The 144,179-nt window shown below is 38.6% G+C and overlaps 2 protein-coding genes and 1 long non-coding RNA gene across 5 annotated transcripts; 1 reads left to right on the forward strand and 2 right to left on the reverse strand.

The window, feature by feature from the left end:
* Window positions 1-3,906: 3,906 nt before the first annotated feature.
* Window positions 3,907-11,197, reverse strand: POU4F1 (POU class 4 homeobox 1). Its single transcript, XM_056806802.1, has 2 exons — window positions 10,696-11,197; window positions 3,907-9,996 (listed from the first exon to the last, which is right to left on the reverse strand). The coding sequence occupies exons 1-2, from the start codon at window positions 10,816-10,818 to the stop codon at window positions 8,872-8,874; spliced, it is 1,248 nt and encodes a 415-aa protein (XP_056662780.1). The 5' UTR covers window positions 10,819-11,197; the 3' UTR covers window positions 3,907-8,871.
* A 10,866-nt stretch (window positions 11,198-22,063) lies between these two features.
* On the reverse strand, window positions 22,064-73,163 carry OBI1 (ORC ubiquitin ligase 1). 3 transcript variants are annotated; one of them, XM_001362775.3, is made up of 6 exons: window positions 72,984-73,163; window positions 62,739-62,874; window positions 59,904-59,995; window positions 57,819-58,067; window positions 47,480-47,568; window positions 22,064-24,871 (listed from the first exon to the last, which is right to left on the reverse strand). In XM_001362775.3, exons 1-6 carry the CDS (start codon window positions 73,053-73,055, stop codon window positions 23,326-23,328), a joined length of 2,184 nt encoding a protein of 727 aa, XP_001362812.2. In that variant the 5' UTR covers window positions 73,056-73,163; the 3' UTR covers window positions 22,064-23,325. The 3 variants fall into 3 exon arrangements, with proteins under 3 accessions (XP_001362812.2, XP_056663980.1, XP_056663981.1); XM_056808002.1 differs by lacking the exon at window positions 62,739-62,874 and having other exon boundaries at window positions 72,984-73,154; XM_056808003.1 differs by lacking the exons at window positions 62,739-62,874; window positions 72,984-73,163 and adding an exon at window positions 62,460-62,656.
* On the forward strand, window positions 24,784-32,533 carry LOC103100570 (uncharacterized). Its single transcript, XR_471530.3, has 3 exons — window positions 24,784-24,909; window positions 26,894-27,033; window positions 30,629-32,533. It is a non-coding gene; the product is annotated as an uncharacterized LOC103100570 (long non-coding RNA).
* Window positions 73,164-144,179: the final 71,016 nt, after the last annotated feature.

Below are 144,179 nucleotides of genomic sequence, written 5' to 3' on the forward strand. Positions count from 1 at the left end.
CATCAAGGTAACGGAAAAATAAATGGCCAGAAGCAAAGATCACTCTCCCTTTCAATATACTATGGAGTCGCACTATAGCCCAACCTAGCCCAGTCTACCCATTAAGCTGCACAGCAATAGAAAACCACTCTTGCTCTAAATTCGTCCTTTTTTTCTTCTTCCAGAAATATTAGTAACCCTGGTATAGTTTGAATCATTGCTACCTTTATAATGAGACAGAAAAGGAGTAAGGCATTTTAGGCGACTCGTTCATATATGCAGTGCCTACAAAGCTTTAGGCAGAAAAAATAATAATAATTTTAAATAAGCAAACAAAAAACTTGAAAGAAGAGGAATTGTCCGCAGGCAAAAGTTCAGATGAAGACGAGAAAATCTATTTAAGTATCCAGTAAGAAAACTTTTTAGCATAACGCTATGAAACTTTGGGGGAATGCTCCTATTTTTTTTTTCAGAGAAAACTTAGAGTTTATATGAAACCTCTGACTATTATTACACTTTATGGACACCAAGCCCCCCCCCCCACACACACACACACAATCACACATAATCACACTATTTAGCTCCCTGCAAATAATTGCTGGGTTGGATACAAACAGCCGACATAATGAAAATTTGATTTCTCTTAAATATAGATGAAAGTTACTCATCTTTTAAGGGCTCATAGTCCGGCGTATTTAAATGCATTTTCAGGAGACACCAAGGCTGAGGGGGTAGGTGGGATAGACACAATGACCCTCCTCTGTCCTATTTCAAATTATTCCTACCTGCTTTCAAAATATAATGCCTGCATTTTTCCTAATAACTCATAACACCCCTTTAAGATTTCTCAAAGTGTAGAACATTTGGATTTGCACCTCAGCCTTGGAGTTTCCTGTCTCCCCTTTTCTTGTTTTATCACACTGTTTTAATAAAGTCACATAAGTGATCAGAATTAACATAAATCATTATTAGTTATTAGGGTTTGCTCTAAATTACTCTGTGAATATAACACCAAACCCCATCTGCCGCTCGTGCTCTAGCAGCAATAGATTGCAGATAAAATAAATGTCCTTACCCCATTAGAATGTTCCTGTCTCTGTAGCCAAAAGCCAAACAAAAGCAATAAATACAGAGCTTTTTTCTCTCCACTATTCAGCTGTGACTCTTTTCATCAGCTCTTCCTCTAGAAAAGCTCGATAGCTGCCTGAAAATATTGCATTTTATATCACCAAAGGGCGATTAATATTGCATTAACTGTATTTAACATTTTTAAGCGCGAGTAATCTGAAATGAGTAAGTTTCTCTTACTAAGTACAAGAGATGTCAGAACTAGTGCAAACCACTTAAGATATCTCTGTATAAACAGATTATTTGTTTCATACTTTGTATTTTTTATAATGTTATGGTATAGTGTGCTGTGTTTGAAGTACAAGAAGCCATGCTAATGGTCTGTTTAAAGTATTCTGACACTGTCTGGAGACATCCAAGTCTCTGCCTTCATTAAATGTTTATTGTCAACACTTCAGTGAGAAAAAAAAAAAAGTCTGGTGTAAGTGAATTTCCACGGCTGGATATTGTCAACACTTTGTTTTATTCTGATCCATGTGTACAAAAGTTTGTATACATTATGCTGAACTGAAGCCAGGCAGAGATTTAGTGTGATAATTAAGAGTTACCAAACAAACTTTTGTTTGTAAACTGGCTTACAAAATGACCTTAACGAATCTCTCTCTCTCTCTCTCTCTCTCTCTCTCTCTCTCTCTCTCTCTCTCTCTCTCTCTCTCTCTCTCTCTCTCTCTCTCTCTCTCTCTCTCTCTCTCTCTCTCTCTCTCCCTCCTCTTCTTTCTCCCCCACCACCAGCCCTAAACATTGCGTCAAAGTGCCGGGCTCTAAAGGAAACAGAACTAAACCTAAAATTAAAGGACAGAGAAAAGAGGGAATTTCCTCTGAATCCAAGAACCATCCATCCTTCACCTTATCCCACCCCTGACATTCAGATCACTCCAGGTTGGTTCCGGAAGTCTTTTTGCCCTAATCAGGAGCCAACGGATACATTGCCTGTTCTTAGGTTTGCCTGCTTCTCTTAGATCACTTTTTAAGATGCCAGGTTTTTATCTCAGTTCTATTACAAAAGCAGGCTCTTTCACAGTGATTCCTGATTCCATTTAGTCTCATATTTTTGCCAGGGCTTCTATTTTACGTTTCCTTGCATACTCCTCTGCCCCCGATCTGAGTACTGAGTATTCACGGACAAGAAAAAGAACTTGCCAAACTTGGCCCTGCTGTCTCAGCCTTAAACACATGCACACATGCGCGCCACACACACACACACACACACACACACACACACACACACACACACAAATACATCACCAACAATAGCCACTACAGCAAAAGCAACAACTAAAACAACCCACAAGATTTTGACTCCTAGCTGCTGAGTCTTTTTTTATCTTTAGATGGATTGTGGTTGTGGAAGTTTGGAGGTGGGGAGGAGGTCTTCTGTTAACTTGTTAGCTGGGGGGGGGAGTGATCGTATTTTTCCTCAAAAAGAAAATGCCCGATTCCTTTTTCTCAGGAGATAGACTCTGTTGTCAATGGAAGGACTTGGAGAGGCAGAGGAAACGAGAGGAGTCTTTTTTTCAAAAATCCTCCACCCAAAAGAGCTAGAAGTGTGCGACTACCTTGACAAGGAGATGGAAGGTGCACGCCGCGCATGTGCGGTAGATAGCATCAGCCAGGCACGCTCCACGGACTGATTTTACCTTTGCACAGTCTGCCCTGTATAGGATCAATCATCTATCCCCCCCCTATAAGTCCAGGGCACTGCTGTTTTATTGCTCGCAAATCAGCCACTCTATTCACGGACCTGGGAAATCGGGTCATTGGAAGAGATTAACCCGTTCTGGCTCTCCGCAGGTTCTCTCTGCTATGTCAGTGCCTTAGCAAACGCTCCCGAGTAGCTACTGAAAACGAAAGGGAGTCCGGCACCCGGTGGGTTTAGCCAGGGCAGCTCACCTAGTGCCCTGCGCCTTGTGCCTCGTGCCTGTTTCTCCGAAGCCAAGTTGGAGCTGCAACCAGCTTGAGCCAAATCAAACACCCGCCGCGGTCACTGAGCCTAAAGCCGCTCGGCTTGGAGTCTGGAGGCTCCCAGGGAGAAACTCCAAGAAGAGACTGCGTGCTCTCTCCCAGTCCCCTCCAGCACCTGCTCGCAAAGAAGTGTGAGGAAGAGAACGAAGCTCGGACTTCTCGACTATACCTTAGAGAAAGTGGGAGAGAATGACGAGTCCAAACCCGCGGACAAGAACGGACAGCGGAGAGTGAAGTCCTTTCTCTGGGACAAATGACCCTTAAGGAAAATTTCTGGAACGGAGTCGGAAAGGTAGTCCGTTTTGGAGAGTCTGCTCCTAGGTGGAAGCTAGACGGCCCTGTCCGCTGTGTGTTTTACTAAGTACAGAAGCAAAACACACAATACCTCTAGCCCCAAAGACCAACTAAATCCCCACCCCCGATCTGATCATCTTAGAGTATTACGAATTATTCTTATTTGGCAATTTAGAACTTGAGAATGTGACTCTCACAGTCCTACAATTAGTTTGGGCGGTAGGGCGGTGGGGGGGAGGGGCAGGGTGAAGGACTGTCCTTCTGGCTCACGTAGAGATCACCTCAAAAATAAGTGGGAATTAGAGATTTTTTCTCTGGCTGAACATTTTCAAAAGATACATTTTAGAGCTTGTCAATGGAAAAACACACTCTACCCCCAACCTCATACCTCCCAGAGCCTTGTCCTCCGTTCCCCAACAGAATATTTTTGGCGAGGGAAGGGAGGTAGGTGTGTTGTCCACCTCCCATCAAGCTGACTTGACAACAATTACGAAAGTTTTTAATTAGTCTCTTGTTATAGTTCATTTTATTAATTTTCAGGATCTCAGGCCATGAATTATTAAAGGCTGCTCTATAATTGTATTTGCAGCGATCCCTTTGTAGGGCACGTGGTTGGATACGGGCTCTCCAGGAGTGGAGTTCTCTTCTGGAACAAGTCCCATTTATAAATACTGAGCGCGTAAAGCCGACCTAGACAGCAGCAAGAACGAATATTTTATCAAATATTAAATAACATAATTATTGAGAATAGGCTTATCTCACAGGTGGGAGGAGGTCCCCAAGAGAATAGGAATTCGGTTGCTATTTTTAAAAAATCAATTAAGCTCGTGGTCTCCATCGAAACAACAAGCAAATGCATTAGCTTTTCCTCATGATGATAATACCATAGTGATAACACTATAAACCGTATAATCGTATTAAACAAGGACCCCTTTCCCATACTGCTACACTGGAGAAGTTGAAATGATCTGGGAAGAGAAAACCCAAATAAATATCGGGCAAAAGAGACGAATTTACTGGCAGATAAACCCCACGGAGGAGGGAAAAAATGTCTTTCAACAAATCTGTTTGCAAGGAAAAGAAGGAAAAAGATGGGATGGGGTTGTGAGGAAGAGGAGAATGGATCACCACGGCATAAACTTCTACTATTTAAACACTTCTTTCTCCTGCTTCCAGTAAGAAGTTTACTCATTGGAGGGGGGAACCGAATTAGTCATATACATACATATATATATATATATATATGGAGAGCAAGCGAGCAATACTATCATAGCAGAAGATGTTTAGTATTCATTTTGTGATGTTCTAATCTAAGTCGAAAACATTTGGAGAACAAGTGTTAAACAGACATTCCACAAGTCTGGGACTTCAGTATAGATCCAAACAGGGGAAAGGGCAGAAAAGCCCTACAGTCAAAATAGGAAAAAGAAGACAGGGAAAGGGGGAGGAAATGAAAAGAAAGTGGATGAAAAAGTTGGTGTGTGCTCTTTTCCTTTTCCCTTTCTTACTTCACCAAATCTTGGATTTCCTGAGAGGATCAGTTGTCTGTTTTAATCCACTTGTCTATTCCTCTCCTGCCACTGTAACTTCCTCAGGGCCACTCTTACAGAGACCTTAAACCATTAATTTAAAATCTAGCCCAGTGCCTGGACCATGATTACAGATTGAATGAACTGCCTCTCTTCAGCCTCTTTTAAAACTGCAAACATGGAAAGGCAAGTGTGACAAATCATTGTACACTTTCTTGGAACAGATATTTTTATGTACATACAGACACACATATCCCCAAAGGATTGCCTATTAAAGATATTAATAAAGAACTAGTCTTCCATTAAACACGCATCCATTTAATAAAAAGCAAAGCATTCATGTTTTGCACAGTTTCCTACTACTTAAAATAGGAAACTCTGCAAAGCATATATTTTCATTTTGTTTTATTAACATAGTATTTTTGTAATTAGTAAGGTTTTACTTGATACAAAACAGATTTCTTAAGTTTTCAATACATACATTGTTCATTATCTTATAATACAAATTTGTTTGCCTGCAACATTTCAGTTTTGGGCAGATTTTTTTTTAAACAGCCTTTGTAATTTTTTTTATTATTATTGTTTGTTCATTCCTGGCTCTCCAAAAATGAAATCCCATCATACTTTTTCTATAAAATAATATTTTTACAAATGCATTTATTAAAAACTCTGATGACATTTCAAGTCAATAACAACAGAAACAAGTCAATTTCCGATGGAAGAGATCTATTTTAAAAATACCTTTAGTACTTTTCTTTTTTTAAAACATCAACAATTGTTTTAAAATCACAGCTTTTTTTATGATGTATCATTTTTTTTCCTGAACATCAAGTAAGTGTCTTGGTTCACAGATTTACCGGTGAAATTAAAAAGATTTGGCTAAAATAGTATGTCTCCAGAAGAAATAATCCCAGCTATTAAGAAACTTTGTACATTTGGCATCTGATCTAGTCACAGGTCATCAGAAATTAGACAGAGGGTCTTGGATGACTTGAAGCAGTAGGTGGCATCCTGTACGTTCCAAATGAACAAGTATCAGGACAGAGCAGTTAATGGTTTTAATATTTGCTAGCCCCCAAATAAAAATAAAGCATTTAGTTACATCATTATTAGAAGTGCAATTAGGCCAAAACAACATATATAAAACCTCAAACCACCAAAGCTTAACACTGGCTTCACAGGTGCATATTGCCTTCCAGAACACTAAAGAGAGTGATGTGGCTTGATTGGTAGATTGAGTTAAGATTTTCTGCAGGTAAAATAAACTTCAAGAAACACAGGCAGCTAATATATAGTTCATTTTATTCAGAGCACCGCTTTTCACATAGGAGCTATCTCAAAGTAATGAATTCTGATTCGGCAGAAAAATACATCTTTTCACCATCCCCCCCTTTATTTTCTTCCCCCCTTTCATTTTTTTCGTCCTCTTTTTGGTTGAATTAAGTCTCATTTGTTGACCGGCTCTACCTGGACTTTATCAGCCCTGCATCAGAAACAAAAATGCAGCCAATAATAATAAAAACTGTTCTGTTTTCAATTGTGTTTTATTTGTAAGTGTGCTGGGACACATCTCCCTGTTGTATTTTGGCTTACAGAAATATTTCTGATAGAAATAAAAAGTAATATCGGAAAGACACAACCAAGGAGAAAGCTCAGCAAACATACATGGACAGGTAGATAAATCAGTGAGACATTTCAGGAGCTACATGTGGTTGCAATTTGTATTCTCTTTTTTGTGCATTAAAGAAAATATTTACAATAATCTTCCTTTTTCTTTTCTAAATACAAGAATGTGACAAGAATGTTGTGTTTTCGGTGAAAACAGGCAGTAAAACTGTGATATCACACCACCCACGAAAAGGTCTACCAGAAGCTAGTCTATTTAGTGCTGTTTCAAATGCATAGAATGTTTGCGCTGCAAACAATGATACACAAAATAAATAAATAAATAAATAATAAGTAATCAAAGTGAGACCTACTCACGGCTCTTTCTGTGCCTTTCAGGTCATGCATGATTTCAGCCTTGTTAAATGACATGTTCTCTCCCCCCACCCCTTGTTTTGTTCTGTTTTTAGAAATTCCTCATCCTTGGTAAAGGATGGCAATACACCAACATAATAGGAGATTCAATGAGCATCTTGTGCCTTTACAAAGCTCCATTTAACTAACCACCTTTAACTATCTCTGTCTTAATTTTTCTATTTGAGCTTCACAATGTATCTTTATTATTAATGTGAAATGCTATACTTTATTTTCCATTCGGGAGACTGATAGTGCAAATTTTTAAAAAGTTTCCACTACCCAACGTTTATTACCAACAATAAACGATTTTTTTTCCAAAGGAAATCCATTGTTCTGTTCTCTTTCCCCCAAACATGCAGACCCCTCAGAAACAAACCAGCCACATCAAATAATGCCTTTTTCAATTGTTGATTTCGATGTTTTCAAAATAACTAGGTCCTGTACTATAGCTGGAAATCAGGAACTTTTAACATTGCAATATCCTCTTGAACCTCTGAGCAAATAGAAAAGGGGACCTACAGGATCGGAGTGCATCTTGTCCCTTGGCCTCAATGTGGGCAGAGCATCTCTCCTGTCATCCTCTACTGCTAACAGTTGCAAATCTGTATATTTGAACAGCTAGAAAAAATATATAAATATATAGATATATTTTAAACAAACCACACCCACAAAAGAAAAAAAGGGGGGGAGCAACAATGAGGTAACTTTCGCTTAGAGAAAACTATTTAAAATGGTTTGTTTTCTAGATCTGAATCAATTGTGAGGGCAGATTGGGGGGGGGTACTTTTTCCCCCCAGAATAAAATCTGTGTGTTTGAGAATCAATGCTCTGCCTCTTAGACTCCAAGAGATGATGCCAGGGGTCTCATCTCACCAGAACAGCTCTACCCAACCCCTGCCAAGGCTGACCTTTGCCAAGTCAGAACCCTGACAAGGTTAGACTGGGCCATCTGAAAACTGTCACCCTTTAAAACCATGTAACAGCCTCCAATCCACCCCTGACCCACCCAAATCCCCATGATACAGAGAACCACCATTACGAAGCCTCATGAAAAAAGAGGATTTCATGAAATCAAAGTCAAAATGGGTGGGGTGGAGGTGAAACTTAGAAAAATCAAATCAAAGCCCAAAACAATTAGTATTAGTATAGAAACCAAGTTTCACCTTCTGATTATTGTTTTTCGTTAAATTTATGACAGTTCATTTGTGTGCACATGTGTGTGTGTTTATGATTTGGGCGGTGGTAGTAGTAGTAGTGGTGGTGTTCTAACCTCTCTTCCTTTGGGGGCAGGGGAGGGAAATCAAGCTGTGGAGGACTGATCCCCGGAGTTAGATTCCTAAAGCGTTTTCTTTGCTTTTGCTTATAATATTTCTTTATTTCTATAGGGGTGTTTTTGGTGGTTGGTTGGATTTTGTACATTGTTCCTTGGTCCCCAGGATATTTTTTTTTAAGTGTCTCTGGTCAAGAACAAGTCAATTTCCCCTCCCTTCCCGCACATCCCTCCCAACCTACCCTCCCCCCAAAGCCCCCAGCCTAGCTCCTCACAACTCTTCTTTCCTCTGTTCTGTCTCTCTTTCCACCCCGGCTTCAGACCCGGTAAAGCCTCTCTTCCCCCTCCCACCACTGCTCCCCCACCTCCTCTCCAAATCCAGCATTCTCTTTCCACCGGGCGGAGGGCGAGGAAGCGGGGGGGAGGGGGGAAGGAGGAGGAAAACAGGAGCTGGGAAGGAAGGAGGGGGACTGGGAAATTGGATAGAGAGGAGCGCAGAGGAGGGGGTGAGAAGGGGGGGTAGGGAAAAGTATTTTTAAAAAAGAGAGAAATAGAGTTTAACGAAAACCAAACCAAGGGGAAAGAAGGAAAAGGGGGCAGCCCCCCAACACAAAACACGCCCAAGCCTCAGCCCCCCTCCCCAAGTCCCCCCTCCCCAGTTGTCCCCCTCCCCCCCCAGCCCCAAATTCAGTAGGTGGCGGAGAATTTCATCCTTTTCTGCTTCTGTCTCTGGTTGCAAAACCAAACCCGCACCACGTTCTTTTTGAGGTCCAGTTTCTCGGCGATGGCGGCGATCTTCTCGGAGGAGGGCCGGGGCTGCACGGCGAAGTAGGCCTCGAGGGAGCGCTTCTCTGGGGCGGCGATGGAAGTCCGCTTGCGCTTCTTCTCGCCTCCGTTGAAGAGCTCGGGCTTGTTCATTTTCTCGCGTTGAGCGCCCTCGGCCTCCTCCAGCCACGCCTGCAGTATGGGCTTCAGTGCGATCATGTTGTTGTGCGACAGCGTGAGCGACTCGAAGCGGCAGATGGTGCTCTGGCTCAGCGAGCCCACCCCGGGGATCTTGAGGTTGGCCAGGGCCGAGCCCACGTCGGCCTGCGTCACCCCGAGCTTGATCCGCCGCTGCTTGAAGCGCTCAGCGAAGGCCTCCAGCTCCCGGGGGTCCGTGTCCGAGTCGCAGATGGAGGCCAGCCCGGCCGCCCCAACCACGGCTGCCGCCGCCGAAGCCGCGGCCACCTGGCCCGCCGCGGCCGCCGCTGCTGCCGCGGCCGCCCCGTGGTGCGCCGCCGCTGCCACCAGCCCCGGGTGCGGCAGCCCCGAGGGCATGTTCATGGCGGCCGCAGCTGGGTGCGACAGGTGGCCCAGACCGTGCATGTGCGAGTGCGGGTGGGCCGAACCGCCCAGGAGGCCGCCGCCGCCTCCCGGCCCGCCGCCCCCGGCCCCTCCGCCGCCCGGCCCGCCGCCGCCGCCGCCGCCCCCGCCGCCGCCGCCTCCCGCGCCGGCCCCTTCGTGCCCGCCGCCGCCGCCGCCCCCGCCGCCGGCCCCGCCGCCGGCCATGAGCGCCAGGGAGGGGGAGGAGATGTGGTCTAACAGGTCCCCGGGTTCGAGCGCCTGGTGGTGGTGGTGGTGATGATGGTGATGGTGCGCCAGCGGCACGGTGGAGGTTGAGGTGCAGGGCACGCTGTTCATGGTGTGGTAGGTGGCATCGGGCTTGAAGGGATGGCTCTTGCCTTGGGACACGGCGATGTCCACGGCCGCCAGAGCCTCGGCCCGGGCCAGCAGGGTCTCGTCCAGGCTGGCGAAGATATTGCTCTGCAGCTGCAATCAACATAAACGAAACGAAACAAAAAAAAAAACCAAAACAAAACAAAACAAAAAAGGCAAAACAAAAGCAACCAAAATAATAATAGAGGGCAAGGGGTAGGCCAAGGATAAGGAATGAAAGCAAGAAGGGGGGGGGGGGGGGGGAGTTAAAATAAGAGCGACGGGAAGAAGAGGGGCAAATTAAAAGAAAGGGGAGCAAAGGGAAAGAGGGGGAGGGAAGGGGAGGCAAAGGCAGAGAACAAGTCAAAGAAGGGGCCAAATGAAAACATTGAGAAGAAAGGGAGGAAAGAAGGAAGAAAGGTTGGGGAGAGGAGAAGGGGGTAAAAAGAAGAAGAAATGGATATGTAACTCTCAGTTGGGGAATTGTGTCAAACACAAGAGCACATAAAGAAAATTCCTTTCAGAGGCCGAGTCATAAAAATTAATACAGAAAGTGGATGAAGTCGGAGACTCGTGTGAACACCACTTTCAAAAAAGATCACAGGCGCTCAGATGATTGCAGAGGAGGACATGAAAAAAACATTAAGCGCCGCTTGTCAAAATGTGCCTCGCAGCGGTTTTTTTATTAATGCACATACATACATGCAGTATACAGGAAAAGAGAGAGGGAGTGGAAGAAGGAGAGAAAGAGAGAAAGCGAGGGAAAGGCGTTGCAGCGGCTGGGGGTGGGGTAGGGATAGGGGGTTCCCTTACCGGTGGAGTTGGTAGACAGGCTCTTCGTATTGCTTCGGAGCTGGAATGTAGAGAGGGGTATTTGTGTTCAGGTAGGGTGGGATGCATGGCAAAATGCGGTTGTTTGCTGTTCATGGACATCATCTTGAAAGCTTTGCATGTAAATCCAAAAACACTCCTAAAGTGAGGGGAAAAGTGCTCTTGATACTCTCCTTTTGCTCGGGATAGTGATGAAGAAGCAGTACCAGCTCCTATCGTGGTGGAGGAGGCTGCTGTTAGTGCTGCTGCTGCTGCTGCTGCTGTTGTTGCTGCTGCTGCCGTTACTGATGCTGCTGCTGCTGTTGCTGCTGCTGTTGTTGCTGAAGCTGCTGCTGCTGCTGAAGCTTGGAACTCCCTAGGACCGCACAGTGTGCCTCCCTCCAGCCTCTCGGTCTCACTTATCTGTCTGCTCTATCCTAGTGCTGGGATGAGATGCGCTCCTCTTACACCTGAGCCCCCACATCTCGTAGCTAGAGCCCGGCAATCTCTCGCGAGAGCTTGTTGCTCCACTGCTTTGATAGACATCGGCTGTCTCTCGCCCTCTCACTCACTCCCTCTCCCTCCCTCTTCCTGTGCCTTGTTGCATCTTCTAGCGCACTTGCACGTCTAGCGGGTGCCAGAGCGTGGGAGCTGCTCTTATAATGACCACCAGGAAGGACAGTGCAGGTGTTACACCTGTGGCTGCAAGGCATGCGCACTAAATATATCACCTTTTCCACAGTTATCCTGTAAAGACCAAATGTATAGGTTCAGAAAGGAAACGTTATCTTCCCAGTGTATGTACCGTTTATATTCTCAAAAAGAAAGAAAGAAGAAAGAGAAAGAAAGAAAGAAAGAAAGAAAGAGAAAGAAAGAAAGAAAGAGAAAGAAAGAGAGAGAGAGAGAGAGAGAGAGAGAGAGAGAGAGAGAGAGAGAGAGAGAGAGAGAGAGAGAGAAAAGAAAAAAAGCGATGCACGTGCATATCTTTTGGATATGTTGGATATGGATATGTTCGAATTTTCAGATATGTTGAATATATTTTATAGATCTAAACACACATATACCCATTAGTTAGGTACATATCCATGCCTAAATTTATAACGAGATGTTATACAATGCATACAGCTGGGCATTTGTATGCTAAATTATGCCCGCACATTCCTTTGTATACAGTATAAATATCAACACATAAATGCAGAAGGTGATGTCTTTTCGGTGAGAACCTGTTACTTTTAAGAATTATAAATGGGCTCCTTGAGAATAATCATAGTGACAGACATTTGTTTGAAGCAGTCAGACGCTATTGATTTCCATATAATTTAATTTCCTCCACATACTTTTGTTGCGATTATTATTGTATCAGGCACTGCCAGTGACAGCCACTTAGGAGCCACGAGGAAGGAGCATGTGCTTTCTACTTGGGAAAGGCTGTTGAAGTGAAATTGGGCGTTTTCTTTATTGTTTGTCTCCTTTAACCGTGTACAAACCCACATTTCAAACGGGCTCGAGGTGATCTGAAGCACAGAGTAATCAAAAGGAAAAATACCTAACAGTATGTAGTTGGGATTCCTCTCCAACCCCCTCAAAACACACATATCCACACACTACCTTCTTGTAGTGGGAACTCCAAGAGATCAGTGCAGAGTAAAGGAATAAGCAGCTGGAAACGTAACTTTTTAATCAATTTAGTTGCTTCTGCATCTTTTCCTGTCTGCTTGCTTACTTTTTATTTTAACAGAAAATTGAGTCACATGCCTACTTTAAAAAAATTTAGTCAGAATATAAATTGAAAACAAATGAGAAAAATACTGGCCCAATTTTAATTAGAAGTATTGATGATAATGATAACAATAAATTAAGACCAAAGACAACCAAAAACATCTTTCAATTATCCAACCTGTTATTGGGCCTGAGTCAAATGAATCCCTGGGGAAACAATAGTTAGGTGAATGAAATCTCAAGGGATTTTAATGCTTACCCTGAGTGATTATAACAATCTAGATACTATCACATATGTGACAGAAGTGTTAAAGGGAAAAGACCAGGAACTGTTTTTGTGAGGTAGTGATCAGATAATTAATCTCCCTATTGCCATTTCAAAAAGACTAGCTGGATCATTCATGTTCTAGAATCCCAATGCTTCTACACCTTTGTATATATGTACTTCTACAAATCCAAATATTCATTCATAGGCTTTTGCCTCCTTTGCATTATACCAATATGCACACTTTGTATCATTAATAAATGCTCATTCATAAGCTAAAATTTTAAGTCCACTGTTGTTATGCTTTTTTCTCCATACCCCTTCCAGTCTAAGAGGGAATTGAGAAGCATGTTCAATTACTTGGGCAAGAGGGAGCTGTGTTTTCATCCATTATGGTGCCCCCTGGGATCACTGAATGCAACTTTATCTTGATAGGGAATGGAATAGAAACAGAACAATTCTGGCTGAGGAGAGCAAGTTCCAAGGTATTCGTTATTATGAATGCACAAGATCAACCAAATCCTAATTGAATTTCACTCTTGAATTATCTGAACTATACTGATTAGTGAAAAGAAGGGTTGTTACAAATGGACAAACTTGGGATTTGGGAGTCTGGGTACCCTGGTTGCTCTTTAGCCCCATGTGAACTATGCAAATACTTCAGGTGTCTTTTCAAGCTTGAGAAACTGAAGTGTAGCTGGACCACTGAGATCAAAACAATATAGCCTTCTGTTGAAACCATTAGTAGAGAAAGGAAAGACTTGGGGCTCCAACAAACATCTCTGATCAACCACAACACAGGCAAAAATATTATTTCTATAAATCACCATAGGTTCATGAGGAACATTTTAGAAGAGTGGGAAAAGTTAGGATGGGAAGATTGTAGCTTTGTTTCCCACTTGTCCCATTCATTCACTTTCATTCCTTCTCCCATTTCACTTCTGTTTGGCTAACCAGAAAATCACATAAACTCCCAGAGGGAGGAGTGAACAAGGTGTCAAGTAGAGGATAGGGGGATTCTCTCCAAAAAAGGGGTCAAGTCCTTGAATTGAAATGTATTGATATTTGTGGTGACTAATAATAGGTTCTGTGTGTGTTTGTCATCTGTCTGAACTAGATTTGTAAGCCCTTTGAGTACAAGGACCCAATCTTACACTTCTTTTTATTCATTTACAGAACTTAGTACAGTATTGATTACATATGGGACACTCAATAAATATTTGCTGGTTGGTTGACAGAAGGAGAAGGAGCAGGGAGGAAGGGTACTGGAATGGAGATAAGTTTTTTCTTTCTTTCCCAAAGTATGTGGATTGCTGTCTTCTGATTTGGAAGCTTGATCCAGGGTAAGTGGTATATCTTTAAAGGGAACTTAGCCACTCAACTGCTGCTTTCAAAAATCTGCCATTTTTTTGTGCCAACCTTTTCATTCTCCCTGTCTCACTTAACTCAGGTTTTTCCAATGCTATGGAGAAGTGGGATATGTATATGTAGGGGTGGGGAAGTGATGGAAAGGAATTTCTATGTTAGTAAGTCCTACTATGACTTAGTAATATTTTACTGCTTTGTTTCAACTGGTTTGGCAATGCTGGGATAGCTGCAATTGATGCAGTGCTTCAGATAGCCCTGCTTGTGCTAATTATGCTAGCATGGGGTCTCAGACTGGGCAAAAATTCCAGCTTCCTCCCCCATCCCCCTTTTAATGAACATCCCCTTTTAATGAACATCAAAATAACCCACAATCTCATAGCTTAGTATCTTATCAATAGGGGGATAACAAGAACACCAGCTATTGATTTCTAAGGAATTTCCGCCTCTAGGGGCAGGGAGTCTATCAGCTGGATCAGAGACACATTTCTTTCCCTCATTAATTAATTTTCTCCTCCTCCTGTGGCAGGCCAAATGCCACATTTCCTCTGGCAGCCTCTTTTTCATTCTCAGAGGAAAAGAAAATCCTTGTCAGATTGGGTGGGTGAGGGTCTAAATTGTCACCCTTTCTGTAGTGTACTCCCTTCCCCCAATCTTCGCAACCATCAGCTGGAGTGACAGCTGCTGTCCACTCTCCAGTGCTGATTCTCCCCCCCCCCCCCCAATTTCAGGGACCTGGATTACATTCCGTTCTTGGCTAACTCAGATTTTTTTTTAAATGCTCTTTCTTCTAGGGTTCCATGAGAGGTTTGGAAGTTTCTTACCTAACAAATAAAAGAATATTACTTTGGAGTTTGATTTTTGAAAGGGAGGGATCTAAAACATGACCACAAGAGTTAACTGGCTTTCTCTCATTTTCTAGTATCCATACAGCTTTGTGTAGGGTAGGGATAGGCAATGTCTGACAAGGATGCTCCCTCATCCTTAGAGCTTCAGAAGCTTGATTTCGAGACACTCCTCTCCCCATTCAAAAAACTCACAACTCAGATAACTTGACTTCTGACTTCTTCTTTGGTTACAGAAACCACGGTAAAAATCTTTGCTACTTATAAAGAATCCTGCAAATACTGCAGAGTTGATTTGGGGGGACTACCTTAGATAATTTCCTTTAAGTAGTTTTTCAGGTTTGTCTGGAAACACGCTTTATTCAAAATAATAATTTTCTGACACAAAACTCTTGGAAAATGGAAAAAGCTAAAAAGGCAATCTTACATTTGTTTGAAACTCAAGAAATTTCTCTTCACTTTCAATATCAGGATGCTCAAGTGGATCCCTGCCCCCCCCCCCCATACAGTAAGGAAAGAAAAGGAAGGGGATGGAGGAGATTCTTGTCTTGATCATCTCCCTTGAGGGAGATTAAATTTTGGAACACTCCCCTTCTTGGACATTTTTCTCTTGGCAAGAAAGGGGCAGGCTAAAGGAAGTGTTCAAGCATATTCTTTCTGTGTCTCTGTCTCTCTCTGTCTCTCTCAGTCTCTGTGTCTGTGTCTGTGTCTGTCTCTGCCTCTCAGTCTCTGTCTCTCTGTCTCTGTCTCTCTGTCTCTCTCTCTCTGTCTCTCTCTCTGTCTCTCTGTCTCTCTCTCTGTCTCTCTGTCTCTCTCTGTCTCTCTCTCTCCTGTTTGTATCTTTCTGTAGGGAAAACTTCTACTTCTCTGCTCTGTGCTCTCTTAGCTTTCCTTTCCAGACAAATCTGGCCCTCCCCACCTCTGGCCCTTCCTCCCACTCCCGATTCTCTTTATTTCTTCTGCCCTTTCAACTCCTTTCCTACATAGCTTCTCTCCTTGCTTTTCAGAAGCTGGCTCCCAAATTTGCAGCATTCTGGCCGACTCACAATTCTGGTAGTGCATTTTTAATGCCTCTTCAAAACTCGCTGTTCATTGTATTCCTGCCGGGAACATTCGCATTCATGGAGAGAAGCGCCAGCCTACAACTCGCAGTAAATCGGAAGCTTTGAGGGTCTTGTTCATGAGGGAACGCCTGGGCAGTAACTCTATTTTAATGTCCCAGCAGTTTCAGTAAAAAGAGGGTGAGGCAGGCATGGAGAAAGCATCTACTTTTCCACCAGTTTTGTTCTGCTCCAAATTTCAGAGGCGAATTTCCCTATTGTACCCTACCTGCCTGTCACCAGTAACCATTCCACTCCCCTCTATTCCCAAAGCATAAGGATTTATATGTTATTGTAACCCATTGTATTTGATTTCCTCTTTTAAGGTTCCCCAAAGACAAATATACTCCAGATTAGAATATTAAATACTAACACCTCATACAAGACTTTGCTACACGCAGGAAAAAGGAGTGATTTGGGGATTGGTGAGTAATCTATAGGAATAAGCCGCGGCTGTTTGCTGTTTCCAGTTCCCATTTTATTCAAATACAACTTCCATTAGGTGCTTCCTTCTTCCCACCACCCCCCAGGGCAGTTAAACGTATCCCGAGCTTTCTCAAGGTATTCCTAGAGGTAGCACCATTCAAAAACAAACAAACAAAAAAGCCTACTACATTCGAGGAGGGATTTTTTAAAAGGTAAAGTTCACTAACAATCACTATGTCCTATTTAGCTATGAAAAGTCTACATATAGAAAAACCTGTTCCCCTGCGGATAATAAAACCAACCTACCTTCAGAAAGCCCTATGGGTGAATGCATAAAAAACTATTTCCAGGTCCTAATGAGGACCTTCCTTGCATCAGCACAGGCCTGCTAATTACTGGTGTACACGCGGCCATAATTGCTTTTGCAGCCAAAGTGTAGAATGGTGTCCTATTAAAAATGGAAAAGCTTCATTGGTGATTTCGGTCCCCTGGAAGGCAAGAAGCTCACCTTCGCAATCCCTGCCCCCTCCAGGCTGGAAGAGCGAGTTGCCTGGAGGAGCCTCTTAAGAGGTCCCGGGATGGAAAGAAACCCCACGATACCGTGATTCTGCGGGTCTTTGTGAAAGTTTCCCCCTTTTTCTCCGCCGCCCCCAAGTCAACTACTAGCCTGACACCAATACGGACTAATTAAAAGAACAACAGGGAAGAGCCCCCAAGCCCCGGCGCGCAGGATCCCGAAGTGGAGCCTCGTAGCTGCTTAGGTAAATACGCAGCTCATTTAGTTAAACACCAACTGAGCACACCTAACCGAGGAGTTGCACTTGGTGGAGTCCTCTGCCTCGTGCCACCCCTACCCCTCCTCCTAGAATCTCCTCCCTCTCCACCCCTCCCACCCCCCACCCCCCAGAAGCAGACGACGCTTTCTCCTTCCGAAAGAAAGACTCGAGAAAGGGTCTGGAAAGCGAAGAAGGAACAATGACACCGCAAGTTAAGAGGAAAAGAGATCTGAGCTGAGTTCCGTCGCCACAAGAGCCAGCAACTGCGCGCTCCCCTAGCAACCCCCTCCTTCTTCCCCGCACGAATCAAAGCCCGTTCCGAGGGGCTGGGAAATAGTTGCCTTGTCATGTAACACATTGCCCTGATTTATTATAAAATTTTAACGAAATCATGCATATTTTAACAGCCTTTAATCACTGCATGAAAATTTAATTCATGGACTGTAGCGCGTTTAAATAAATGAAGTGTTAATTCATTAGGATTAATTAATTTGTTAAAGGATTGTGTGCAAGGTTAAGGTGGAAGGAAAACTCTTTGTTAGTTCCGCGTCTTAATCACCAGGTTTGGTTAGCAGTAAAAATAATACTAATAAATCGCAAAAGGGACTTCTTGGGGCCTGTGGGCTGGGTGGGGGCATCGGCTGGACACTTGGAGTTTTTTTCAAACGCCGGGAGGCTGCACGACCAAGTTCGGGGTCGCTCAGTCCCAGGACCGAGTGGCCCAGGGGGCTGTCCGCGGAAAGCAGGCAGCCGCGGGGATGCTGGACAACGAACAATCGGGTCGCAGGACGGACTCGCCTGCAATTGCTTAGTTTGGAGTTTGAAGGTTCCCAGAGACGGGCTGAAAAGCTCCGTGGAACTCGTGGGGGAAGAAGCTACTTCCAGAAAGATCCTAAGAGTCCAAGACCCAACCGCTGACCCCAGAGATGGTCCGGATTGGTTCAGGCGAGAGCACACTGAACTCGGAAGATAATAAACGTCTTCGAGGCGGGGCGCCCCTTCTACTCCCTGGGAGAGCTGGCTTTAGCTTAATGGAGAAAGTGATTTGCAAGCCTGGCCACCGCCTGACCCTTTCTAGAGCCCAGGGAACAGCTGTCTAGCCACCAGGCCGCCTGCCCCAGGCAGTGAACACGGGACCATTAGCAGGGAGGGAAAGGGGAAACAAAAAACAGACACAATTGCAGAAGAGAAAAAGCGAGTTTTCCTCTCCGTCGTGGCCTCTGGGAAGACTTTTTTTTATACTTTAGAGACACCACCAGCCCCTCTCTTTACCAGTGTTTCTCCCCCGCCTCCACAAGGAGCAAATCCCTAGGGTAACTGCTTTGAAGGGGAAGTAAAGGCCTGGAAAGGGGGTTCCTCCTCTATTCCCTTCTTGGGAAGGAGGGAGGATGTTGGGGTAATAATTGGCGATTTATATGCAGGGTAATAAAAAGACAGGAGAGAGGAGGGGGAGAGGGGCAAACGCCAAGGACCAGGATACAAAGGAACGAAGATACAGTGCAAAATGTTCTAGAATGATCCAGTCTGATTATTAAACAGAAGTCCAAACGGCTTTGGAGCACCTCTGCTCCAAGATAGATGGGTTCTTTCAAATATCTGGATAATAGATGCTTCCTAGATCAGAGTGGGGTTCCGAGAATTAGGCAGTAAATGTTCACAATGCACTTTGAGATCACTGCTTAAAAGGCATTCTATCTGCCAAGCATTATTAAGGGGATAAAGTTTCAACATGATGGGCAAAGGTTGAGCCGTAGAACTCCCACAAATAGGAACGGAAGGCACTCACTCATAGGAGTCTTTAGGAAACCCTTCTTACCAAAGGGCTACGTTATGCTCATAATTCATAGGCTATAGTGGAGACCCGGACTGTAGGTCCCATCCTAAAGTACCCAAAGTGAAGGATTTTTTGAACGGTCTAATGCACGTTTCAAGGTCCCAGCTCCAATGGAATGGGGTAGGGAACAGAGACTCTGCTTAACTGGACCTTGGTTCACAATACAACAGTTAATACGTTTTACCCAAAGCCCGTCTGGAACCCCAGGGATCATCATTCAACCGTTACCCATTTCTAACACTGGCCCCAGTGGAACTAGCTGCCCCTAGCTAATGTTCCTCTCCCTCCTCCATATCACTCTCCTTCTCCCTTTTCACCCAATAACATCTTTCCACACAACATTATTTCCTTTTATCATAATGACAGTAAAGAAAATAACAGTAGCTCTTGAGATGTTTTAAGGTCACAAACCAATATATTCTCTTTAGAACTTGTAACGCTTTAAATAGCAGCAGACAATCAGTAACTATCAGCTATCAGAGAATAGGGACAATCTCGATAAATGGCTCAGTGGTATGTTGGATCTCGAGTCAGGAAGACCTGAGTTCAAATTTGGCCTCAGACACTAGCTGTGTGATCCAGGACCAGTCACTTAAGAAAACAGCGAAGTACTCTTTGCCAAGGAAACTCCCATGGCCAGTGCTGGTGTGCGAAGAACCCCAGGCATGACAGAACAACAGAACATAAGAGTAAGCAATAGGCATAATTGTGTTTGGAGAAACCAGGATGGAGGGAGGATCTTATAATGGGTAAGGGCCCATGAAGTATAGAAGTCCTGGGTCCAAGTTCTACCCATAGTCCATACTAGCTACATGACTGTCACTTCCTCTTTCACTACATGGGCCATGCCTCAAAAACTAAGGGAATTTAGAGATGAGTTGCTGAACTGAATCAGGTGAATGACAGTTCTATACAGCCAAGAGACCAGATTAGTTTCTGCTGGAGAAGTTATTTTTAGTTAATTAATGAAACAAATAAACTCAAGAAGTTGCAACTCAGAGTTTCTGAGAAAATCAAGCAGCTCCATACTTTGGAGAGTTGTAAACCTCGAAAGAGAATTTTCAATTTTGTTATCAGCTGATTTCTTGAAATTAAAAGAAAACATTATGGGCATATTTAAACTGGATGAAGGTTGCTATCCTTCAACCAAAGTAAAAAGAAAAAATCAAGTTCTGATATTTCCTCACTTCCTATATGAAGACAAATTACTTATTGAGGATTTGTAATAGTATTTTTAAAATACAGTTATTCGCATTTTTATACAGTTCCTGGTATGAAATTTCCTTATTTGATTACTAGTTATTTGTCCACGAAAAATTAATAGCAAGAAGAGTCAATTTAATACTCTCAACAACCTTGATCTAAAGCTTTAAAAAAGAATATTTGTATAAACTTATTGTATTGAATAAAGCTAACACAGAAGTTGATTGTAAAGAAGGAAAACAGCATGAATTAAGTGCAACTTGAGAAATAATTTTTTTTTAACCCATACCCTCATTCTTGGAATCAATACTGTGTATTGGTTCTAAGGCAGAAGAGTGATAAAGGCTAGGCAATGGGGGTCAAGTGACTTGCCCAGGGTCACACAGCTGGGAAGTGTCTGAGGCCATATTTGAACGTAGGACCTCCCATCTCTAGGTCTGACTCTCAATCCACTGAGCAACCCAGCAGCTCCCAGGGAAATAACAATTTTAAAAAAGCATTCTTTAACAAATAGTAGTTCCAAAAATTCCACTCTAAATTGTATGTGAACTTGTGTATGCAAGAAATTGTGTCATCAACTAGATGCCATAAGGTAAAACTAAACCCTCAACTCCCAAATTTTGTAATGTTACCATATCTATTCAGTTTTTGACAAGCAAGGGCCAGTCTATTGATGCAGAAACTTGGGCTATCGACTAAATACTAGTACCTGTATGTACTAGCATGCAGATTTTGTGACTTAAATGGTTTTCTTCTAAAAGTATATTCTGCATTTCAAATGCACTCTAATCTGAACCATTTGGGAAGAAAGCTCAAATAAATCGATACTGCTTTAAAAAGAATTCTTGAGAAATATTACATCTTTCCATTATTCAACCATTTTATCTCTTTTTGTACTGAAAATCAAATCAGAGAACAGTGGTGGTGATTTTTAAATGCCAAACCAAAATGCGCACACGCGTGCGTGTGCGTGTGCGTGTGCGTGTGCGTGTGTGTGTGTGTGTGTGTGTGTGTGTGTGTGTGTGTAATGTTCTTCAGTTTTCCAGACTATAAATGTACTACTTTTTTTTTTTAAACCCTTACCTTCCATCTTGGAATCAATACTGTGTATTGGCTCCAGGCAGAAGAGCAGTAAAGGTTAGGCAATGGGGGCCAAGTGACTCACCCAGGGTCACACAACTGGGAAGTGTCTGAGGCCAGATTTGAACCCAGGACCTCCTGTCTCTAGACCTGGTTCTTAATCCACCGAGCTACCAAGCTGCTCCCTAATGTACTACTTTTAAAATGAATCCTGTGAAGTACTTTTTGGGGAGCTGGCAGGGAGAAGGGAGTGGTCATTCAGATGATAGCCTCATCACATATAAAGGAAGTGAAAGGACACATTTTAATTCACTATTTAGATGTCAGAACATTTTAAATACAGAATTTTAGTGCCCACATGTTAAAAACAGATATATCCTTAGCAAATAAAACATTGTTTCTTTAACTGTGGACAGAATTAGAAAATGCTTTTGCTCTGTGTGTGCCAGCTTTAGAAAAAATGATTCAGATTTGAATGCTTCACCTGGGAGTCCAGAGTCATCAGGATGGTATGAAGGCAAAATAGTCAGATACTTATAGGAACATTTTCTATTAACATGAAATTATGTTTTATCTTACCCAGGTCCATACTGACCAATCAAAAAACATTCATGGCACATAAGGAAATGGAGAACTCTCCAATTTTGGGGAAAATTTATGACAGCTTATTTAAGCCTTTCAGATCAATGAAAAGTGATAAGAAGGGCAGTCCTCCTGGTCTTAGCATGCTACTTCCATATCTGAGACAACATCAAGGATTACAGTGCTTATGACATCCTTTATTCAATTCACATAGAAAAGCATGCAGTATTAATGTAAAACAGTACAGTATTAATGTAAAATGTTCAGTGCACATTAGGTAAACAAGTCATTAGCATACAAACCCATTTTTAAAGGCCTGTATAGGGATACTGAATGTTTGGAATAACAAATGCTTTTCCAAACCTAAATTAAAAATTGTGCTTAATTCTTCCCCACCCCCACCCCCTGCACACTCCCCACAAAAGAAAAAGCACTTTTATCTTACATAAGAGAAACATTCTATGACTACCCAAAACCTAACTTTCTTAAAGCATGGAAAACAGAGCAAGCAACAATGCTAGCATGCACAAAGACTGTGGTTTCGATAAAGCACAGTGTCATGCAAACAGCAAGTCCAGCACTTCAATAAGTAGCCCTGGGACATCATCAGAGCTAGAATATGGGACGGAGAACTTAGAGTGCTCTATATCCAAGCCATGAAGTTATCATATTTCCCCACTCAGAGTAAGCTGAATTTCCGGTTTTCCATAAAGAGGTAGGTAAACAGACTCAGCTTTATTGGGGGGGAGGGGGGACCAAAACCAACAAAAAAACCAACCACTTTGAAGTTGAAAACCATGATTCTTTCTTCTCCATTTTTGAGGTCGTACCTATACTGGCTAGATAAAGAAGAATAAAAAAAACAACAACCCCAAACTCAAAAATTATGTAGGATACCTCCAATAAACTCATGCCTATAGAGCTAATTCACAATATGTAGCCTTTCCTAAAGTCAGGTCATTGCTGTATAAAATAATGGTGGCAGGTATAAAGAGAATTTACATATTGAGAAAAGCGCTATGGAAACAAAATGTTTGATGGATGTTACAGACAGCTCTGAGGATTTTATTTAACATCTACAAGCTTCTCCTTACCAGCAGGCTGCTATATCTGACAAATAAAATACAAAAATACAAAATATACCCACCCTGATACTTCACAATGATGATGATGATGATGATGATGATGATGATAAAAAAGAAAAACACTCAAAGGAAAGCCAAGCTCTTGGCATTATTCATGAGGAGGTTCTCAGGAGTATGGAAGTGAAGCCTAGCCCATTCATTTTTTACTTTTTTTTTTTTTTGGTTAAAAGGATCAATACAAACTAGCTGGGATGTCTCTGGAGGGGCAAGGGAGTAGGCTGGAAACAACAGTTCAGAAACTTCCATTTTCCTCTCAGGACAAAGACAACTAGTATCTTTTCAATAGAACTGAATCAACTTTTAGTTGCTTTAGATGGACTGGCACTAGAAAGGCTACTTTGGATTTTTCTTTTTGCTGACTGATTCATACTCTTATTCCTCTTTTCAGGCACAAAGGAAGCAGACCATGGGGACTGAAGGTGATTGTGAACACTGTGCATCTCTGAGGACACCTTGAAAAAAGATGGCCCAAACCTTTGATCATCAAATAGCCTATGTGAATTACTAAACAAAAGATTCTGGGAAAACTCCCTCTGAAACAAACAGTTTGGGGGTTTGATTTCACTAGTTCCTGAATTGGGAGAGGGGAGGAGTGGAAAGTGTTCATTCATTTCTTGGTCAGGTGGTGAAAGGATGAAAAAAGAAGTGGGTTTCCACTCATTTCTATTTCCTGGCTGATCAAGCAACTGAGAACATTTTGTAAGGTTTGGCTTAGTTCTTTCTTCTATTTTTTCAGAGTCATCCAAAAATTCGTTGCTTTGTGCTAACTTTGTTGGCGTTTCCATGTCTGCTGACTTAAAACTGTTATAGGGACTTTTACTGTTGTCTGATTCGGACATCATGGAGTCTAGCTCAGAGATCTTATCAAGGTAAGCTGCATCCATTGAGGCTTCACTGGATGTCCTGGTACGATTCATTTCAAAGGAGCGAATAGAATTTAACCTTTTAGATAAACAGGAGCTCGCTTTCTCATTGGATTTCAATGACAAATCTCCAGAAGAACTTGCAACTGTATTCTGCTCTGAACTTTCAAAATTTAAGTTTTGGGCAAAATTGGAAGGGCAACAATCCCAAAACACTGACTTTGGGGAAGTGAAGCATTCTGATTTCTTTTCATTTTCACTATTATTTGTATTGTCCGGGAGGGAATCTTTGCTACAATTGCTTGGAGTGCCACAAAAATCATCAAACACCAATTTTCTTAGGTGGTGTGAGTGCTTTCTGACACTCTCTGTTTTGACTAGGGAGCTTTCTTTGTTATCTGGGGTATTGAGCTGAAGACAACTAAGAGACAAAGCGGGAGTACAAGGAGCCGGGAGATCATAAAGTTCCTCATCTTTATATGGTTCACAATTCCCAGTTTTATTATTCCACTGTCTTTCCAAACAGGTATCCAACCTTGAATCAGGGACATCTAAGAGGATTTTTAACTGTTCTGGGAAGAGTTCTTTGTTCTTACAACACTCTGTCTCTCTCTCACTCGAGCCTTCTTGACTAGCAGAGTTAACATCTAAGAGTCTACTACTTGAAGGCTGTGTAAGGTGTGTAGCACTTGGGTTGGGTGGAATAGGCTGCTTTCTGGCACCATCTCCCTTACTTGTTGAAGTTGTGGAACCTTCCTCAGGGCAACTGTTTCCTTGGCCTTCTGTAGAAAGTACTCTTTGGCTAATAGAGTTTGTAGTTTCAGTTTCTTCACTTGGGCTTTTTAGCAGTGAGATTTGAGATTCTAATTCTTCAATATACTTATCACTTCGTTCCAGGGCTTTCTTGAGGCGATTTGTTTCTCGCTCATACTGTTCTACCTTGGACTGAAGAGCAGCAACTGTAAATCTGCCAAATCTGCAAGAAATGGAAGGACAATTAATCTTTCAACTGAAGTACGGTTTTTATACTTTTTTTCCCTTTTAAAAAGTTTAAGAGCACAAATAATTGCATCTTCTTCCATATAGATAACACTGAAATGTCAGTCTTCTTAGTGAATGGGGACATAAACATACTCCATCATTTTTTAAAATTTGATAATGGCTTTTCCTATATATTAACTTGCAGAAAAATAACAATAGTTAATAGCTATCAGCATTCTTTACTAATCAAATCAGACCGTTAGTAACACTGAGGCGGAAATTATCTGAAGATTACCCTTCCAAGAGCTAGACCTATCAATTCAGTTCAAATATGCATGAAGAGTTATCCCCTAAAACAATGGCAAAGATTTATGATAACATTTGAACAGTAGTCCACATCTTGAAATATTTACATTCAATCATTTTCCTATCGTACAGCCGTGTTTTACAATACATTTCTTACACAATGTCACCTTGTCAAATATAAAATGCCAATTTGAAATTCAGAAATCTTAACAGTCCTGAGAGAGGTGGTTTTAAATACTTATTTGGTCCCTTTCAATTACAGCCATCCTAGGTCTACAGCTTTTTACTCAGCCTTCCTGAGTCCTGTGCTTTAACTCATTCCAGAGCTACTTATTTTTGGCATTTTACTATTGTGTAGGACATCAATCTCATTTCTTCCAACTTTGAAATACAAAATCTGTGCTTGTGGTTTGGATACATTCTACATAAAAATATTTTCATACTGTTCTTGAGAACAAGAATTTAAAATTGGGGTTGAAAAAAACATATCATAGAATCCTCCCTCATTACTTTGTTTTCATGGATCTTTTCCCCAGAGAGCAGGTATTGGTCAGGTGAATGCTCTAGTACACCAACAGGGGAACCAGGAAAATACATATAACAGGAGTGAATCAAATGTTTTCTGATGAAATAATGTATTTAACCTTAAAAGGTTACCCCTACTCTTACTTTCCTTCTTCTTACCTACCCTACTTCAAAATAAAAACATTTCCATCCAAATAAACATTCACTCAAAACATTTTCTAAATCTTAGATACCTACTGTCTGAGATATGTCAGTGGTACACTTGCTTGTGATCTCTTTAGGTGACTTTTAAGAATTTATGTAACTCTCTGAATCTATGATATTATTCTTTGACTGTACTTGTTTCTAATATATCTACATTCCTACGCATCCTACTTTGATAGGAATCTAACCTACAACACAGCCAGTTACAAGTATCAACTGAGTACCCACTACATATCTGACAATAATGATAAATTATAAAAAAATGAGACTGAATGGTATTTTCCAAACCTGACATATCTCCACCCTTGACATATGTGTTTCCAAAGGCCATTTCCATAGTTTAAATAGACTGAATTTTGCTTATTCTCCATCTCATTTGCCACCCCCTCCCAATGCATAACTGAGATTGATCCTTCCTTTCTCAGATTTTGCTAGAGTGCTTTTTCTGGCCCCATTCTTTGCATATGTTGATTCTTACTACTTATCTGTGTAGAGTCTGGAATTCTCTTAATACCAGGGGTCAAAAATTACAGTCCAAGTGTCCATGGAGACATTTTAGGGGGTCTATGAACTAGGATGGAGAAAAAACCCGACATCTTTGTTTTCACTAACCTCTAAGTGAAATTTTATCATGTCCTCCAATTATGAATGTGGGCAACAAACTATTATTCTTACAAGGGGTCTGTCCAGAGGCTTCACCAGGTTGCCAAATGGGTCCATTACACACAAAAGAATGGTAAGAATCCTTCCCTTAATAAAATGCTAGTTCCTGGGGGGCAGATACTATCATGACTATTATTTTGTGCACATGTACACACACACAACTTGTAATTCTAGTACCTTGTACATAGCAGGTAGCTTTGAATTAAATTTGCTGCTACAGCCATATACATCTGTATTTTTCTCTCTAGGTCTTTAAAACCTAAAGGACATAATTTTTATTTAAAATGAACAAATCTTCCTTTTTCTCTCTTGTTCCAAGTTTCATCCCTAATTTAGAGGCAGCCACAATCTATCCAGGTCACCAAAGAAAGGCCTTGTGTCCTGCTGTCACTATTTAGTTTGATTCTAGAAGAGTTAAAGGAACTGTGATCTATGCTGTTCTAAAAGAAGAGGTCTGAGGTATGTATGATTTCCTAATATTGATTTGCTCTATGAAATTAACTACATTTCCAAGGGAAAACATATTCCCTTTAGCTCCTTAAAAGGAAATAGCAACAAATCTGTCCTTTTGGACAAGGAGCATGTATTCTGTGAGTAGGGAGGTAAAGGAAGTTAAAGTTTGCCAGCTGGAATATTTAAATACAATGCCAACATATGTTATAGTTTCCATTAATAATTTAGTACTTCAAAACATGAATCCTGATATTAAAAAGTCAACCTCTGATCAATGTATATAAAGTTTTAGGGTAAACTTAGCAATACATTTTCCAGATTACTCCAAGAGAGATTTTCTTTTGAAAAGATTTTGACATTTACATACATATCTGGCAAGTTTTAAATGGAAGAATTATGTAATATGTTTATTTAATGCAAAGAGGAAAAGTTGCAACATCTAATTTGCTTACCAAGAGAAAGCTTTGTATTCTCAAGTGTAATTTTTATAACAAGTGTCCTCAGGTGAAAAATCAAATTGCTGAAAACCTAGCAATACTAATAGGTAATATATGAACTGCTGCAGAGGGATGTTTGAGAAGGCAGTAAAGGCTTTGGTAAGGATATACCAATTACAAAGATCTTTCCCTCCAATCCCTAAGCTTAGAAGATTTTAATTCATAAGAGGCTGTGTGGTACAGCTGGATGCAAAAGATATTAGTTCAGAATCTGACTCTGGAATTCTATCTCTAGGAATGTTTCTTCACCTGTAAAATGAGATAATAATGCCATCACTATCTATTAAATATTAAAATGTTTTGCAATAATAAACTAATTAATAAATTGCTGTGATATCATTAGATTTAAAGTTTGGATAGGACTTTGTGATTCTTCATTTATTTGTTTTAATGCTTCAGGCTATTTTTAAGCAAAAGAATAGAGAAAAAGAAAAATGTCCACCAACTTATTCAATGAAGAGAATCCAAAATACTAACATTTAACCTGAAACTTACAGTAATTCTCTCCATCCTGAGGCAGAAGCAAAAATGTTGTGAGATGAAAGACAGAGAATAAAAATGAAGCAAGAAACATCCCTTAGATGCCTCAGCCATGAAAGATATCATAGTACTTTGGACTTGGATTCTAGTTACAAGTTTTGGGTTCAAATTCCATCTCTGCTAGATAATCTGAGTGATTTAGGACACATTACATAACAATCTGGGTCTTAGTTTCTTTATCTATAAATTGAAGGGGTTAGACTAGGTGTATTCCATTTCTCAGTCTCTGATTCTATTTCAGTCCTCCCTTTAGAGAACTGAGTCTCCTCATCTATAAAATGAGGATAGATTAAATGATGCTAAATGTTATCTCTTTTAGCTCAGAGATTCTATGGTTCTGGTCTCATGCTTCCTTATAGATAAATCTCTAGAATATCCTGGACAAATGATCATTAAGCCTTTGGACCAATAATACTTGGATTAAAAAGTCAGTGGTATCAATGAACAATGATCTATTAAACACTTATTATGTACTAGGTATAAGAAAAACAAAGACAAAAATGAAAACAGTCCCTGCACTCCAGGAATATTCAAAGGAGAGACAACATGTCTACATATAAATATATGCAAGGCAATTGCAAGTCCCTATTTATGTGTGGGTTAAGTCAAAGCCTCACATAGTTAACAGAACTTAAGCTGCACCTTGAAGTAAATCTGGGTTCTAAGCAGTTGAGGTAAAGAAAAGGTTCATTCTAGGTATGAGGAACAGCCTGTATGAAAGAATGGGGATGTGAGAAGTTATGTGTCAGGATAGCAAAAAGGCCATTCTGCCTGAAACAATAGTAAATAAAGGAGAGTTTATATATATATATATATATATATATATATATATATATATATATAATACAGATACATATATATATATATATGTATATATATATATAAAGGTAAAAATATATATATATATATATTAAGGTAGAAAAGCCAAGTTGTGAAGGGCCTGAAGTGCCAAAAAGAGGAATTATAATGAGATAGCTAGGTGGTACAGTGGGGTAGAACACTGGAGCTAGAGTCAGGAACATCAGTATTTGAAATGGAATTCAGGAACTAACCAGCTATGTGACCTTGGACAAGTCACCTAACATCTGCCTCAATCTCCTCTTCTGTAAAATTGGGATAAGGATAGCATCTATTTCCAAGGATTTTTGTGATATTTATAAAGAGCTATGTAAATGTTAGTTGTGACTACTGCCATTGTTATTTTTATTATTATTTATTATTGAGTGAATAGGGTGCTAGCAGAATTTACCAAATACAAAAGTGAGATGATAATATCCATGCTTCAGGGGAAACACTTTTGTAGCTGTGTGGAGAATGAATTGGAAACAGGAGAGATGTGAGGCAGGAAGAACAATCAGAAAGCTAGCACAATAATCCAACCATGATCTCACCTATCTCACTTATCATATTAGGGTGATGACCACTGATCACCAAGTAGGGGCTATATAAGTGATGGTGACACAAATCTGTTTGTTTTTTTAAAATACATTTCTTCTCTCATTTCACCCCACTTATTAAGAATAAAAACCTTGTAGCAAATATTCATGTTCATAATATGCAGACTGAAGCAAAAGTAATTCTCAGACTGGCCATGTAAGAGAAGATTTTTTTAAAAAAGGAAATCAGCAATGAATGCTGAATAATTTCATTCTCTTAAAACTGGTCAATCCCTATATTAATACATGAGCCACAAGAGATGAACAATGTTCTGCTCTTGATATCTTCCCTATATTTAAGAGTTCGGGTATTGCTAATAGCTTTTCCATGAAAAACATGTGTTTTTTTCAAGTTCATAAAAAATCAAAAAGGCTATTTTAACATGAGTCAAAATTATGGAATTTAAGACTTATAGGAAGCTTAAAGATTGTCTGTCATTTGACAGACAAGGAAACTGAGAGCCATGAAATTACAGTAACTTGAACAAAATCATGCAAATAAGTAGCAGAATCAAGACTTGAATTCAGGTTCTTGCACTTCAAATCTTGTGTTCTTTCAAATTGCACTATTCTAACTATAAGGTGATTCTGGGTTCACCCTCAAAACTTTGATTAAAGTAATTTTAACATAAGTACAACTCCTACTCACCACATTTATACTGTTCTTTTCTGACACAAAAAATAGTCACCTACATTATCATCTTTTACTTAATCTTGTTAATACAAGCAATATTAACTCCATTTAGGGAAACTTACCAGCTAGTAAACTAGTAAAAGGCAGCACTGGGCCTCAGTATATAGCTGATTAAAAAACAAAACCATTGATCCTTGAATCAAAAGTCCTATGTCTGTGTTCTAACTTACTAGCTGTGTGAAGCTGGATAATCATAACTGCTCTGAACTGCTGTTCTCTAAGCAGTAAAACAAGGGCTAACATTCTTTATAATAATTGACCTTAAAGAGTACTTGGGAGCAAGTTGTAAACTTCAAGAACAATTTGTAAACTTCAAAGTGCTATATATATATGTGTGTGTTAACAAAATGCAATACTGTACAATGGGAAATCCAATGGGTTTGATGTCAAAGGACTTGAGTTCAAATTTTAACTCTGCTACTTCTTATCTTCAGAATCTATGGATGGAAATTATGTCAGAAAAAATTCCTAACAATCTGGTTGTCCAAAAATGGAATGGGATGTCATGAGAGGGAATTTCCTTGGAGATCTTAAAGCCAAAGTTAGACAACCCACATCATCATTCTACATTCTCTTCCTCATTTCCAGTCTCTTCTGGTGAGGTCATCTGTCAACCCTTCTACACGTGCCCCTGATCTTACTCCCTTGGTATGGATGTTATTTTGAGCATGTGTAGTTAGAATGTGAATCTAGGATATGTGTTGCTTCAACCAAATATTGACTTTAATTATGCTAAGCACAAAAGATATACACTGGTCTTTTCAGCCACATCTATCAGCCCTTGAGTGGTAATCAGCTTCAACAGTCTCATCTCTAATTATATGAAAAATAGATACTGTGCTTGTGACACTGCCAGATTTCTTTTAAAGGCAAAATATTTTCAGCACTTATTGATCACAGAGTACCGGTTTGGCTTGGATGATAGAATATAGACATCTGAGTGAAAATCTGATTGTGAGAACCTGGGAAAGTAACCAAGCAGACAGCATGCTCCTACTCTCCACTCCAGCAACTGATCTGCTTTGATAGAGAAAGTTTCCTAAGAGTTCTCTAAATCAATGAAATTCCAAGTCTAGACTGAAAAGTAAAGATAAAGCAACCAAACAAAGTCATCTGAGTTCCTGGGTTCAGAATCTAACTTTGATATATATATATATAAAAACTAGGCCATGTTATTAGAACCAATCTCAGCTTACATTTTATTGTAAAAGAAGTCTTTCATGATACCTACCAGAAAAACAATGTTGTATTTTCCACTTCAATTTACAAGGTTTAAAAGATTGACTTTGACAGAAAATGCGGAGTGTTGCTAAGGTACTCATTCCTCCAACACTCTTGTACAAAGAAGATATATATATATAGTTTAGACAGAGTTATCTCAGTGGAAGAACACCAACAATTGGGGCAGCTGGGAAAAGCCTTTCCAGAAGTTGCAATTTAAGCTGAGCCTTGAAGACAAGAAAGTTGAAAACTGGAAGAGAGGAGGGGAGAGCATTCCAGGTATAAGGGTCAGCCACATTAAAGACCCTGAGGAGGAGAACAGACTCTCATGGGCAAAGAGTAGCAATGAGGCCATTAGAGTACATGGAGAGGGAAAGGCAGAAAGAGTTCAGGTTGTGAAGGGCTTTAAAACATAAAGGAGTTTATATTTGAACCTTAAGATAATAGGAAGTCACTACAATTTATTGAGAAGTGTGATGACATGGTCAGACCTATACTTTAGGAAGTTCAAATTAATAGCTGTGGAGAATAAAGACTGGACAGGGTTGAGATCTGAGGTGAGGAGACCAACCATCTGGCTATTGTAATATGCCTGGGGCAGTGAAGGTCTGTACTGAACAGGTGCTGACTGTGTGAATGAAAAAAGAGGGAAAGTATACAAGAGATGTGAAGAAGAAATTTAAGACCTGGCAACAGACTGGATATGTGGGGTGGGATGACACTGAGATTGTAAACCTAGGCCACTAGAAAGATGATGGTACCCTCAACAATCATAGGAAAGTTGAGAAGACAGCAGGGCTTGAAAAGAAAGAGAAGAAGTTGTTTGGGGCATGCTGAGTTTGAGATGTATATTCAGTTTGAGATGTCCATTAGGCATTTAGTAGTATGAGACTAGAAGGTGGAAGAGAGGTTACAGCTATACCAATATGAAAACAGATAAACTATTGGTTAATATGATTAAAAAAAAATCATGAGCATCAAAAAGGATGAATTTACCACTAAGTTGAACTCAAAACAATCATTAGGAGTTATTTTGTCCAATTATGTGCCAACAAATTTAATAATTTGAGTGAAATGGATGAATATTCACAAAAATACAAATTACCTGGACTAACAGAGGAGGGAAAAAATGGGATAGATTTTTGAATATAACTAATGTGAGAATTTGTTTCCCTTGGATAAGCATATTTATTAGAATTTACTATATACAAGTCATATGCATATTATGTTACATGTTATATTAAGTTATATATAAAAATTAATATGCCTTAAAAAAGAAGTACTTGAAGGAAAAAAGCAGTTAAGTTATAAAATAAAAAGAAAATCATCTGCATAGAGATAATTGAATTCATAGGAGCTGATGAGCTCACCAAATGAAACAATATAGAGGGATAAGAGAAAAGGGCCCAGGACAAAGTCCTCTGAAACAGTTATAGTTCTTGAATATGATCTGGATGAAAATCTAGCAAAGGTGAACCAGGAGAGAATAATGTACTTAACACCCAGAGAAGAAAGTACCAAAGATAAGAGGATGATTGACAGTGTTAAAAGCTACAGAAAGCTCAAGAATGATTAGTACAGAGAAAAGGCCTTGAAGTTCTACAATTAAGAGATCAATACTAACTTTGGAAAGAGAAAATCTGTTTGAAAGATGAGACCAGAAGCCAAACTGAAAAGAGTAAAGAGAGTGAAAGAAAAGGAAGCAGAGGGTACCTATGGTAGAGAGTCTTTTCAAAGTGTTTAGTCACAAATGGGAAAAGGCACAAAATAACAGCTATCAGGGATGGAAAGAACAAGTGAGGATGGGAACCACAGGAGCATGTCTGTAGGCAGTAAGAAGCATTCGATAGACAAGGAGAGATGGGAAACTAATGGAGAGAATGGAGCAATCTGCTAGAAAAAATGGGCCGGAATGGGATCACATGTAGAGGGGTCTATCTTGGTGAGAAGGGCAACGTCTTCGTGTGAGAAGGGGTGAAAGCAGAAATAGTAACACTGCATTTCAGAGACATGAGCTGAAAAGAAGGGGAGAAGAGAAAGCTCTTGAGAAATGGCCTCATTTTTCCCTTGAAATATGAGCTATAGTTTTCAGCTGAGATGGTGGGAGAAAGGGGCACTATGGAAACTTTGAAAAGATTTGGATTTGCTGCTGAGGTGAATAGGTTAGTGAGTCAATTAGGAAGGAGGAATAAGATTGCCTTGCTGCAGGGGTACCCATGGAGCCTAGATTCAATATTAGCTCTCTTTTTTTCAAATGCTTTCTTGAACTGATGAAGGCTGAACTCTCCTCTATTCTTGGCCTTGTTCCTAATTTGATGTGCTACCAACCATAGAAGTCTGACCTCATGTAGTCAGTGTTTCTCTGCACTGTAGGTAAGGAGGGATTGTTTTGTTTACTTTGAATGGCATCTTTTCTGCTTTTAAATTATATTTATTTTACTTCAACTTCCACTAGAAACACAAAAGCAGATGGCACTCAGATTTGCAGTAGCCTATTTAGTGATCCTATTTGTGAAGTGTTTTAGCATGATCCCAGATCTTGAGCCCCAATTTTTAATCCCAAACTGCCCAGAAAATTTCCAGTAATATTCCTGCCATTTCCATGGATCAGTGCACCAATGTTTTCAAGGGATGCTAATCTTTAATTGTAGACTAAATTTACTACCAGCAAACTAGTGCAAACTGCAATGAAATGCTCAGAAATCAATTCCTCTTCCTTGTTCTTTGCCAATACCACATAAAGGACTTTTTTGTACAATTATCTCATAAAACCTCAGCAATAATTCAATGTTTGTAAAAGATGGGGGATAGACATTGGGGATAAGAGGGAAAGGTACACTTAAAATTCAAGTTTGGAGCCAACATCACCAGTCAAGATATTTCTACAGAGTATACTGCAATGGACTACATGGAAGACTCTGATGCATTTGCCCAAAACTTAAAATCTAAATCTACTGTAATTGATTGGATAGCCTTAATTTCCTTTTTGAACACCCATTCTATACTGGGGGTGTGTGTAAAGGTGGATAGGCAAGTGGGCAAAGGAGAGAGAAAAAAATTTTTAAGTGTTATGGTCTCAATTATTTTATGTGTTTAAAATATGAAAATCTAATTATTTGATTTGGTCATTAGCATGTGTTACAGACCACTCCACTATTATATCATTACAATAAAGACAAGCAGATGAGGAGAGATTGTGGTCATTCTGCCCATTCCCAATTAGTTGTGCCTCCAGAGATGGGCCCCTTAGGCACCTGAGGGCCTGTGCAAACAACTCATTTTAGTGCCTTGCTGTCACAGCCTGGCCCCAGGGCACCATCAGGTTCTCCTGACAGTCTACAAGATCCCCTTCCAGGAAAACCATAGGGCATAACAAAAATCAGTCATCTCATCAGGCCAGGGTCAAATGCCAGGAATTATGTAGTTGGAACAGACTCAGGGCAGGATGTCAAGAACAACTTCCTGGCAATAGTGAACTGTGGGATAGGCCTAAATCCATGGGCTCCTGAAACACTACTGACTATATAGGACCTTAATCAAGTCACATTTCTGTGTCTCAGTTACTTAATCTATAAAATGAGGGATTTGGATTGTATTGTCTTCAAGATTCCTTCCAATTTCATCCTATAGACAAGCATGGGTCAGGAGCCTAGCATCACACAGATCAGAAGGACAACTGCTGATTCAAAACAGCTGTAAGAGAGGAACTTGGACTTAACCTTCCAGAAGGAAGAGAGAAGCAGATTTTGCAGGCTGAAGGACCAACTGGAACAGGGGAAGGAGAGAGAGTTCTGAAGGAAGGAGAGAAGAAGTAAGAGGATCTGGACAGGAGGGAACTGACTTTTTTCCTGGGAAGCCCAACAGAAAGGAGGACCTGAAGGGACCTCTGGACCAGCACTCTTCTCCTGTGACTCCTAATTCAGTTTCCAGAGAAGACAAGCTGAGTGAATAGACTTCAACAGGAAGCTGTTCACTATAAGAATTCCTCTAAATCCCCTGAAAGTCCCTGAACTTGTTACAATAGCTAGAGTAGCCAAAAAGTCAGAACATCTTCACAACTGACCTCAGAGGGTCAGGCAGGCAAGCCTGACCCTGCCAGGCTTTGGGGAAAAGGGGTTCAGATACTTGTAGAGACCTCCCACTCCCCCTTTCCCAATACCTCATTCCTCAATTCAATTGCCCTACCCTTCATTTTGTTCCCTTAGAATAAACAGCTGTTCATTAAGAGCAAGTGACTGGCTTCATAGTATCTAAGAAAGGAAGGAGACTTTGAAGATTGGGGGGAGGGAAGTAACATTTCTCTCCTCAGAGAGAGAGAAGCTGTTTGTATCATATTTGTTTCAGCCAAGTTTCTGAGGGAACAGAAGTTTGTGATCCTGAAGGCAGCCAGAGCAGGGTTTGCCAGGGAGAAGAGAGAGGGAAATCAATCCATCCCCTTTTTTTCTATCTGACTCCTACCTCTACCTCACTCTGGTTCTGACTCAGTAGGGGGAGATTCCATTATATATATATATATATGTGTGTGTGTGTGTGTGTGTGTGTGTGTGTGTGTGTGTGTGTGTGTGTGTGTGTGTGTGTGTGTGTGTGTGTATTACACAGCAAAAAAGAGATACTGAAGGGTTCAGGAATTAGGGTCAAAAATTAGGTAGGTTTATACCTTAAAGTATAAGCTGTTTGATTCAAATCTCTACACTGCTGAAAGGTACCAAGAACCTCTACTTGTTAGCCTATAGAGTCCTTAACTGTCTTGTCGATCAACTCTACTCCTACCTTGTCAGAGTTCAACTGTGGAAAGGAGACCCGTTGAAGAACATTACATATGTATTACTTGTGATAACAAAAGTGAAGAAACGTAGTATCTACTTACTTTTAAGGTAGAGTTGAACAAATTGTGATAGAAATGTAATCAAAATACTATAATGTTATGAAGGTTGGTGGAATCAGAGAAGAGATACACTAGAAGACTTGCATGAATTGATGCAGAAAAGCAGAGCCCAAAAGAATATATACAATGACTACAATAGGGCTGATGCAATGGATAGTGCTGAATTGGGAGCAAGGAAGATCCAAGGAAGGAAGGAAGAGTTTGAATCTTTCCTCAAACACTTTAGTTATGTGACCCTGGGCAAGTTACTGAACCTCCTTCAGTCTCAATTTTCTTATCTGTAAAATGAAGATAACAATTGTATTTACCATAGGGTTGTGGTGAAGATCAAATAAGATATATATATATATATATATAAGGTGCTTTGCAAGTCTTAAAGTATGACATAAATGCTAACTACTGTTATTATCATCATTATAACATGGAGAGACAGCAAAACTCTGGTTAGATAAAATAGACAATAGTTAGCACTACAAAGTCAAAAGCAGAGATCACATCCTTCTTTTCTATTAACAATCGAAGTTTATGGGAATAATTTTATAAAGGAATTTGTTAGGAAGTTTCTGTTGTGTTTAAAGCAAAATGAATCAATGAATTAAAAAAAAAACACAACAATTTTATAACTGGGGAAGAACTTTGACATCAACTAATCCACCACTATGGAGCAAGGAGGAATGTCCTGAGGTTCTCATGGAGGAGATGGAAGACTTGCTATCTTCTTCAAATGCTTTTCTGAGAGGCCTACTTAGCACAGTAATCAGAGGAAAAGGCCGAGCAGTGGGAATTTCTGGAGTCTCTATTGTCATCAAGCACACTACAATGAGGCATGAGTATTAAGTCACTATTGGTCTGGGATTGCCCCTTGGCCTCTTCAAGCCTTGGGAGTGCTGAGCAGTAAAATGGTTTGTGTGCACATTGAGGGTCCCTCAGTCCTCATCAGAGTATATCTAGAGATGTTAGCATTAACAGATGTACATCTGACCATACACATAAAAAGTAAAAGCCCAGGAGAGGTATGTGGGGATGAGGTGTGTAATAAATAGATAATCTGTGTGACACTATTTCTTGTTGTAATAACTAATGTACTCTGGCTTGTGGCTAGATAGCTGCTGCTAGTATGGCAACACTGAGGTTACCTAGTCACAATGGAGGTAGATGAGAAATGCTGCTAGAGATAGAGGGATGCTGCTACAGGGGAATGCTCTAGGGTCTGCCTACTGATTTCTCTTGATGACTAGTAGATCAATATATTTCCTAACCTCCTCCTCCCTTCACTCCCAGATCCCATACTCTCCCTCACCCCCTTCCCTTCTTCCAGCTTCTCCCTCCCAGTTTCTTCTTGAAGCTTGTGGTTTCACCCCTCCCCCCCTGAGTGGACTATGAAGATACTCTTGTTTTCTTTCTCAGGTAAGGGGTTTATTGGGAAACAACAGGATAGAGAACTGAGGAAAGAGGGATGAGAGCTTCCCTAAACTATAAGGAGAATTTGAGGGTTTCGGAAATCAGTCCAGTCACAATTGTGACAGAGGGATAGTCAGAGAGATGGAGGACCACTGTTATTCTTCTTTTCTTCTCCACAAAGCCACCAGGGTCTCTCAGCCTAATTTCAGAAGCCCCCCTCAAGGGTCCTTCAGCCTAGGACAGAAGTTAATAATATTAGTTCTCAGCTTCTTCTCCCTTCAGCCAGGCTTGCCTCCTTTCTTGGTCAGTCAACCCCAGAGAGCAAGACAGAAAATCCAAGTCCCAGTTTCTCTCCCTGGCCAGCTTCAACTGCCAACTCCTGGGAACATTCCGTTTAGAAACTTCTCCTTGATTGACAGACTGATAATCACCTTGTTCTGCATGCAGGCTTGTCCTGCAAATCCTCTCTCTTCATTTCTCTTCCACAGGTGGTAGGGCAGAGCTCTCTGCAGATTTTCAAGCTCTCCAGAATAAACAGCCAGGTGTAATAGACACAGGCAGAAGTGGGAGGAACAAATGAAGAAGCTGTGCATTGCTCTATGAGGCAGTTTTGCTTAATTGTTCTCTGGGAATGTAGTTCTCTAGAGTTTATTTGGGTGTTCACGGGAAAGTATCTGTCATGTCACAAAATAAAATATTTTAAACTATATTTTAGAAAGGAAGTTATAGTAAAGCCAAGACAGCAGATTAGGGACAATAACCCAGCTGAATTCTTTCAACATTCACTGACAAACAACTTTAAAATAACACCTCGAATTCTGTAACAACAGAACTAACAAAAAGACAGGATGAGAAGTTTTTCCAGCCTAAGAAGACTTTAGAGGTTGGCAGGAGACAACAGTGAACCCCCTCCCTCTACACTCCTAGGGGACAGTCCACATGGCGGCAGCAGCACAAGTTGTGAGCCTTGGAGGTAGCTGTGAGAGAGTGCAGCAGCACTTTCCATAGTAATCAGCCTATAGACAGGTCAGGTCAGACTCCTGGTCAAAAAGAGACTGCTGAAGAATCCTTGCTGGCACTGGGTGCAGCAGGTGCTAATTGGCAACTCTATTGCCTCTAAGTTGTTCTGTGTCACAGCTCCAGGGCAGAGAGCAGTGCTTCTTGTCAGTTACAAGGCAGAAAGGAGCCTGGTATTTGTGGCTGCAAGAGAGAAGAGGACCTGGCTCCAAGGCCAAGTTCCAGGGACAAGAAGAGCACTACCACTTGTGTTTGCAAGGAGCAGATGCTCTTCTTGGTTAAAGCCAAGGACAGACCAGTAGATCAATAACAACACCTTTGGATCACGATATTTTTGGAAGCACTGAACATTTGCAGACCCTGAGAATAAGCTCTGAAAACAGAAGCACAAAAAAGTCTCATGCTTGAGACAGTGCATTTCCACCCCAGGTAAGCTGAGTACAACATTAACATGAAATCCAAAGTCAAGAAATAGGCTGGAAAAATGGGCAAACAACAAAAATAATTTGATCATAAAATGCTACTACAGTAGCAAAGAAGACCAAGATGCAAACTCAAAAGACAACAATGTGAAAACAGCTAAAAGAAAAGCTTCAAAGATGACAATTGAACCCAACCCTAATAAGTATTCCTGGAAGAGTGAAAGAAGTAAGAGTGATAGAGAAAAAATTGGGGAAAGAAATAGGAATGGCACAAGAAAATTATGAAAATAGAATTAACAACTTAGTAAAAAAAAGCACAAAAATATTAAAGAAAATAGCATAAAAACAGAATTGGTCTAATGACAAGGACAACAAAAAATCCTCACAATAGGCTTAATGGAAAAGGAGGTACAAAAACTCACTGAAGAAGATAATTTCTTAAAAATAGAAATGGGTAAGTGGAAGCTAATGACTCCACGAGATATCAAGAAACAATAAAACAACGTCAAAGGAATAATAAAAAAATAGAATAAAATGTGAACTATTCTCATCAGGGAAAAAAAAAAAAACCTGACCTGGAAAACAGATCAAGAAGAGGTAATTTAAGAATCACTGGACTGATTTAAAGCCAAAATCAAAAAAAAGAATCTAAACATCTTATATCAAGAAAGTATATAAGAAAGCTGCCCTCATATCTTAGCTCCAGATACTAAAATAGAAATTGAAAAAATCTACCCATCACCTCTTGAAAGAGATCTCAAAATAAAAACACATAGGAATATTATAAGCCAAATTCCAGAACTCCCAGGTCAAGGAGAAAATACTACAAACAGCCAGAAAGAAACAATCAAATATCATGGAGCCATAATCCAGCTCACACAAGATTTAGCAGCTTGCATAATAAAGGAGTGGAGGGTTTGGAATATGATATTCTTGAAGGCATATGAAGTAGGATTCCTGTTAATAATAAGCTACTCACAGGGCAGAGCCAAGAGGATGGAGTAGCTTCAAGGAAAGCTGGAACTGCTCTGAGAATCCTCTCAAACCAACCTTAAAATAGAGCCTCAAAACCAATACTGGAGTTACAGAACCAACAAGGTGGTGAGAAGAGAACTGAGAGTAAAACTGTACACAGAGGAGTACAAGCCCCCCACCCCCCACTTTCTGCTCCAGGTTCTGAACCTGGGCACAAGACAACCCCAAGACCCTGCCTGAGTCAACAGCAGGCACTCCACGCCCATGCCTTGAAGGCTGAAGCCCTGCAGAAGCCTACAGTGAGGGCCCAGTCCCAGCATGAGGGAGCTCCCGGTACCCTGATCCCTGCAAGTTATCTACAGCCCCTGGAGGAGACTGAATCTAAATAGAGGGGTGACTTCTTCTAGAGTTCTGAGCCTACAGGGCATCATATCATCTTGGAAGAACTGAAACTTGCAGAAAACTAGAACTAGAGTAGAGTAGTAAACAGCAAGGAAAACTGAAATTTAAGATAATGTGCCCTCTACCATGAAAACAGAGCCTACCTTTAAAATAATAAGGTTTTTTTTTTTTTTTAAGGTTGGGGAAAATAAGTCAACAACAACAAGAAAAGCTGACAGAAAAATTTTTATATGGAGACAAAGAAGAATAAGGCACAGACTCTGTAAGGGACAGTAAGATCAAAGCAGCTACATGCAAAACTTCAAAGAAAAAGGGAAATTGGTCTCAGACTCTGGAAAAATAACCTACTCAGCAAAAGTAAATATAATTTTTCCAGGGAAAAAATAGATATTTTAATGAAACTGAAGACTGTCAAGCATTTTATGAGAAGACCAGAGCCAAACAGAAAATTTAAGAGTCAAACACAAGACTCAACAGAAATCTAAAAAGGTAAACGAAAGGTAAATCAAAGTGTAATCATAAAATGCTCAATAAAGTAAAACTGTTTATATTCTGACGTTCACAATGATACATTTAACATAATTAGGGTAGTTAAAAGGAGTCTAGGCATGCCTGTGAGTTGATTATAATGGGATGATCTCTAGGGGGAAAAAATGAAGGAGTGAAAAAGAGAGATACATTGGGAAAAGGGAGAGAAGTTGGGCAGGAAACAATTTCTCCACAGAAAAGAAGCATAAGGAAGAGTTTCTTTAAATGAAAGAGAAAATGGGGAGTGAGTGGGCAATTAGTTCAAAGAGGGATTAATATATGCCTGCACTCACGTGGGTATAGAAATCATTAACCAAAAAGGAACCAGGAGGGGAAAAAAATCCAAGAAAACAAAAGAGACTTGGGAGGAGAGAAAACAGGGTTATATGAAAAAAAAAAGAAAAAGACAAAGAAAAGGTAAATTAAGGGAGGTGATGGTCAGAAGCAAGACAGGCTCTTGAGGAGGGAAGGGATAAAAAGAGAGATAAAAATAGATAGCAGAAATATATATAGTAATCAAAACTGTGAATGTGAATAAGCTGAACTCATCCATACAATGGAAACAGATTAGAAACCAAAATCCAACAACAGAGTTAAAACAAAGGGCTAGAGCTGAATGCATTATGGTCTAACCAAAATAGAAAAGATAAGAGGAGTAATAATGATCTCTGACAAAACAAAAGTAAAAAAAAGTTCTAAATAACTTTTTTTAAAAGACGATTAAAAGAGATAATCAGGAAATGGTATCAGAAAATGAAGTATAAAAAATTTTACATTGTTTCTCTGACAAAGGCCTCATTTCTCATATATAATGAGTCAAATTTATAAAAATAAGGGCCATTCTCCAATGATAAAAGGTCAAGGATTATAAACAGGCAATTTTTAGAACAAATCAAAGCTATCTATAGTCATGAAAAAATGCTTTGAAAATCATTATTGATTAGAAAAATGCTTAAAACAACTCTAAGGTACCACCTCACACCTATCAGAAATAACAAATGCTGGAGGGGATGAGAGAAAAAAATAGGTACACCAATAAACTGTTAATGGAGTTATAAATTGGTTCAACCTTTCTGAAGCATAATTGAGAACTATGTCCAAGGGGCTACAAAAACAATGCAGGTCCTTTGACCCAGCAATACCACTACTAGGGACAAAACCCAGATAGGTTAAAGGAAAAAGAAAAAGGGATCCATATGTATAAAAATAGATATAGTAGCTCTTTTTGTAGTAGCAAAGAATAGGAAGTTGAGAGGATGTTTATCAGTCAGGGAATGGCTGAACAAGTTGTGTCACAAGATTGTAATGGAGGACTAACTGCTATAAGAAATGACAAAGGAGGTAGGTTTCAGAAAAAAAAAACATGGCAAGATCTATATGAAATGATGCAAAATGAAGTGAGAAAAATTGGGAGGTCATTGTATATAATAATAGCAATGTTATAATGAGGATCAATGACTACTCTAATCAATACAATGGTTCAAGACAATTACAAAGGACTCATGATGAAAAAAAAATGCTATCTTCCTCCAAAAAGGGAACTGATGAAGTCTGAATACAAATGGAAATATAATTTTCTCACTAATTTTTTCTTGCTTCTTAAAGTAAATGGCAAGTTTCTGGACAAACAAAACCAATGTAACCAATATTAGAAGGAAGCTACAAACTGGGAAACAATTTATAGCAAATTTCTCTGAAAAACGTTTAATTTCTCAAATTTATAGAGAATGAAGCCAAATTTATAAGAATACAAGTCATCCCCCAATTGATAAATGATCAAAGGAATATGAAAAATTAGTTTTCAGATGAAGAAATCAAAACTATCAATAATCATATGAAAAAATGTTCTAAATCACTCTTGAATAGAGAAATGCAAATTAAAATAACTCTAAGATACTACCTCACACCTATCAGGCTGGCAAATATGACAGTAAAGGAAAGTTATAAATGTTGGAGGGGATGTGGCAAAATTGGAACACCAATGGATTGTTGGTAAAGTTGTGAACCAATCCAACCATTCTGGAGGGCAATTTGGTACTATGCCCAAAGGGGTGTAAACCTTTTTATACCCTTGATCCTGTAATACCACTACTAGGTCTATATCCCAAAGAGATCATAAAAAAGAGAAAGGACCCACTTGTATAGCTCTTTGAGGTGGCGAAGAATTGGAAACTGAGGGGATGTCCATCAATTAGGGAATGGCTGAACAAACTGCAAGAAGATGATGGTGATGGGATTCTATTTTGTTGTAAGAAATGATGAGCAGGATGATTTCAGAAAAAGCTAGAAAGTCCTACATGAACTGCTGCAAAGCAAAATAAGCAGAACCAGGTGAATGCTTTAACAGCAAAACTGTACAATGATCAATTGTGACAGACTTAGCTCCTCTCAACAATACAATGATGCAGGACAATTCTGAAGAACTTATGAAAAAGAATGCTTTCGATCTTTACTTGTAAGAGTCCTTTCTAGTCCTAGGTCTATGTGTCTATGAGCTTCACCTAAGCTCTCCCCCCACCTTAAAATCTTTACCCTCTGTTTTAGAATCAATACTGTGGACTAGGACTAGACAAGGGGGGTTAAGTGACCTGTCCAAGGACACACAGCTAGGTGTCTGAGGCCAGATTTGAATCCACAATCTTCTATCTCCAGGCCTGGCTTTCAATCCACTAAGCTGCCTAGCTGCCCTCAATTCCAAGCCTTTCTGCCCAATTTTTAAGGTCTCTATAATCTCCCCTTATTCTACTGATTCAACTTAATATTTCCCTTGTGCCCTGGCACCCACCCTCTTCATCATTCAATTTTTACTCACTGTTCACCATATATATATATATATATATATATATATCATGCTTATTTCCTGCCTCAGTGCCTCTGTTTATGCTTTGCCTTCATCCCTGGACCATGGTTCTCTCCTTTTTTACTTAACCAAATCTAACTCAACCATCAAGGTCCCAGTCAAACCTCACTCCCTCCAAGAATCCTTTTCAGACTCTCATTCCAGGTTCTCTAGTCTGTCTTTCTATTCTAGTTGACATCATGTAATTTAGCACTTTATTGTGTCTGAAATTCAACAAGCATTTATTAAATGCCAGGAATCCCCATATGCTTATGAAATCAAAAGTCTATACCACTCCTAATCTCCCAGCAGAAATTTTCACAGGGTTGTTCTTGTATGTATTCATCCAGTCAGCAAGTACTTATCTGTGCTTCTTATGTGTTTGACACCTGGCTGGGTACTTAAGATACAAAGACAAAAATGAAACAACCCCTGTCCTCAAGGAAGTTGGGAAGGAAACAACATACACTTCTCTCATGAGATCAAGAATCAAATCTTATACTTATTTTCCATTATGCACATAGTGTAGGGCATATGGCAGGAGCTAAAAGCATGGTACCTTATTAGGAGAGCATTATTGTCATCCTGTACATCTATCTCAAAAGTTAAAGCATGATCCCTAAACCTATGAGATTCCCTTAACAAAAAAACTTCAGAGAAGAACTCAAATCTAAACCATTAAACAGCCACATGAAACAACCTCTTCAGCACAGGTCAATCTATCATATATTTGAGAGCCCAATATCAATGTTTTGTATCAATATCAATCACCTGATGCCTTTAATGACCTATACCTCTGCCATGCTTCATTTATACAGATAAAGGCTGGTTCTGTTTCAATCACTGGATGAAATTCATTTAGTCTTTTCTCTTAGGCACTCTTCCTTTAGAGGAAATACAAAATGTGAACTACAAAACTACTTTATTGAAAGTATCTCCTTGAATAAATTATTATAATTTATCTGGATTAAAGTTTTTAGTTCTGTTCATATAACAGATTCCAAGATGGAGGAGAGACTACCCTCTTTTTGTGATAAACTATTGGCTTTTGTTTCTTTAAAGCAAGTGTTTAACCTTTTCTGTAACATAAACTCCTTTGGAAATCTCATTTAGTCTATCAACCCTTTTTAAAACTAATGTTCTGAAATACATAAAATATGTAGGATTACAAAAGAAACTAAAGGTTAGTGAATTTAAAGATACAGAGTTTTTCCCATCCAAGTTTAGAGATCCCTTTGGACTATATGGATCCTAGGTTAAGAATCTCTGCTTTAAAGAAATGTTTATACTCAACCCCTCAAGACCATTTTCTCCTTTTAAATCAATCATCTCTAATTTTAATTTACTTAAACTCCTTCCTCTGAAGATGGAAGAACATTTAAAGTTCAACAGGTCAGTAACAAAACCAAAACATCATACCCTCACCCATAATCAAAAGGAAAGAAGATCAGAAGATGGCTTAGAAGACACCAAATAGAAACACACAGGAACAGGAGTATTTTTATTTCGTTGATAAAAAAAGACCCTCTTATTCACCCCAAAGAAAGAACAACATTTTTATGTTGGTCTTGAACCAAACAAAAAGAGAACTCTCTCCTTAGATGAACCAAACCTGGATATTTTCAGCTGTGGTCAGCTGCTTCTCTCAATCCCACTAGGTTTGGAGATGCAGAGTAAACAAGGCTATAAATCAAATGCAATGCATTTAATACCTCAATGCATTGCAAATTGATCTGCAATACTGTTGAGTTCAAGTCACGTTTCCAGTGAGACATGTCACATTAAGAGGAGGGGAGGGAGAAGGGAAATTCAAATTCCTTCTGTTGTGTTTGATTCCAATGAATACATGGCTATTTGAGAAGCATAGCCAGATTTCCTGCAGGTTAGATTTTTTTTCCAGTCTTGGTAATTGATCAAGTTGGAGCCATAGGTATTTAAAAGACACAATTCTAGTGACTGACATTAGATCTGAGTATTTTGTGGGCAACTTTTCAAGGAATAAGAGCTGCAAACTAGTTTGAGTTCCATTCAGTTTGCTGTGGGAAGTAGCTAATGGACAGCCATTACTTTGACTGAAGGGAAGCATTGCCAATCAATGATCATCACTGAGATCCAAGCCACCACACAACAACAACATTTCCTAAGCTTATTTCACTCATTTGTCAAAGTGGGACATTATCCCAACCAATGAGAAGAAAAATGGAGATGGGGAATGGAAAGGAAGGAACTATTTAAAAGTAAAAGCTCTGCTCCTGTCTCTACTGATAATTGAGCTTGGCCATGGGTAATTATGTCTCCCTTCTGCCATTTCCTGATACCACAGTTGGCTTTCCTGGAGGCAACACTTTCTCTTCTCCAACTGACAAGCTGGGCTATTTCTGGCGGGATAAATTTGCTTTGTCTCCCGTCTACTGCCTTGTCTTTTTTCCTAATGGGGAGAAGTGAATGCTGGTGGTTAGCAGAGCGTCAAGAGTCCTGGCCTGCTAACCTCAGAGATGGCACCTGACTTCTGGGAGATCAGCAGCCTCTCCCTTGAAACTTCCTTCCTAAAAGCACTAAGAGACTCTCCTAAAAACAAGTTGCAGAAAATGCACTCTTGGCTCTATTTTTTCTTCTCTCTTCCCCTTTTTAAATCTCTCAGTCCTGATTTTCCCCATACCACTTAAAATGGAGTATTAAGGGCTTCTTCATTGGAAGGAATTCTTCTGTTACAACATTTTATGTCATCTAGCTAGATGATATATAGGACAGAATGTTATGAAGGAAAGAGCTTAATTAATTCTAGAGAGTAAAAAAAAAAGTCCCAAATCTGATGAGCTGTGTTCCACATCCTGTCTCAGGAAGTTGTGCAGAGGCTTGCCTTACACTCTGGTATTATATATTTAAAATGTAAAATAAAAAAAAGGCCACTCCTTTGCAGGTCACATGAAACCATCCTTTATCAGAAAAGAAGATCAATTTCTCTAGAACAGTAATTTTTTGAAAGATGATGGCAATGTATGACCAAGATGCAGATGTATTTTAAATTGCTATACATTTTTTTAACATAAGTGATGGCAATGGGTCAATCAAAAGGTTTTGGCAAAGATTAAGATTTTGTGACTCAGAGTGGATACATTTGGATATTAGACAAACAGGAATTTCATGATGTTCATTTCATGTTTGTATTAAAAATCAATAATCAGACATGCTTGTAAATATGCTATAATTGCCTCTGTGAGCTGAGATCTGAAATGAGAAGACCTGGGCCAGATTCCTTTTAGCTCTGATGTTATAGACCACTTAATCTCTCTGAGACTCAGTATCCAAAATGGCAATTGTACCTTCTCACAATTGTATTCATCTCACAGCAATACACAAATATCTCCCAAGACTAAACAGAATATGAGATAGACTAAGATGAATCAGAGTCCGTGTAGTATAGAGTCATCCCCAAACTCAATCGGTTCTTTAAATTACTCTTGTGATTCTTGCTGTTGTGAGGATCAAATGAGAAAATGTGCAAACCACATTATACATCCTAGAGTTCTAAGGGGCATATATTATTATTGCCTTCAGCAAATGCAGAAACATACTTTGTAAATAAAATACATACTTTTGGGGTGATCTGTTATCAACTTCAGCCTTCAACCGTAAATTCTCCCTCATCAGGCCACCATTTTCCAGTTTTAGTTTCTTATTTGCCTAAAGAAAGACAGTGAAAAATAATTAAGCACAAGTGATGACTGGAGCTCTCAGAGGGGTCTGCACCTATGCAAAAGGTAAACTATGCAATCCTATAGATAGACAGTTCAACACCTTGATTCCATGGTGCCTGCCCCACATTGGAAATAGGCACAACCACTGGGCAGGGCTCTTTGGAAGGTTGGAATGGGATGACTTCTTCAGCACCATAGTGACAGATCCAGAACCCTTGGGCAAGTAGGGTCTAGTACTTCCCCCAGAACAGCACCGAGTAGTGAGCGTACGGGAGTGTGCCTAGTCCCAAGGATTCCCAGATTCCTACAGACTGCATGGTTCTACTTTAGATAAACACAAACAGGTGGGTAATGCAGTGCCTCCACCCCTCTCGAAAGTCATAGGCCTGGAGATCAAGCTCTGTATGTTGGCCAAACTGAAAGAATGCCACAGTTAAGATAAAAAGAGGCCTGAGACATAGCCATCAGTTGGAATTTGGAAGTTGTGGACTACTTTTCTTAATGTGCCAATCTTTTTTTTTTTTAAACCTTACCTTCCGTCTTGGAGTCAATATTGTGTATTGGCTCCAAGGCAGAAGAGTGGTAAGGGATAGGCAATGAGGGTCAAGTGACTTGCCCAGGGTCACACAGCTGGGAAGTGTCTGAGGCCAAATTTGAACCTAGGACCTCCCATCTCTAGGCCTGACTCTCAATCCACTGAGCCACCTAGCTGTCCCCTAATGTGCCAATCTTTTTATTATTCCATTATATTCATGTTCATGAAATGTCTGTCTCTCCTTGGCTGACATCGCATTCTTTTTATGATCAAATTATTAAACTGTAAAGTACTCTTTATATAGACTAGATTTTAAAACTATTTTAATTACATATTAAATATACTAACTTCTAATGGCCGAAATGTTTTTACATATATCATAATAAATCTTTATAAATAAACAAAATTCTTGTACTTAGTGTCATTTGTGATGTTTGTTTTTAAAGAGACATCAGAAAATTAACTGCAAGTCTCATGTCCTCCCAAACACAGCCATGATGACAAAAATTTATTAGCTGAGACACCAAAAAGTAAAACAAAGTCTCCACACTAAAAAGAAATGTTTATTGAGACAAGCCAGTCTCACAATAAAGCCAGACTCCAGTTAGGAACTGAAAACCCTGAGCCTTGTGAGTGGCCTCCTTATATAACCCAAACTTGTACTAAAAATGCAATCATTTTTCAGATATATTTATAGTTACCCAAGATTCAAGTAAAATCAGCAAAAACATAGAATAAAGAGGATAGAAGAATCACATAACAAGGGTATGTTTTACATAATAGATTAGAGAATGGAGAAGTGTCAAAAAACTTCATGCCTACTGCATGATTCTTTGTGGAAATTATTCTTTCAGAATTAAGTGATTAGTACTTTTAGAAATATTTAATACTTACAATTTAATACTTATTCAGTTCCAACAGGACTGAAGTACTAATTGAATACTGATTCAATTCCAAAAGGACATGCTTATATGATTAAGATATAGAAAATAATTCAGATAGAATTATATCTTGATCTCACACCCTACAACCTACACCAAGATAAACTCAGAACAGGTGAATGACCTGAATATAAAGAAACTATAAGTAAATTAAGGTGAACACAGAATAATATACATGTCATATTTTTGGGAAAGGAAAAACTTTAAAACCAAGCAAGAGCTAGAAAAAAAATCACAAAATGTAAAATCAATAATTTTGATTACATCAAATTTAAAAGTTTTTGTACAAACAACACTAATGCATCCAAAATTAGAAGAGAAGCAACAAACTGGAAAACAATCTTCATAATAAAAACCTCTGACAAAGGTCTAATTACTCAAATTTATAAAGAACTAAACTAATTGTACAAAAAATCAAGCCATTCTCCAATTGATAAATGGGCAAGGGACATGAACAGGCAATTTTCAGTTAAAAAAATCAAAACTATTAATAAGCACATGAAAAAGTGTTCTAAATCTCTTATAATCAGAGAAATGCAAATCAAAACAACTCTGAGGTACCACCTCACACCTAGCAGATTGGCTAACATGACAGCAACAGAAAGTAATGAATGCTGAAGGGCAAATTGGGACATTAATTCATTGCTGGTGGAGTTGTGAATTGATCCAACCATCCTGGAGGGCAATTTGGAACTATGCCCAAAGGATGATAAAAGACTGTCTGCCCTTTGATCCAGCTATAGCATTGCTGGGTTTGTACCCCAAAGAGATAATAAGGAAAAGGACACGTACAAGAATAGTCATAGCTGCGCTCTTTGTGGTGGCCAAAAATTGGAAAATGAGGGGATGCCCTTCATTTGGGGAATGGCTGAACAAATTGTGGTATATGTTGGTGATGGAATACTATTGTGCTCAAAGGAATAATAAAGTGGAGGAATTCCTTGGGAACCGGAACAACCTCCAGGAATTGATGCAGAGTGAGAGGAGCAGAACCAGGAAAACATTGTACACTGAGACTGATACAGTGTGGTACAATCAAATGTAATGGATTTCTGCATTAGTGGCAATGCAGTGACCCTGAACAACTTAGAGGGATCTAGGAGAAAAGCCACTATCCACATTCAGAGGAAAAACTATGGGAGTAAAAACAGAAGAAAAACAATTGCTTGAATACATGGGTCGAGGGGATACGGCTGGGGATGTAGACTCTAAATGAACATCCTAATGCAAACACCAACATGGAAATAGGTTCTGATCAAGGACACAAGTAATACCCGATGAAATTGCCCGCTGGCTTTGGGAAGAGTGGGTGGGAAGAGGGAGGGAAATAATGTGATTATTGTAACCAATTGATTAAATAAATTAATTTTTAAAAAAGAATTATATCTTGATTATTTTCAGAAGAGTTTAAGATTTATGATCACAAAATAACTGAAATGTGAAAAAACTGCAGATCTAATGACGAGTAGGGGATTTCACATTCACAAGATCAATGTAAAATCACCACTTAAAATTGTTTCCAGAGATTCAAAAGGATATTTTTATTCATATTCCCAAAATACAGAGCAAATCTCTTCCTGAAGGAGAAGAAAACTGCAATGTGATGTTTGTTAGTAAAGGGTTTTTAAGGGAATGCCATAATGGCAAAGCCATGTTTGTTTTCTTTTTATCATGTAATTTAAAACTTTAAGTTGTGAGATTTAAAATGGTTGAGGTCTTAAACTGTAGTGATTAAAATAGTGGAAGATATAAATTGTGATAGATATAAGAGAGGGTGAGTAAATTTGACCGCAGAAATATGTTTCACTACAGTGTCTTGGGTTTTAAAATCAAATATAAGGTGGTCGCCAGGGAAATATTCCCAATTATTCAATACCCAAGTCAATTGGGTTTTATAGAGATTTTAATTAACAATACAATGAGTAATCAAAGAAAGAGAGAGAGAGTAAGGAAGGAATAAGTATGAAGGGCCTCAAGCCAATATGGCCTAGACCTGAGTCTTAAAAGAGAAATCAGTCAGTTTTTTAACACTCACCACAAGGTCTGACTAAACAAGGATTCTAGTAACACCAGGCCAGCGTCCTTCCTCAAAGAGTCTTCCAGCCAGAGATTGCTTCAAAGGGCCTCTCTCAAGAGCCTCCAGAGCTCCTACCCCAGAGGGACAGAGCCCCTCAGAGGAGCTCCTCAAGGAACTCTCCTTCAGAATGAGAGTCAGAAATCGAGAGCCATCTCTTTTGAATGAGCTCCAAGCTCTTATTTTTAAGGGCAAAATCTCCTCTGTCACCTCCCCTAAGTCCTTACATCTACCAATCACTGTAGATGTTTCTAAAGGACCGCCCATTTTGAATTCACAGCTGAGTAGTTTTAATCTCTTTAGTAAGTCAGGAAAAATGCTGCTGTGTCAACAAATTTCATTAAGAAAAAAACTCTGAATAAGTTATCACCCTTTTAGGTTTAAGTAGTTTACAAGTTGCCCCACCTTTATAGGTACATAGTATCCCATTGTATCAATTCTAAAACAGTCATGACTCAAAGAACTTCCTGTCCCTTCCATAAGCATGGATCAAAGTACCTTCATTGTTTAGCAAGCAGTTTTCTGTCCTAAAGCAGTCTTAAGTAGGGTGGAGCAGGGACACTCCCGTAGCTAGGAGCCCCCACACTCAAGTAGAGTTCTCACCGTCTGCTAGGGAATTTTTTTTAAGTAGAAGATTCCCCAATGGGGGAAACCCCTAACATTCATAAGTCTGAGAAATTTTGAGGTTTACAAAGTATTATAACATTATCATGTATATGCTATGGCAAAATTAGTACTAAATTATTCTTTTTCCTTTGAACAACAAGATTATCTTCTTTATTTTTTTAAATTTGTTGAAAAAGTTTTCCAGAGATGATCTTCTCAGCAGGCAATATTCCTTGCTGCCCAACTAGCTGCATGATATTGAGTAAGGCATTCCTCCATTTTAGCTCGAGGTCTGTGACCCTATGCCTGGCCTACTAAACTACAACCAATGACTTCAAGAGGCACTTTCTTAGATTTTGAGTCAGAAGAGCTGCTACCTGTGAAACCCTGAACAGAAGTGTATCTCTAAGTCAGTGACTCTTCATCTCTCTTAGCCTCTCAGTTGCCTGGTCTATAAAAATGAAGGTGTGGGCCTCAGAGCACTGGATGCAGTGACTGGACCTCATTCAAATTCTTAATCCAACAGTTTCTACATACCTTGGACAAATTGTAGCCTCCCTGGGCCTCAACTTCCTCAAGATTTAAACGAGAAGGTTGGATTAACTCACCACTGGTCTCTTTCCAACTTTAAATCTAAGAATCTGTGATAAACAGCATTCAATTAACATGCTTTCTTCTTTCTATCTTATGATGTTTTACAAAAACTAAACAAAATAGTCTTAATAAGAAGAGAATTTCAAGATTCTTCAGAGTGCTTTTATTTCCAACAGCATGGCTTTAGATAAATAAAAAAGTAACTGCCCAAACTTTGCTCTCCACCGGATAAGGAATTCCTTGGAGTCAGAAAATCTACAATTGAGTTCTTCCTCTGACAGGTACTGGCTGTGTGACTTTGAGCTAGTTGGTAATCTCTCAGTGAATACAAGAAATTCTCTAAACCAGTCTATTACAAAAGAAGGCTCTTATCTTCAAAGACAGATAAAGGTCTCTTTTAGTAGTTGCTCCCTGTACCAATGAAATTGTGGTGGTAGTTAGGGAAGAGGATGGGGACATTTCCCTTCAAACAAATGAGACATCTGTACTGTCCATCAGTTGACTTTTCTGGGGTTTAATCCTATGTTAAGGTAGAAACTAAATCTTGGATGCTGGAAGAGTTATGCTTTCAGTGATTCTCAGAGCTGGAAGGAACCTAAATCAGGTATTAGACCTCAACCTCTTTTGGGTAACGGACTCTCCTTGCTTTTTTAAATATATAAGTTATGTAATTACAAACCAATTATTTGACATAATTATCAAAATTTTCAAAATAACAAATTCTCAGGCTCAAGAATAAGAACCTTCTGCTCTGTATAAAACTGCTCCTTGACAATGAATTCTCTACAACAGCGCCAACAAGGGACCATTCAGCATTTGTTTGAAAACCTCTAGTGAGGGGAAGCCCACTAAGGCAGGAGACAGAACCCAGTACTTTTTGCAGAGTTCTATTAGCAAGTTTTTTTCTTGCCTAAGGTTTCAGAGGTTCCTTCCAGCTCTAAACTTAGGATTTTATGAGCCCCTGGACTTCTTGCCACTTCTGGGGCCAAATCAAAGACACCTAATCCTTCTTACACACAATATCTCCTCAAATACTTAGTTCTAATGTTCCCCTCTAAGAGTCCTCTTTTTTGACTGTATATGGTCAATAATTTATGAAAACAGTTCTGCCACCAAAAAAATGTATTAAATAAGACTTGAAGGAAGTATTTCAAAGTTGCTTGTATTAAAATTTATAGTAGGCTCACAAAACTTATACTGTCCTTTTCTGTCTAATATCCCTAATTCTCCTACTCAATCACTACCTCTTCATAATGTTGCACCTTTCCTGCTTCATTTCTCCCTCCAACCTCTACCCAATGAATACAGATCCCCCAGAACTATCTAAGAAATAATCAATGACAAGAAAGAGTAACGGACAGTTCTTTTAGTGTCAAAAACTGAATTTTCCTTAGGTCTATGCTTGTTTCTTTGGAGCACTGGACACCTCTTTATCTGCCTGGCTATAAACCAATCAGGATCAGTGCAGGTTAATTCATTAAGTGACTGATAAATACTATTACTACACCTCCAAAGATACAGAGAAAGCCATTTGCTTCCTCATATGAACAGACAATGAATTGAGTTCTCAAGCATAGTACCACAGAGAAAAGCACTTAGCAAATGCTTTTTGATGATACTGACAAGCTTAAATGAGAAACTAACTCCTTTAATTTCTTTCTTCTACTCCCTTCCAGCTCTATGCTGAAACTGAGACTTATCCCTGGCTTGATATTAGTTACCTCTCTGAATGGGCTGTTTTTCTCCTTCTCCGACCCAAACCTGCCTCTGCCATGAAAACCACCTCAGATGAAGGTCATCCACCCAGCACCACTCTGTTCCCTTACTCTATATCCACACATCTTCATGTAGATCACAAACCATTTTTCTCTCACTGTCTTTATTTGACTATAAATGACAATATAAATGCAGAGATTACATTTTCTAGTTTCTTATTTGCTCCTATCTGTCCTCCTACCCTGACCAAAGGACTTAGTAGCTTGCACGCTGCATGGTAGGTCTTTATTGAGATAGGGAGAGGGAATGAATGGACTGTGATTTCACTGATGCAAGTGACACCTCAGTAACTTATTGTCCCACCTGGGGCAGTGGTGTCAAACTCAAAGAGAAACTGGGGCCACCAAATCCTATAGAAGGATCCCTCTGGATTAGAAAACCATTCATTTATCTATTTTTTAAAAAACACATTGAAATCATATGGGAACTTATTTTAATCTGGTTGGTTTGGGCTGCCAGGAATGTTGTGGCTGTGACACCTCTGGCCATGGTAAGTGACTTAAACAAAGTCACTCAGCCAGCCTACACCAAAGAGAATGATACCAGTTCTACACTAGCCAAAACCTTACTGACTAGGCTCTACAGCTGCTTTCTTAGTCTCATTAACTACTGAAAACACTTTTGAGGTCTTTCTTATGTTCACAATGGATTTAAGTCCATAATAGTTTAATACTTGAACATTAAGCAAACAGGAAAGGGCCAAGTATGCTATGTATATGTTTTTTTTCTGATGAACAAGTACAAAAAAATGGAACTTTCTGATGTATCCTGAATCTAATCTATGTGCAAAAATATTTAGGACAAAAACAGTAAGACAGCCTGTGTATGGTTTTACTGCCTAATCTCACCAAGCAGGTAATGGTCAGGGAGAAAAGTCAGTGAGCTATAAAACCACAGCTATCACTTCTTCATTTTGTTTTGTTCTCCCCTCACAAAAAAATGCAAGATGTCAACTGTGCAGTCAGTGCAGTCTTTAAAACATATGCTTCCTACCCTTAAAGTCAATGCAACCTTGGCATAGTTCTGACTGCAGGCCCTTTTCTGTGGAAGCAGTCAATTCCCTCTCTCATCCTGGCACGGACACCCCAATAAAGCAGACATCTCACATGTGCATATATATATGGAGGAAGGGAGGGAGGGGGGGTAGAGAGAGAGAGAGAGACAGACAGACAGACAGACTAGTTGGCAGAGCTCAAGTCCAAGCAAGCTAAGGTTCTAGGCTCTTTTCTGCTCTCCAAGACAAACCCAAGGTCTTCTCTTTAGAACTGGATCTGGAGCTCCTCAGTGTTTTCAGGGTAGGGAAGCTCACTCATAAAGCCATGGAGGGGACACTGGCTGAGCCCTGATCTTGTCTGCTCTGGATTAACACAACCCCCTCGCTTCAGCAAAGTAGAGCAGGCAGAAGAGGTGGCAGGCTGGAGGGCAGTGCTCCAATTCAGCCTCATTTCACACCACCTGGCATCCCTTGGGGCCAACTCTGCAGTGACTATGATATTCAGCTCTCCAGGCAGGGCTGGGCTTCCCCTGACCATGCAGGCTTCACCACCTGCCTCAGTTTCCTCCTCCCTCTCTTGCCCATTCCTCCAGGAACCTCCCTGGGAGTAAGTGGCCATACCAGCCATCCCTGACTCTGTGCCCCTAAGCCTCCACAGAGGAACCTTCTCATCCCCTCACTACCTCCTGCTCATCAGCTCCCTTTGGATGCACCATCTTTCCCAGTTACAAGGGAATGTAAGCTCCTTCAAGGCAGGGGCTGTCTTTCTTTTTGCTTGTATTTGTACCATAGCAGGTAGTATAGTGACTGGCTCATAACAAGACCATAATAAATCTGCCCATTCACTTGACAACAAATATCCTGGGGTAAAAGGGCAAGGATGCAGCCTGAGCAGCAAAGGGAATATAACCAAGAGAAAGGGTCATCCCAGTGGGAAATGATCAAACATATTGTTTGGTGCCAAGGGGAAGACCAAAAAGGAATGCGTAAAAGTTGCAGAAGGTTCAAGCATGATTTTGGGAAAACTTCCTAACCATTTCATTTGTAAAAGATTAGCCCAGTGATTTCATGAGTACAGGATTTTGTTGGTGGAGAAACTCTTGCTGCTCTGCACCCAGGCTGGTGAGAGTCTTGGGACTCATCCACTCTAACACAGTCAACATGTGACAGAGGCAGCTCTGGAACCCAAAGTGTCTTGACTCCAAGGCAAGCATGTTACTCACTACCTTATGTTACCCTGTGTCAAAAAACAGAAAACTTAACAAATTAAAGCTAAGCAAAAGTAGAACATAACATTTCAGGAAGCTGTGTTCCCCCAGGGGATCTACACAGGAGGAATTTGGAGGACCCCTTATTAGAAACACTGTAGAGGACTTTTCTTGTTCATGACAAGCTTAGTCTAGATCACCTCTGAAGTCCTTCCAGGTCCAACAGACTCTAATGCTATACCTTAGGCAACTGTTCACATGGAAGAGCACTGAGATTAGATTGAGACCCATGATCAATATAGATCAATATAGAATTTTTGGACTATAAAGCTGGCTAGTTTGGTGACCTCAGGCAAGCTGCTTAGATTTGAGCCTTAGTTTTTTTTATCTGCAAAGTGGGGATGCTGCTACTTATACCCTCTACCCCACAGTAGTTATTGTGAGAATCAGTGAGAAAATGTATATAGTACTTTAGTGTTTTACAAAATGAAACACATACATGTGTATTTTTATATGTAAAAGTATAAATATATAAAAATTAGCAATATTTTAAAATTACAACATAGACACACTCACACTACTTAGCAGAGTGAAAAAATTCCAAAGAGTATGCAGTCATGGGTTCAAATCCTACTTCTTATACTTGGTATCTGTGTGATCTTGGTAATCATTTATCTTCTCTGGGCCTTTATTTCCTTTTCTGTAAAATGAGGAGGATGAACTAGATGTCTATTGAAGTCCCTTTTAGTTTTAGCTCTGTCACTCTATGTATGTATGACATAGCTCCATATAGATGTTTTTTTAGTCACAGTGATGAAACAATAACTAAATATCACTCTCACCTGATACCACTTTCCCAAATGAAGATTCAGGCTCTACCATAATCTAGGAAGTTTCTCCACTAATAGCTATGAATAAAAAGGTGATTTTCATATGCTCAGATTTAGAGCTGGAAGGGACTCAAAGATCCTTAGTTCAACACCTTCATTTTACATATGAAAAACACTGAGGTCCTTTGACTTTGACAGGAAGAAAAGATCACACAGGTAATGAATATCAGAAGCCAGATTTCACCCTAGATACCCCAACCTCTAGGCCATTGTTTTGTTCACTACTCTAGCAAAGGAAGCATGGAAAAGAGAAAACGTTATTAGCTTTGGAGGCAGAAAGACCTGGATTTAAGTTCCTCCCTTAATCCTGACTAGCTGTGTAAACCTGAACAAATTACTTAACAATTCAGGCAACAAAGACTTTAATTTGCAGATCCTGTGATCCGTATTCATATAGGGATTGAAAATTAAATGACAGGGAAAGGTCATAAAAAAGGAAAAAGGAAAAAAAACAGAGTATTTTTCTTTTGGGGGTTCTTATAAGTATTTTTCCAGAAATTTTTCTCCCTCTCAAACAGTTTAATAGTTCCACATGATGTGGCTTTGTTTCTGCCATGACCATCTCCAAAAGGAAATATACTCCATCATGGAATTCAGCGAGTTTCATGGGTGGCTTACCTCCTTGAGCTTATCGACATCATCTTTCACTTTTTCATAGATGTCATGAGCCATGCGCAGCTTTTTTTTCCATTCTGCCACAGTTTCCGGGTGCGCCTTACTTCTCTCCTCAGCAGCTGGTCGCCTCTCTTCATTTTGGCTACCTGCCGTCAAGGTCAAAGGATCCAGAACAGACTTCAGCTGGGACTCTAGACTGAGGTTCTTCCCTCGAAGCTCTTCTACTTCCTTTTGAAGACATTCTATCTCATCCTGGTCAAAAGGGAGAACCAATCAAGTCAAAACATTCCAAAAGAGCACAAAGCATACATGGCAATCCCAAACTTCAACATCATTTCCCTGGCAGGGAGCCATAAATTCAATTGAACTTTTCCACCTGAGTTGGCAAACTGAGCTGATTTTGTTCCATACCATTTTGAATTTGTGATTTCAAGTAAAGAATTTCAATTCTTTGATCTTATTTGTAATATCAGTAATTGATCTACTATTACTCCAGCTCAAATCATCCCAATCCCCAAGTATTCAGTCTAGCACTAATGTTCCTCAGAGAGCACATGCTGTGGCCCATGCCTGGAATTTTCTCCCTCCTCATCTCCCAGGCGCCTTAATGCTAGCACCTTCCTCTGGGATTATTTCTATTTTATTCTGCACATAGGTTGCATGTTATGTACACAGCCACTTGCAGGTTGTCTCCCCCAGCCTGTAAGCCCTCGGAGGGCAGGGGCCATCTCCTTCAGTTAGCATGGGCCCAGCACAAATGGTCACTATGCAACAAGTGCCAGCTGGCTAACTCAGCATTTGGTCCCAGAAGCATACATTTAATGACTTTATTTGCTTCCCAAGAAGCCTCAGTCTCCTCTGGGATCATATACAAAGCCCTCCCTTGGGCATCTAGAGTCCCTCCCCATCTGGCACCCATCTAGGCTTCTAGCCTTACTTTATATTATCCTCACATATCATGGATTCTAGTCCAAGAGTCTCCCTTGCCATGTACTGTCCATGAGGCTATGGCTTCTGCATCTGTGCATGTCCTTGTGCCTAGAGCTCTTCCTCCTCATTTCTGCCCTTCTGACATCTCCATTTCCCATTCAACATTCAACATGGGGGCTCTTCCTACATAAAGCATTTCCTGATGATTATCCTACATAGGACCAAAATTATTGGCACAAATTTTTGTATTTACTTATCTCTATACATGGCATAGAAGGAAGTAAACTTCTTCAGGGAAAGAATTGTTTTCAATTTTGTCTCTGTATGTTCCTTACACAATGCTGCCCCAAAGTAGATACAGAATTGAATTAAATCATGGTTTTGTTTGTTTGTTTGTTTTTTTAATCAGATCTCCAGTGTGGAATCAACTTCTAATAAAAAAAGAAGAGTCTCAGAAAAGATAATTTTTATAGCTTTTTTAATAGACGAAGGAGGGTGAGAAGTATTGTCAAGTCCAGTGTTTTTGAAAATTTTGCCTTTAAAGCCTCTATGCTTCCCACCCAAAAGTAGAAGGAAAAATTTCACACCATTGCCTCTGAATTTTCACTTATAAAATAATATATACAAGATAATTAACTTTTGGTGCAGTTTTTTTTCTGAATGCCATTTCTATGTGAATAGCTCAGACATTCCAGGTAGTCCAGGCATTAAATGTTACATCTTTTGAAGTTGGGCCTGAGAGAAAAAGCAGTCTCACGAAATTTATGCTGGAAAGCACTTTGATATAGATAAATATTAAGAATTATTATTACTACTAAAAATAATACATTTTGAAAACTGCTGGTACATTCAAAGTTCTCAACCTTCAATGTGGACTTTCTTCTACAATGGGTGGTAAAAATGGGAAAGTAAAAAAAAATCAATGTGGATGGATGATGAAAATTCTCTTTTATAAAAAATGAAAGGTACTAACTACATGATTTTGTTTTATATAGTATTATGTTCAATTGTGGGCATTATCTTTTGTCTCAACCAGAACGCTGCCACCATTTTTCAGTAGCATCCTGAGTTTTGTCTTTGAGTCTCCAGAGCCTAGGATAGCGCCTTGCACAGAGTAGATATTTAAAGGAAGTTTTATGTTGGACTGAATTGGATTACCTCATATTCTCTGTGAAGTAACTCCAGTCGAGTTTTTCGAAGATGCTTTCTGACAGTGTGGCTAAGCATAGGTTCACTCTCACTTGTTCCTCCTAAAAAAAAAATTTTTTTTTTTTAAATTTTGGAATCCAACAGAAATTAGAGCTAAGTGCAGAATTCCAGTAATAAAATTTTCCCCTCCCCCTTCTCAAGGATCCTTCCCTTGACACCTGGGCTTTCCCCTTATTAACAATGATTATGACTGGAATGTATATACATTTTAGAGTTTACAAAGAGGTTTACCTACTCAGTGGAATGAGAGCTGAATTTGGAATCAGAGGAACTGAGTTCAAATTCCAGATCTACTATGTACCTACTACCTTCATGACTTCTGGCCAATCACTTAATGTTTCTGAGTTTCAGTTCCTCATCTGTAAAATGAGAAAACTGGCTGAGATTGTTCCTAATAACCATTCTAGCTCTAAACCTAGGATCCTATAAATAGCCTTACCTGATTTTTTGTTTTAGTTATTATCATTTCACATTTGCAGATGAAGAAATTGAGGCTCCTAGAGTTAGTTTAACCCAGCCAGATCTTCCAGAGTCCAGGTCCAATACTTATCCACTCTCATACTCATGGCTCTCACACTACCTTTTTCCTTGTATACATGCTACTGACCTTGGCATAAATATGCTTTTTCCCCAAGCCAACAAAAGTTACCCCATCTCTATCCCAACCTGTGAACAAAATTTAGAGCAAATAATGAATGGCTCCATCACTCTAAGAAGGCATCACACTAAAAGAAGCATCATATGAAGATATGTAATTGCCTCAAAGACAAGGATAGAACTTATATTACACATCATACAAAGTACACACTTGAACACTTAATAGATTTTAACTAAGAGTAAAACCAATTAGCACTCAAATTTTCTTAGATATTGGTAATATGATTGAAAAGATTAATGTCCGCTTTCATGCAGAATGCTAACAAACCAATTAGAATAGATTAAGAGTCACCACATTAATTGTAAACCCAGATTGACTTGTTACAAACACACTCAAAATAAATACTCTGTAAAAGATGTTAGCTTATCTTTGCTTCTGTTCTATTTTACCTTCCTACTTTCTATGTCATGGAGAAAACGATTTTATTTAAGGAAATTTGCACCTGATACCTCTGGTTCCTTTATAACCAAAGATCTATTATTACTAATTAAATATTTCCTTCAGATGATTACACTCATGAAAGGTGAAATAAAAATACTCTTAATCTGCACAAAATCCTAGAAAATCTAGATTGGAATAATTTTACCTTTCAAAGGATACTTTATTCAAGAAAGGTAAAATCAGTTTGTTCATTACAGGCAACAAACTGAGGTTACAAAAACAAACAAACAAAAAACCATGGAGTCCAATAATGAGGTCTCCATTTCTCTTGGTTTAAATGCAATTTTTTTCAGTGACAAATGAATCTCCTACCTTATCACTGTCACTTCTATACTCAAGTCTTCGTGGCTCCTTACTATTTAACACATATAAGTCAAAATTCTTCAGTCTACCATATAGACAATACTTAACTTTGGAGCTTAACTGATACTTCCTATAAAAGGAATTATTTACTATTCCCTGAACACAATCTTAATATTTTAGTGTTGGTTTATACTATTCTCTCTTCCTAGACTAACCCATGCTTTACTTCCATCCATTAAAATCAGCAATGTGGTATAGCATATGGAGTATTGAGCCAATGGTCAGGAAGACAGGAGTTCAAGTTCATACTCAGTTACTAGCTATGTGACCCCAGACAAACAATTTAGTCTCCACCTACCTTGGTTTCCTCATTTGTAAAAATGAGGATAATAGCATCTACCTCTCACATTTGTTTTGAGGATCAAATGAGGCAATATTTGTAAATTGCTTGGGAAATTTTAAACCATGATATGAATGTCAATTATTATTATTAAAATTCTTTTTTTAAAAATAAAAACCCTTACCTTCCATCTTGGAATCAGTACTGTGTATTGGTTCCAAGGTAGAAGAGTGGTAAGGACTAGGCAATGAGAGTTGAGTGACTTGCCCAGGGTCAAACATCTGGGAAGGGTCGGAGGCCAGATTTGAACCTAGGACCTCCTATCTCTAGGCCTGGCTCTCAATCCACTGAGCTACCCAGTTGCCCCCATTATTAAAATTCTAACGAACCTTCAAAGGTTCCAAATGCTGTCATCTATGACTGACATTTTACATATATCTGTTAAACGGTTGTAGCTCTTTTTTATGACTTCCTTATCATATATAACTATTGTGTCACTTTTTCCCCAAAACAGAGTATAAACTCCTTGAGGGAACAGACTGCCTTATAAACATCTTGTATCAAAAGATAATACATAGAGTGCTTTGCAAATCTTAAAGTATTTGCTATTATCCCCCACAAGAGGCACTGTTAGGTAGAGTCCAAAGACCTAGGTTAAATTTCCTTCTCTGACACTTACTGGCTGTGTGACCCTGGGCCGATCATTTAACTTCTCAGTTCTCTAGACAACTTTCTAATACTAAGTTACAAAGAAGATGCTGACCTGTATTGGTAGAGGAAGTTTCTTCACCTGGGAATTCTCTATACTATTGAAGTCACATATCCTGTCCCTATTATGACTCATAGTATCCAGCATCTGTGGAGTATTCAGTAAGTATTCGCTGATCATTTGATATTCAACAATGATGTACAAATCATTCATGTTTGGGTATGACAGTATCCAGAAAATAATGCTACAATTTGCTTACTTTAGTCTCCAACCAATATTATGCCTGAAATTTAATTGATTGCATATGTATATGCAAGTATTTAGTGTCCTTACCGATAATCTCCTTGCAGGGATTTTCAGAGGTGATGGGGACACGGCAAGCTGGGCATTGGCTATTGTTCTTCAACCATACATCAATACAAACAGAACAGAATACATGATTGTTGATGCATATGACAGGATGGCGAACCTTAAAAAAAAGTTACACTGCTTTAATTTCTACATTCAAAAGTATAACTCTAATTCAAATTCCATTTATTCATTCAAATTCCAATTTGCTTTTTAACCATCCAAATTATATATTTGTGTATATACAATCTATATACACCCTTACCTCCTGATTTAGAATCAATGATGAGTATTGGTTTCAAGACAGAAGAGCAGTAAGGGCCAGGCAATTGGTACTAAGTGACTTTTCCAGGGTCTCACTGCTAAGAAGTATCTGAGGCCATATTTAAACCCAGGATCTCCCATGTCTAGGCCTGGAGCTCTACCTGCCACCTAGCTGCTCCCTTCCAAAAGATTACTTTGTCCAATCTCAGGCACCACATTGCCCAGGAATTATAAAGAACTACTGACCAAGATATTATGATGTTTCTTACATATATGAAATTAACTGAAACCACCAGACATGCACCTTACAATCTCTACCAAACAAAAAACATGAAGAGCTACATTTTGTGACAGAAGTTGTGGCCAATAATGCCTACGGCTCTTTGTTCACTGACATATAACAAATTATCTGAAGCCATTTCCTCTTTAGTAGAATTTGCTTCCAATTCTGATTTCCAACCATGTTACAGAAGAATGAGAGAGTTAAACAATGAAACAATATGAATTAGAACTGAGATTTTCTACATGTGCCTATGATCAAGGTGATGCCACAACCCCAAATCATTAAATGTCTCTCTGAACCTGAGATGCCACAGATCAAAATAAAAGGCTATGACTACTTCTACTGTGAGATATAGTAGAAGGTGTTTGGGTCTGGAGACCAAATCATACCTCTTCTCTTTTCTCCCTCTTTATTATTTCTCTTGGTTCCTATGGTTCCTCTACACTTAAAAGTCTCAGATCTGTTTGTCCAGGCCCAACCTTCCAGACTCACATCTTCATGTTGTCCTTCAGACCTTTCAAATTGGATGTGCTGTAGACAACTTAGACTTGAATCGTCCAAAACTGAACTCATTATCTTTCCTCCCAAGCCCATATTGGTCCCAAACCTTCACCATAACCCCCCTCCCCTAGTACCCAAGTTCACAACCTCAATTCTTTGCTCTCACTCCCCCTCCAATATCCAATCCTTAGGCAAGTCATCTTGATTTGGTCTTTGTAACATTTCTCATATATGTGACCTCTGCTCTGGCTGCCACCCTACCCCAAGCCTCAATCCCTTCGAACCTGGCCTGTTAAAATAGCCGGTTGGTTGGTCTGCCTCAAGTCTCTCCCAGTTTTGCTTTTCCTCTACTTGGCTGTCAGATCAACATCCCCAAAGCAAGGACCTGATCCTGTTCTGGTCCTATTCAGTAACTCCAGTGGCTCTCCATGGCCTTAGTATCAGAGAGACTCTTCTATTGGCATTCAGAAGTTTTCCTAATGTGCCTTCCCAGTTCTAACCTTACACCTCTGACCCCCCCCCCCATCCTTTGTGATTTGGGGATACTGGCCTTCTTGTTCCTCCAATAGGATACTCATCCCCAGACTCTGGGCATTTCGCTGGATGTCCCACACCTGGAATGTTTTCTCTCTGTCATTTGCTTTCAGTATATCATATACATATCTTGTTTGTACAGTTGTTTCCATGTTATGTCCCCTATCAGCCTGTGAGCTCCTGGAGAATAAGGGGGCTGTCTTCTGCCTTTCTTTGTATCCTCCATGCCCAATAGTTGTTTAATAAATGCTTATTGATTGACTGAATGACACTTCTGCTTCTTACCATCTGCATGATTTTAGACAAATCAATTATCTGAGCCTCAAATTACTTCATTTGTAAAATGAAAGAAAAGGGAGATGATGAATTAGATCGATAAGGTCTCTTCCAACCCTGTGATCTTTGTATTCTTATAATGGACAGGAATAAGAACAAAGGCTCCTAGGATCTGGAGCTAGAACAGGAAGGCACTTTAGAGATTGTCTAATCCAGATTTCTAATTTTATAGCTGAGGAAGTTCAGGTCCTTAGCCAGGAAATGACTTGTCCAAAGCCACAGAAGTAATCAAGAATTAGTAATCAACTCAGGAGCCTCTTTCTAGTAATGATTGCCACCATCTGAACTCTTATTCAGATAAATAAGATGTGTAAGTGAAGAGGAAGAGAGTCCACAAAAAGTGATTTGCAAACTATGGGAGGATTTTCCTACAGTGTGGATCCTATCTGATCAGCTAGCTTAGTGAAGAGAGGCCTCCAGGAGTTGTGATTTCTATCTTCAGGCATTTGAAAGGCTATAATGTAAAGAAGGGCCTAGCCTTGTTCTGTTTGTCCTTAGAACCAAAGCTCCTAGAGAGGGAAGGAGGTAGTGTTTCCTTTTCTTTTTGGTGCTTGTTTCCCTACTACCTAGCACAGTGCCCTGCACAGAGAGACTATTTAATAAATACTCAATAAACTGAACTCTCCCAGAACTTTTATAATCTCTCTACATACACAGAGACAAAGCAAGCTCCAGGAAACAAGTAACTAAATAATGGGAAATTAGCAGAGGAAGCAAAGTGAAAAGGAGAGGAAAAGGAAGCTATATTACCAAGCCAAAAGTTTCCAAGTATAAAGCCTCTTTCCTTTTTTTCCTTAGAGAGACATAAAATTCCTGGCATCTAGACCAGTTCCTTGTCAGGACAGGAAAATCAGAAGCTTAAACTCGTCTTTCCTGCCTATTCTTTAGGGTACACGCCTGTAATTTAGAATGAAGTCACAAAGCCATATACCTGCTCTTTTTCTGGCAAGCCCACTGTCAAAGGTATAAGTTTCTTCCCAATAAACAGCTCAAAGACTTTGGAGAGAAACATTCCAAAGCCTGGAATGCAGCTCTTTCATAGCCATTCCCCCGTATCCAGTCACTTTAAAAATAGAAAGAGGTTGTGACCTCAATGTTTTGGTTAAGCATATTAACATAAAAGAAAGAGAAAAGAGAAAGGATTGCTTAAGGAGTGGAAGATCTGGGGTTTCCTCCCCCAAATCATAATCCTAACAAAAGTAGCTCAGCAAAGGAGAAAATGAGGTAGGAAAGAATGTGTCTTGTCTCTACTACTTCATAGAAATAATTTCCTTTTAAAGTGACAGTTTAGGGGGCAGCTGGGTAGCTCAGTAGATTGAGAGCCAGGCCTAGAGAACGGGAGGTCCTAGGTTCAAATCTGACCTCAGACACTTCCCAGTTGTGTGACCAAGGGCAAGTCACTTGACCCCCATTGCCTAGCCCTTACCACTCTTCTGCCTTGGAGCATTGCAATACACAGTATTGATTCCAAGATGGAAGGTAAGGGTTTAAAAAAAAAATAAAGTGACACTTTACACTGGAAATTGGAACTAAGGTCTAGGTTTGGGTTTTTGTTGTTGTTGTTTGGGGTGGGGATGATATAATACCAAATACAGCATAAGGATCAGAGTCAAACTTCAGTCTGAAAAGGGCCCAACCCCTCAAAACCCATTTTTACAGTAATAAACTGAGTTCCAGTGAGGCAAAGTAATTGTCACATGGTAGCAGTGCTCCCAGGCTCTGACTCCAGTCTCATTTCTACTCACTGCCTCTGTTAAACATGAGCCTGATGTAAGTGTTACTGAAAAGCACTGCCCAGTCTGAAAGTGGACACATACACAGCTAAGTCAGGGATGAAGTCTAAGTCACTCCACTTAACTTGTCATATCAGCATGGCATATAGACAGGCAGAAACTGCTGTGGTTCTGAAAGGTTATTTACAAATTTAATGATGGAAGGAATAATGCATATCTACTGCTACCACTACTATGGTGTTGAATTTAGGAAATACAATTTACTCATTAATTTGATGCATTGTATCATGCCCTCCTTCTGCAATATTGCACTCTAGTTGACAGTTTAAACACAATTTAGGAAAGCACAAAGCAAAAAAATGAGACAAGTATCTTTAGTTCCTGAAACAAGTTAATCACCATTTAAAATTTAAAAGTAACTTTCATAAATTTAAGGGCTTTTTAAACTTAAAAAAAAAAATCCACAATCTTCTCTCAGATTAGTGTTACTCTGAAGGGAGAGATAGTACTTCTCATTGTCTGTAAACCATCCACTCCTAAGGGTTCAGAATTTCTTTAGTTGAAATCCAAATTTATTTCTCCACCCCAACTTCTCATCTAAACTACAGATAGAAATTTCTAACCACTCATTATGTATCTCCTCCTGGATGCTCCACTACTAACTTAAGCCTAAAATATCTAAAATCAGAATCACTTTTACTCTCAAATCAATTATTCTTTCTGACTTTTCTATCTCTTTTAATGGTACCACCATTTTCTCAGTTACTCAGATAATCTTTGATTTCTCCCCCTCAGAATATATTAGTTCTCTGCAACCTCTCAAATCAGTCACATCCTTTAGAATCCTATTAAATTGAGGTCCAAGCCCACAATAGCTCTCCCTTAGACTCCTACAATAGTTTTCTGCAGGTTCTCTCCATCCCTCTCCAGTGTTCCTTATCTACTCTCCCCAAGGCAATACCAGACAAATCCTCCAAATGCACAGCTCTAATTATCTTTAGGGTGATCAGAGATAATGAAATTGGGACTTGGGCTGATATCTTCCTCAAGTTCTTCCTCTGTGAAATGGGAGAGTTGCTCATTATCAGGAATGGTCTAAGGGAGTTTGTTTTATTAAAGAATTATTATTTTTTTATTCCAGCTCTACTGCACAAGAACTATGATGTGATCTGAAGTAGGCTCAGCACTAATTAGCACGCTAATGCCTCTTTCTTCCTGGAAGCTATACCTCTCTTAATATCACCTAAGATCACTTATGTTTTTTGACCATCATATACTAGTGACTCATACTGAATTCATTATAACCCCAGCACTTTAAAAATAATAATAGCATACATATACATATACACATATATATACACAGCACTTTAAAGTTTGCAAAACACTTTACAGATATCTCATTTGATCTTCACAACTTGGAGGTGGATGCTATTATCACCATCCCTATCTTTCAGGTAAAGAAATTGAGGCTAAGAGGAGTTAAATGATTTGATCCCAGGATCAAACTAGCATCTGAGGTGGGATTTTAACTCTGGTCTTCCAAGTCTAGCACTCTTATTTATGCTATCAATCTGTTTCTCTTTTTAGGTAAACTGCAGTTTAATTATGACTCCTTATCTTGCATTTATGAAGTTAATATTCTAATCCCAACTCTAAGACTTTACAGTTATGCCTACTGAATTTCATGTTATTACATTCAGACCAATGATCCAGATCTCTTTGGATCCTGGTTCTGTACATCAGTATGTTAGACAGCCCTTTTAGGCACTATCATTTTCAAATCTGATGAAGATGTCCTACATAGCTTTATCTAAGCCACTAAAATAATTGTTCATACAGCATAAAGCCTGGGGTCTGGGTCACTATGAAAGTCCACCTTCCCAGCTAACATGGAACCATTAATGACTGACTGACAATCCTTTGGGTCTGAATGTTTAAGCAATTCTGAATCTAACTGTATAATCAAGTAGCCCACATGTCTTACAAGGAAGCCTCTGTTCTTATCAAACTATAGCCATCTCATCTCTGTGGTGGAGAGGTAGCTAGCTGCAGCTCTTGTCGGGTTTGGCAGTGAGCATCCTTGATACAGTAACTGGGAGCAGCTTAATATAGTGGTCAGGTGAGGCATCTTCCCTGAGCTCTCTCAGAGTTTAGACTGATTCTTTTTTTTTTCCTTTACCTCATAGCTGGAAGGTCTCTGAACTCCCCTTTGCTCATGCTAGGCCGGAGAAATCTTATGCCCTTTCCCCTCTCTCTTCTTCTTAATTCTTTCCCTCTATATTAATTAAACCACCATAAAATTTCCAAACTGACTTGAGTATTTTATTTGTGATTTGAATTAATCCCTGGCGACCATAAGGATAATATATTAGTCCAAACCCCTAAATTTACCCCTTACCTCATGCTTAGAACAGTCCTGTCCTTCATCTTTCAGCACTTTCTTCTTGCAGGTTCCCTGTCTATCTCACTATTCCATCCAATGGAAATGATCCTTCCTTACCCCAAACTCTCACAGTACTCTGACTAGCTCCCTAGTACTGTAATTACGTGTTTTTATGCTGATCTCTGATACTGGAAAAAAAATTCATGTTATTATTTATGATCAAATATTACAGTTTAAGTTTTCCCATAAAGAACTTTTCAGAAAGAAAAAAGATCAGTGCTTTCAAAAGGAACGTAATTTGATTACTAATTCTTTATCTTCATGAATTTGCTTATTTTTTTCAGGATAAACTTCCAGTGCCACTTGGATAAGAGTTGGTATTTGTTTTGAAAAACCACTTCATTTAGCAGTAGGAGCCTTTTTATGGAGACTTGGAGGTATGTAGTCCACCAGTGAATGACTCCAAGTAAACTGTGTAAGCCTTCTTTGTTTCAATTTTCCAATATTACTAATTATTTTACTAACATTACTGTGATCTTTATTCTATCATGAAGAATATCATTATGATACAAATCTTTCAAAGCTTTTTGGAAGAATATAAATATTTTAAACAATAACAATTTTTAAAATCGAATGCATTCATAGTCTATATTAATAAAAATATAATAAAGGAGATAACAGCCCACTGTACTCTTCTTGTGTAAGACCACATGTGGAGAAGTATTCAGTTTGTGGTACCCTAATTTACAATATTCTAGGATTCTAATCCTATTATTTAGAGTGTGAAAGGGTAACCACTCAAAAGCTACTCTAATTCTATCATCCTAAGAAATTCAAAGTTTGTACAAGAAGATAATGTCTTTTTCCAAGTTTAGGAATCTGAAAATTCCTGGTAATTAGCAACTGTTTAGTAACAATAAGGGAAAAGAAGATAATGCTACCACACTTGAATGCTGGCTAAGATTAAGATTGACTGGAATTCTTGGGTAACACCTGACAGAAAAGTCAATCCTAATTTAAAAAAAAAAAAGGATGCAAGTGTGAAGGAACTATCACTGAATGTTCAGCAATGCTAACTATGATTTTATAATAAACACTCTAAATGTACTTATATATTTATTTTCCAAACACAATTTTACATTTAAACTAACAGATAATGCTAAATGAATCCAAATTTCAGATGACTTATTTTTTCCTTCACTAAAATTACCTGTCTGAAACTTTAAGGGGAAGTTTCCAAAGTCAGTGCCTTCTAAGGGATAAGTGGCTTATTTGTTAAATCAAACCATTGTAATAAAAGAAGCCTAGAAACAATAATCTCTATTCCATAAGATTACTGTGGGAGGAATACAGTTCTTTGAGGTTGAGATGACCATTAGAGTGTGAGTCCTCTGCTGGCAGAGCCAGCTTTTGCTTTTTGGTATCCCCAGTCAAAGGTGGCTGCATAATCATGATGTTCTGGTACTCACCGGATTAATAAAGTCATAGAGAACAATTCACAGGATTAAGAAAGAGATAGGGTGCCTTCCATCCTAGCTATTTAAAACATGGTATACTGATTCCAAAGAGTGCTGGCTTTGAAATAAAAATTTGGGTTCAGATCCATTCTCCCCTCAGGCAAGCAATTTAACTTCTCTTGGCCCTACTTTCCTCTACAGATATAGAAAATGCCACCTAACCAGGCTGCTGTGAGAATCAAGTAATGTCAAATACTCAAAAAATTTTGAAATGTTTACATCATTAGGGTTAAGACTGGATTCCCTTTAAGTATCTTCTAACTCCAAGACTCTGTGATTAGAGGACCCCAAACAGATGGGCTGCCTATTCTAATGCACCCAGTAAATGTACTCTGAAGAGCAAACTCTCATTTAAAGTGGCTCTAGTCCTACATATTAGTGAGGGTCCCAGGGAGCAAGGACTGAAGGGCTGCTTTTAGGTTTTAAGCTGTGCTGCCTTGGAAACCCAAACCACCTTGTCATCTGCCTAGCCAGCTTTCTCGCTGGCTTCCTTCCAGTCCCAACTAAAATCCCATCTTTTACAAGCCTTTCTCAATTCCTCTTAAATTCGAGTGCCTCCCTTCTGTTATTTCCCACTTATCCTGTATATAACTTGCTTAAATAGAGTTGATTGCTTGTTGTCTCTCCCATTAGACTGTGCCCTCCTTGAAGGCAGGGACTGTCTTGCCCTCCCTTTTTTGCATTCAACACAGTATCTGGCATACAGTAGGAACTTGATATTTACTGACTAACTGGCTTTCTTCAGGAAAGACAAACATGAGAATGCCTACATCCAAAGGGATGGCTAAGTTGTTTTGAAAGCTGAATCGAATATAAAATTATACTGAACACTCGGGCTCTTGACAGAATATTTGGGATTCTCAGCAATCTAAAGACACAAAAGTCAATGTCCAGACTTCAGGAGGTATAGATATCACTAGCAAATTGATTTCCACACAGGTGCTCTCTGCCTAACTGGCCCACAGCAAGGTTTGATGCAAAATTAAGGAAACAATATTTCTCCTGCTGTTTCAGCTAACCTTGAATCTCTGTTGAGAGGAAATTGCATCATGACTCCTTTTTACCACCTTTAAACCATGTGGGACCTTTCTCTTTATTGCCAAAGGCCTCCATGTACATCACACATACGAATTCCAAGGTGACCAAAATTAGTGATAGTCTTATCTCTATTGATCACCAGCTGGGTGCCTTTGAGCAAGGGACATTACTTCTCATTTTTTAAAAACGAGTATAAAAATACCTGCCCTACCTACCTACTTCAGGTGATGGTTGAGAAGACCAAAAGAAAAGATAAATGCACTTTTGTGAAAGCAGAAAGCTCCCTACAAACAAGTCACTGTTGTCTGAATTAAAGTGTTAAAGGTTTGAATTAGCCTTATTAATAATGAATGATAATCATTAATACAAGAAGTGAGGACTTCCTAAAGTCTTTACAAAAGGAGGTGGTGATTCCCTAAACCATCACAAAAGAAGGGCTTTCTAGAAACACAGATCTGGGGGAGTAGGAGAGCACCCAAACCAGGGTTAACAGTGAAAAGGCCTGAGATTTGGATTGTAATTTCACCAAATCTGTATTTGGGAGGAGGGAGGGGGGAGGGGGGAAATGATACATAAAAGACAGGCAAATCACTGATGTGAAGTAGCTTCTGAAATACAGTAAGTACTCAATAAATGGGTGACTTAAATAGCCATAACAAATTTGACATCGAGCTTGCATGGCCTAATTTTGTGGTTTAAACTGTATTTTCATAAAGTGTATTTGGGGGTGGGAAGTGGGGGAAAAGATAGATGTGTAAATAATTGACATGAACTGGTGCCTTGTGCACAGTAAGCAATAAAGAGATGACTTAAAGGGCCTTTAAAAATTTTAAAGAGGGGACATGGAAATGAAAAGGAGGTGGCCTTTTGAAGAAAAAAAATAAAACTTGCTTATTATAACAGCTTTCTGTATCTTGTTTCACAAATGCATTTCCTGCACCTTTTGCATCCTACAGGTCTAGTCTCCTTCATTTGTGATTGTGCACACCACTTAAGGGGCTTGTTTTATTTATTTCAGATTGAAGCTTTGAACTAAAAACCATCTTTAATTTCAATTAAAAAAAATAAAAATAAAAAGCCAAGTTAAAAATCAATGCCTCCAACCAGGGGTGTAAAAAAAAAAAGCCCAGGGTGAAGTCAAGTGACCATTGTTATCTTGTGCACCAGGACATTAATTAGCATTCTGATTAGCTAGGGTTCCAATCCCCTGTCACGGCGCGCGCTCACGCTGGGGGGGTTTGCACCGGGTGGACAACATTGTGCAGCGCCCCCCCGACCCCCCATGTACTCGGTGGCTCCCCACAAGCTGTCGCCCACGTGAACAGGGCCCGGGAGGGTGCAGACCACGCCGCCGGCTTCCTCGCTCAATCCCTCCGACAGCGCCTGCAATTCAGGGAACCCTGGTATTCGAGCCCCCCTCCCTCTCTCCCTACCTGACCCAAACACACGCGCCCCGGTCTTTCTTAATATTATTCTTCACACCCACAAAACACCCCCTTACGGAAAATCCGCCGCTGAGAGGCACGGGCTCGGCTCCCCATTTCCCCCCAAGTGCGCTGCCCTTCGCGAGAATCTCGGCCGGCGCCGGCAGGGTTGCCCCCCTCGGCGCCTCCGCGGGCAGTTCAGCCTCCGTTCCATTACCTTCCCCAAGCAAATATGGCACGTGATGGGCAGCGTGAGAGACAATGTAACGTTCTGAACGTTCTGAGCCATGGCTGCGTTTAGAATCCCGCCAACACGGAAGTCGCACACCCGCGGCGAGCCGCGAGCTCCGGCTGCCGCGGCTTCAGAGCGCTAGAAGGTTCGGACTACGGCGGCTCTTCGGGGCCAATGCCTTCTCCTAGCGAGGAACCGAAAACGCGCTTTTGAAACAGGGAGCGGGAGGGCGGGGGTGGGGGTGGGGGGCGCCGAGAGGAGAGAGATAGTTTCCCGCCGTACTCTTCCCCTCACACACCCCGGGAAAATCTAAAAGCAATTAAAATCCAGGGAGAGGTTGGTTGGGGATGTAAATAGATAGGTAGAGGACCAGAGAAGTAGAGAACGTGGGCGGAGATGCAAAAACCTAACAGGAAAAGACTGAAAGGGAAAAAAGTGAAAGGAGAGAAAGTGAGATCAAGGGATTTTATAAGCCTAAATTGGCTAATGTGTTAGCATCCTCCTCCTAGCTGGGACCCAACACTTGAGGGCATTCCGAATGGGTGAAAAGGCATATCTTCCTATTTTAAAAAGAAAAAAGTCCTGTTATATGCCTGCCCCGCCCCCCCCCCCCCCCCCCTCCATCCTGTAGTAGGGTCAGCCTTTAAGAAATCATTGTGAAATTGAATTGAAGTGGTGGCAGTTCAGGGAGAGGGAGAGGGTTGGAAATTGCATTTTTCCAGACCTTAAACCTTCACTTCCTGTTGATCTAGAGAGCTGTTCCAGGACTAGGTCCTTGGAGATCCAAGCTACTGATCTGCAGTGGTCAGAGGCCAAGGGCTCCCAGTTGCTTAAAGCATGGTGACCTGTGGGAATCTAGAGAGCTCTAAGGACTGGTTTCCTTAGAAATCAGGTTTGCCAGTTTTTGTTTGTTCTTTTGTTCATTGATTCATTCACTCAATTCATTCATCCATTCATTCAGTGTCTATTTTCCTGGCTCCCCCTAAATATCCACAGTGGCCAAATTCAGAGGGCTCTCAGATGCTTAATGCTATTTGCATACACATAGAAGTGTGAAAAGGTAATTAATTAGTTTAGCTTCTGGGTTGTCTGGGTGAGAGATTCACTGGCCCTCAGATCAATTAGAGGACCAGTCTGTGCCTTTGTATTAGGAGGGGTTGTTGTAAAATATGCACCCAAAACAACAACAAAACACCAAAAAGCTTTTGTGTGTACTTTGATCCAAAGGTCATCCATTCCCAAGATAATCTGTGAAGTTATGAAGAATATTCTCTTCCAATACCAGGCTTGAAGAAATCCCACAAATTGTTAAATTAATCCACTATATGCCAATCATAACTTTAATAATTTTACATTTCCCTAGCCCCTACCCGTTCAATATCAGTTCACGCTAACATAAAATACTTAGTTTGCAGAAAGACTTGAATTAAATTCAGGTCTCCTACATTTACTTGTGTGATGATCCTGGCAAAGACATTTGACTTTGGTTTACCTTTGTTTCCTCAAAGGAAAATAGGAATAATAATAGTATCTAACTCCCGGGGTTGTTTGAAGGATCAAATGAGGTAATATTTCTAAAGTGCTTTGCAAACCTAAAATGCTAACTATCAGTGTGATTATAATTGACAGAGTGGATCTTGAGTTCTGGGCCTGGAGGCAGGAAGACTTGAGTGTGAGAATAGTAGGGCTCATTTGATTGAAACCTGGAGGGAAACCACTCTGAGGCAACTGTAGCTCCCTGAGGATATTGTCAACTGCTCTGCAATTTAGGGGGTTGTTTTAGAAAATTGCCAGAGCCAAGGAGAAGTGAAGTGACCAGCCAAGATGTCAAAGACCTCTTCGGCTTCATGGCTTAGAGACAGGCTACATCACCACTCAGGGAATCTGTTTCTTCAAAGAAACTAGCTCTGATTTGTGTCAATTGCCTATAGATATTGGATGTCAGATTTTTCTCAGTTTAATGCAAAGATATTTCCTATCTTTATTGTTGCTTCCTGGTCTCTGTGTAGCACTTTTACTTGTAAGAAAAATTTTTGTTTTTACTCACATAGGATTTTCTATTTTACCTTTCATTTCACTGATAACAGTTCCTTCCCTCCTACAGTTTTGAGAATTAGATCAATTCTCATCTAATTTTTTGATTGGCATTTCTTTTCATATTTAGATTTTTTAGATATTGAGAATGATTAAATAAATTGTGTTGTCTGAAATAATGGAAATGTTATTAAAGCACAAAGTGTGGCAAATATGAAGACTATAAAGAAAAATGAGAAGATATAAAGTAATTCAGCAGGACTATGACAATATAGACAGATTTCAGCTCTGTGAAAGAAGATAGCATCCCATATGGGCAAAACAATGATGGACATTGGTGTTAGTTTGTTAAGGTCAGTGGACATGACTTCCCTTTTATCAGTTGGCAAATTATTGTTACTAATTTTTTGTTATGTCTTCCTTTTATCAATTGGCAAATTATTGTTGCTATTTTTTTTTTTGCTATGTCTTCTTTGTGTACAAGGTTTTTACTTTTATTTTATTTATTCTTTGAGTGGCTTTAGAGAAAATATATATATGTATATATATGCATATACATATATATATATATATATATATATATATAAATTTATAGGAGGAAATCCTGAACTTAAGTGGTCTTGGCCCAGTTCAAAATGTTGCTAGCTAGTCTCAACAAGGCCCTCACTGAAGTTAGACGATATCTTAAACGATATCTTAATTGTTTGTCTATCCCACTCACCACATCCCCAAATCCCCTTTCTCTTCAAGCCTTTTACCCTTTCAGTTGAGGAAAAGTCACTCATGGAAAAGAGCTCTTCCATTTCATATCCTTCTGAAGCTCCCTAGCCCTGACTGAAATTTTCCCTCTAGTATCTGATGCCAAGGTAACCCTTCTGCTTAACACATGGATTCCTTCCATTCACATCATAGACAAGTCATGTAGACCTTACAGCAGTTACTCACATGGGATCCCCCTGGAATATTTTCCCTCCTAACCTCCACCCCATAGGACCTTTAAGAGAAAAACTATCTTCCAGCTACTCAGTATTTATCTTGTAGATACAGATTTATTTCATTGTAACCTCCCCCCAACTAAAATGTAAACTCTTTGTGGGTTGGGGCTATTTGTGGTTTGTTTGTTTTGTATCCCTAGTGCTTAACATAGAGCTTGACACTTATTAGGAGCTAAATAAATAATAGTTGTTTGCTTAACTAATTAAAAACAACCACAAAAATAAGAGGAATTGACTAGGGGAAAGGAAAAGGGGAAGAAAATTTAGCCAATTTGGCTTTAAAAACTAAAAACTGGACATTGGAAGACTTTTGTAATACAGTTAACAATGAATGGCTTTATTTGTTTCTGGATGCATATTTGGTAAACAAGGAAACATCAAATAAACAAAAAGACCACACAGACCATCTAGCAATTGCTTGGGGTGTGACTGTAAACTCCTGGAGGCCCTCAGTCATGCTCAAGCAGTACTTACTACCTCTGTATACTTTAAAATACCATACAAATTTGTTAGTAGAAAGAGTTTAATAGAAGGTTGTAGGCCAGAATGTATTACTTTTTCATCAATTACACCTCCTATACAGTAATTAGCTTTTTAGTTTTCTTTTTGTTCATACTATTTTTGTCTTTGTAACACAATATTCAATGTTCCCTGTTGTAAAGGAGGGTGGTTTGGGGATGGGATTAGATGATTCAGATAGTGCCAATATCAGAATATTTAACTGATTTGGGAAGGCAGTATCAGTAGGTTGACTATGGCCTGACAGTCCAACAGACCCAGTCCCAGGCAGAGCCTATCCTGAGGTAACAAAAACAGACCACTATATAATAGAGATGGATGTTGGATTTATTATGACAAAGAACATGAAAAGGGAATTTGGATAATCCTCAGTTAATCACAACTACCTAAACCTCCCCCAGATCTATATGTCTCTTCAACAAGAGTCTTCACAGATTTTGAGCTAACCTAATCCTTACCTATCTGTCTAAAGACCCCAGTCCCTACTATAGGTAAACCTACACTAACTCAAATCCCCCCCCCCCCCCTTTGGATGGTAATAGAGGTAGTGAGTTTTGGCAGTTTGGCAGGACAGGGCCCAGGGAGAGGTGCTAGATCCAGAAGAACCCTAGATCTAATCTTACAGACAGATGGCCCAAATGGTTCAGGATCATACCAGGAAGTTCAGTAGATGACAACAAACCAGCAGGTAAGCAGGTAGGATGGGAAAGACAAGGTACTAATAGCCACAAAGGGAAAGCAGTCAGTACCTCCAAGTCAAACTAGAGAAAGACCTCAGCTCCAACCTCAGTTAACTGTCTCACACTTCCCCCCTACACATTCTAGAATCTTTTCCCTGCATCTGCATCTCCCTGCAGACCCACCTCATCTGCTCTCTTACTTATAACACTATCATATATATATATATATATATATATATATATATATATATATATATATATTCTTTGGGTCTGAGCTTGTTCTCTATAATTGTTGCAGTGGTTCCCTTACTTTGTTGCTGTTCGTCCATGTACAATACAATCATTGTGTGTATTACATTCCCAGTTCAATGTACTTCACTTTGTATCAGTTTACAAGTTTCCATTCTTCTCTCTTTTCATCATTTCTTTAGAGCACCAAAATATTATGTACCAGGATTTATTTAGCCATTGACCAATGGAAGGGCATATATTTTGTTTCTAATTCTTTACTACTACTACAAGAAAAGTGTGACTATAAATATTTTGGCTATATAAGCCAACTTTTCTTTTTGTCAACAAATTTCTTGGGGCATAGGCATAGCAATAGAATCTCTGGGTCAAAAGATATGAATAACTTGGGACTGTTATAAGTGGAATTTAATAAAAAGTAAAATGAATGGTCATTTTAGAACAGGAAGAGAATGGGAAGTTAGGCTGCAAGAAGCTTTTTTTTTTTTTTTAACCCTTACCTTCTGTCTTGGAGTCAATACTATGTATTGGCTCCGAGTGTTAAGGGCTAGCCAAGGGGGGTCAAGTGACTTGCCCTTGGTCACACAGCTGGGAAGTGTCTGAGACCAGATTTGAACGTAGGACCTCCCATCTCTAGGCCTGGCTCTCAGTCATTTGTTGTCATTTCTGAGTCAAAGATTAAAGAAAACCTCTTAAAAGCTTCTTAACTCACTGAGTTACCTAGCTGCCCCCATGGCAAGAAGCAGAAGCTTTTAAGAGGTTTTCTTTAATCTTTGACTCAGAAATGACAACAAATGACTGAGAGCCAGGCCTAGAGATGGGAGGTCCTACGTTCAAATCTGGTCTCAGACACTTCCCAGCTGTGTGACCCTAGGCAAGTCACTTGACCCCCATTGCCTAGCCCTTACCACTCTTCTGCTTTGGAACCAATACACAGTATTGATTCCAAGACAGAAGGTAAGGGTTTAAAAAAAAAAGAAATGACAACAAAACTTTTTACTTTATCCAAATATTAACTTTTTATATCAGATTGAAGAGGCAGAAGGAAATAAAATTCAAAGCTCCTTAAATTAAAAAAAATGACATCCTAAAATCATATTGCATTTATTTGTTTAAATGACATATTTTCCTCACTAAAATATAAGCTTCCTGCTGTTCTAAATTTTGTCTTTGTATACCTTATGTCTAGCATACTGCTTATTTTTTTAAAGCCCTTATGTTTTATCTTAGAACCAATACTGGGTATTGGTTCCAAGACAGAAGAATGGTAAGGATTAGGCAAGGGGGGTTAAGTGACTTGCCCATGGTCACACAGCTAGGAAGTATCTGAGATCATATTTGAACCCAGGACCTCACATCTCTGGGTCTTGCTGAGCCTAGCATAGTGCTTTTGATTATAGTTGATACTTAATACAAGCTGGTTGAATTGGATTGAGAAGTTACTGTCTTATAAGCCTAGGATAAACTAATTCTATAATAAAAGATATATTCTATAACAGAAGTGAAGTGATAAAACTTGTGAGAAATATCAAAAATACATTTGTCCTGTGATAGGTCAGGTTTGGAATGGGAGTCTGGTACAGAAAGAGATGACAACTCCAGGTTCCTGTGAGGATGAATTACTCATTCCTGGAATTAATATGAGTTGATGTAGTTCAGTCAGATGTGTTAAGTGAAAACACTATCACCAAGGACTATGGAAATTAATTGGGTTAGAAGCAGGGCCTGACAATTGTTCAGAAATACATGGAGTTAGAGTAGGTCAGAAATAGGCAGTCTGCCAAAAATTCCAGGGAAAGCCTTTTTTTTTTTTTCAAAACAAGGGATTTGAATCCCTTGGATTCTTTTTCTTTCCACTCTGTGATTTAGAGTTTAGTCACTTGCACATATTTCCCTGATGAACTATTTTATCCTATGTCTAAAAAGTTTAAAAATCATATGCTACCTGGTGTCAAGAACTTATGGCCATTTGCTGGTTTCCTCCAATTCACCAAAGATAATCCAAAATCAAGATGACAGCAGGGGGAGACAAATGCACCAAGTGTCAATCATAGTCCTAGGGAAATGCTAAGCTAAAACATCCAGGTATTATGAGTATCAAAGATGTGAAATGGAACTATCAGACTCAGTCAACAAAAAAAGTTCAGTCTGCTGAATTCAGTGACCTTATTCAGTGGTTTTGACATGGATTGTTCCCATGAAGGCTTCCAGGTTCCCCCCACCCCCACCATGTGAGTTATTGAATCACACTGGTATAGGATTCCAAACAGGTGGGCACTTGAAAAATAGCTTTAACGTAATCTAATGAGCTTTTTGTACCTTGTTCAGTTTTACTTAGCGTCTCAAGTAAATTATTTCAATGAAGGTCGAAAAAGGAAAATATATTTAGTATGACATTTATGCCTAAACTACCTGAAAACAATTTTGGGTTACTTCGTTAACATTTCTAGTATTTTGCCTATAATTCCAATTGCATTTACACCAGATCTTATATTTCATGTGCTATTTTGTCACTTGCATGTTTTAATTTTTGAGAATTATGCAATGTGGTCATATGGATCCATTGAATATCCAGACAATCTTCAGTCTTTTCTATCAACAAGTTCATTGCTGCTGACAAAAGGAAAACTCTGGAGCTACAAAAGAAAAAAATCTTTGCTAACGTCACACCTGTCCAACAATTATATTTGTCAGTCTGCCATTGCAGAGGCTAATTAGAGAGAGGAGGGACTCCTACAGGAAGCAGGAACAAGGCAGTCCCCTCAAGCAAAGAAGCTCCAGCTGTTAACGGACTGCCCTCTGGACCATGAGAATAGTCAGATTGGCACCCTTCAATTCAGCATCCTAGACTCATAGATGCTGGCATTCCAAGTAGTTGTCTCAGCTTTCTAAGAGGTCTCGTGGTAAAACAGAGCTTTGTGTGATTTCATAGACAGAAATACTCCCACTATTTTCCCTTCTGGTTTCTGAGCTTCCCTCCCTCAGTTTTTATTTTCTACAGGGTTATCCTTCAATTAATTAGGTTCAGGATTTGAATCAAGGGCCTCTGACTCCAAAATACCGTGCTGTTCCTTGCATGGTAGGGCCTCCTAGAAGCCACATTTTTCTGAAGAGAGATAATTAGACAAATGGGAGCAGATCAGTTCATCAAGGGAAAGAATATAAAAGGACTAGAAAAAAGAAACCCCAGTAGAGGTTTGGTGGGAAACCTAAACTAATAGAATGGAGAAAAATGATGAGCCAACAAAGGACACAGAAAAGAAACAATCAGACAAATAATAATAGTGGCTAATAATAGCTGAAATAGCAAATTGTTTTAAGGTTTGTAAAAGCATTTTACCTGTATTATTTCATTTGATCTTCACAGAACTCTAAGGTAGATGCCATTATTATCCCCATTTTCCAGATGAGGATGCTAAGCCTGAGAAAAGTAAAGAGTAAGTTGCACAGGGGCACAAAGCTAGTATGTCTCTGAGGCATATTTCAACTTGTGCCTTCCTGTCTCCAAATCAAGAAAGAGGAGTGTCATGGAAGCCAAAGTACAAAGCAAATGCTTCAAAGAAGATGAGGCTTGGGAAAAGTCTATTGAATTTAGCTGTTAAGAGATCTCTCTAGTAACATCTGAAAGCAGTTTCAGGAGATTGATGTAGTTAGAAACCAGACTACAAGGGATTTAGAAGTGAGTGGTTGCTAAGGAAGTGGAAATTGTGAATCTTTAAATTTCTCAGACTTGTGAATGTTAAAAATTTCCCTATTGGGAAATTCTCCATTGGAACAATTCCCTACTGGGAACATTCCCCATTTAAATGTGAGAACTCTACTTGGATCAGAAATGGGAGGACCTCTACTCCACCATATTTAAGACTGCTTTAGGGGAGAAAACTCCTTGCTAAACAATGAAAGTACTTTAACCCATACTTATAATGAGGCAAAAAGTTCTTTAAGCCATGCCTATTTTTAGAATTAATACAATGGGGTGCTAAGTACCTATTAAAGGTCAGGGAACTTGTAAACTTGCCAGGACAAAAAGGTGAGAAACTTACTCAGAGATTCTAATCTACTCAGCTGTGAATTCAGAATGGGCTGTCCTTTGGAAAAGGTCTACTGTGATTGGTAGATGGAAGAACTTAGGGGAGGTGACATAGGAGAAAACCCCCTATATAAGAAAAAGAGGATCTCTCTTGAAAAAAATCTCTCTGGAGAGACAAGCTCTAAGGAGGGTCTCTTGAGAAGAATCTCTTGAAGGACAATCTCTAAGGAGGTCTCTCAAGGGAGGCTGACTCTGGCTGGAACTCCCTCTGGGGAGACTCTGTCCCTTGCTTGAACGGATCTTATGGTGAGTGATAACTGACTGACTGATCTTTTCTTTTAGGACTTAGGCCTGGGTTGGCCAGGGCTACCCTGGGCCGGTCTATCCTTTTATCATTAATCCCCCTTTTCTCTCTTTTCTCTCTTTCTTTGATTCCTCATTATATTATTAATTAAAATTCTCTATAAAACCCAGTTGACTTGGGTATATTCATAATTGGGAATATTTCCCTGGTGACCACCTTATATTTGATAAAAAAACAAGACACTGTAGTGAAAACATATTTTCTGCGGTCACAATTTACTCACCCACTCTTCTATCTATCACAATTTAAGTCTTCCACTATTTTAATCACTACAGTTTAAGACCTCAAACATTTTAACTCTTACAGTTTATGGTTCCCACCATTTTAATTATGCCAAAACTGAGTCCTTTTCTGGAAGTTAGTCAGTGAAAGGTAGGAATATATAAGGTTATAGATTAATGGGATGGCAGGGCCAAGTGAGGAACCTTTTTTTTTTTGTTTGTTTTTAGTTAAATGGCAGTGGTTTGAACTTATTTGTAGAGAGTGGACCCATTGGTCTACTGGCTTTGACTTTTCATGAGTCATATTTTCTGAAAAAGCTTTGCTGCTACAAATTTAGGGCTAAATTTGATCACAACTTTTTAAATTATTGCAATTTACCTAATTATAGGATGTAGTATGTACAGGTTTTAGAGCAACACAAACTGACCCCAGACTAATACAGACCCGTGAGAAGCCCTAAATATATCACAATGACAATACTAGGAATGATTAACTCAAAGCCAGTTACATCAGGTGCCTTGCCTCATTTCCAGATGTAGCCAGATTTCTCTTTGAGCTGCTAATGTATCTACTGACTCTTAAAATTTTTTTACATGTTGATACAATTTTAATAATTGTTTTCTGATATCTTTCCATCTATGTTCTATCCCTCCCTTCCCATATAGTACATATTTCCATGTTCAACATGTTGTGAAAGAAGACACATATTACTTACACTAGAGAAAAATTCATCAAGGAATTAAACTGAAGAATGACATACTTCATTCTGCCTTCAGACTTTTTGTCAGTCCCTTCTTTGGGGCTGGATAACCTTTATTTGTCACAAGTCCCTTGGAGTTGTCCTAGGTCCTGCTGATAGTAGTTAAGTCATTCACAGTTGATCATTGTACATTATTGCCGCTACTGTGTACAACCTTCTCCTAGTTCTGTTCACTTCACTTTGCATCACTCATATATGTCTTTCCATTTTTTATGATAGTCTTATTCCATCATTTTAATGGCACAATCATATTCTATTATAATCATATGCCACAACTTGTTCAGCTATTCTCTAATTGATAGACATCCTTTCAGTTTCTAGTTCTTTGCCACCACAAAAGAGCTGCTATAAATATTTTTGTATAAGTAAGGCTTTCCTCCTCTTTTTGATCTCTCTGAGATATAGTGGTATGGTTGGGTGAAGGGTCATGCATAGTTTTATGGCCTTTTGGGCATGATTCTAGATTGCTCTCCAGAATAGCTGTATCAGTTCACAGATCCACCAATAGTATATTAATGTCCCGATTTTCCCACATCTCCTTCAACCTTTTTTTTTTTGGTCATATTAACCAGTCTGATAGGAGTGAGGTGGCACCTCAGACCCACTGACTTTCACTACCAGTCAGCACTTACCATATGACAGGCACTGGGGCAAGCACTAGGGATGCAAAGATAGGAGAGAAAAAAAAAAACAGTTGTTAGCCTCAAGGAGTTTGTGCTCTAATGAGACAACATGTACGTAAATAGGCACATATAAGATCTATACAGAATTGATAGAAGGTAACCTTAGAGCAGGTGGTTCTTGTACTTGTGAGAACTGGGAAAGGCCTCCTGTGAAAAGAGTCTTTAGGGTTGATACATCAGACCTTTTCTCCTTATTTTGGCTATTCAGCTGCCTTTTGAATCAATTGCTTCCCAAAGCACAGGTGCTACAGGAATTATAGGATTTAGATCTAGAATGATGTTCAGAGATCATCTAGTCAGGAAGTGTCAAACATGTGGCCTTATGTGACTGACCCACGACACTCTGTCCAAACTTGATTAAAATGTAATTGAGAAATATTTGACAAAATAAATGGAAATACCATAAAACATTGTTCAGCATTTTCAGTTATGTAATACTCTTTGTAATTCCATTTGGGTTTTTCTTGGCAAAGATATTGGAGTGATTTGTAGTTTCCTTTTGTAGTTCATTTTAAAAATGAAGAAACTGAGGCAAACAAATGACTTACTCAGGGTTGCACAGCTAATAAGAGTATGAAGCCAGATTTAAACTCAAAAAGATGCATCTTCCTGACTAGGCAATAAAATATAGATAACAATTAAACACAGCCAATAAAACAGAGAAAATGTTATATTTAAAAATTAAGTCAATATACAGCTTCCAGGGATTCTTACCTATGTATAGTGCCTCATATCTATTTCAATTTGACACCATTCATTCAGTCTAACCCCCTAATTTTAGAAATTCAATTTATTTCAATTTAATGTATTTACTAAGGGTCCACTATGTACCATGCTCTATGAAAATGTTAGGATAGGAAACAGCACAAACATTTATTACTATGTGCCAAACACTAAATGTTTTACAAATATTATCTCATGTGATCTTCACAATAACTCTTGGAGATCTGTATTTTAATTATTCAGAGTTTAAGTTACTTAGCTTAGGATTATACAACTAGTAAGGTGTCTGAGGCTGGATTGGAACTCAGGTCTTTCAAGGCCTCAAGGTAGGTGGCTGTCAGTCACTCAGGATTCTACTAGTCTCCTCTTCCCTCCCCTTTTGATAGTAGACACATTACTGATTCTGTTCCATTCCCACCTACTGACTCTTAACTCTTTCCTCTTACAGATCTAGTCTTGTTTCAGTAGCCAGTTTACTAAGGGACATAATTGAGAAAAAAGTTTAAATTAGGTTGCATAAAGGCATAGTAAATTAAAAGAAAGAAAAGATTCATGTATTACAATGCACCAAAATTCTATTCCTTCCCACAATCTAGAAACAACAAAAACAACAAAACTTCTTTATTGGATGATATCTGGTTCCTGTTAGTTATACCATGAAATTAAGAGAGTCATCTCCAACATGGTGTGTTGTATTAGACCTCCCATTTCCCTTTAAAGACAGAACAGGATACAGGCAGTTAACTAATTCTTTGGAGAACAGCATAGAAGCATTGGGTGAACTTCATGTTTGCTGTAACATGAGCAAATGTAATAGGGGTCTGGCACATGAATGGAGTATCTCAGATGGTATCTTTCCTGCCACACACTGAAGAGACTGTTTGACTGGAGGCAAAGGCATTCAGAAAGGCCTATCAATCTCAGTCATCTCTTCTCTGCTTCACTTGGTGGTTCTAATTTTGACTTTCAGTGAGAGACAATGTTTTATGAGGAGATGTCATGGGACCTTGATACCTTTTGAAAGGAGACTGTTTGACCCTATGAATAAGCTACAGTAGTTAATTTCTACATTAGTTCAAAGGATATTGGATCCTCTCACCTTGTGAGTTCAGGAGGACAGAAAGGCATCTAGGCTTTCTACAATCCTATGTTTTGGAGTCAGTGAAGCATCCATGCTCCAAGGAGCAAAGGATGATCTTTGGGAATTTTTTTAATGTTTAATAAAATTTTAGAATTTTTAATATGGTTCAGAATAGACATAGAACAATTAAAAGGCTCTATCATATTTTACCAAATAAATGAAAGCATAGTTGAATATCAACTCATATTGTGTTAGGGTTTGGGTATTTGCCCACCACCAAAGAAGACCCATAGACAATGCAATCAGGCAAAAGGGCCGTTTATTGTATTGGTGCACACCAGTGGAAACTCAGCCAAAAGAGTTCCGAGTTCCCTCCTTAAGGCTGGTCCTTAAATATCCTTCAGCATGTAGGCTCCCCCCTCCAGTCCTTTATCTGTTACATACTATTCTTGGGACCTTGGCATTTTTATGTTACTGGGGTTTTCCTGGCCTCTAATTTTTTATCTGTTACTCACTGCAGCTGGGACCTTGGCATATTTGTAGTTCTGAACTTCCAAGGCCAGGCAGCTCCTAGCTGAACTTCCAAGGCTGGGCAATTTCCAGCTCAGACCTCCCTCAATTGAATTAAAGTAAACAGAACAAAATTTGTTTTCCTCTAATAGTTGAAAATATTGATAGATGTTAAAAGTCCCTACATTCAGAAATTATTTTAAGAAAATAAAAAAAAGTGGCCAAATGGAATAGAAGTACAAAATCTCACTAAAGAAAATAATTTTTTCAAAATTAGAATTGGGAAAATAGAAGCTAAATGACTCCATGAGACATCAAGAAACAATAAAACAAAGTAAAAAGAATGAAAAAATGGAAGAAAATGTGAACTATATCATTAGAAAAACAACTGACATAGAAAATGGATCAAGGAGTGATAATTTAAGAATTATTAGGCTAGTTGAAAGCCATGATCAAAAAAAGAGTATAGATAGCATATCAATAAATTATCAAGGAAAATTGCCCAGATATCTTAGATCAGAAGGTAAAATAGAAGTTAAAAGATTGATTGCTTCCTATATGAGAGAGCAAAATGAAAATTCCAAGGAATATCATAGCCAAATCCCTAAGCTCCCAGGTCAAAGATAAAATACTTTAAATAGTCAGAAAGAAAAAAAATTCAAATATTGTAGAGTGTGAATTTTAGATTTACTCCACCCTTATTAGTCTAGCAATCAGGAATGTATACACTCCTAGTTAAGGATTAAGGGTTGAGAAGGATGGCCTATGACAGACATATTCTAGCAAATGACAAACAAGAAACAACTGACAGACCCCTTGGGCTTTCCTAAGTCAAGCTTAAGCTACCATTGGTACATGCGAGACGCAGGAAGTGATGTAAAAAAAAAAAGCCCAAATATTCTCATCACCTCCTCTTGCTGGTCTCTCTTTGGTGGCAGAGGTGTTGAACTCTGGGTCTCTCTCTCTCGGAGACATTTAGTTCAGCAGCAGTGTAGCTGGTGGCAGTGTATTAGGCGTCTTGGCATTTTGGTGTGCCTGCAGCTCTTGTCCAGGTTTGGCAGTGAGCATCCTTGGTGTGGTGACTGGGAGAAGCTCAATAGCATGGGTCAGGTGAGGCATCTTCCCTGAGCTCTCTCGGAGTTTAGGCTGATTCCTTTTTTATATTTACCTCATAAAAGCACTATCCTCTTAGGAGGCCCCTCATCTCAGAGTAAACCTCATGGCTGGAAGCCGAGCTAGTTTTAATATTGGAGGAGGCCTCGTGGCTGAGGACTCTGAACTTCCCTTGGTTTAGGCTAGGCTGGAGAAATCTTATACCCCCTTTTCCTCTCTTTTCTTCTTAATTCCTTCCCTCTATATTAATTAAGGCACCATAAAGTATAATATATTAGTTAAATAACCCCAAATTTACCCCTTACAGTCACCAAGGTCAGGCTCACACAAGATTTAGCAGCTTCCATGTTAAAGGGGGCCTTGGAATATGATATTCTGGAAGGCACAAGAGCTAGTTTCAACTAGCTGAAATTGGCTATCAAAACTTAAATTCTTCAGGAGAAAAAATGGATATTTAATGAGATAAATTTTCAAGCATTCCTGATTAAAAGATCAGAACTAAATAGAAAATTTGGTATTCAAACACAAGAAGCAGCAGCAGTAGTAGTGGTAGTCTCTCGGTGACCAAGAATGACAATTGTCTTTGTGCATTATTATCTATTGATGTACCCTCGTGTGGCTTTGGAGTCCAAAGACTGAGGCGCAGAGTTTGTGGCACATGGGGCATGGGACGCCAGTTGTTATGGGAGGTGCGGTTGTGGCCTGGTGTCGGCATTCACGTGTAGCAGCAAGATGTCGACATTGCTCATCTTCAAAGGTGGTGGTGGCATGGTGAATGTGGGTTCGCCAGCTGCTTCTGTCAGAGGCAGTGAGTTCTAGTTGCTTTGGTGTGATGCCAGCCCACTTCAAGTTGGACTTTAGCTGATCCTTGAATCTTCTCTTTGGTCGGCCTTGTTTCCTGAGTCCAGCTAACAGTTCACCATAGAATACCTGTCTTGGTATTCGCTGTGGGTCCATGCGGATGACGTGTCCAGACCATCGTAGCTGGGTTTTGAGGACCATGACTTCAATGCTGGTGGAATTGGCTCTGTCGAGGACTTCCTGGTTGGTGGAATTGCTCCAGCTGATTCATGTGCTTCCGGTACAGTGTCCAGGTCTCGCAACCGTACAGGAGCGAGCTGAGGACCACTGCGTTGTACACTTTGAGCTTCGTCGCAGTGCTTACACCGCTATGTTGGAGGACTTTGCAGCGCAGCCGCCCGAGTGCCTGGCTGGCCTTTTGGATCCTGGCATTAATCTCGTGGTCTAGGGACCCGTCGTTGGCGATGGTGCTGCCTAGGTACTTGAAAGTGTTGACATTAGAAAGCTGCGTGCCGTCGATTGTAATGCACGGCTGGTTCGTTGGCCTCCCTGGTGCCGGTTGGAACAGCACCTCTGTTTTGCTGAGGCTGATAGTGTGAACCTTAAAATTTTTCCGACCCTACTTCATAGGGTTAGGATTGTAAACCTTAAAAATTCCCCATTAGGACCATTCCCCATTTGGGCAGTGAAAGTAACTTAGATCAGGAATGTGAAAACTCTACTCTACCCCTACTTAAGCCTGCTTTAGGGGAAGAAACTCCTTGCTGAACAATGAAAGATACTTAAACCCATACTTATAGTAGGACAAAAGTTCTTTAAGCCATGCCTATTTTAGGACTAATACAAAAGGGTGCTAAGTACCTATAAAGGTCAAGCAACTTGTGAATTTACAAGGAACAAAGAGGTGAGAAACTTACTCAGAGCTTTCCTAGTGTGAATTACTCAAAAATTTACAGCTTCTTAGGTGTGAACTAAGAATGGTCTGTCCTTTGAAAAACATCTACTGTGATTGGTAGATGTGAGAACTTCCGGGAGATGACATAGGAGAAAATTCCCTATATAAGGACAGAACCAGTCTCTTGAAAAGAGACTCTAAGGAGGCTATTGGGAGAGAGCTCTGGAAACAGGCTCTTGGGACAGTCTCTTGAGGACAGTCAGAAGAATCCCTCTCTGGAGAAGCATGGCTGGCTGAACTGGTGTCACTAGAATCCTTGCTTGGACAAATCTTGTGGTGAGTTGGTGAGTGATTAAGGACTGACTGATCTTTCTCTTAAGGGCTTAGGCCTGGGTTGGCCAGGGCTGTCCTGGGCTGGCCTATCCTTTTCTCATTATTCCCCTTTTCCTCTCTTTCTCTCCTTTTCTTTAATTCCTCATTTGTATTAATTAAAATCTCTATTAAATCCAGCTGATTGGATATATTCATAATTGGGAATATTTCCCTGGCGACCACCTTATATTTGATTTAAAACAAGACACTGTCTTGAAAACATATCTTTGTGGTCACAACTTACTCATTAACTCTTTATCTACAACAATTTATGTCTTCCACTATTTTAATCACTACAGTTTATGAAAAACAACTTTTTTAATTATTACAATAGTCAGGTCAAACAGTTTTGTTGCTGTAGAGAACCTGTCCACAATGGTTTGGAGATGATTTTCTTGGTGGGCCAAGAGAGCACAGTCATCTGCGAAGAGAGCTTCCAGGATGAGTCTCTCTGTTGTCTTTGTTTTTGCAGTCAGGCAGCAAAGGTCGAATAGTGAGCCATCCAGTCAGTATTTGATGTAGACGCCCAGGTCTAGATCCATCACAGCATGTCGTAATACTTGGGTGAAGTATAGGTTGAATAGTACCGGAGCGAGTACACAGCCTTGTTTCATGCCATTGGAGATGTTGAAGTGATCGGAAGTCTCTCCACCAGATAGGACTTCCCCTGACATGTCAACATGAAAGAGCTGGATCAGTTTGATGAATTTTGCTGGGCAACCGAGCTTGCTGAGGATCACCCGCGATGCGTCCTTGTTCACTGTGTCGAACGCCTTTGTCAGGTCTATGAAGACAATGTAGAGACTCAGGTTCTGCTCAAGGCATTTTTCCTGCATTTGCCTCACCGTGAAGACCATGTCGATGGTGCTGTGATCTGGTCGGAAGCCACATTATGATTCAGGCAGGTTCTGCTCTGAAAGAGATGATAGGAATCTGTTGAGTATAACACAGGCGAGGATCTTTCCAGCAGTGGAGAGTAGTGAGATGCCTCTGTAGCTGTCACAGGCTGCTTGTGCGCCTTTGTTCTTGTATATGGCTACAATGGAGGCATCTCTGAGTTCTGGGGGCATGTCTTCCTCTTCCCATATGCTGGTCAGCACTATGTGGAATGCCTGGAATGCCTTTCTCTTTAAGGCCTTGTACACCTCGGTTGGGATCCCATCTTTACCGGGTGCCTTGCCTGCACTCATTTGTTTAATGGCTTTTTGGACTTCCTCTATTGAAGGAGGGACATCAAGTTGTTCAATGGTGTGGTTTTGGGGGATCTGGTCAAGGGCGCTTTGGTCGACTGAAGAGGGTTGGTTGAAAAGCTGACTGAAGTGTTCTTTCCACCTGTTGCTGATGCCTTTTTTATCTTTTATGAGAGTGTCACCATCAGAGGATAGCAAGGGAGTGGTGGTGGGTTTTAATGGCCCATAGACAGTCTTGAGGGCACTGAAAAATTCTTTGTAGTTTTTTGTATCAGCAAAGCGCTGGATTTCTTCTGCCTTTTTTTCCCACCATTGGTCTTGCATCTTCCTGATCTCACACTGTGCTGTGGCTTGGAGAGACTTGAATCTGTCCTTTTTAGGAGCAGAGTTTGGGTTATTTTGCCACTCCATAAAGGCCTTGTTCTTTTTGCTCAATAGGTCTTCAATAGCAGTGTTGTTCTCATTGAACCAGTCCTGGTGGTTGCGTTGTTTGGGGCCTACGACTGCCTTTGATGTTTCTTTCACTGTGTCTCTGAACTGGTTCCATTTCTCGGTTGAGCTTCCAGTGAGTGGTCCCTTGCCAGACAGCTTGTCATCCAGGCAGGACTGGAATGTTTGCACATAAGATGGATCTCTAAGATGATTCATGTTGTAAAATGCGTGAACTGTCTGGGCAAGTTTTGGATGGTGAGGTGCAATGCGCATTTGAAGAGTCACTCTAACCAATCAGTGGTCTGTACAGCATTCAGCTCCTCTCATGGCTCTGGTGATCTGTACATCCTCGATGTCTCACTGGCATACAATGATGCAGTCAATGAGACGCCACTGTTTTGATCGTGGGTGCATCCATGTTGTTTTATATTTGTTCGCCATTCTGAACACAGTGTTCGTGATGGTGAGTCCTAACTCTGAGCATTTGCTGAGTAGTAGTAGGCCATTGTTGTTCATTTTGCCCACACCATGTTTGCCGAGCACTCCTTTCCATCTTTCATGGTCCTGGCCAACGTGGGCGTTGAAGTCTCCCAGTAGTATCAGCTTGTCATTTGTGGGCACTGAGTGCAGGATGGCACTCAGGTCAGAGTAGAACTGCTCGATGGTCTCCTTTGTGCTGGTCAGTGTTGGGGCATATGCACTGATGATTGTGACATACCGGTCTTTGCTGAGAGGCAAACGGATCTTCATGAGCCTCTCGCTGATGCCCACAGGCAAGTCTGGCAGCTGTTTGAGCAAACTGGTCTTGATAGCCAGGCCAACACCATGGATTCTGTCTTCATTTGAGGCTCTACCTTTCCAGAAGAAGGTGTATCCAGTGGTGGGTTCGCTGAGTGATCCCTCTTCTAGTAAGCATGTTTCGCTTAAGGCTGTGATGTCGATGTTATATCGCGCCAGTTCTTTACCAATTAGAGCTGTTCTTCTCTCAGGTCTTGGGGTATTCTCTCTATCAAGTAATGTTCTGATGTTACATGCTCCTAGTAGGAGTTTCTTTGTATTATGTTTTCTTTGGTTTTGACTGCTTAAAGGGATGACCTGCCAGCTGTGGTGTGCTGACCTGGTGTTTGTAGGGCAGGCAATGTTTGGGACACCTTTTCTAGTCCCCTCCCTTGATTAGGGTGAGCAGTGCTGTCCTAGAGAGGGCTGCTCAGTCGCCAAGGATGCTGCCTAATGTCCCTGCTGCCCTATAGAGCCGAGAAACCACTGGTCGGTGGGCCGCCTACGTGCAGGATCGTGACTACAAATGCCCGTGGTTACCTCCACCTGTTGCGTTGCCACTCCCCCATCGCTGCAGGTCTTGAAGAGGGTGAATGGGGTTAGGATAGATGAGGGTGCACAAAGATACTTGTGCGTGAAGGAGATTTAAGTGGAAAAGTCGATGCACAGAGACAGTCCCACTCTCTCGGTGTTGGAAGCCTGGGTCCAGTAGTATGAAAAGTCATTACACCTGGAGACTTCCTCAGCTGCATTGGATGGCTGTGTTGTCTTTTGTGCTCCAACATGCCCTAAGCACTCCACAGTGCTTTGCTGCGTTGCCATCTCAGTTGTTGAACCTTCTTATTGGTTTCTTCTGCCTGTTCCACTGAAGCAGTCTTCACATGCTGGGTGAGCAAAGCCCTGGTTCACCAGGGGTCGACGACCTGATGGCTACCCTCACAAGGTTTAGCCGGCCTGTCGAAGCCATTGCCTGGGGTGTGGCCTCTGCCGCATGCTAGCAGCTACTGGGAGCCACAAGTGAGAGCTGAGTGTCAGGTGGTGGTCAGAGGCTGGAGAGCTGCCCTAGGAGGGCACAACAAGCCCTCCATACCAGAGATACTACCCCTCCCTGACCACCCCATACACCACAAGAAGCAGCATAAAAAGGTAAACATGGAAGAGTAACCATAAGGGTTCAAATAAAGTTAATCTCTGAACATTTCTATATGGAAAGATGATATATGTAACTCCTAAGAACTCTGATATTATTAGGACAGTTAAAAGGAATTTACATAGGAAGAGGACATGGATATGAGTCATTTATATTAGAATAATCTCAAAAAGAAGTGAGGATATGCCAAAGAGGGATGCATTGGGAGAATCAAGACAGGAGAAGTGGAATGGAGAAAATTTTATCACATAAAAGAACTGCTTAGGAAAGAGTTTTATAGTGGAGGAAAAATGGGAACATGGAGAGCAATGTTTAAAACTTACTATTATTAGAATTGATTCAGAGGGAAGAATACATATATATACATGTGTGTATATATATATATATATACACACACACACTCAGTTGTGTTTAGAAATGGTGTGTTTAGAAATGTAATTTACCCAATAGATAAATAGGAGAGGAAGGGGATAAAAGAAAAGTGTATGGGGGGGATGATAAAAGGGAGAGCAAATCAAGAGAAGCAGTGATTAGAGATAAAATAGACTTTGGGGGATAAAAAGAAAAAGAAAAGAAACAGAAGAAAATGAGATGGAGGGAAAAACACAGTAATCAAAACTGTGAATATTAAATAGATGAGCCCATCCATCAAATGGAAATGGATTGTAGAATGGATTAGAAACCAGAATCCAGAAATATGCTATTTTCAAGAGATTTACTTGAAACAGAAAGACACAGAATTACAATAAAGGGCTGGAGCAAAATCTAATATGTTTCATCTAAACAAAAAAAAAGGTAGAAATCTTGATTTCTGACAATGCAAAAGTAAAAATAGATCTAATTAAAAGGAAGTATCAGAGAAACTAAATTTTGCTCAAAAGTACCATAGGCAATGAAATAATACAAAAAAAATTATAGCAAATTACTTTGATAAAAGACCTCATTTCTCAAATATATACTGAATATAGGATGGAGTCAAATTTATAAAAATAAGAGCTATTCCCCAATTGATAAATGGACAAAGAATATAAACAGGCAGTTTTCAGAAGAAGAAATCAAAGCTACATTTAAAAATGCTCTATGTCACTACTGATTAGAGAAAGGCAAATTAAAACAACTCTGAGGTACCATCTCACACCTATTAGAAATGATAAATGCTGGAGGAGATGAGAGAAAATATGTATACTAAAGTGTTGGTGATGGAGTGGTGAACTGGTCCAACCTTTGTGAAAAACAGCTTAGAATTATGCAGAAAGGACTAAAAAATTGTGTATGTACTTTGACCTAGCAATACCCATTACTAGGTATGAATCCCAGACATCAAAGAAAAAGGTAAAGATCCAATGTGCACAAAAATATTCATATTGACCCTTTCTACAGTGGCAAAGAATTGGAAATTTGCATGTATATTTGCTATCATACTGCTATACTGTGGAAAGGAGGGGAGAACTTAGAATGAAAAGAATGTCTAAAAAGAAATAAATAATGAAACTAAAAAATAAAAATTTTTAAATGTCCAAAAAAATTCTTACATTCTTTTTACTTCCTTTGCAAGTAAGTAAATCAATCAATGCCCCAAGGAACAAGAGGTAACCTTTGGGAGGGACTTTCAGTGAACTTTGACCTATTCGGGCTGAGACAAGGACTCATTCAGCAGAGAAGAGATGCCACTTTGGGACTTTAACTTAATAGAACCAATACTATGTAGAAGCTGAGCTGAGTTTTGAGCCTCCTCCTTGAAGAGATTGAGGGAAAAGTGTAGCCCTGAAGTACTGAGGAAAATGTTTTACACATGTATTCTTTCTTTGAAGTAAATATTCCTTTGTAAAAGCTAATTGTTGGTGGGGGCAGCTGGGTAGCTCAGTGTATTGAGAGCCAGGCCTAGAGACGGGAGGTCCTAGGTTCAAATCCGGCCTCAGCCACTTCCCAGCTGTGTGACCCTGGGCAAGTCACTTGACCCCCATTGCCTAGCCCTTACCACTCTTCTGCCTTGGAGCCAATACACAGTATTGACTCCAAGACGGAAGGTAAGGGTTTAAAAAAAAAAAAAGCTAATTGTTGGTAAGAGCTTAAATGGTATTGGGATACTAATCACTGGCCCTAAGTGGTGAGGGGAAGGAAACCAGAGCCAGTGAAGAGAGACCTCAAACCCTTCTGGGTATCCTAGATCCTTGAGCTGCAGAGTGTAAAGGATAATTTTAGCATTGTGACCTAAACTATGTTAATTATTTGGTCACCATGGGTATCCCAAATGTAAAATATATAACCATGTCAGCTGGAAATTTATGGTGATTTAATTGATATAATGGAAAGAAATTAAGAAGAAGGAAGAAGGAAAGGGTGTAGGATTTCTCCCGTCTGTCACAAGCCAGGCAGGAAGATTAGGGGATCTAGAAAGTAAGATTTTTGAGTGTGAAGGAGGAAGGAATCAGCCTGAACTCCAAGAGGGCTCAGCCAAGATGCCTGAACCTGAATTAGCTCAAGGGCAAACTCACCACTAAACCCAGACAAATAGATGCCACCATGCCAAAATGTTGGAATGCTTAGCACACTGCCAGCCAGAGTCACCTCTCCGGGGGAAAAGACCAAGAGAGGAAATGATGTGCCCTATATAGATGGTTTTACGTCACTTTCCTGCATCTCATCTGTACCAATGTTAGCTTAGCTTGACTTAGGAAAGCCCAGGGGTCTATCTGCTGTTTCTGCATATGTCTGTTGTAGGCCATCTTCTTAGATAATTAAATCTTTGAGTATGGTGCAGACATTCCTGACCTTGTTAAACTAAGTAGGGTGGAAAAATGTAGAGTTCCCAAGACTTGATTCTGTTAGACCAAGTATCTCCATTGTTACTAATCAGTAAATAGCTAAATCAGATCTTCTAAAGTACGGTCTGAGTGGAGTAGTTTTAAAATTCACACTAGGTAGCCACCTTGGATCTGAGAAATTGAGCCAGAGCATGCACACTAGACAGAAGCTCCACTTCAGGGACTCTGAATATGCTTTGGATCAGTTTAGTTGATTGAAGATGCTCCTTTGGAAATGGATGCTGTTTAAAGGGTCTTAGGAATCAGCAATAGGAGTACCAGCATGTCTGTGGTGTCAACCTGCCCCCTGTTGTCTCAGCATCTCTGTTCTTTCTACTTTGAGTTCTGCTTCTCAGTCTTATGTCTGGCATCATTCTCTTTTCAGTGAGGAAAAAGAGTGGATATCAGGAAGTCAGAGTATTGGCAAGGGAATCTTATATAAGTGATAGAGCTGGGATTTGAACTCTTGTCCTCACTCTAAATTCAGGGCCCTTTCCATTTTGCTTTCTTGCTTCTCAAGTTAAACTGCCTCGTGTAAAGTGATTTCTTCTCCCTCTGCAATCTGTACTCAGTCTTAGTCTCTGTCCTGCATTGTACTATATATTGTACTGGAAAATAAGTCTTCCAGATTCTGTATCATCAAAATCACTAGTATTAGTCCCTTTTGGTCCCTTTTCTCATTGCCACTACCCTCATACAGGTCCTCTTTACTTCCTGTCTAGATTAGAGATATCAAACATGAAGGGCCCATATGCACTCTAAGTGCTGCCTGAACCAGATTGAAATGTAATTAGGAAATATTTAACAAAATTTAAAAATACAATAAAACAGAGCTAATGCTACTTTTAAGAATAAAAATGTGGCTTATAGTGATTCTCAGTAGGGATCACTGACTCCCATTTCTATTTGAGTTTGACCCCACTGGCCTAGATGATTACAATGACCTTCAAACTCTCCTTTTCTCCATTTGCCCCCACTCCAATTCATCCTTACTACTTCCAAGATCATTTTCAATATGCATAGATCTGTGTATGTCACTGCAGAACCTTGCTTACTAAACAAATGATAAAGTCTATGCTGGCATTCAAAGCTTTTCATTATCTTACCAGACCTATTTCAAAGTACTCTCATACTACACAGCCAAATTATACCATTCCTCATCTTTTGTACACATTTCTAGTGCTCTTATGCTACCTCATCTTTATTCACACAATTTGGTTTGTGTGGTTCTCTTCCCAGCCAACCTCTGCATGTTGAAATTTCCTAAATATAATTTCTTCCATGAAATCTTTGCTAACTTCTTTTTTCTTTCTCAATTTATATGATTGTTTTTCTTCCTCCAATCTCACATATTCTATTATTTTCCATGCCATCCCATCTCATTCTATTCTCTCTTATCCTATCCCATCCTATGCCATCTCATCTGATTCCATCCCATTCCATCCTATTCTGCATTACAGTTATTGCACAATTCATTTACGTAACAGCACTGTAACTCTATCCCTGCTGGATTACATGTTTCTGTATCTCTCCCAGCGCCTAACCATAGTAGGACCTTAATGAATTATATTGAATAAATTGGTTAGGAATCATAGGATATGCATTTAAATATGGGCTGTGCTACTTAATACTATTCATATAGTGATTTAACATTTATAAACACTTGCCTAATAACAACCTCATCAGAAAAGTAGCACAAGCATTACTATCACCATTTTACAGATTACAGATTCAGAGAAATTTGGAGTTGGAAGGGTCTTTAGCAGTCCTATTTGAAAAGTCCAACCTGCACCTAAACAAACAAAAAACAAAACCTCCCACTACAATATACTCCTAAAAATGGTCATTCAGCTTCTGCTTGAAGATCTAAGAGAAAGGATCCATTCCTCCCTTCCCACCCCACTTTCCCCGTTCCCTATCCAAAGCAACCTATTCCAATTGTGTTAGGAAGTTTTATGCTTGACATCAAATCTAAATTTGTCTTTTCTCAACTTCCTCTGATTCCTGCTGGTTCCCCCTCTGGGGACAAATGTAAAAAAAAAGCCTAAACTCTCTTCTATAGGAGGAGGAAATGGAATGCCACAGAGATTAAGTGACTTTCTAAAAGTCACATGGCTAGTAAGTTTTAGAGCTGGAATTTGCATCCAGGTTCCTGACTCCCTGTACAGTATTCCTTCTACTACTCCATACTGCCATCCTGTGTGATCTTAGGCAAGCCAGCTAAACTCTCTGGACTCTTGGATCAGGAGATCATTAAGGTCTCATCTAGTACTGAGTCCTTTTACTCAGTTTGTGAATGAATAAATGAATGATGCTAATGTGCAATAATGAACAAATTAAAGGCAAATAATGTTTAGGAAACATGAAAACTCATCTTATATAATTCTCCTTCATAAAATATAAGCTTTGGGGGAAAAGAAACAACTACTATTTCTTTTATTCCCCACTTTTATTTATTTATTTTTTAATTTTTAAACATTATTTTATTTGGTCGTTCCCATACATTATTCACTGGAAACAGACGCATGATTCCACTGGTTATCACATGTGTTCATGACTCGAACCCATTTTCCTGTTGTTGGAATTTGCATTATAGTGTTCATTTAGAGTTTCTCCTCAGTCTTATCCCCTCCAACCCTGTAGTCAAGCAGTTGCTTTTCATTGGTGTTTTTACTCCTACAGTTTATCCTCTGCTTGTGGGTAGTATTTTTTAGATCCCTGCAGATTGTTCAGGGACATTGCACTGATACTAATGGAGAAGTCCATCACCTTCGATTGTACCACAATGTATCAGTCTCTGTGTACAATGTTTTTTTGGTTCTGCTCCTTTCGCTCTGCATCACTTCCTGGAGGTTGTTCCAGTCTCCATGGAATTCCTCTACTTTATTATTCCTTTTAGCACAATAGTATTACAACTACTATTTCTTATTCCTCTTCTGCAAATTGAAAATACAGAATTTTGCACCCAAGTACCCAACAGATATTCTGATCATAATTAAGAAATGATATTTGCATTAGAAAACATGAGGATTAAAAGGCTCATTTTGGGTCCATATAGATTGACTTCCTATATCCATGACTTCCTATTCATTCCTTCATTGGGGGAACTTATAATCAGACGATGTCTGCCAGAGAATGAAGAAAGCAAGTGTTACCCTCAGAATCTGAGATTTTTAGAGACCCTCCTCTTTTTTCATATGCAGAAAATGAGGCCCAGAGAAATGGAGTAAAAAAAAAGAATTAATTAATGGCAGAGCCTGGGTGAGAACTTGGGTCTTGACAAGTACTTTGATATGACTGGCTCAAAGCCTTCTTGTAAATGCAAAATGTATTATTATTAATAAAATAGTTTTGTAATAAAAAGTCAGTCTTAATTGAATTCTTTTGCTAAGAAACCTATCAAGTAACCATGAAACACCTCTTACCCCTTGTTTAAATCAGATTCATTTTTATGATAAATTATTTAAAAGCAAGTTAAAAAATATAAATTCTTAAGTGCTATTAAAAATTGATTAGGAATGCATTATTCTTTCATTGACCGAGTTCAGATTGTTTTTTAATTTTTTGGTCAAAGCTAATAAATTTGAGTAGATGTTTCAGACAGACATTTTGTAATCATTTGGTCATCAGTCAATTAATCACAACTTCATAAATATTGATCTCAAATTGCATTTATTTTTCATCCCTAAAAGACAATCTCTTTCTCTTTTTTTTAATATACACTCCCCCAACTGCATTGTGGTTAATATTGAGAAAACTCATAAAAGTCCTGTTAAAAATTAATTGGAGGAGCTGGTCCACTGGTCATCTTGCATGGTACCACTCTGTCAGACAGAAGTTAGAAGGAACAATGAGATCAAGGCAATTGACATCTAGGATATGAAATATTTTATTTAATGTTAGCAATAGAATGTTAATTTCTTTTTAACTTCTTTTAAATTTAAATTGTTTGTTCTTAACTTACAGCACAAAGGTTGGGAACCCTCATGTGTGAAACTAACAGAATCCAAGAATTAATTACAGTTATTAACATTTAGCACTTTTATTTATTTATTTACTTTTGATGGACAGTTAATTTGTTGCATGTCTATTAGATCAAAATGGCATTATGGTTTAGTAGACATAACACAAGCCCCGGAGTTAGGAAGATTGGATTCAAGATCTATCTCATAAATATGGTAGGGAGCCCCTTTTACTTTCCTAGGTTTCAGTTAGCTATGGTCAACTATCAGTGGTCTCAGTTATCTATGACCATGGACATTTGGCAGAGGTCCTCCCATGGCAGTAGTCTGCCCTTTCATCATCTCACTTTCACTTTGAAAATGGGTTTTATTGTTGTTGTTTCGGGGGCAGGGTGGGAGACTGAAAAGCACTGAGAGGAAGGGCAATAGCAGAGAAAGAGCATATGTATGGGGTCAGCAGGTGTTTGTTTATATCAGTGGTTTCAGCCATCTGTAGTAGGTCTTGGTATGTACCCCCAAGAATTTGGGGGCTGTACTGTGCTGGCTTTGTGACCGTTTGTTGTTAAGTTGTTTCAGATTGTGTCCAATTCTTTGTCATCCTGTTTGATATTTTCTTGGCAAAGATACTAAAGTGGTTTGCCATTTCCTTCTGTAGGTCTCATAGAATGTAAACTTTTAGAGACAATTTTATTTTTTGACTCGATACAGACACTGTGGAGTGCCTAGAGTTTAGTCAGACATCCAAGGTCATTCACTTCATCTCAGACCCATCACCAGTCATCCTGGCTTTTGTCTTCCTGACTCTGGAAGAGAGTGAAGTTGATGACTTTGTGCAAATCTGCCTCACTTAAATCAAATTCATGCACACATCAAGACATCATTCTGCAATGTATTTGGTCCTCTTTGAAAACAAACAACAAATAAAATCTGGCACAATGTAAAGAGTAAAAATGCTTGTCAATTGATTGCAAAATAACATCCCTGAGAAAATTTCTTTGTGGTGGATGTAAGAAGTGGCATATTGCCTTGTGATTTTATCATTGTATGGGGCATTCCTACTATAGAAAAACTCCCCATCCCACAGAAATACCTCAGAAACTTATTTTTAATAAATAGTCTTAGTTGCCTGAAGTCCTAAAAGATTAAATAACTTTGCAGGGTGGCAAAGTAGGTGGCAGAGGTAAGATTTTAATATAGGACTTTCTAATTAAAAGGCTTATCCTCTTTCTATTTAATGATATCTAGTTAGTGAACGCACTGGGCTTGGAATCAAGAAGACTTGACTTCACTTTTGACTTCAGACACAAGCTGTGTAACCCTGAGCAAGTCACTTGACAAGTTACTTAATCTCTCTCTCAGTTTCCTTAATGTAAATCAGGGATAACATGTACCTCTCAGGATTATTTGTGAGGATCAAATGAAATAACATTTGTAAAGCACTTAGTGTGTGACACATAGTAGGTGCTTTATAAATGTTAGCTATTATCTACCCACTATATATATCATTCTGCCTCTCCAGAGGAGATCCTCCAGAAAGGATTTTAAAAGACATTTTCGACACTAAAAAATTAAACTTGTCTAAAGATTACAGTTGGGAATCAAGCTCAGAAATCCTGACTTACTTTTTCAGACTGAACATATTCATTTATCTTTGAATTTTCTGTTGGGTTAGATCAAGCATAGCACAGTGATATGACATAGAAATCTAAATGAGAGTTATTTAAATAAAGCACATGTTTTAATCATCCTTTGTAGTGAAGCAAGACAAATAATTGCATCCTCTGTGTGGCCACGCTAGCCCACAAGAGCATCCTGTTTCTGAACCACATGGAGCCCTTGAATAACAGCCTGAAAACTTGCCAGTTCTGTGTTTATATAACACTATTTTCTTTAGCAGTCATTATCTTAGCACTTGAACCCTTTACTAAGAATATAGTTTAATCTCCAACTTGTACATAAATTCCCTGGTTAATACCCACTCTTAAAGCAAAAGTTCAGAAGCCCCCACCAGTGTCTTTCCCATTTAACAGTTAGTCCATTAGCTCTCAGCAAAGTCTTTTATTAAGAGAGAATAGTAAGAACCATAGATATAAAAAAATACACAGCAACCCCCCCCAAGTCCCGAAAACTCAGTGTTTACATGAAGTGAGGGCAAAAACTTAGATTATGATGCCAGAGAGGCATATATATAGAAAACACATATAGCCAAGGAGATTTACAACTCTGACCATAGGTCTTCAAAGTCCTTCCTCTTCTCCACAGTGTCACTCTCAATTGCAGGGCTCCCTTGCTCTTGAGACCACAGGCAGATTTCTTATTCTGATGTTAGAAGTCTAGTTTCTCAAAGCTGCTTCTGTTCTTTAGTGACTGCCTCTATATCAATATCCATCTGGAGAGTCTGTCGTTCCACTCCCTCAGTTATGCTCTCTCATACTCAAACATTGAACTTTTTCAAATAGACTCTTCAATGACTGTCTGGGGGGATATATCTGCTGTTAGACCATGGCCAAAGTGAGAAGAGGATAGAAAATGACTCTCCATTTCCCTCCACCTCCAACCCATGCCCTCATAAATAGATGTTAAGGTTACAACTGCCCAGACTCTAGTCTGCCTTGAGTTATCACTGTGTTAATTAATTACAGGATTATCAAAGTACTTCAAGGGCAGCCAGCAGAGTCTAAGACTTGCCCTTTACAATAAAAAAATGGTTTAGGAGGAAAAAAAAGGATCACAGGGTATTTACACCTTGTTAACCTTGTAACACCTAATAATCCTGTGACTATTGACTGAGTTGAGACAGAAAACCAAATCCCCTTTCCTTTATTATAAAAGATAACATTTGTTTTCATAATGTAATTATCATTCTGTGACTGTATTCCTAGCTCAGTGCCTTTAGACTGTTGGTCACTCTGTTCTTATTCAAATCCTACCTATTCCTTAGTGTTAAGTTCATGTTAACTTCTTCATACAGTTTTCCCCAATTATGCCTGTTCTCATCTGCTGATCTCCCATTCCTCTGGACACCTACATCATGTCTCTTGATAGATATATAGATAGATATGACCTTCATCCAATGGTCCAGAGTTTCATGCTCCTTTCAATTTGACCAGGAACTTGTTTATATATTATGCAATTATAGATTCCTTAATTCCTAATTTACTGTTGGATGATTAATTAGGATGAATATGGATTTCATATCAAACATATAGATAGTGAGAATGATAAGTGATATGGACAGGTTCCTGGAGAGATGGACTGGAGAGAAGGTGCATAGTGTTCTCAACAGACTATCAATAACCAATGCTGAAGCTATTGTATACCACAGGTTGAAGTCAATCCACCTTGAGTCAAACTTCCAACTGAAGAAGAGGTTTTACATGCCATTGGGCTCCTCTTGTGTGGCCAAGCACCTGGAGCTGATTCTATTCTTGCCAACATTTACAAGGCAGGGGGTCTACTGCTCATATAAAAGTTAACTAAAATCTTTCCAACTATCTGACAAAAGGAGATTATCTTCCAGGGATCAATGATGCCTGCATTGTTCATCTCTATAAAGGAAAAGGAAAAGTTGTCCTGTGACTATCACAGTGGCAGTGTCTCTCAGTCATTGCTGGCAAGATTTTTGCTAGTCTTTAATCAGCTGATTTTTTACCTGGAAGGTCATTATCTGCAGGAGAGTTCATGTGGCTTCAGAAAGCACCAAGGAATAGTTGACATGATGTTTGCTATCTACAACTTAAGGAGAAATGCCCAGAGCAGAACAGCAGTCTGTACACAATATTCATCAATCTGACCAAGATCTTAAATACTGTCAATTGTGAAGCTTGTAGAAGATCATGGCAAAATTCCGTTGCCTGAAGAAGTTCATCAATATTGTACATGTTTGCGTAAGTTCTGGTTAATGGACAATGCTCGTGAGTTTTCCTACTCACAAATGGAATAAAGCAGCATTGTGTGCTTGGTCTCATGCTTTTTAGTATGATGCTTTAAGATGCCATCACTGAGGATGGTAAATTATTTAACTTGAAAAGCAGCATGCCAAGATTAAAGAGAAGGGAGAGTTAGTACATGACTTTCTGTTTGCAGATAATTGTGTGACCTCTGAGGCTGAGATGCAAGAGAATATGGATTGATTCTCTGCCACTTGTGCTAATTTTGGCCTGAACAATTAACACTAAGAAAAAAGTAGTTCTTCACCAGCCAGCATCCATATGTAGAACCATGTAGAACCACATCATCCATACATGGAACCATTAGTTACAGCAAATGGAGAAATGTTGAATGCTGTGGATAAATCCATTTACCTTGGAAGTCCACTTTCTAGGGATATCTACATTGATGATGAAGTTAATATATACCAGAGCTGGCTCAGTATTTGGGAGGCACTAAAAGAAAGCCTGGGAGAGATGAGGTATCTCTTAGGCTATGTACCAAACGGAAGGTCTACAGCACTGTTGTACTGACCTCATTGTTATATGCCTTTGAAACCTGGATAGTATACCAGTGTCATGCCAGGAAATGGAATTGATTTCATTTGTCTTCAATTGTCTGAAGACCACCTGACAAGATAAAGAACTAAGCTTTGACATCAATTGTGAGACCTAAGAGACACTAACACATGGGTGCGAGCTTCAGAGAAGGCTCTGGGTTCTTTGAGTCAAACTTAATTGCAGTAGTTCCAAAGACGTGAGATGCACAAATTTATAAAGAGCTCCATCCCAAATACTCATATGGGCTTTTTGGGTCCAACCTGTGCTAGAGTCTTCCAAGTTCATATTGGACTGATCAGCCATAGTCAGACACACTGTACATTGTGTGTTTCAACATACTGGTGTCATTTTGGTTCTCTTTGAGTATGAAGAACAATTTAATTATATGATTATATGTGTATATAAATACATGTATACATGTATGATATGTATGTATGGATGTGGGCAAATACATATATGCATGTAGATATAACCACAGACCACTTTGATTTCTACTGTTGGAAGGCCAGGTATGTTAGATTTCACAATTTTCCCCCCAGGGTTCTCTAGGATCCTTAAGGGGATATGGGAAGTTTAGACTCCCTGTAGCTGGCTCTAGTCACTAGTGATGTTGTTCCTTCAGGGAGTGGTTTCCTACACTCTAATTTCATTTAGCCACTAACAATCAGATAAAACTATTTGCTTTCCCAATTCCAAGTCCAGAACTTCACTCATACTCAAGTCCCAGGACTTCTCTGGGCTTCCATGCTGGGTTCGGTGGCTATGCTAGCTATAATTTCATATTCCAAAGGTTGCCAAGACTTGAACACTTGGGTCCTGTGAGGATCATTTCTGACACTGAATACTGAGAACAATCACCAAAGAATAAAAACAAACACCTCCAGGCCCATTTCTCAGAGCCTCAGGAGTAAAAGAAAGAGCACAGGAAAGCAAGTCCTTTTCGCCATTTTAGTTCATGACGTCTACACTGGGCACAGCAGATAGGAATACTGACAAGATGGTGGAGAAAGGACATAGTAAAAAAGAGGGGACAGAAAGAACCCAAGGAATGACTCAACTTTGCCAGTTTTAAAGACTAAGGCAGAAAATGAAAGGTAGTTATGTATGACCACCCATGTGATAGGGGATACAATGGATTCCATGTTAGTCAAACTGGGCACACAAAAAAAGTCCTTCCAGGGCATTTCAATTTTAGAACCGAGCATAGAGAGAAAATCCCAGAGAAGAAAAGTAAATTTATTATAGATAGATATATGTCATTTTCATATATATATATATTTGTGGGATTTATGATACTTTTCTTATAGTTCAATAGGTGTTGACTCCCCAACTGGAATAGAAGTTCCTTAAAAGTGTAAACTATAGTTTAACCTTTTATAACTACTGTCGTGTTTCTCTTAATCAGGCTCTGATGCTCAGCACATGATCAAGATCAATAAATATTTGCTAACTGATTGATTGTCTAGGAAATTGCAATCTTGTAATGAGTTTGTTATATGTACATTTATTTGTATGCGCAGAGATGGCTAGCTAGATAACCAGTCAGATATATAGTAAAGAGCTCCCAAATGCTATTTTAGTTAATTGGTTCCCTTTGTTTAACATTTTTTGACCTGGGAGGTTTGACAGAGGTAAACTAGTTGAGAAAACTCTTTGTTTCCTAAGGGAAAGCCTGAATAGCTTCTTGTCCCCTCAAGCAAATGATGCATTTCAGGCAAACGTGTGATGTGGAACCCTCTTTCTACTATGCTGAATTTATTTCTATTTTGAGCATATAAAATTTTTAAAAATCTTTTGAGCAAATAGATTAAGTTCAGGTAGAATAAGGATATGGACTCTGGGGAGGAAAATTGGATAAAACATTTCTGATAAAATTTAACCAAAGATTATAGTGACTAGATGTGTAAATTTTATGTAAGAGCCATTCCCCAGTAGAGTCATACCCCAGTCTAAGAATATATTCAGTTCTCAAAAGAAGAAACACAAACTATGAAAAGCCTTCTTAATGAGCATTTTCAATTGCACATAGTCATAGAAAGGCAAATTAAGACAACTCTGAGCTATCACTTTGCATCTATCAAGTTGACAAAGATGGTAGAAGATGGAAAATGTCAATGCTGACAAGCATTCAAGAAAATAGGCACAATAATGTACTGACAGTGGAACTGTGAATAGTTAAAGCCATTTCAAATAACAGCTTAGAAGAGTGAAAGAAAATTACAAAAGTGTAGGGTCCATACCCTTTGAACCTAGCTATTCCACTGTTGAGTTTAGACCCTATCATATTTGTTAACAGAAAAATCTATTTATACAAAAAATATTCCTAGTATCACTGTTATAGTAAAAGAAAAGAGATAAAGATGGCTTGCATTTTGCAAACTGTGTGCTAACTAAATTGGTAGAGGAGATGGCCTTATTTTACTCCATGACTCCCACCTTTGTACCCTGGTTTACCATACCATGGTTAGGATCCTGGTACCTTGACTTTTTTCTATATGCATTGGGAAATAGGAGAACAAATTGTGGCGCCAGAATGTGAGGAAATATTAGTACGTGGTTTTCATTAGGAAAAGAGGAATATGAAGAATTCAAAGAAAAATGGAAAGGCTTGCATGAAGTGATGCATAATAAACAAAACATAAAGAATAACATTCAATTATTAAAATTATGTAAATGAAGACAACTTTAAATGGTAACAAAACTAGCACCAAAACACTGAGATAACATTGGTACTACCTCATAAAGCATATTTCTGTTCTTTCTGATAACAACAAAAATCCTACTAAGGTGCACGACTGCATATAAAATGAACTTTGGTTGTTTTATTTGTTTTCAGAAATGGGGGGTTCAATTGAGAGGACCATGGGGATCTATATGATGTGTAGAAACAAAATTTACTAATAAAAATAAAATCAAATATAACAAAAAACATAGATTACCAGATAAATATTGTGGAATGGTAATTGAGGCTCAAAATGATGATAAGGAGACATGGAGCCCTTCAAAGAATAATTACATTATATTAAACATTAATTTTGTATTAAGTGCATTTAAAAATTATTTTCCAGTTATTTTAAAATTGGTCATACATGAATGGAACATATATAAAATGTATATGGAATTTACATATATATTTATTATGCCTGTGTATGCAAACATACACAAAATATCTACATATTAATGTAGATATATCAGATGTGCATTGAAGTACACTGTCCCTTAAAAATAAATTAAGTAATTTAGTGATAAAAGGGACAGGAAAAAAAGCATTTTTCTTAAATAAAGGAAGAGATTTATGTGATTGTCAAATAAAATTAGTAATGTTATAAATGAAAATTTTTATACTCATGAGTAAGATCAGAAAAAGAACTTTATTTTAATATGAAACTATTACTATATATGTAAGAATAGTTTTCAAGTAGCATTTGGATGGTTTTTAAGAAAAAAGTATAGAAGTGAGGAGTTGTATTGATTTATCAACTATATGAAGTGATTTCTCATATTTTGGAAATAGTTTGATATAATGAAATGATAGAGAAAGATATTTTTTTCAAAATTATAGAAATATTAAAATAAATAAATAGCTTCAAGGACACCACAGAGATATAGAAGTCTTCAGAGGTATAAACCAAAATGGCATGTCAGATGATGGGCATTTATATGTTTTAGGAATAAAAAGTAAAATTAAGAAAATGAGAAAGCATATAAACATTTGGAGACTAGGACATGATTTTTGAAGGGGAAGGAGATTTTATTTTTGTTATTTAAGTTAATTTAGTCAATTTAGAACATTATTGCTTGGTTACAAGAGTTATATTATTTCTCTCCCTCCCCTCTCCTCACCCTTCCCACAGCCGACTTGCAATTTCACTGGGTATTACATGTGTCCCTGATCAGAACCTATTTCCAAGTTGTTGGTGTTTGCATTAGGATGTTCATTTAGAATCTACATCCCCAACCATATCCCCTAGACCCATGTATTGAAGCAGTTGTTTTTTCTTCTGTGTTTGTACTCACATAGTTTTCCCTCTGAATGTGAATAGTGTTTTTTCTCGTAGATCACTCCAAGTTGTTCAGGATCACTGCATTGCCACTAATGCAGAAGTCCATTACATTTGATTGTACCACAGTGTATCTGTCTCTGTGTACAATGTTCTTCTGGTTCTGCTCCTTTTGCTCTGCATCAATTCCTGGAGATCATTCCAGGGAAAGGGAATTTTAAAAGTAGGGAAGGGAATATATATTTTTTGGTGATTTATTGGGAAATATCTATTGTATTAAAACACAGTATATCAATATTTCTTTAACGAACCCTATATAGTCAATAGGGGAAATTTGATCAGCCATGATTTTTAAAGTAAAAGGTCCAACAAATAAGAAAGAGGAAGTTCTCAGCTAATCCATCAGAAGTAGAGTTGGGACGTAGGGAAAGGATAGGAACCAGAAAAAGGACCTGAGAGAACACTTCTAGACACAACATAAGTGGGTGGGGGAACAAAAAAATTTTCTGATGACAAAAGGTGATCAACTGATAGAGGGCTTCTTCAGCTGAGTGGTTCCTGCCTGGATAGTGAGAAAGAACTGACTTCCTTGGCTAAGAATTTGACAGCTATTTCCCTTTAAACTTCCTGGAGTTGGAGAAAAGTAAAGCTTTACTTAGCAAGTGTACACCTGGTGGGAGTATTGTTATTTTGGGATTTGTTAGGGGAAATAACAAGAGGGAAACATCTAAATATTTTAAGTTTATTGTGAGGAAGGAGGGTAAAAGGGTAAGGGAAGGTTCTTGATCTTAACCCGAAAACCTAATTCCCATAAAACTATCTTAATGACTAAATTATCTATGCTAAATAAATTGTTTCCCCAAACACAATCTCACAAAATATAGTCCAGTATATGAGCCAAGATCCCAGGAGAAAATGTCCAAAGAAGGTCCAGTAGAGAAGTGGTTTTTTGATCTTCTGTCCAGCTGCCAGCAGCCAGTCCAAGCAGGTTTTTCTCTAACTGAAGCTGGTATCTTCCCAAAGGGCCAGAAACCTGGTAGACAGATGGAAAATCTCCAATCTCTCAAAATCTTTCTTCAGGAGGGAGTGTTTTACAGTTGGGACCTTAGAATCTTCATCCAGATCTTGACTCAGGCTCCCATGTGATCCTCCGTCACATGTCCCTGTCAATCAATTGGAAGTTCATATGGTAAAGTCCTTTTGCAATCTTCCTTTTCTTATTACAGTATATGTTTCATTTAATTTACCTCAATTTAAAGGAATTACATATCTGAAAACCTGGCTACCTAGAAGTATATTTTCATATGTTCTTTGGCACACACTTTTGGGCTCTTTCTCACTTCATTTGTCTATGTGTTTCTGTGACATGCTTTTGTGATACAGAATCTAAAAATTGAATTCACGAATTAAAACTACACAAATCCTGACATTCTTTGATAGCTACCTTCTTTCCATTTAAAGTTGACCCTAGGCCCTGATTTCCATTGACAATGTTTTTTTTTTAATTGGAAGTCCATTTTTCTGTAAATGATATTTTTTTAATCCTTATTTTTGTCTTTGAATAACTATTAACTATTGGTTCCAAGACAGAAGGGTGGTCAGAGCTAGACAATTGGGGTTGATTTGCTTAACTTCATGTAGCTAGGAGGTATCTGAGTTCAAACTTGAACCCAGGATCTCCTGTCTCTAGGCTTGGCACTTGATGGCACTGAGCCACCTAGCTGTCCTAATACAAATGACATTTTCAAGAATGGACTTTAGAGACTTTGACATCGTGGTCAGAGAAATAACCTTGAATCTAATTTAAATGTAAGTTCTGTGAGAGCATGGAATATTGGATGACTAACAAATATGTAGCTCTTTAAATTCCACAGCAACCTTATGAGCTCAATGCTTTTATTGTTTCCATTTTAAAAGTGAGAAAACTAAAGCTAGCAGATATTATCTAAACTTGCCCAGGCTTATACAGGGACTTCTTGCCTAAGGTAGGATTCAAACCCAGGTCATACTAATTCAATTTCATCAACAAGCATTTATTAAATGCTTTTGGATTAAAATGCAATCACCAAATAACCAAGTTCTTTCAACCTTAATTCACTCTAAATAATTAATAATTTTCAAGTCACACCTCTACCAGAATCAGTCCTAGGAATTTCTTTTTGCTTTTGTTAATTATATATGTCCATAGGACTATAGATCTGAAGATGGAAGCAACCATCTAGGTAATTCAGCAATCTCACTTTACCAATGTGGAAAGTTCACATTCTTTTTTTGGTTAATGACTAGAAAATGACTCAAGTGGAAAATGCTATATTATCAGTTACAATCATTTTGTCTGTTAATTCTCCTGGTCCTCCCCAAAGCACTTTATAGGAGAGTTTTGGGGGCATTTTATTGGGAAACATCTATTGCATTTAAACACAATAACAGACCCTAGGGTTGGCCACATATCTACCCCTTACTCTTCTTAAATCATGTTCTCCTTAATATAAAGGACTGTAATGGATCTCTGCATTCCTAATACCTCTCACAATGCCCCACATTTAGTTGTCTCTTTGTGAATCTTTGTTAAATTGAAATGAACAGATTAGTAGGGAATTGATGCTATAGTAAAAAGATTTCATTTTGTCAAAGACTTACCACATGACTTCCATAAAATAATTAATCCTTTTTGTGCCATAATTTCCCTATCCTCCTTAAAAATGGAAATGGCATTACTTTTGTTGAATAAAATTCCTTATTTCCATTGACTGCTTGGATTAAGTTATGAGCTGATCTATCTTCTGCTCAAGGGAATTCAGGGAGTATATGTTGAATACTTACCAGGGATGGTGTAGTAAAATAATATTATAGTTGGAGGTTAGAGTAGATAGTAAGGTTGACACCAGTGAGGAGAGCCAGGCAGAAGAAGGCATTGTGCCAAATCCAAACAGACCAGGGGAAGTACAAATGACTCTGTCCTGAAGGCAATCAAATGAAGAATGTAGGGGACTCCCTGGGTGAGTCCAGGACTGCCAGAGGCTCTCTGGAAGCTGCCCAGGGTCTGAGAGAATGAGCCAAAGGTACCTCCCAGTGAGCAGGTGACAATTAGAAGGCATGTCCAAGTGGCAGGACATCCATTTGGCCCTCTGGATCCCCAGAAGCACCCCAGAGGGTCACCAAAATGTAGTTATATGGAGGCTGTTAGACTCAGAATATCCCTGACTTTTTTTTTTAAACCCTCTATTTTTTTAAAATGGTGAATGGAAGAAGTCAGCCATATAGACAGACGAAAACACTTCCAGGATATACTTATGCTCAGCCCGAAGCTATGCAGCATGGCTGTAAACAGCTGGAAAACAGCTGCATCTCACAGACCCTGCTGGCACGCTGCTGTCAGGGACAGGCTGGCTCAGTACAAGTGAAAGTGACATTCTATCCGCAAGGCTAAACAACAGAGTCCTGAGCAGCATCTGGCCTCCCAGACAAGAGGATGCTCAGCGACAGAAGGTAGCTTTCCTCACAAAAGCAGCATGGCAAATAGATTAGTTTTGCTACAGCTGTTCTCCTAGGGACAGACACCAACAAGGAGCATCACCTTTGCTTGTGAATGACCATGGTTAGGTAAAGATTTAGGGATTTAACAGAAATGTTCTATCTACATGGAAACGTGCTTGCTTTTAGGTCCCTCATTTGTCATCTTCTGCTCTTCCTCCCTCGGGAGTGGGTCTGGGGTAGCCTTCAATCACAGTTTCACTGTTCTCCAAGGCTCAAGTAGCTATGCATTGGTAAACCCTGAGTTACATCTGCATTTGATTTCTTATTTTCTCTTACTTTTGACATTTCCTGGCCATGATCAAGCAGCTCAGAGGTGGGCTCTTATACAGTGTATAAGACCTGAATCTAAACAGTCAACCCTCATCATTCAGTAATTTTCGACACCAAGTGGGAGAAAAGCTGAGTTCTGGTCTATCCATAAAACCCAAACTTATGAGAGAATTCGAGTTGTTCCTAAAGCTTTATTTTCACATGAGAAACCTATTTCTGTATCAGGGCAGGGGGAACAGAGAAGGTATCTACTTATTTTACTCTGGCATCATAGAAAGAATATCAGATTTAGAATAAAGGGAACTCAGTTCAAATCTCAGTTCTGCTACTTGTTTCCTGTGTGGCCTTGGGTAAATTACTTTTACCTCTAATCCTCAGTTTTCTCTCTGTAAAATGAAGCAGTCAAATTAGATGGCCTCTAAGGTCTCTTCCAGTTTCAAATCTATGATCCCTTCACAAATCCATTTGTGGTTTGTGGGTTTCAATGTCCTGTGAAGGTTTTCTCAGATGCTTAGTCACAGGGCACACATTCAGTTTGCTTTGGTCTTCCTTTTTTTGGAGGTTAGTTTTTAGAAAGGGAGGTAAACAAATTATAACACTTGATATCTACATAAAAATTTAAGGTTGAAAAGTACTTTACACAGATTATTCATTTGGCTTTATATCTAATTCTTCAAATGAGAAAATGGAGGCTCACAGGTTAAGTTGCTTGCCCATGGAAACATAGCTCATAAGAAGAAAAACAGGTAGGAAGGAAGGAAGGAAGGAAGGAAGGAAGGAAGGAAGGAAGGAAGGAAGGAAGGAAAGAAAAGGCAGTAAGCAAGAAAGTAAGGGAGTGAGGAAAGAAGAAAAGAAGGCAGGCAGGAAGGAAGAGAGGGAGGAAAGAAGAGAGGAAGGGAGGAAACAAAGGAGGAAAGAGGTATTTTTCATGTGCCTACTATTTGCCATGTGTATGCTAAGCACTTTACAAATATTAACTTATTTAATCCTTTCAACAACCTTGGAAGGTAGGTATTGAGGTATACAGAGAGGTTAAGTGAATTACCCAGGTTGAACAGCTAGTAAATGCCTGAGATAAATTTGTATTCAGTCTTCCTGACTCCTGACTATCCACTACTCAACCTAGCAGAATTGGAACTTTAAGGCTATCCTGACTCTAAGGATGCTTCAGTTGCCTCTCAGATCAAAGAGGGGGTACTTTGCTCTGTTTTCCATGGAGATCTGTGGAATATATTTTAGAAATAGTTTCAAAAGTTGTTGCTCATCCTTCATATTTTAAAATTAGATTGACTAGTACTTTGTCTATTTTGTTTGTTTTTTCAAAGTACCAGCTTTTTTTCTTATTTATTAGTTTAATAATTCTATCATTTTCAATTTTATTAATTTCTCCCTTAATTTTTAGGATTTCTAATTTGGTTTTATTCTGGGGGTTTTTAATTTGTTCGCTTTCAAGTTTTTTGATTTGCATGTCCAATTTAATGATCTCTGCCCTCCCTAATTTGTTAATATATGCGCTCAAGGATATGAATTTTCCTCCGAGTACTGCTTTGGCTGCGTCTTATAAGGTTTGAAAGGATGTCTCACCATTGTAATTTTCTTCAATGAAATTATTAATTGTTTCTATGATTTGTTCTCTAACTAACTGATTTTGGAGCATCATATTATTTAATTTCGAATTGATTTTTGATTTTGCTCTCCATGTACCCTTACTGATCATTATTTTCATTCTTCATTTTTGAAGAAGACCAATGACATCAAGGGGTGATGTACTGACATATAGTCATCGCTTTATTCTCTCTTAAAGAGTTATCAAAGTCTAGTATCAAGACAAAAGTCAGGAGGTCTAGGATACAGTGGATGATCTTGGTGTCTTTGATGTCTGACCAAGCTCTAAGCACTCCACAGTGCTTGCTTCACCACTTTCATGGTCATTGGAACAAATTGTTATCATCCACCCATTCAATGGGGGTGGCACGGGGGGAAGTCATGTGCTTGGAGTAGACATCTCTCTCACATACCAATGGGCTTAAGGACAACTGTTTACTTTCAACTTGATTTAGCATGTCTTCTGAGGCATTTTTATAGGCTCTAGTGACTGACTACACAAACTACAGCTTCTTGGAGTTACAGGCAAGAGTTGGGAGAAAGGTGGACATCAAAAGTAGATGAGCAGCCCTGAAAAGAGCTTGGCAAGTCCTTACACCAGATGTGCTAATCTTCCTACAACACCTTATCCCCAGAATGCTAAAAATACTTTAAAAAGTATTTTTATGGTGTCTCACCCCTAGCTCCTGCAACAAACTCCTTTAACATTTCTTATCCAACATCGATGCTCTTGTATATTTAATTTATCTGTTGATCTTATGTGCTGGGTCTAGAGATTAATGTATCCAAGGACAGTGTTGAATTGTTACTGTGTCTGGTTTGAAGTATTTAATTGAATGTTATAGCAGATTTCCTGGCATAGGTTTTAGAGTCAAAGGACCAATTTTGGGCAAGTTATTTAACAATCTTCTTGGGCCTCAATGTCCTCATCTGTAAAATGAGGGTTTTAGATTAGATAAATTAGATAACTTGTTCCTTCTAGTTTCAGATCTATAATCTCAAGGACATTGATGCTTAATCGACCAAAAAAAGAGATTCCCAGGGCTGATTCTGGTACAGATATGGCTTGAAAATTGTTAACTTTCTAGAGAGGATTAAGATAATAGGAACTTAGCTTTAATGCTGGAAGGGATCTTAGAGTCCAATGAGTTTAATTTCCTTATTTTACTTATGAGGAATCTGAGTCACAAAGAAGTTAAATGAATTGTCATGGGTGACATTGCATGTGAGTATTTAAATCAGGATTCAAACTCTGGTCTTCTTGACTCCCAGGATAGTATTCTCATTTACTATGCCTTCAAGCTACCTAAAAGAATTTCTCTGATCAAAAATTAAACACCAGATCTGGTGGCTGAAGCACTAGACTATAGGACAGCACATGCTTTAAGCAATACCTAGGACTATCGACTGCAGGAAAAGACCAGAGAGAATGGTGTTGCATGGAGTAGAATATAAACCCACACATCCACAGCTGATTAGCATTATTTGGTGGCTTTTTTCTGGTACCTGGTCATGAGCATTGATTGGCTGAAGTCAATGGAAGTGTCATAACTTTTGATATAACTTTGACTCAAGCAAGTCTTCCTGAAATCTTTAGAGGGAGGCAAGACACTTAGTTGCTACTTCATCTTCACCTTAATAAATCCCCTTGAGTTTGATTACTAGCCTCCAAAAACATGAGTGGGAAAGACAAATGAGTTCCCAACTCTAATATGGCCCTTCCATTTATCAAGGATCAAAACTATATTACCCTTTTGCCCTTGTTACATAGCACTCCCTTCCTTGAACTCTTTGGTTCAGCCAAATTTGCCTTCCTTCTGTTTCTCATACATGATGCTTCATGTCCATTTCTGTTGCTTTATACTAGCTGTTCCTTCTAGGAGGAAGTCCCTCTTCACCCAGCCTTCCTCTTGGAATTGCCAATTTCCTTAAGCACATAGCTTGACTACTATCTTCTGTATGGATAGATAGAGTATTGATTAAGTGCTTACTGTGTGCCAGGCAAATAATACAAATACAAGAAAACAAGATGTTCTGCACTTTCAAAGAGCTTACATTCTAATAAGAGAAGACATAATGCAATGGAGAACTGGAAAGGATTGGGGCAGGAGGGTACCTATCTACAAACAAGTGAGAAAATCATATTTAACATTCTGCTCAGACTATTATCTACTTTCCCATATTTTTGTAGTTCTGTTTTATGAAGTGAACATTGCAGATGTGAAGATTGGATTTAGCTATCTCCTGATTGTAACAATGAAAGTACTTAGCTCTTCCTTTATTGGGAATATTGAATTGTAATCCACAATCTATTTTTAGATTTTAATCTACAAAAAGGTGATAACTCAGTAATTGAACTATATCTACCCATTTTAACTACAAAAAGGTGTTAAGTAACTACAAAAGATGAATAACCCAAAAAGATATAATCTAATCAAAGAAGGTGTGAACTAAAGAATGGGCAGTCCTGGAGAAAAGCCTCTGCTGTGATTGGTAGAAGTGAAATTTAAGGGAGGAGACACAAGAGAAAAATATCTTTAAAAAAAGGACCAGAGGCCAGAAGAAGAGACATTTGATTTGAGGAGATAGAAGAATTCTCTGACTCAGAGTTGGACTGGAGGAACTGGACTCCTGGAGGAACTGGTGCAGGAGACCTCAGACTACTTTCCCTTTTAGATGGTCCCCATTGGTGAGTGAAAGACTGACTTAGTGACCCTGCTCTTCTGGAGGTGTGAAGCCTTCAGGAAAGGTCCATCATCTTGAGACTCTTTTCCCCTGGCTGGGCTTAGAATTTCTAACTGGTATCAGAGGAAGCCAGAGCTCTCTCGCTCACTCACTCTCTCTCTCTCTCTCTCTCTCTCTCTCTCTCTCTCTCTCCCCACATATAAACACACACACACACACACACACACACACACACCACAATGGCTTATTGCACACAACACAAAGCTTATAACATTCCAGTTCCTACCCTAATAAATACATCTTTAGTATCCATTGTTGATAAACCTCTTAATGATTTACTTCATACCCCATTGGATAATTCAGATTTAATATTATTTACAAATGGTTCTTCATTTATGAGAGATGGCATGCTCTATACAGGAGCTGCACTATTAAATGAATTTGAAACTCTGTGGTCAACTTCCTTACCCTCAAATGTAAGTGCACAAAGTGCAAACTCACAGCATTGAAACATGTCTGTATCATTGCAAAGGATAAAAGAGTCACAATCTACACAGACTCCCGCTACGCCTTTGGCATATGTCACACTGTTGGCATGTTATGGCTCGAAAGAGGATTTTTAACCTCAGCTGGAAAATCTATAGCTAATGCAGAACTTATTAATGAAATTCTTTCTGCTCTCCAGCTGCTCAAAGCCATAGCTGTAGTTCATTGCTCTGCACATACAGGTGGCAATGACCCTGTCTCTAGGGGAAATGACCAAGCAGATTCTGCTGCAAAGATAGCAACCATAGAAGGGCCTGAATTAATTTTAACATTAATACCACTGATGACTTAAATTTATCACTTTAATATAATAAAAAGGAAGTGGAAAAATGGAAACAAAAATTTAAAGCAAAACGAATTGATGGAGTATTGGTGTCATCTGAAGGAAAATTCTTCCTCCCTAGAAGTTTTTATCAACAAATTTGCCAATCTATTAATATAAATGGTCATTTTGGCACCCAGAGCATCGCGAACTCTGTTAAAAGAGTATGGATAGCCCCTGGTATAACTACTATAGCCTCTAAAGTATGTTCAGCCTGCCCTACTTGCCAGGTCTTTAATCAGCACGCTTTTTGTGGTAAAGCTTTTGGTGGATGTCCTCTTACCTACACACCATTTGAACATTTACAAATCGATTTTATCTCTCTGCTGAAAACCGGACAGTATAAATTTTTTCTGGTCATAGTCGATCAGATGACCAGGTGGATTGAAGCATTCCCTACTGCTCTAGCCACATCTGCTTTTGTTGCCAGTCCTTTTAAATGAAATCATTCCCCACTTTGGCCTACCAGCAGGTATTGACTAGGATAGAGGAACCCATTTTACCGATTCAGTCTTATCACAAACTTATTCATGTTTGGGGATAACTCCTAAATTTCATACACCATATCATCCCCAGAGCTCCAGCCAAGTTGAACGAATGAATAAAGAATCAAAAACTATGATTGGAAAATTGTGCATGGAGACTCAATTGAAATGGCCTGAAATTCTACCCCTGGCTCTATTTTATCTCAGAAGCAGACCCAGAGGTGATTTACACATCTCACCATTTGAGATGTTATTTGGACATCCACCTATTCAGGCACAACCATTTACCCCTGCCTATACCTCGTTGTTAGGAGGGGATACAACCATTGCTACATATATCAAACAATTACAAACAAAATTGCAAGAACTCCATGACTCTGGAGCTTCTGTTCAAGCAGGACCCATACAATTCTAACTTCATGATTTAAACCCAAGTGATAGTGTGTATATAAAGAATTTCAAACGTACTGGGTCGACTAAATCTGCTTATGATGGACCATTTCAAGTCCTATTAACTTCACTGACAGCTATTAAAATTGAGGAGAGGGACTCATGGATTCCTTGTAGCCATGTAAAACGAGTACACTCTGTTGATAATGAATAATTGACTATATTGATTGTATTTAACTATTGATTATGATAAGATTTTCCTATTGATGGATCTGCACTATTTTATTTGTGCCTTACTGTATTTTATTTTTTTCTTTCTCTCATTTTTTTTGCATTTGAAGTGCATGTAATTGTATTGAAAAGATTTTCTTTTAACTATTTTTGATTTTTGCAATAAGCTAAAGTATCCATTTGCTTAGCATAAAAATGCATACCCCAAAAGCTTTAGACTATGGAAACCTGACATTTATTGATAAATATTATGGGACTATTATTAATAATTGTATCTGATTCTAGGAATTGGGATCAAAAAAGGACCACAGACTTTATCTACATAGTGCCTTGGGAGCACAGATTTAACCTGAAAAGTGCCAAAAGAGCACACAGGTCAAAATGAAACTAGTCCATGTGGGATTGATGAACTTCTACACCAATATGAAAGTCGAACCTAGTGTGAGCCTCGAGGTTGAGGTGCTTGACATATGTTAAGAAGCAAGACTCCTTGAACCATATTCCGTGTAAAATACTTTCTATGAAAGTACCTAACAATTGGCTAGTCTGTCTCCCCTATCCCTAAGAAATGATGAAATATCAGACCAAAGAATGACATTTCCCTTTTTACACAAAAATCTAGGTTTTATTTTTTCCTCTCTCTTATATTATGACAACTTCCTGTAATCTTGGCTGCAAATGGCTAAGTAAAATATTACTTTATTCTGTCCTACAGATTTATGGGATAAAATAAAAATTTACTTTAATTGGACCCTAATAACAAGGGTTGAATCACAAGGGTTGAAAAATAAGGGTATGAATTAATTCTTTTTTATATGCATAATTTTTGATATTTTGATTCTGAATTTTGACTTTTTATTTCTCTCAAAAGCTTGATTTTTCCATCTATTTATTGTTCTTTTATGTTTTTGGCTTTTTCTTTTGATAATTGACTAATACACCCCATAACTCAACCATTTTGAGTTGATCTGGGTGTTGATAAACACTCCCTTCAGGGGGAATTGTATTGTATTTTTATTTTAAAAAATCCAATATTTAAAATTTTGTTTGAGAAGAATTTCAGGAAAAGAAGTTTGCTAACTCATTGAACCCAGAGAAGTGAATTCTTTGAAAAAAAAATGCATGCAGAAACCTACACTGCATTAAGAACATCCAGAATGAACTTTTGGGTACAGTCTATTGAACATTTATTGCAAATGCACACTTTTATGCCAAAGGAGACTGCCCTCTAATTTGACTTTTTGTCAATGTGCCTAGGAAAACACTAGTTTTGTTTTTTCTCTTTTATATTTCTCTCTAACTATTGTAATTTCCTCTTAGAAATTGAAATATTGTATACATCTGTAGATAAAAGGTTGTAGGACTATAAGATGATTCTGTTAAATGATCAAAGGGGAGATTAGTCTCCCAATAATCATCAGTGGGGATTGTGAAAATTGAATTTAGCTATCTCCTGATTGTAACAATGAAGGTATTTAGCTCTTCCTTTATTGTGAAGATTAAATTATAATCCCCTGATTGTAAGAATGAATGTACTTAGCTCTTCCTTTATTGGGAAGATTGAATTGTAATCCACAATCTATTTTTAGATTTTAATCTACAAATAGGTGATAACTCAGTATTTGAAATACATCTACCCATTTTAACTACAAAAAGGTGTTAAGTAACTACAAAAGGTGAACTAACCAAAAAAAAGGTATTAAGTAACTACAAAAGGTAAACTAACCCAAAAAACTGTTAAGTAACCCCCCCCCCCCAAATAATCTAACCAAAAGTGTGAACTAAAGAGTGGGCAGTCCTGGAGAAAAGCATCTGCTGTGATTGGTAGAAGTGAAATTTAGGGGAGGTGGCACAAGAGAAAGATCTTTAAAAGGAAGACCAGAGGCCAGAAGAAGAGATAGTCAAATATTCTATTTGAGGAGATGGAAGAGCTCTCTGACTCAGAGGAGAGACTGGAAGACATACAGTTGCGGAGTGACTGGAAGATAGACACCTAGACTTTTTTCCATTTAGATAGTCACTGTTGCTGAGTGAAAGGCTGACTTAGTGACCCTGCTTTTATCTGCCCATTGTCTTGAGACTCTTTTCCCTGATTAGGGCCTTAGTATTTCTACTTGGCTCAGAAGAAGCCAAAGTTTCCTCTCTCTCTTTCCTTAATATCTTCCCTCTATTATAAATAAAATACCATAAATTCCATTAACTTCAGTAATTCATTTGGGATTTAGAAATTAAATCCCTGGGGACCACCTACATGAATATTCAGAGTCCAACCACAATTAATTTTAACACAGACCATGGATCAGACATTGGTTTAGAGTAGGAACTGGAATGTTATAAGCTTTATGTTGTGTGCTATAAGCCATTGTGGTGTGTGTGTGTGTGTTTATATGTGGGGGGAGGGAGGGAGAGAGAGAGAGAGAGAGAGAGAGAGAGAGAGAGAGAGAGAGAGAGAGAGAGAGACATTGGAGGCCAGAGAAGTTAAATTACTGCCAGGGTCACCCAAGCTAATAAGTGTAAAAGCTGAAATTTAAACCTAGGTCTTCCTGACTCCTATTCCAATACTTTTTACATTACACTATGCTGCTTAAAAAAGAAGAAAGTAAAAAGTTTACCGAAAAAGTACATTTGAAGCAATGAGGGAGACAGAGAACAGATGATCATATTCTTGTTTCTTGGAGAAATTCTTTAAGGGATATAAAGCCTGGAAAAGTTAGGTGGTAAATTGGAAGGCAACTAGGTTTCTTAGTGAATAGAATACTGGGCCTGGAGTAAGGAAGACCCGAGTTCAAATCTTGCTTAAGACATTTACTAGGCTTGTGACCTTGGACAAGTCACTTAACTACTGTTTGCCTTAATCCACAGGAGAGGAAACGGCAAACCACTCTATTATCTTTGCTAAGAAAATGTCATGGACAATATGGTTCACAGGGTCACAAAGAGTCAGACACAACTGAACAAGAAGTTGGAATGAGTGCTGGATCTTTGTGACCTTGGAACAATCACTTCTTATTTCTGGGCCTCATTTTTCTCCTCCATGTGAAATAAAAAAGATTAGACTAGATGACCTCTAAGATTGCTTTAAACTTTATTATTTTATGTTTTTGTGTGAGAGAAAACTTTTCTAGTTTATTTCTATTCAATTCAATAAACATTTCTCAAGTACCTGCTATGTACAAGACAATGTGCTAAGGGCTGGGGATATGAAAAGAAACAAAAGACAGTCTCTGCACTCCTGAAGCTTATAACATTCCAATTCCTACCCTAAACCAATGTCTGATCCATGGTCTGCAATGTTCCCTTCATATAGCAGTACTACAAAAAATATGGAAAAAGTCACCGGAGAAAGATAATAGTTTGAGCAGGATGTTAAATATGATTCTTTCACTTGTTTGTAGAAGTGACTTTTTTGGGGGCTATTTTTTTCAATCAGATATTTGGATAGTTACTATTTTTTTTATTATTTAGCACTTTCGATTTTGTAAGAAAACTTTACATATGTTATCTCATCTGACCTTCTCAACAGCCTTGTGAAGTATGTGTAATTATCAACACTATTTTTGTAGATGAAGAAACTGAGGCTGAGTGGAGGATAAATGATTTTCCTAGCATCACATACCTCGTAAGTGTGTGAGGCAGGATTTTCTTTCTGTTTCAGAGTCCATTATGCAATTTATTAGGCCATTGATCTGCCTGCTGTTTGGGAGGTAGTATTAAAGCAACTGTGAATGGGTCAATTGAAATGCAATGGCTTAGATTTTGAGTGTGAGCAGTGTAGCAAATGGGAAATTAAAAGCAATCCTTGATACCTGATTTCTCAGATTCAGTTAAAAACTTGATCATATTATAGCCACACAAGTGATTTTCCTAAAGCTCAGATCCAATTATGTCATTCCCCTGCTCAGCAAACTCTACTGGCTTCTATTGCTGCTAGGAGCAAATACAAAATGCTTTGTTTGGCAGTCAAAGCTTTCATAGCCTAGTCCCCTCCTTTCCAGCCTTCTTAGACTTTACTTCCCTCCACATACTCTTCAATCCAGTGACGCTGACCTCCTGGCTGTTCCATGCACAAGATGCTCCATTTCTTGACTCTGTACATCTTCTCTGGCTGCCCCCCTTCCCTGGAATGCTCTCTCTCCTTGCTCTGACTACAAACCTCTCTTACTTCCTTTAAGTCTCAACTAAAATCCCTCCTTCAATAGAGAGGTTTCCCCAATTTTCTTCATCCCACATTCATCCTCCTGTTAATTATTTATTTAACCTATCCATAGCTTGCTTTGCATCTGTTTGTTTGCATATTTTCTTCCCATTACATTGTAAGCCCCTTGAGGGCAGGGACTGTGTTTTGCCTCTTTTTATATGCCCAGAACTTCACAGTGCCTGGCACACAGTAGGAGCTCATAAATGTTTATTGATTGATTATAGCTAATTCAGTTAAGTGCTTAAAGTGCCTTTAAGAATCCAAATTTTGTCTAATTGTGCTGAAAAATCAAGTCCACAGGGATTGATTAGGAAAATGCCTTCTCTTACTTGCCAAAGAATTTGGGGCATATTCTTTGTGAATTGTGTGCACCCTCTGCATTTTGAAACTACAGGATGCACTACACTTAATACCAGACACCCCAACTGGTACAGAACTCCAGCAAAACCTTGCCTTTAACTGACTTCAGCTCACCTCTTTAGACCAGAGGCAGTCGGTTCATTTAACAAAGGACCCAAGGGTTCTCTGAACTAAGAGCCATAAAAAAATTGTTCATCTGCTCGGTCCCAGGCCACTTAATTTTGGAGGCATCCCTGCCAGTTGGTTACAGTAATTAGCCTTCCTGTTTCAGGGCAGCATTCCTGAAGCTATGCTAAGTAGGATTGTACATTTGTATGGCAACCTAAGCAGGGTTGTGCAAATGAGCCTGGCCACCCATCTTCAAGACAGAAGCCCTAACTACAGCTTCCTGGCTCAGGGTGCCTTCCGTGCCCACCTACAGATCTTATTTACTGATTATTAATGACACAAACTGTGGGCAGCTGTGAAAGGCTTGCACAGGATGGCAACCTAAAACCGCAACTCCGAACTATGAATGCTCCCTGGGACTGTAATTTCCTTGAATGACACCTGACCCCATTTTTAGCTTTTCTGCCATTCCCTCCCCTCCATCCCATTTACGCCCTCCTCCCCAATGTATTTGTGCTAGAGTCATCAAAGGCAAAGTGAGTCCTGGGTATGGGAGACCGACACTCATGCAGCATTTGTTGGTGCATCTGTCAGCTCCTTGATAGAAGTGAGCATTTGGAGAGGAAAATATGTTGGTATCAATTTCAAAATTGGCCCGAAGCACTGTGAACCTGGGGTTAGGAAGCCCCACCAAAATGCTGTGTGCCAGGGCACCAAAGAATGAGGTTACATGTGGGCTTGCTAATTGCTAGTGGCAACATGGAGCTCATCCTTTAAGTTTATGGGGTTTTTAAAAATCAAATTGAGTTGGAAAAAATTGCAGATCTGAAAACGACATAGACGTCATACTTTCTGATATCAAATCTTGCTTGGTATGTACGAGGAGGGTCTCTGAAAGAGACAGGTTTATTATGGATCTGTATAATGTGAAGTCTTCAGACTATACAGATCTGCATGCTAGTGTACGCATCTGCAGATCTTTGGTTTCCTGGGAAACAACCATGCACAATTGTAGGAAAGAATCTCTATATTTTGCTTTATATCCAGTGTGATCTTTATATCCTCCCATGTGCACAAGAAAGCAATATTTCAGAGGCTGGGTATATTTTTGCATGTTTAATTCTGAGATTAATCGAATGGACACATTGGATGTAATTAAAAATAGGTTATGGTGTTTTCTTCCTTTTGATGGATGCTACTGCAAATATGGGGTTTTATCTCACATTAGTTGCCCAATTGTCTTTTATTAGAGAGAACTATTCAAATGAATAAAATAAAGCATCTGAAGTTGAAATTTGGGGGAGAAGGCACTTATAAATTCTGTGACAGATTAGCCATTTTTTGTCCCATTTAATCACTGGATACTCAAAACATTGCAAACTCTGTTAATTAAAAAATGATCTACATAGTCTGGTTACAGTTAATCTTTATTTGCTTGAATTTTGTGGTAGAATAAACATTCCAAATGGGGAAATATGCTCCTTTCAGCACATAAGGATTTTGTAAGGATGGAGATTGGTAAACTATGGTGTTGTCAATAAGATATAAGGAAATTATCATAAATGTATACCAACTGGTAGGGACCTTAATTGTCAGCTCATCCACCTCCTCCCCATCTCATTTGACAGGTGAAGATATTGAAGACCAGAGAAATTAAATGATTTCCCTAGATCAGAGAGGTTATAAGTGTCAGGATTCAAATCCAGGTCTTCTGACGTTTTCTATTTGTGTGATCTAAGGAAACCTAGCCTTCTTTCCTCTGTTTCCAAATGCTTTTTTTGATTTTTTAGTACTACACATTCTTTTCATAAAATATATTTTATTGATTTCATTAAATATTTCCCAAGGACATGTAAATCTTTTCTGTCATGAAAATTTTGAGATCCAAATTCCTTCTCTCCCTACTTCTTGAAAAAGCAAGCAATTTTATTGCAATTTTATATGTGAAGTCATACAAAATATATTTCCATATTAGATATGCTACAATAGAAAAGAGACAAAAAATAAAACAAGATAAACTTAAACAATTATCTTCTAATCTATATTTAGATTTTATCAGTTCTCTCTCTGGAACTGGTTAGCATTTTTCATCATGGGTTCCTTAGAATTGTCTTGGATCATTGTCTCCATCAAACTAGCCAAGTCTTCCACAGCTGGTCATCAATACGACATTTCTGTTATTATGTACAGTGTTCTGGTTCTGCTCACTTTACATTGCATGCGTTCCTATAAGACTTCCCACATTTTTCTGAAACCATCCTGCTAGTCATTTCTTATAACACAATAATATTCCATCATAATTATCTACCACAACTTGTTTAGCTATTCCCTGCTTGAGGGGCATCCCCTCAATTTCCAATTCTTTGCTACCACAAAACACTGTTATACAGTTTTTGAATATATATTTTGAATGAATAAGTCCTTTCCCCTTTTCTTTGATTTTTTTTAAAATACAGACCTCATAGTGGTGTTGTAGGTCAGAGGGTACATATAGTTTTATAACTCTGATTTTATTTCCAAATTATTCTCCAGAATGGTTGTGCTGGTTTACAATTCCACCAATAATATATTATAACCCCAATTTTTTCCATATTCCCTCCAGAATTTGTCATTTTCCATTTTTTTATGTTAGCCAATTTGATATGTATGAGGTGGTATTTAAGAATTGTTTTAAATTGTATATCTCCAATTGGTAATGATTTAGAGCATTTATTTGTTGATAGCTTTGGTTTCTTCTTCTAAAAACTGTCTATTCATATCCTTAACAAATGGGGAATGGCTCTTATTTTTATAAATTTGGCTCTACCACCACCACCACCACCACCACCACCACCACCACCACCACCACCACCACCACCACCATCAACTCTCTCTCTCTCTCTCTGTATATATATATATATATATATATATATATATATATATATATATATATATATATGTAATGTACATCTTTATATATTTTTATCAGAGAAAACTGCTGTAACCACCCCCCCAGTTTCCCACTTTCCTTCTAATTTAGGCTATATTAGTTTTGCTTGTGCAACTCCCTTTTAATCTCATATGGCCAAAATTATCTCTTTTACTTTCTGTGATCCTATCTGTCTTTGTTTGGTCATAAATGATTCCCTTAGGTACATTTTTCTATGCTTCCTTAATTTACTTATGATATCACCCTTTTTGTCTGAATAATTCATCCATTTTGACCTTTTCTTGGTATATAGAGTGAGATGCTGGTCTTTCCTTAGTTTCTTCCGAACTGTTTTCCATTTCCCACGAAATTTCATCGGATGTTGAGTTCTTACCCCCACATTTGGATCTTTGGATTTAAGCACCAAAATACTATTGTCATTTACTATTATTATATATTGTGTACCTAATTTATTCCTCTTATCCTCCACTCTATTTCTTATCCAGTATCAGGTTGTTTAGATGTTTGTTGCTTTGTAATATAGTTTAAAATATTATATTGTTAGGCTACCTTCCTTCATATTTTTTCCTCTTGGTTTTCTTGATAATCTTGACCTTTCTGTTCTTCAAGATGATTTTTGTTATTATTTGTTCTAGTCATATAAAATAATTCTTTGATAGTTTGATTGGTATAGCACTGAATAAATAAGTTAACTTGGTAGAATTGTCATTTTATTATATTGGCTTAGCCTAGCCATGAGCAATTCATATTTCTACAATTATTTTTGGATCTGTCTTGATTTGTGTGAAAAGTCTTTTGGAATCATGTTCATACAATCCATGGGTTTGTCTTGATAGGTAGTCTCACAAATTTTTATATTGTTTGAAATTATTGTAAACATCTCATGTACTATCTTTTGTTGGTAGTATATGGAAATGCTAATTTGTGTGTTTATTTTTGATTCTGCAATTTTGTTGATGCTGTTAATTGTTTAAATTAGTTTTTTATTTGATTCTCTAGGATATTCTAAGTATACTACCATATTATCTGTAAAGAGTGAGAGTTTTGTTTCCTCATTGTCTATTCCAATTTCTTCAAATACTTTTCTTATTTTATTGCCACAGTTAACATTTTAAATACAATATTGAAGAATAGTGGTGATAATTGACATGCTTACTTCACCTCTGATATTATTGGGAAGGCTTCAGGGTTTACCCATTACAGATAATGCTTGATCTTGGTTTTAGATAGATATTATTTATCATTTTAAGAAAGACTTCATTTATTCCTATGCTTTCCAAGTGTTTTTAATAGAAACATGTGCTATATTTTGTCAAAGGCTTTTTCTGCATCTATTGACATAATCACTTTATTTTTGTTGTTTTGATTATTGATATGGTCAATTATGCTAACAGTTTTCTCAATATTATAGCAGCCCTGAATTCCTGGTATAAATCCCACTTGGTCAGAGTATATTATCTTTTGATATATTGATGTAATCTCCTTTCTAGCATTTTATTTAAAATTTGGCATTGATATTCATTAAGGAAATTTTTCTATAGTTTTGATCTATTTTTTTTTGCTCTACATGATTTAGACATCAAAACCATATTTGTGTCATAAAAAGAATTTGACCAGACTCTTGCTTTAGTTGCTTACTGGGATCAATTATTTCTTAAATGTTTGATAGGACATTTGATTCTAGGAATTTCTTCTTAGGAAGTTCATTTATGGCTTGTGAATTTTTTCTAAGGTAGGCTTATTTAAGTATTCTATTTCTTCTGTTAATCTGTGGAGTTTATCTCTTTCTAAATATTAATCCATTTCACTTGGATTATCAGTTTTACTAGCATATAAATGGACATGTACTTCCCATTCTTTATCAGGTATATACTTAATTTATCAAAATTGTAGAACTGGGCATCAGTAACTCATTGTTTGTTTTTTTCTTAGAGTAGGGGGAATTGCAGCATAGTGGGGAGAGATAGGTCATAGAACCCAATAAGTTCTCATTCCACAGGTTTGTTTATTTATTTTTAAAGTACTTGGTAGAACAGTCACAGCAGGAGAAAGAAAGAATGAAAGGGCTGCAAGTCCTGATTTTTGAAATCCCTTTAGCACATATCACAAGAGAGACAGTGGGAGGAAAAGTGGAACAAGGTCTTATTGTCTCTGATGTACTCTTGTAAGCGTTAGAATCTTTTTGAGGCATATCAGGATACGTTAAGGAAAGTTTACTTCCAATTGCATCCTGCTCCTATTATTACTATATTTTTTGTTAAGGTTACAAAAGTAGTGTTGCCTTTTGGTAAGGGAAGAGGAAAGAATGTTAATACTTGTATAAGTGTATTGTAGTGAATGTCCATTCAAGGTTTTATTGACAGGTCTACCCTCAATTATAAATGAGGAGAAGGCAAAGTGTTTGTAAGGGCAGTCTTTTTTTATTGGGGTCTCCCAGCAGGAAATGCTGGTTACTGTCCAGAATGAATCAAGGAAATGGGGAATTCAAAGCTGCCCAAATGTTTTACTTCACCCTGGCAGATATTGGAACCAGCTGAAATAATGATCCTCTGGAAGGTGAGTTTTATGGAGTAAAAAGAAACTCTGGTCAAGAAGATTTCTGAGATACCATGTGGAGATGGTAAGAACCTGGCTTTCCAATTTGCAAGCATCTTAATTCTCATGAACAATCTTTTAGGTTGGAATAAATATATACTTTGCTCTGGTTCAGGTTCTGGTACATTGTTAATTCAGCTTACAAAGCCCAAAGGGATTTGAATTCAGTGGAGCAGAAAGAACGACACCGTACTTTTAAACAGCACTTTAAAGTTTGCAAAGTGTGGGGCAGCCAGGTGACTACACTTCCTAGCTATGTGACCCTGGGCAAATCACTTAACCCCAATTGCCTAGCCTTGACCACTCTTCTGCTTTGGATCTAATACTTAGTATTGATTCTAAGAGAGAACGTAAGGGTTTTAAAAAAGTTTGCAAAATGCTTTCCCATATATTGAAAGTTGCAGAACGACTGATAATCTGCATGACAGAGGGAGTTTCCCTACTGACAAAATCACAAATGAAGGGGGAACCTTGTACTGTGAGTGGTGCACCAGATTTGGGGTAAGGCATACTTGAGTCTGAATCCTGCCTTTGATACCTTATGAGCTATTCTACCTTGGATCTGTTATTTAACTTTTATGTGCCTCAGGCAACTTTTGAATTCTTTACCTGAAGCATGTTGAAAGGGAAAGAGTAGTGAACTTGGAAAAAAAAAGGTCCCAGGTGTTCAAATCCTAGCTATTCCACTTATTCCCTGTATTATTTTAGATGAGTCACTTAACGTATCTGGTACTCAGTTAATTTGCCTAAAAATGAGGAGTTTGGACTAGAACCTTGGGTTTATATCCTCAGTGCTTAGAACAGAGCCTGATGTATAGTCTGTGTTTAATAAATGTTTATTGACTATTGTTTATTTAGAAAACTTTAAAGTCCCTTTAACTCTAGATCCTATCAAGTCATAGATGAATTGCAAGACATTGGCGGAGAGAATTCTAAGACATGGAGTTGCCCAGGCTAATGGAATCAGAGCTCTGTGGATATGGATATTCACATAGGAAGGAAAGATTTAAGGAATGTTAAGGAAAGAATACTAGGTATGGAGTTCAGAGAATTGTGATAGAGAAGGATCCTTATAGCTAGTGAGCATCCTCATTTTAAAGAAGAATCTTAGAGAATAGAGGTGACTTACCCTCCTGGAGAGTATGGCTAGGAAGGAGGCATGGATAGATGGAGTGTAGCAGTCATTGTGTTGCATCTCTGGATCCCTTAATTTTGAAGAAAGAATTTGTCGATATAAGGCAGCAGTCAGTAGTCACCCTGCAAATTTAAATGGTATTCTAGAGTCCAGCAATGCTGCTATAATCTCTTCCATGTTGTGCTGACATAAATTTATCTTTCAACTCTTTTACAAATATGACACCTCAACCTCCCTTTAGGGTCCTAGTTACAAACAGTTCTCTCTATATAGTGCTTGTACAATAATCATTGCAGTCTCTTAAATGTTCTCTTGCCCCCCAAATTCTCCATCACTGATCTAATCAGTGACACAAGTGATGTTCTTAATTGGCAGCAAAATTCCTAGTTGAATAGTGTTTTTTAAACTATGACAGTGGGAAGCCAAACAAAATAAGAAATTAAAATGACCTTAAAATAGATCATAATATTTTTTCTATAAGGGGCGAGTAAGCTGTAGAACATTTAAATATTTATTTAAATATTTAATGTGAGGCAGTGCTGCATAGAGAAATGAAATATCACATCATTGGGTAATCTCTCAAGAGTTTAGTCTAGTTTCTTGGATCACAAGAGACATGAATTGGCCACACTTAAGGTGTGGCATTATATTTAAATAAATGAAGGATATTTTTAGCAAATTTCTTGATAGGCAAACTTTCATGGTACAAAAATACTGATTAACTAGATTATAGTTTGATAAATCATATCTAGAGGGTCAATCAATAAATGACTATGTATTGGGCACTTTCTTTGTGCTAGGCACTGTTAAAGCTCTGGAGATCAGAAAGAGGCAAGAAATAGCTGTGTGACCCTGGACAAGTCACTTTAACAACAAGTATCTAGCCCTTAGTGCTCTGCTGCTTTGGAAACAATATTTAATATTGACTCTAAGGCAGAAGAGAAGAGTTTCAAAGAAGAGGCAAGACAATGTCTGCCCTCAAGGAGCTTAATAAGGGAGACAACATTCAAACAAATAAGTACAAAGCAAGCTATTGGCAGAGAAAAAAATAGGAAATAATTAACAGAGAGAAGGTCTAGAATTAAGAGGGGGTAGGAAAGGCTTCCTGTAGACTATGCACTTTTAGTTGGAACTTAAAAGGAAGCCAAGGAGGTTAATAATGAGAGCCAAGGAGGCACAGAGAGAAGCTGGAGAGAATGCCCTGAGCCTAAAGATGTATAAAGACCAGAAAGGTGGGTTTTAAGTGGATAGATTATAAAGGGCTTTGAATGTCAAACAGAGCTTTTTGTATGCCTAGAGGTAATGGGAAGCCACTGTGGAGCTTATTAAGGATGTGGCGTGATTATACTTTAGCAAAATCACTTTAGTAACCAAATGAATGATCTATTGGAGTGGGTAGAGATTTGGGACCATGAGATTCATCAATAGGCTATTGCAATAATGTAGGAAGCATGGACTGATGAGCGCTTGCATCAGGGTGATAGTGTCAGAAGAGGAAAGGGGACATATTTGAGATAATTTGTAAAGGTGAAGTTGACCGGTCTTGGCAATAGCTTGGATATGAGGGTGAGAGATAGTGAGGAATCCAGGATGACAGGATGAATGAGGCTGTGAGCTTTGTTGTGAGGCATTAGGAAGACTACAGTAATAAAGAAGGTAGAAGAGGGAGGAGAGTTTAGAGGGAAAAATAATGAGTTCTATTTTGAACATATTGAGTTTAAAATGTCCTTTGCACATCCAATTCAAGATAAATTCTGAAAGGCAGTTGGAGGTGTGAGACTGGAAGTCATCAGAGAAATAGGGACAGGAAAAAGTTGATTTGAGAATCATCTATATACAGATGATACTTAAATCCAAGGCAGTTGATGAGATAATCAAGAGAAGTAGTATGGAAGGAGAAGATGGAAGAAGGCCCAGGGGAGAACTGTGAGGGACACTTATAATTAGAGGTTGTGATCTGGATGGAGAAGCCAGCAAAAGAGACAGAGGAGCAATCAGACAGGTAGGAGGAGAGAGTGGTTAGTATCTAGAAAACCTAGTGAGAAGACAGTAGTAAGAGGGAGAGAATGATCAACAGTAACAAAGGCTGCAAAGGTCAAGGAGAATGAGGAATAAGAAAAGGCCAGTGGATTTGACAACTCAGACATCATTAGAAACTTTTGAGAGAATATTTTATGTAGAATAAAAAAGGTCAGAAGATAGATTATAAGAAATTAAGAGACCAAGAGGAGGGAAAGTAAAGGCACCTATTGTAGATTTTCTTTTTTTGAGGAACTTAGCTACAAAGTACAGGAGATGTATAGTATGATAGATAGCAGAGGTAGAAAGGTCAAGTAAAGGTTGTTAATTTTTTTTTCCAGAATGGGAGACATGGACATGTTTGTAGGTTATAGGAAATGAGTCAATAGAGAGGGGGAGGATGAAAACAAGTGAAATAGCAGGGATGACAGAATGGGCAGTCTACTGGAGAAGAAAGTATGAAAAGGGTGGTTTAGATAAGTAGAGAGGTTAGCCTTAGTAAGGAGTAAGGCTACCTCATGATGTGAGACATGGGTGAAGGAGGACAGAGTGGCAAAAGGCACTTAAGTGATAGAGGAGGAAGAGAGGAAGAGTGAAATTTTTTTCCATAAAATACAGAAAAATATTTTTTAAAGTTATTTAAAAAAAATATAAGGTTCTCAGCTAAGAGAATAAGTAGTGCTGGTAAGCTATGAGAGGTCTGAAGAAGATTGAAAAGTTTTGAAAGAGGCACTATGGAGAGTGGGGCAGTGATTTGATAAAGGAGGTATATTGTAGGATGGCCTAGCAGCAGTGAGGGCCCAATTGTTGCTATGTAACATAAATTTGTATTGGACCCAGTCAGAAGTGTTTCATGACTTTCTTCAGGTGACAAATGGTGGGAACGATCCAAATCTAAGGCTGGGAATAATCAGCAATATGACAAGGGTCAGGGATAGGGATTTGTGAAGTTTAAATTGAACTCTCCCTTGATTGTGAAAATAAAATTAATTAACTTTCCCCTGATTGTGAAGATTAAATTATAACCCCTGCCCATTTTTAGATCTAATCACCAAAAGTGTAAACATCCCAATTAATCATTAAGCGGGAGGTCTGTGACCCACATGTACAATAGTGGGTGATGAATCAGAATTAAACTGTCTGCCCCTGGGCTGTCATAAAGCAAAGCTTCAACTGTGATTGGTAGACGTAAAATTAGGGGAAAGTGCGACAGGAGGTGACACAAAAAGAAATTGTCTTTAAAAGGAAGTGACAACTTCCTGAATAAAGTTCTTACTTGGAGTTCTGAGTTCAAGTTGAGACTGGAGAAGAATCTGCTGATTGGACCTGAGACCATGTAGCTGGTGAGGCTGTTCTTAAAATCTCTTCCTTTGGACTGACATGTGGTGAGTGAAAAACTGACTCTTAACTGTTGGATTTTTCTGAAGAAAGTAGCCTCAGGAGAGACTTACCTCTTGAGAGAGAGACTTCCCCAGGTGTTCAGCTTTGCCGAGGTCTAAGGACTAACTCTCCCTGCCCAGGTTGAGCCAGGGGCCAGGAGTAAATTATTTAGTGCTTAGGCTAGATATCTTCCCCTAACCTCTCTCTGATTACCTACTTCATTCTTTCTATATTTTGTAAATAAATTGTAAATAAGTCTCTTTGGAATAAATTAAATTCCTGGTGATCCTATTTTAAATATAATCCAGTCTAACCTTTTTAATAAATAACCCCTTTCCCTCCCCTCACAGATTCAATAGAGGAAACCAGTATAGAGTTGAATTGGTTCACCAAGGAATCAAGACAGGGGGAAGAGGAGATAGAGGCTTGTGCAGGGAAAATGGCATGGGAAAGAATTGAGGAGGTCAGGGGTTAGAAGTCATGGTGTAGAAGATTCCATCAGTTCCTGCTGTGGGACTGGACAGCCATTTTTGTCATGAGTCTCTTTGAGTTGTTCTGAATCCTTTCATGGCATTTAGTTGTCATTTTCAGTTGATCATCAAACATTATTTTTCTTACAACATTCTCCAGGTTCTGCCCATTTCATTCTGCATCACTTCATATAAGCCTTTCCAGGTTTTCTTGTGATTGTTCTATTTGTCATTTCTTATGGAACAATAGTATTCCATCATCATCATATAACACTATTTGTTCAGCCATTTGCCAATTGATGGACATCCCTTCATTTTTAAATTTTATGCCATCACAAAGATTGGCTATAAATATTGTTATACAAGTAGACCCTTTCTCCCTGTCTTTGATCTCTCTTTGGGAAACAGAACTAGTAGTGCTATTTCTGGGTCAAAGTGTATGCAAAATTTTATGGCCCTTTGAGCATGATTCCAGATTGCTTTCCAAAAGAGTTACATCAGTTCCGAGCTCTACCAGATGTATATTAGTGTCCACTTTGCCCACATTCCCTCCAAAATTTATCTTTTTCTTTCTTTCTTTCCTTTTTTTTGTCATATTAACCATTCTGAGTGATATGAGGTGATAAACCTCAGGGTTGTTTTAATTTCTATTTCTTGATGTAATTGTGATTTGGAGCATTTTTCCAGTTGAAGAGTAGAAGCCATATACTTATTAGTTGAGTGTTCCTGGAAAGTCATTTAATCATTCTGGACCTTAGTTAATTCATCTTTAAAATTGTAATATTTATTGGGAGAGGATGAGGAATTGGGAAAACAGGGGATAATGTGAGGTTTGTAGCAGGGTATGGGGAAGTTGAGGGGAGAGAGGGAATATTGCTCAGTGAGGCAAAGGAGAGAGATGCCCCCTGCCAAGAGGAAGCAGCAGGGGTCTGATGAGGACTGTTTGTTGTTGAATGACTGAACTGATGTTCAGCTCCCTCTATGCCCAGAAAAGATAGTCCACTTCTCTGACTGCAAATTCAAATAATATAAAGTTTAATAACCAGTTTGGATTGGAGGTTTTTCCTCAGCTTTTGGAGCGGAGGCCAGGCCCCACAGGCTGGTGGCGGGTTTCTCCCACTCCCATCTACTCTATATCTGTCCTCGCTTTGTCTAATTCAGAATCTTAACATAGAAGAAAGCAAACAAGAACAGTTCTAACCTTCAGAAGCCTGTGTCTTTGGGCTAAACAGAGTAGAGGTACTCCACTCCAGACTGGGCTGAACCAGCATCTCCTTCCTCCAACACCAGGAAGGAAGTAAAACCTGGCAGGAAGGAAATTCTAGTCACAAGACCCAACTGCCACTCCCAGCAGGAAGGAAGTGCTAGTCACAAGACCCAACTGCCACTCCCAGTTGCCTCTTCCCCCACCAATTGTCAGTTTAGTTTCCTTTCCACAATTGTCCCCCTTTTTTGTTGTGACCTTCCCAAGGTCACTTATTTATATTATAGCTACCAATTTACTTTTTAATATTAATCAGTTTTTGTTTTCATTTCTCAGCACTATCTTTTGTCTAATTATCTTCTATGTCTGTTACAGTGGTGTTGAATTTTTTCTGGTTTTACATGGGAACAATGGAACCATGAGTCTTTCCCTGTAATTTTTATAGCTGCTGGGGTAGTAAGAAATACTTCATGTGGTCTAGTCCATTTTATGTTTGTAGCCAATTTTCTATTGAAATTTTTTAAGTATACTATGTCTCCTGGTTTGATGTTGTGAAAATTGTAATCCAGGAGTACTGTTTGTTATATCAAGCCCATTTCATGCAACTCTGCTATTCTTGTTTGAAAAGCTTGTATATATTTTGTTAATTGACAGTCTCCACCTATCATTGCAATGTAAGCTGGTTTACAAGTCCTTCCTTGCCAAATTGCATGTCCATATAGCATCTTAAATGGAGAGATGTGCAAATCTCCACTGGGTCATGTTCTATGATGGAACAGGACTAATGGCAGAATGTCTGTCTATTTTTGGTGTGTTTCTGTACAAAATTTTCCTGTCAATGTTTTAATGTCTTTATTTAATCTCTCCAATTGCCCTGAACTTTAGGGATTATATGGTGTGTGGTATGTTGCTTATATTCCTAGATTTTTATAAATTTCATTTAATATTGATTGAATAAAGTGACTTCCACAGTCTGAGTCCAATTTTTGAGGGAATCCCAAATCTAGGTATGATTTCTTTTAATAGGATTTTGACCACAAATACTGCATTGTTCTTTTTGGCAGGAAAAACTTCTGGCCATCTAGTCAGTCTGTCTATGATGACAAGGCAATACTGAAACCCTTTGTCTTTTGGCATATTGATAAAATCTATCTATATGCATTCAAATGGAGTATATGCTATGGGACGACTTCCTAATCCTTTAGTTTTATAGACTCCCTGATTGAACTGCATACAAATTTTACATTTTTGACAAACTCTTATGGCATATGAGGATATTCCTGGTGCAGTACAAAATCATCTCACTGAATCGATCATGGCTTGGGTTCCACAGTGTCCTTGTGCATGTATTGCATTGCACATGTGATAAAATAAAGTTTTAGGCAGAATGGGCTTGCCTAGTTGTGAAAACCATATTCCTCTTATTTGTTTTGCCCCTAAGTTCTTTATCCATGATTGAATTTCCTGTTCATTATAGGCATTAGTTAGATTGTCCTGTTCAACTATTGCAAAATTCAATACATGTAAAGGTCCTTCTCTAGCTCCAAATTTTGCTGTAATGTCAGCTCTATGGTTTCCTAAGGATATATAGAATAGACGGGAGTGGGAGAAATCCGCCACCAGCTAGTGAGGCCTGGCCTCAGCTCCAAAAGCTGAGGAAAAACCTCCAATCCAAACTGGTTATTAAACTTTATATTATTTGAATTTGCAGTCAGAGAAATGGACTGTCTTTTCTGGGCATAGGGAGAGCTGAACATCAGTTCAGTCATTCAATGACAAATAGTCCTAATTGAACCCCTGCTGCTTCCTCTCGGCAGGGGGCATCTCTCTCCTTTGCCTCACTGAGCAATATTCCCTCTCTCCCCTCAACTTCCCCATATCCTGCTACAAACCTCACATTATTCCCTGTTTTTCCAATTCCTCATCCTTTCCCAATAAATATTACAAAATGAGGGGGTTGACCTCAATGGTTTCTTCCAGTTTTAAATCTATGAGCCTTTGAAATACTACTAACAAATGACATTAAATAAGTACTGAACATGAGTTTATAGTTACATACAAAATCAATTATGAAAAGCAGTAATTTTATCCACAATAGTTCATAGAACATTAAATATGAAAAAGTAAAATATCTACTTGTCCTAAGACTATTTCTATATAAAATCCATATAAAAAGATAAAGATAAGATAGTCGCAACTACAATAATAATGATTCAGTAGTTTACATAACCTTAAATACAAAGGAATTGTAGTAGGAAAGTAACTTCTCCCAGAATTTTTTTCTCTCTGAACTATACTGTATAAGGGAGATATTGATGGCAATAGTAATTATTATTATTATTATTGTTATAATAGCAATAAAACTTATTGGGAAGAACATTTAGATTGGATAACAACTTTGTTATACTCTTCTTAAAATGATTTTTTTTGTAATATTGAATTATTCCAATTGTTCTAGAAAATCCAAACAAGAACATACTGTTTACTAATCATGTAGCCTGTTATTCAAAAGTAGCTATTGAAACTCTTAACAAAAATGAGGAAGAGAAAATATATGAAAACAATTGTCAAACACTCCCCCCCCCCCCACAAATAAAGACAGATATAAACAACTGGAGAAATGTTGATTGGTCATGGGTAGACCAAGTCAATATATCAAAAATGATAATACTGCCTACGTAAAATTTACTTACTCAGTGTTATACCAATCAAACTAACTATTTCATAGAGATACAACAAATAACAACAAATTCATTTGGAGAAACACAATATCAAGAATGTCTAATAAATTAAAAAAAATAGTGAGGGGAGGTAGCCTAGAAGTACTATATCTCAAACTATTATAAAGCATAATCATCAAAACAATTTGGTACTGGATAAGGAATAGAGTGGTTGATAAATGTAATAGATTAGGCATATAGCATGCAGAAGTCAATGACCATAGTAATCTAGTATTTGATATACCCAAAGATCCATGATATTAAGGCAAGAGTTCATTAATTGATAAAAATTGCTGGGGAAACTGGAAATCAGTTGGTCAGAACTGGGCAAAGACCAACTAACTACCCACATAGATAAGCTCAAAATTTAGATATAAAAGGCAACATAAAGAAATTAGTAGAAAATGGAAAAATTACTTGTGGGCATTTATGGATAAGAACCTATGGATATGTACAGATAAATGTAAAAAGCTTTTGTACAAACAAAACCAATGGAGCCAAAATTAGAAAGAAGGAAACTGGGAAAAATAATTTACAGCAAGTTTCTCTGTTGAAGCTCTCATTTCTCAAATATAGATAATGGAGCCAAATTTATAAAAATAAGAGCCATTTCCCAAATAATAAACGATCAAAAGATAAAAACAGTCAGCTTTCAAAAGAAGAAATCAAGCCTATCAATAGCCATATGAAAAAATGTTCTAAATTACTAATGATTAGAAAAATTAAAATTTAAAAACTCTATGGTACCACCTCATGCCTATCAAATTGTTTAATATAATAAAAAAGGAAAATAACAAATATTAGAGGGGATGTGGAAAAATTGGGGCAATAATGTACTGTTGTCAGAATTTTCTATTCTATTTCTATGCTATTAACCTTTCTGTAGAACAGTTGGGAACTCGGCCTAAAGAGCTATAAAACTGTGCATATTCTTTGATCTAGCAACATCACTATTAGATCTGTAACCCAAAGATATCAATGAAAAAGGGAAAGGACGTGTATATACAAAACTATTTATAGCAATTCTTTTTATGGTAGCAAAGAATTGGAAGTGGAGGGGTTGCCCATCAATTGGAGAATGGCTGAACAAGTTATAGTATATAATTGTGGGAAATTACCATTGTTATGAAAGAAAAGAAGGCAATAGTTTCATAAAAACCTGGGAAGATTTATAGGTGCTGATGAAAAGTGAAGTGAGCAGAACTAGAAGAACATTGTACACATCAACAGCAATATTGTAACAATGAACAGTTGTGAAAGACTTAGCTATTCTGTCTGACTAAAACAATGATCCGGACAATTCCAAAGACCCATGATAAAAAGTGTCATCCCCCTCCAGAGAGATAATTGATGATTGAAGCAATCCCCTTTTACTTTATTTTTCATGCTTTTTTTCTTTCATGACATGATTAATGTGGAAATATATTTTGCTCAACTTCATTTGCTTGATGGGTATTTTATTTATTGCCTTCTCAATGGGGGTGGGGGAAGGATATGAGGGGAAAAGAGAATTCAGAAGTAAAAATAATTTTTTAAAGAAAAAAATGAGGAAGAAATCTGATAGGTGTTTAGATATCTCATGATAAACCAGATTAAAAATCTTTCAATAATATTTTGGATCAAACAGATAACCTCTTCACAGAGCAATAGGAAAAGCTGAAAATAATTACGCACAACTAGGCTGGTTGAATAGAATCTTCTTTGAATTACATCTGGGTGGAGTCTATGAAATAACTGAAATCCAAGAGTGGAACAAAAGGGCAAAGTCATGGTAAATATCCCCATGAACTTAACCAACAATATGTCCCCAAAGAAGCATGAAATAAGTGACTGAGCCATAAGTACTTATTTATAGAAACAGGGATTTATGATATTGATACAAGACTAGAATATTGCTTCCTGAAAATTACAGAAAGATCATACTTATAAGCTTGGAATTATTTCTGTATGCAGATTTCTGCAAGAGAGTGATAGAAACTGTGCAGCACATCTCATTGCAAGCTGCAAAAATGTAGCATTTGGCAAATGAAAACAATTCTGAGGTACCACTTCACACCTAGCAGATTGGCTAACATGACAACAAATGAAAGTAATAAATGTTGGAGGGGATGTGGTAAAATTGGGACCTTAATGCATTGCTGGTGAAGTTGTGAATTGATCCCACCATTCTGGATGACAATTTGGAACTATGCCCAAAGGGCACTAAAAACTGTCTGCCCTTTGATTCATCCATACCACTGCTGGGTTTATACCCCAAAGAGATCATAAAGAAAAAGACATGTACAAAAATATTTATAGATTGCTCTTTGTAGTGGCAAAAAAATTGGAAAATGAGGGAATGCCCTTTAATTGGGTGTAAAGGTTAAATTTAACACTCCCCTGATTATAACAATGAAAATACTTAACTCTCCCTTGATTGTGAAAATTAAATTGTAAGTCTATTTTTAGAACACTCTACTTAAAGTTGAGTATGAAGATCTGCTCATTTTAGATTTAATCAACAAAGGTGTAAACATCCCATTCACACTTGAGTGAGGGAGGTCTGTCACTCAGATGTGTGATAGTGGGTGACAAATCAGAATTGGCTGTCTGCCTTCTGGGCAGTCCTAGAGCAGAGCATCAACTGTGATTGGTAGATGTAAAATTAGGGGAAGACACAGGAAGTGACGCAAAGGAACCATCTTTAAAAGGAGCTGTTACTTCCTGTGAGAAGAGAATTCTTCATTCCTTGGAGTGCTGACTGGACTTGAGACCCTGTTTTCCTGGTGAGGATGATAAAGAATCTGCTGACTGGATTGACACCTGGTGAATGAAAGGTTGACTCTTAATTGCTGGTTTTTCTTTGAAGAGACTGGCTTCAGGCAAGACTTACTTTTGAGAGAGGCTTCCCTAGGTCCTTGGCTTTGCCAAGGCTGGACGAAACTAACTTTCCCTGCCGGGGGGGCTAGAGATAAATTACTTAGTGCCAAGGCTAGATATCTTACCTTATCCTCTCTCTGATTTCTTGCTTCACTCTTTCTATATTTTGTAATGAAATTGTAAATAAAAATATCTTTGTAATTAATTAAACTCCTGGTGACCACACTCTTAAATAATCAAGTCCAACCTTTTTAATTTGCATCTCTCTGATTATAAGAGATTTAGAACACTTTTCCATGTGCTTATTAATAGTTTAAGTCCAATCATTTTAAAATTAACTCCTTTTCCCTCCTTACATGGGGAAAGTCTGAACAAATTGTGGTATCTTTTGGTGATGGAATACTATTGTGCTAAAAGGAATAATGAATTGGAGGAATTCCGTGTGAACTGGAAAGATCTCCAGGAAATGATGTAGAGTGAAAGGAGCAGAACCAGGAGAACATTATAAACAGAGACAAATACACTGTGGTACAATCAAATATAATGGGCTTCTCTACTAGCAGCAATGCAATAATCCAGGACAATTCTGAGGTACTTATGAGAAAGCACACTATCCACATTCAGAGGAAGAACTGTAGAAGTAGAAACACAGAATAAAAACAACTTCTTGATCACATGGGTTGATGGGGATATGATTGGGGATGTAGACTCTAAATGATCACTCTAGTGCAAATATCAATAATATGGAAATAGGTCTTGATCAATGACACATGTAAAACCCAGTGGAACTGTGCGCTGGCTATGAGGGGTGTGAGGAGGGGAGGGAAAGAACATGAACCATGGAACCATGGAAAAATATTCTAAATTAGTTAATTAAATAAAAATTTTCAATTAAAAATTTAGCATTTACAGAATATTTAGAAAGACATGATCAAGTGACTAGAATTAGACCAGAAACTTGCCAGCCTTCATAAATGAATCTACAACACTTTCTCCTACCACAAATACAAACATTCATATATCTATCCACAAGAATTCAACAAGTAAATTATACTGGAACTAGAGCATGATTACAAACTGTTGATTGGAATCTCCCCAATATAACAAAGATTGATGGAACATATATGGAGAATGAAAGGCTCTCAAAAATAATAGTAGAAGAAATCAATACAAACCATGAGGGATACATCATTCCTGCTATCCTGCCAGTTCCTATAGTTGTCCTGGAGATATTTTCAGGGACTCTGCAGAAGATGAACTTGCATCTCAACTGTTTGTTTCAGGAATAGAAAAGCAATCATTTTATCTATGTAATTGTTTGCCAAACATTAAACATAAAAGAATGAATACATGATACTAACTTGTCCCAAGCCATTGATATCTGAACTTCACTGAATGTCAGATGATGATGATGATAGACTCAGAAACTTAAAAATAAAATTTTAAATAAGAGTTATCTTGCTGATCACTCATGCCCTCCAAACAATGTGGAATTAAGAGCTCTAAAAATGTCAAAGTAGGGCAGGTAGGTGGATAGAAGATTAGGCCTGAAATTAGAAGGACTCATCTTCTCAAGTTCAAATCCATCCTCAGACACCTTCTGGCCTCCTTTCTGAAGTTTAACCCAGAAGAAGAAAAATATAAGACTAAATAGCTAGTGGGGATGATCAAAATAAGGGATGGGTTTTTTCTGTTTGTTTTTAAGACCGGAGGATAAATGGACATCTTTGTGGGCACCAGGGAAGGAGTTAGCAGGTAGAGATTGAAAATTAGAGTGAGCAAGGATGATAAAAGGACTGATCTGCTGGAGAAGATGGGAGGGGATGGGATTGAGGGTGCATATTGAGACATTTACTTTTCAAAAAGGACTATGTCATTATGTGAGATAGGAATAAAGGTGGAGACACTACACAGGGCAGAGAAATGTTTGGTTGATTAAGATGAATGAAAAAAGAATAAACTTGACAAATCACCCAATTTTTGCTTTTCATTCTTTTTTAAAAGTATAAGACAATTCCTCAGCAAGAGAAAGAGGAGGAGAGGAGAGGAATACATTCTGTGAGAGGCTTTAGAAGAGTAGAAAACATATCCATTTCATTTTGATTTGCAGACAGAATCTCTTAGGAGAGGACTGGTGAAATTAAATTGGCATAGGACATCATTCTTCCTCCATCTTTTCTTTGGTTTGTCCTGTTTCAATGGCACTAGTAGCCAGTTCACCTTTACCACTATGCTAGATATAATTTATATGGATTAATTAGCTAATTCATAGAAAAACATGATAAGTGTGTACAATAAGGTATTTGTTTGTATGTGTGTGTCTGTGCATGCTTGCTATTTCATGTTTGTCGGATAGCTTTAGATAATAAATAGGAAATAAATATACATCAGATGGTATATTGTTTAGAGCAGTAGACCTGGAGTCAGGAAGAACTGTATTCAAATCTAGCCTTAAAAAATTACTGGCTATTTGTCTCTGGGCCAGGCACTTAACTTCTGCCTCATTTTCTTCATTTGTAAAATTGAAATAATATCTCCTATCTCCCATGGTTGTTGTGAGAGCAAAATAAGGGGGGGGGAAGTGTTTTGCAAGTCTGAAATTGCTACATGAATGCTCGTTGTTGTTAATGCTGCTATTAATATCCCTAAAGTCTGGCATCTAAGATGAACACTGGATCTTAAACACTGTAATATACTAAATCCTGTTAGTTTGATATGAAGTAGTTCAAAATAAGTGTTTCAATGGTCATTGTTCAACAGGTCAAAACAACAACAAAAGAAACTGGTACCATGAGTGTAAGCTCTGTGTTAGGAAAGACTTCACCAGGAAAGTCTCATGGTTACATCACCAAGAGTTCAGATATGAGACCTTTACTGTTTCTTTATAACATCATATCAAAAGGGAGGTAAGATGCTATGTTAGAGAATAGTGGTTAAAAAAGTGCAGAGATACCAATTTAGATTCCTTGTAAAGAAAAATCACAAAGTTCTGTAGGCTGCAGACTTAGTCTTAACTCTATGATTTGATACTTTAATTTTTCACTGAGTGCTGGTCTTCCTGGCCCCTTAACCTTCTATAAGTCCTATCAGGTCATGCTCCCAGGCTGCACAGTTATGGTGGGCATAACTAAAGGAAGTAAAAAGCAAACCTAAATCAAGGAGGAGAAGGTAAGGAGGAAGAAAGGGAAAGAAGCAAATAAGGGGGAAGGGGGAAAGGAAGATGGGAAATGGATGGAGAGAGCTGAAATCATTCATTATAAACTGACTTTGGATGATGTTCAACAATACTCTATTCTTCTCTTATTGATTTTCCCATAGTGACTATCCCAAATTATTTCCTCTCTCTTTAAACACCTACTGCATTCCTTATCACCATACACACACAATTTCTTTTGTCACTTACTTCACCAACTTTAAGATTCTGCAAAGTGAGTTTCTTTATCTTTCTTCTCTATTCCTTGATATACTACATCATTATCCATTCTAGCCTCATGCATTCTGCTCATTAAAAGAAAGATATCTTACTTTTCATTAAGCTTAATCCCTCCATCTGTAACCTTGACTCCATTACTTTTCAGCACATCCACAACTTGGGTTAAACTGTCATTCATTTTCTCCCATCCATCTACAATTTCTCTTTCCAAATTAGGCCTTTCCCATACTTTGTGGTTGCATTGTTATTTCATTTCCCCCTCATCTTTATGTTTAGTGGAGTTCTTTTAGAATGGCTTTCAGTCAAGTTACTAACCTGCCATTCTTTTATTTTTGGTAGTGAGTAAACTGGCAAAGGTGGGTGAAATGATTTATTTTATTTTAATTAAATGAAAGTATTGGGAGACAAGCTCTTCATCTGGATAACCAGTATAAGCATTTTCAAAATGATTCCAGTAGAAGACAATATTTCTTCCTGGACCCCTATGGTTTTAATTTCTTCTGCTACATTTCTAGGTATTTGCTGTAGTTATTTAGAGATTTTTCAGTCATGTCTGACTCTTTGTGACTCTTTTGAGAAAGATACTGAAATGATTTGCCATTTCCTTTTCCAGTTCTTAGCTGAGGACAAGATTGCCTCATACTTCTCTCCCAAAAGAAGGAAAAACAGAAAACCTGGGTAATTTGTCAAGAGCTTCTTCTTCTTTCCTACTCATCTCAATCTCTCAGTTATCCCTTTGCTCCACCCATTAGCTATACCTTTCATCCCTGTCTTGCATGATATAGTCCTTCTCCTTGAAAAGCAAATGTCTCACTTCTATGCACCTTCTATTCTATTCCCTCCCATCATCTCTAGCAGATTAG

The sequence above is a fragment of the Monodelphis domestica genome, chromosome 8 (genome assembly GCF_027887165.1).
Source record: "Monodelphis domestica isolate mMonDom1 chromosome 8, mMonDom1.pri, whole genome shotgun sequence".
In the NCBI taxonomy this organism is placed as follows: Eukaryota; Metazoa; Chordata; class Mammalia; order Didelphimorphia; family Didelphidae; genus Monodelphis; species Monodelphis domestica.

Excerpts from the sequence above, each read along its gene's own strand:
- OBI1 (XM_001362775.3), bottom strand. The coding sequence starts at position 73,055 with ATGGCTCAGAACGTTCAGAACGTTACATTGTCTCTCACGCTGCCCATC. Across the intron at positions 62,875-72,983 it reads GCCATATTTGCTTGGGGAAG|GTTCGCCATCCTGTCATATG; the intron begins GTAATGGAACGG and ends CTTTTTTTTAAG. Across the intron at positions 47,569-57,818 it reads ATGTCGATAAGCTCAAGGAG|GCAAATAAGAAACTAAAACT; the intron begins GTAAGCCACCCA and ends GTCTTTCTTTAG.
- POU4F1 (XM_056806802.1), bottom strand. The coding sequence starts at position 10,818 with ATGATGTCCATGAACAGCAAACAACCGCATTTTGCCATGCATCCCACC. Across the intron at positions 9,997-10,695 it reads CCTGTCTACCAACTCCACCG|CTGCAGAGCAATATCTTCGC; the intron begins GTAAGGGAACCC and ends TGTTGATTGCAG.